General features: G+C 37.9%; 2 protein-coding genes and 6 long non-coding RNA genes across 8 annotated transcripts; 1 reads left to right on the top strand and 7 right to left on the bottom strand.

Moving 5' to 3' along the window:
• Positions 1-32,282: 32,282 nt before the first annotated feature.
• On the bottom strand, positions 32,283-37,836 carry LOC126829371 (uncharacterized). The gene is made up of 4 exons (XR_007683367.2): positions 37,696-37,836; positions 36,869-36,962; positions 34,062-34,127; positions 32,283-32,383 (listed from the first exon to the last, which is right to left on the bottom strand). It is a non-coding gene; the product is annotated as an uncharacterized LOC126829371 (long non-coding RNA).
• Positions 37,837-42,794: 4,958 nt separating this feature from the next.
• LOC126829376 (uncharacterized) lies at positions 42,795-45,068 on the bottom strand. Its single transcript, XR_007683369.2, has 3 exons — positions 44,797-45,068; positions 43,709-43,732; positions 42,795-42,898 (listed from the first exon to the last, which is right to left on the bottom strand). It is a non-coding gene; the product is annotated as an uncharacterized LOC126829376 (long non-coding RNA).
• A 2,815-nt stretch (positions 45,069-47,883) lies between these two features.
• Positions 47,884-67,587, top strand: LOC126829401 (uncharacterized). The gene is made up of 3 exons (XR_007683384.2): positions 47,884-48,094; positions 64,092-64,206; positions 67,448-67,587. It is a non-coding gene; the product is annotated as an uncharacterized LOC126829401 (long non-coding RNA).
• Positions 50,988-62,081, bottom strand: LOC126829384 (uncharacterized). The gene is made up of 3 exons (XR_007683378.2): positions 61,994-62,081; positions 59,086-59,258; positions 50,988-51,596 (listed from the first exon to the last, which is right to left on the bottom strand). It is a non-coding gene; the product is annotated as an uncharacterized LOC126829384 (long non-coding RNA).
• Positions 67,588-67,967: 380 nt separating the features above from the next.
• Positions 67,968-84,615, bottom strand: LOC126829356 (excitatory amino acid transporter 1). The gene is made up of 12 exons (XM_050559171.2): positions 84,012-84,615; positions 79,364-79,570; positions 77,991-78,065; positions 76,853-76,975; positions 74,720-74,801; positions 73,507-73,549; positions 72,708-72,831; positions 72,181-72,307; positions 71,461-71,694; positions 70,612-70,803; positions 69,343-69,477; positions 67,968-68,440 (listed from the first exon to the last, which is right to left on the bottom strand). The coding sequence occupies exons 2-12, from the start codon at positions 79,542-79,544 to the stop codon at positions 68,323-68,325; spliced, it is 1,434 nt and encodes a 477-aa protein (XP_050415128.1). The 5' UTR covers positions 79,545-79,570; positions 84,012-84,615; the 3' UTR covers positions 67,968-68,322.
• Positions 84,616-91,509: 6,894 nt separating this feature from the next.
• LOC126812090 (toll-like receptor 7) lies at positions 91,510-92,836 on the bottom strand. The gene has a single exon (XM_050538304.2). The coding sequence runs from the start codon at positions 92,809-92,811 to the stop codon at positions 91,582-91,584; it is 1,230 nt and encodes a 409-aa protein (XP_050394261.2). The 5' UTR covers positions 92,812-92,836; the 3' UTR covers positions 91,510-91,581.
• A 17,880-nt stretch (positions 92,837-110,716) lies between these two features.
• LOC126829396 (uncharacterized) lies at positions 110,717-114,592 on the bottom strand. Its single transcript, XR_007683383.2, has 4 exons — positions 114,478-114,592; positions 113,161-113,319; positions 111,412-111,552; positions 110,717-110,812 (listed from the first exon to the last, which is right to left on the bottom strand). It is a non-coding gene; the product is annotated as an uncharacterized LOC126829396 (long non-coding RNA).
• Positions 114,593-122,014: 7,422 nt separating this feature from the next.
• On the bottom strand, positions 122,015-128,667 carry LOC126829405 (uncharacterized). Its single transcript, XR_007683386.2, has 5 exons — positions 128,532-128,667; positions 128,154-128,248; positions 123,239-123,384; positions 122,559-122,667; positions 122,015-122,157 (listed from the first exon to the last, which is right to left on the bottom strand). It is a non-coding gene; the product is annotated as an uncharacterized LOC126829405 (long non-coding RNA).
• Between the last annotated feature and the right edge of the window lie 3,316 nt (positions 128,668-131,983).

Genomic DNA, 131,983 nt, shown 5'->3' with positions numbered 1-131,983 from the left:
CATAATTATATGACAGAGAAATGGAGTTTAACGTCCACTCGCCAGAAACTACGTCATTTCAGGACTAACATATGGTTCAGTTTTATTTCAATAATTCGCTTGTACGTAGGGGTCTTTAGCAGTGGGAGAAATTCGGAGGACCCGGGGAAAACCCACGAGGTTGGACAATGGACAGGTGACCCTACTCCTTGTCACTTTAGATGTTATATAATAACGATGTTATATAAATTAATTATATTAATGTTATTGTTAAAAAAGAATGCATGTTTAATCATTGTTACTGACTGTATATATAAAGGTTGTTGGGTGGGCTAGAGATACATTTCGGAGATCGAGGCGGCGGTCCTTGGGACCGGCTGATAGTCAGGCCTAATTAATCTACCTAACATATATATAAAATCGTAGCATTAATGACAAAGCGGGCCAGACTGCGCACGCTCACACTTTACTTCTAATATCCGGAGCTTTCTCCTTTAGACGAAGGCAGCGATCAATCACTCAAGAAAATATATACGCAAACTTATATCGAAACTAAGGGTTAAAGAGCGGCTGCGAGAATTCATACACCAAGTCATCGACTGTGAGTGCGGGGGGGGGGGGTGAAATAATACTACCAGTCATGTGCTAGTAGACTGTAAAATCTACAAGGAGGAGAGAAGGGAAATAGTAGAGATGATGGAAAACAACAACATACCTCTCAACACCAGGAACTTACTCTTCCCGAAACCAGACCTTAAATTACGAATCTTCGAACAAATCCACGATTGGATTAAGTAGAATGGTAAAGTAAGAGGGAGTCACGGTTAGACGGGCTCGGCCAATCTGTTTTACAGAGAATTACGAAAGTCTATCTAATATCTCTGTAAAAGACGACTGCCTTCAACACGTGCCGTTACAGCACGCGGCGTCAATCATTGGCTGAATGGCGCATGCATTGTTTACATAAGACGTTACTGCTTCGAGCAGAATGCTGCCTTTTTGTCATTTTAATATCCATTTACACTAATTAGGAAATAATTTTTACCTGCAAATACGCCAAACGTCTTTATTTATTTTTCTAATACATCAAAAAGATGTTTTAGAATTTAATTTGTCGGTGGAAAAAAGTTAATATTTGAGACTCATTAAGTCGCATTGATGTCCTCCTTATCAGTGATTGTAGCGGCCTAGCGAATATTCACTGCTGATCAGTGTGGGGCTCGGCATCTAAACACTGAACTACACAGAAGATATACCAAACTAGCAGAATAGTGGAGTAATAGGGGACCACGATTAAACGGGCTCAGCATCTAAACACTAAGTCCACTACAAATCGACAAATTGGAATAGTGGAGTATAAGGGGGAGGTTACGATAAGACGGGCCTGGCACGTAAACATTAAAATCCAAAAGATGACATCTACCAATCCAGAGAAGATCTACCACCAAACGATCTGTTTATTAATAATAAAAAAATATTAATAAAAAAAGGGGAAGAACTTCCCACTAAACCCACTCCATGGCCTAAGATCGTATATGGAAAGATTGCAAAATCATATTCTAAATAAACAGGAAGAAGCTTCGGCTCTCCTACGTCTTGCCTTCAATATCACTTCTGTGGAAGCAGACATTGAAGCACCAAGATACTACTACTACTCCTTTGGGTAGTTTTCACCCTGTACGCTTCCCTGCAAAGACAGCGGGTCTTTACCCAAAAGCTGGACCAAGCCTACTTTTGTAGCTTCTTCTGGCAAGTTTCTTAAGAAACATTTATCTGCGATATCACCCTAGGTGGAAGTGGACGTAAACCCACAGGAACGAATGAACGAATGGCTAGTGATATATCAACATCGGTCGTCATGACATTGAAAATGACAGTGAAAAGGAAATTCGCTGCACGGATTAAATATATCTATCTTGGTAATCAGACACCGGATGGATATATACTGTTTATATTATTATGTTATTGACGCATGCATCCGGAGACTACTTCTTGTGTTATGCTTATATGGGATAACGATTTGGGGTCTGAATGAAAAGGCTTTGATTTTATGTTGACGTATATTGTCGCTCCCATGGTCCGCACACGAAACTTAAGCTTGAGAACAGTCACGAAGCAATTGACCGACATTCTCATTCCCAAATTGACGATTTCAGTCGAAACCACTAAAGTTTAATTCGAGAATTTCGAGAAGTATTAATCGGTTTCCGTTTTCATATTAATTGAACATGTTTATTTAGTCTACATGTGTATGAAAGGTGCATAACAAAATAGTACGCTAATTTTCAGTTTTACACTCTATTACTTTTGCTACAAACAGCACAAATTATAATTTGCTTAAGTGCTCCCGGTATAGAAAGTAGTACCAGTTGATAGGCACGTGCGCGAATGACTATTATGGCTGGAAAAATATTGTTATAGGTACCAATTATTGATTCCAGATTCAGTTTTTAGCTGGTGGACCCTATTTAAAAAAACAAAACGTTTTAGTATATCCCCGTTACACCCTAAGGAAAGGTTAAGTTTGAATTTCGTAAAAATCGGGCCGAAACTTACGGACAAAATGGCCTCCCCTCGTACTCAAATAGCGTAAAAATATGATATATCAAGGTTGTGAACTCTCTACAGGTCACAATTTTCTTCTGATTTTGATGAAACTTGAAATGTAAATTTATAACCCAAAGATCTCGGTTCCTTTCGATATTCGCACATATCGGACCGTAACTTCCTGAATTATGGCCACTGATTTTACGGAAAATCGCATTTTTCGCTTGTGGACCCTATAGAGGTTATAATTTTTATCCGATTTAAATAAAAACCGTTTTAGTATATCACCGTTACACCCTAAGGATGGTTGAATTCGAATTTCGTTAAATAGGACCAAAACTGACAGACAAAATGGCCGCCCCTCGTACTCAAATAGCGCAAAAATATGGTAGATCAAGGTTATGGACCCTCTAGAGGTGACAATTTTCTTCTGATTTTGATGAAACTTGAAATGTAAGTTTATAACCCACAGATCTTGGTTCCTTTCGATATTTGCGCATATCGGATCGTAACTTCCTGAATTATGGCCCCTGATTGTACGAAAAATCGCTTTTTGTTTAGCTTGTACTCTATCCATCTCTTGCAAAATGTTGGCGTATCCTGCCTGGCAGCCGCTGGTTAACTATTATAGTGAGAACTGACAGCTCGTTATCGAATCTCCCATAATGTATCTATATATTGGTGTCTGTCATTGTTTTTATTCATTCTATACTTAATAAAAACATGGTAATGCACGAACTTTTTCTATTTTTCTTTCGTGTTCTCGATTGTAGTGACGGTCAATTTTTTTATGAATTGTCAGATATCCTCTCACAGTCTTATATAACAACTTTTGATCTTCGAAGGAATTATTAGTAAGCAGAAATTTCCGCAGGTATCCGTTATCACTCGTCACTTATATAGAGGGATAACTCGTGTTTTCCTTTTGCGTTCGTCACTTTCGATTGTTGAAACCTTCATTACGCATCTATCGTAGCAATGATCTCTGTGTTAAAATTATATTTGGAACGTGTTTAACCAGTTCTATCACATATGTAATAATGACTGACACCGATATTGTGCTTTAATGAACATGTGGGTCATTTACATTTTTCTTTGTCATAAACGTATGTGATATTTGTTGACCAAATTAGGTAATAATCCCTGCGGATATCCAGGGTATGGTGCATACCTATTCCATATTTGGAATTTAGCTGTTATCAGTCTATGACGTAAGCATTAGAGATGTTGGCACCTATAAACGGGCAAAACCAGGGCTCTAATGATCAGACACCAGACATCAGACAACCATTTGATTCTGTAAGAGCCAGGAGTGGGGTGGAGAGAAAGACATGTGTAATTTTAACTATCATCATGTAGACTATTACGTTTATAAAAAACTATTGCTGTCCCTGTTACCTATTTGATGTCGGTATGATAAGGAACCACAACGTTAAAATCCTAAAGGAGACAGACGCAACAATAGCCGCGCCAGGGACAAACCAACCTAGACAATCACTGGTCAAAAAATAAAAGAGATGTAACCGGATAGTGCTACAATGTACTGAAAATACCGGGATTTATTTGATTATCTCACAAATCTGGCTGAATCGTTTGGTTTTTTTTTGGTTTTTTTGTTCTGAACGTAGCGACCGCACCTAATCCCATTACCAATTTACAAAATAGATTCAAATTAGTTATAATTTATAATTTGATAGGATGGGTAATATTTGTGCATGGGAACATTTTTTAATTTCAATAAACCTATGAAAAAGGTTTTACACTTGTAGTCACGAGATATAATCTCAAGACATATTTCAATTATTCTTGAAATTCCACACCTCAGGGTGACTTGGTATGTGAAAATTATTGTCCGACATAAATGTATAGGATTTGAATGTAATTCAGCGATTTGCTCATAAGGGAAATCACACTTGGAAAGCGATATGAAATGAAATGAAATGGGGTTGAACGTCCTACTGTTATGCTCCTAAACTGGGCTTATGAAGACGGGCATACGCCATATAGTGTGCTATGAGGGAAATTTTGCCCGGGCAGAGGCGCTACGGCCTACTCTTATATCGAATTCCAACTGCCAAGGGAGATGTACACGGGACCTCGGTTTTTCGTCCCATCCGAACGACTAGACAGCTGTTCTTGTCAGGCCCTCCGTCCTGCATCACTGACAAGGCGAAACCACACCAGAAAATCTGGATGAAGTTTCTCGGCCAATGCAAGGATCGAACACCTGACCTCCAGGCTAGCGAGTCAGCGTCTTACCCCCTTAGCCACGTAATCCCCTGGAAAGCGATAACAAACTTATGCAAGAGCTAAATCGGTCTATTACAGGTCTTTCTTTAGGCCTGAAATGTTATCTAAATTATTAATTAGATATTAATTAACCTATCCAAACCATAATCAACACTAGATGGCATCGCTAGCCTGTAATGTTTAGTGGATTGTGAGCCGATTTACTGCATAACTTTCCTTCACGATTAAACGATTAAATGGATAATTGAGACTATGCTGTTTATCGTACTGACTTTAGTAATGATGATCAAGGCTAGCCGGAAATTTCAACCGCTTAGTTCTCGGTTCATAGTGGATCCATTTGAATGAAATTTTCAGCAAATTGCCTTTACATTATCTAGTTTTTAACTATTATAGTGAGAACTACCAACTCGTTATCGCATCTCCCATAATGTATCTTAACTATAGCCAGCCTTCCATATTACAAACTGGCCTATAATTATGACCTATTATCTCCACCACAAGATTGACAAAGATGATTGTACTATACGAACAAACAAACATACGATCTATTTTCCTTAAATTTATAAAAACGAAAATCATCAAAAACTTTATTTTTTGTCCCACCCAGTTATTCGTTTGATGTTTCATTTGCTCAACTCGACAACCTTATTTATTTATTTTTTTACCCCAATCAAGTTTTTCTAGTCATTCTAACTTGAATACCGATCTGTAATTTGTAAAATTTCAAAACATAAAAACTAACAATGAATCACAAATTATGCCCGTCTTCATTAGCCCAGTTAGGTGCAAAACAGTAGGACGTTAAACCCCATTTCATTTCATTTCATTTCATTTCTCTCTCTTATCAAATATGAAATACAACACAGAGAGAGAGAGAGAGAGAGAGAGAGAGAGAGAGAGAGAGAGAGATGGGGTTTAACGTCCACTCGACACAAACTAGGTCATTTCGGGATTAAAATATGTTTTAATTTTATTTCAACAATTCGCTTGCGCGTAGTGGGAGGACCTGGAGAAAACCCACGAGGTTGGACAGGCGACCCTACTCCTTGTTACGTATAACCGGGGATTCGAAACAGGAACTGCGACTGGGGGAGCTCGTGATAAATGAACACGACCCCCCAGCGATCGCCCCTTGGACGCTCCATATACCGCCGGTTAATCTAGATCTACTACAGAAAACCGACAAGAAAAACAACCCCACTGCAGCACGTGCTTTTTCTCTAGAACACCTGGAAGACAACTGGCCGTCTGATGACTGGGACCATGTGTACACGGATGGCTCACGCAATCCTGAAAGGGGCACCAGCTCGTTTGGAATATACCTGCCAAACGGGGAACAGGGAATAAGCAGGAAACTGCCCAATAACTGTTCGGTGTACACTGCAGAACTTGTGGCCATTCGTGACGCTATATCATGGATTTCCCATCAAAAGACTAGTAAGTTCGTCATTCCAAGCGACTCTCTGAGCAGTCTGATTTCAATCCAAAATAAAAAACTCGGACTCAAGACCAGAAGTCATTTTGGAAATCAGGCAGCTGTACCAGAGGGTTTTAGAGAAGGGAAGCAAATTAGAACTCGTGTGGATTCCATCACATGTCAACATTAGAGGAAACGAGGAGGCAGATCGACTAGCCAATGAAGGTCTCAAGGACACAGCACCACTCCGCACCATAGACTACAGCACCACGGAAATCTACAGTATGGTCAAAAGACAGGTCAATTCAATCTGGGAATTAAATCTCGTTGAACTTGACACATACAGATTCCGGCTGGATGACAAGATCTACACAAAGACAACACTCAATCACCCTAGAAGAGATATATGTAGACTTATATCGAAGCTAAGGGTGAAAGAGCGGCTGCGAGACTACAAACACCAAGTCATCATCTGTGAGTGCGGAGAAGAATGTACCACCAACCATGTCCTGGTAGACTGCGAGGTATACGAGGAGGAGAGAAGGGAACTAGTGAGAACAATGGAGACTAACAACATACCATTCAACACTAAGAATCTACTCTTCCCGAGACCAGATTTGAAACTGCAAATCTTCGAACAAATCCACGCCCTAATGGAAACAGTTGGACTAAGTAGAATAGTGAAGTAAGAGGGGGTCACGGCTAGACGGGCCCGGCATCTAAACACTAAACTACATAGGGGATTTATACCACACTGGCAGGATAGTGGAGTAAGGGGGAGTCACGACCAGACGGACTCGGCATCTAAACACTATTCCGCCAAAAACAGACACCAAACCTATAGAGTGGGATAGTGGAGTAAGGGGAGGTCACGATAGGACGGGCCTGGCACCTAAACACAAACCCCTCAAAGATGACATCTACCAAACTAGCAGGATAGTGGAGTAAGGGAGTGTTACGATCAGACGAACTCGGCACCTAAACACTATTCTGCAAATAAAACTGATACCAAGCCCAAAGAGTGGGATAGTGGAGTAAGGGGAGGCCACGACAAGACGGGCCTGGCACCTAAACACTAACCCCAAACGATGACATCTACCAATCCAGAAGCAGACGAAATCATCTACCAAACGATATGTTTTATATTAAATAAAGGGAAGAACTTCCCACTAAACCAAATCCATGGCCTAATGCCAAATGGAAAGATTGCAAAATCATATTCTAAAAAACAGGAATCAGCTTCGGCTCTCCTATGTCTTGTCTGCGATATCACTTATGTGGAAGCAGACGTTAAACACCAAGAACGAACGAATGAACGGATTCGAAACCATGCCAGTAACATGCCTTATGATACAGCGCGTACGTGCTTACCATTCGCCCCCCCCCCCCCTTAAAAAGGTGAAAGGCGGTGGCATAACGATAGAAGTGCAGCGATGGTGGCGCCAAAGGTTTCTAGAATCGGTGTCAATGAAATGAAATGGGAGTTAATATCCCACTGTTCTGCTCCGACTGGGCTAATGAAGACGGGGGAGTACGCCGGAAAATTTTGCCCGGACAGCGGCGCTACGGCCTACTCGTATATCGAATTCCAACTGCCAAGGAATCTTTTACGTGCACGGTTTTCGTACATCCGAACCACTGACAAGGAGAAACCCACTAAGCCACCGTGGCCCCCACTGTCAATGAAATATGTCCTAGATAACAGAAATAATTGCTTCATATCGTCGGTCTGAAAATGGTAAAATTGGCCCGTAGAACATGCATATGGCAAGTTTCGAATATAAACGTTTGAATCTGCATGACGGTTGAATAGGAAGGACCCGCAATCCCGCGCCACCCCTTCCTCACCGCCGTTGGTGTAGAAGGGTACATGCACGGTAGGATGGATGGGTTTTTAACTCTTTCAGTCTGTCATATTAAACGCCCCCAGGGTTTAGGGGTGTTGGGTTTTGCCGCATGGTTTAACGCGTTAGATCATAAGGTCTGCCACTGGTGTTGTTTCGATTCCCCGCTTGTACTTGAGAAGGATTAGGGTCGCCGAATGGGTGGCCGAATGGTTAGCACGCGCTAACTGTCATTGAGTCAACTGGCGGAGTTTCGAATCCCCGGCCCGTCTTCATTAGCCCAGGTTAGGAGCAGAACAGTAGGACGTTAAACTCCATTTCATTTCATTTCATTTTTTCGAATCCCCGGAGTAGGGTTTCCTGTCCAACCTCGTGTGTTTTCTCTGGGTCCGACGGTTTCCTCCAACTGCTAAATACCCCTACGCGCAAGCGAATTATTGAAATCATATGTTAGTCCCGAAATGACCTAGTCTGTGTCGAGTGGACGTTAAACTCTCTCTCTCTCTCTCCCTCTCTCTCTCTCTCTCTCTCTCTCTCTCCCCCTCTCTCTCCCTCTGTTCATTTGACGCCCCTCACCAGATTCTAATTTGAACACCAGTCAACAGAGACGTCGTAGCTTCAATTTATATGTACGATTTGCGCGAAAACCAAAATTCCCCTGGGGTACAATATTTATAACGTTAAGGTGTGCCCAAGAGGGAATGGTCTCTCGTGAAATTTTGCACCAAGAACATACTAGATTGGTTGTGTAATATGGGCCACGATGTCATACTAAACTTAGGCTGCCTGTCTACAGTTCGCTCCGCTTGAGAACAAACACTAAGCTACTTGACCGACATTTTAAGTCCAAAATCGACTATTTTGGTCGAAAACACTACGTATATTTTCGTTTAATAAAATTGAAAAAGTTTTTTTAAGTCATTTTCTGTTTATGACACATGTGAAACGGGGTAGAACCGCCTTATAAAACAGTTTACTAATTTTTGGATATGGCGGCCATTTAAGGCAGAGATAAATTCTCGATATATGAAGTAGGTGGATCTTCGAAACCACTTTGAAACCACGTATTTTGTTATATTTGAGAAAAGGACCAACAATTCTAAAACAATGACGTAAAGTCCGTCCCAACCACTTAGCTACAACTGTACACAATAATTTGACGTAAAAATCTGTCATCGTTATTGCGACACTTCGGTGTTTACGCAGTTTATTACTGAGTCGAGAAGCTTCATTATCACACCTAGTTGAATCAGTCATGTAATCTTCACGTCATCCTTGAAATCGATTAATTGCAGCATATTTTACCGCGCAGTTGATTACACGGGGAAAATTTCAGGTGCGTTTTCCTAAATTAAAAAGAAGGCAAGCCCTGGTCAAACGAACTAAATAAGCACTCTGACCTATATCTGACTTATATCCTGGGGTAAAAAAACCCCTGTTATTAACCCTGCTAATTTCCAGCACATGGCCGGAAGAAAAAAAAATTGTAACGAATGGTTAGGCTATCTGGAATGATTTGAATGCGATAATATTTACGAGACATATAATAGACACAGAAATGAAAAATAATGCGATAATATTTACATTATATATACAAATATTTCATGTGAAAAAACATAATTTGTGCACTGGGTTCCGACAGATAAATTGGTCAATGACGTCATCGAAACATAGGAATCTGTGTCTAGGTTACATATTCGGACGTCATCGGACACTACGAAATTATCTCTATGGCACGTCCCTCTGTGATTATGTTGCGAAGTAAATTAAAACTCGGAAAGGAAATTAATTCACCGGTCATTGGTTTGTCAAATTTATCGATTTACCAAAACATATCGATGACCCATTAATTCATGCGGTCATACTACTGGGCAATGATAAAATCATAAGGTGTTTGGAAAAATAGTCATTAATCGAATCTCTGAAATCGTACATGGCGCTTCGCTGGCTCATTAACCAAAAGCATCCGGGTTCGATCCGTCTTCATTAACCCGGTTGATGCAAAAATGTAGGACGTTAAACCCCATTTCATTCTTTTATATCTCAGTATAAACAGGGCCAGGTAAATAAATATCATAATAAGGCAATTGCATATGTAGCACAAGGGCCCTCTTTTTCACCAAATCCTGATAATATCTATGACACTTGTATATTAAGTACATTGGACTGCAAACAATCTTTACATGTGACGACACCGTAGACTCATTCACATTTTTCATCAAAGGTATCTATCTCACATAGCCGACACAGGATTGGTTGTCCCATGCCAATAAACCATGAAAACATTTCAACGAAATAACCAATGAGTGAAAATTGATGTTATCTCTCAACTTGCCCGTATATAAATAAAGTAGGCCACATCAATTGAAGTTATAGTTTACCTTAAGCGACTCCACGAATAAACATCGAACTGCTTCAAGCCACAGGTAAGACGAAGATATTCATATATACGACATGCGCTTTGTTTGATGAACTTCCAGCTTCGTATTAATTGATTCTTAAAATATCTCGGAATAGACTGTGCAATGTTTCTGTGGACGTCGGTTTCAAATGGGAATATTCTTTTTTAAAAAGGAATATTTCTTTTTAAAAAGGAATATTTCTTTTTAAAAAGGAATATTTTTTATTGAAAAAAAACCCTAATATTTCTTTTTAAAAAGGAATATTTCTTTTTAAAGAGGAATATTTTTTTTTTAAAAAAGGAATATTTCTTTTATTTACAAAACGGAACAGTTTTCTTTTTTATTGAATCCAACATGCTTTCTATAAGTTTTTATATAAATGAATTCTTAAAATATCTTGGAAAAGGCCGTTCCATGTTTCCGTGGACGTCGTTTTCAAATGGGAATATATTTTTTTATTTTGAATTTTAAAGAAGGGTTTTTTTTTTATTGAAACCTTCATACTATGTAATTATCTCTGTCCGGCATCTTCACTATCAGAAAATAGTGTCAATCTAGGGTTGAAGAATCAACGGTAAAACAGTGGGGGAATGTTGAATTGGCATTACATCTCAGTTAATGCTGATACCGCTATAATAAGTTTTGGTATCTTTCCATCCTGGATTGCACAGTTGCTGGTAGCTTTCTGGTTTGTTTGAACTTCGCTGTTTTTGTTAAGGACGGATACGAGAGAGAGAGAGAGAGGGGGGGGGGAGGGAGAGGGGGGGGGGGTAACGTCCACTCGACATAATCTAGGTCATTTCGGGACTAACATATGATTCAATTTTATATTGCGCGAAGGGGTCTTTAGCAGTGGGAGGAAACCGGAGGACCCAGAAAAACCCCACTTGACTCAATGACATACCTCCTGATTCAACGCGTACACGTTAACCTTTCGCCCCCCCCCCCCCCACGGCTCCCGGGACACACGAGCTAGAGGTAAATTAGTTTTCGCGCTAAATGTCCACCATAGGTCCTATGCTATATCCAGATATGTCTTGATGCATGATTGTTAATTAAGCTGGGTTGACATGAGCTATTTTAGACCAACTTTACTGACCTGCATATACTAATACAGGGTTAACACCCGTTTAAAACCATGTGAATCGCCGACGTATGTGGCTCTTCCAACGGTAGGTTCATTTTTGGCCAATTGCAAAATCAGTAAACACGGTCATAGATTTCTGATTATTAAAGATACATTATGGGAGATTAGATAAAGAGCTGGCAGTTCTCAATATAATAGTTAAAAACTAGATAATGTAAAGGGAATTATGTCTAATTAATAATTAAGATAACATTTCAGGTCTAATAAAAAAAACCTGCAATAGGCAGATTTAGCTCTTTCATAATGTATGTTTAATGGAATCAAAGGACGTGTTTTTGGCATTAGCAGTTTTGGCAATTGGGCAAAAACGAACCCTACTTTGCCCTTAGTACGAGGTTTTTTTTTTAAATTTGCATCTTCATTTCCTTTGTAGCTATACAGTTGTATTAAGGATTATTGTTGAATTATAAAAACTACCACCAAGATGAAACAAGCAATATTGGTCTGGGCTTTGATGATCATGATCGTATCAGTTGAATTACAGTTAACAGAGGAGGGTAGGTTGAAATTAAATACGTGTAGCCTATTTTATTTAGTGTGAGACCTATATTCTTTGAATGGAATTTTTGTAATTGGAACATAATCAAATAAAACTCTATTTTGGGATAACAATTACTATGGTGTTTTACACTGCCACGTTTCAATAAGATGTTAAGAAAAGCGCCATCTTGTTGAAACGTCACAGTGTAATAAACCATAGTAATTGTTATTCAGCAATAGTGTTTTATTTGATTATGTGAGGTCCTTTAAAGGGGTAATAGGTAAGATTAGATAAAGAGCTGACAATGAAAACAAAATATGCTGAAAATTTCAGTCAAATTGCTTCACTCTGAATCGAGATATTCGCCTTTGAATAATACATGGTTGCCGCGGTGACACGTTGGCTCCCTAAATTGGAGGTTCAGTATTCGATCTGGCATTGTTTCCCCCCCCCCCCTTGTAAGTGGCACAGGACCTAAAACCGAGGTCTCCTGTACAACTGGCATGCACGCAAAGGAATTTGACAGTTGGAATTCGCAATAAGAGTAGGCCGTAGTGCCGCTGTCCGCAAAAAAAAAAAATGTCCGTCATAGCACACTGTATGGCGTATATCCGTCTCCATTAGCCCAGTTGGAGCAGAACACTAGGACGTTTACCTCCGTTCATTTCATTTCATTTAAAGGAGCTAAATCGCTAACATTTGGGACTTAGAAATTGACAAAAGTGGGTCGCAACGCATATAATACTGTATTATGAATGTATATAAACTGATTTACATTCAATGGTTTCCGTTTTTACTCCAATTTCAAACCAGTTATGTTCGGCGAAATAAGCCAGCAGTCTCAAGCGAGTGCAAATTTCTAGCGTCTGGTTATTCCAGTCTACATACGCCGTTTGATTTGGTGCAATGTGTCTAGCCTCGTCCCTCGAGTCTCTTGATACAACTGGGTCTGAAGCGCATTATCGTGTACCAATGGTTAAATGTTTATTTTGTCTTAAATATTGGATATCAGAGGCCCATCATTTCCTGGTAAGATCACAACATGAATGTTGATTTAATTTGACAAATAATTTGTGTTTTCAATGTTGAAGATTTTGGATGATATTGAGTTAGAGACTTAACTACTTTAACGATACATTTCCATGAATGTATTTATAGGGTAGTTATTTCCAATAAGAGTATATCTGGAAGGTATAGACACCCAATCTTACTAGAAAAATACTGGATTCCCTGAAAGACACCTATATGGTCTGTGCAGGCCGAAATTTAAGGGGGCACTAAGGGACAGTCCGTCTCGTGCTGAATGACGTAGAGAGCCCTACTTCAGCAAATTTATGTGGACTCTTTTGGACCCGTTTTCCATGTATGCGTTTTCGCGACGTTTCCGAAATTCAAATGTAATGGGGCTGTGACAATGTAACCGGCGGAAATGATCGTGGAACCGCGTACATGGAAAACAAGTCCTAGTAAAGGTAGTATCTCGACCTCCACCAACTCAACACGTATTTATTACAATTTTGTTATCACATTCAAGATCGGACTGAGTAAACGCCCAACTCATATCCGAAAATAACTGTCCGTTTCAAATGATATGATACTTAAATATCAAAGCACACTGGTGTTTTGGAGGGTAGGCAAGGCCTATGTATTTATTTTTTCTCCCACAACAGGGTACGCGCGGTATGTTCATGTCATTTATAATTGGTAATAGAAATAATGATTCAGGATTCTTCCTCATTCTTGAGTGGTCAGGTATTTTCTTTTTATCATATCGGGGCTAGAACGGACTTCATCCACCTTGTTCAGCTGATTGCTGGACTGCTAAGTCTACCACCAAGATTAGGAAAAGGCAAAGTAGTATGATGGGTTTTGAATGATATCAATATGTATGTTGTAATATTCATACCACATATAAAGAGTTTTGTCTTGGCCAATATAGATTTGTTCTCTTTTATTTACGACTGTCTTTCAAGTGATGATGACAAAGAATAGGTCGACTTTTTATAGCTCATTATTACTGTCTTTTTTTTTACCCAAGATATACGCCAGAATCCACCAAATGGCCTCGATTTTTCAAATTTTCACAAACAAAAGCAAAGTAAATTAAAAAGTTTACATCGCTGAAGAAAGACATTAATTTGAACATGCATTAAATACTCCAACCGTACAATTATTTAAACGTTTGTTTTTGTTATTTTCTATATATAATGTACCTTAAACAAAAAAACAAAACAAAACAACAAACAAAAAAACGAAAATAACTAAAAGAACAAAGGAGAGAACATAGTCATATTAATTATAGAATTACAACAAAAACACATACTCATGGAAAAACAGCTACTAGTGTGTTTTAAGGCGACGTTTCGAAGAGTAATACAGTAATACAGATATGAGGCAAACATAGACAAAATGCAACAACATAACTGAAATCATACATGACAACGACAAGATCAAAGGCCTGCGTAACACCAATTAAAATTTATAATGAGCAGCTAGGGAGTTAATTAAATGCCATTTAAAGATAATTATAGAATTGTTTGTTAACCAGATCGCTCATTATAATAATAGGGAGTGTTATAGGGTGCAATAAACAGAATAGATAAAAGCCTAAGTAAATATTCTTTCTACCTGGAAGAAAGTACACGATTCTTCAAACGCACTATAGATGACATTTTCTGCATACGCTCTGCCTTGTGGCATTAGGGACATTTTGTCCGGATTGTCAAGGATTCTAGGGACCGGGCCCTCACAAGCCTATGTGGCGCCCCTGGGATAAAGTTTCATTAAGGCCCCTGACCCCTACATACTGTAACTGCTTTGTACAGTGTGCCTGCGCCCAGTTGACTTTCTATGATTAAAAAAAATATATATACGTTTAACACTTTATATAAAGAACTATTTATTAAATCATCGTGTATGAAGACTATATGTTTATTTCCCATTCAACTCTCAATTTGCGATCTAAGCCTCCAAGGAGGCTAGTTCACAAATAATCAAAGGGGATTGATTTCTAGTGTTTCGTCCTTTCCAAGTGGAAACGACACTGGAGACTCCAGAGGAACAGCGGGATCGAACCTACGGCCTTTTCGTTAGTGAGACACCGTCTTCATTGACCCACTTTGCCCCCATAACATTGCAATAATAAACCTTAGTATAATTGCCAAAAGGAAAGGAAATGGATGCAACAATATGAGGACTTCGTCAAGTCAAGATTAAATCTAGCAGATGCTCCATTTAGATGAAATATGCACCACGGTCGCATGTCAATACCCAGTGACATAATTACCTCCATTTTTCCTTTCCTTTGGCAATTATAAACTCTACAATGCACTGCCTGTCATGCGACTTCTGATTTGAAGGACTGGGGATACACTTGACTTATTCAAGAGGTAATAACCTTGAAGTAAACTCTACAATGTAGCGTCTGTTATGCGACATGGTACGCTGGAAATATGACAAAGATGGCAACGCGTGACAATGCCTCGACAAGACCTGCACATTGTCACGGCAACATCTGCAGGAGCTCCCACTGCTACTGTTTGGGTCCACATGGGTCCATCAAGATCTGCACAACGTGTTAATGCCGGAACGCCTACATCATGCGTATCCATGATCAGTTTTAACCAGTCTGGCATTAGTCAAACAGAAAATCCGCTCTATTGATCTCATTAATTGAGCACCCGTGGGGGAATATTGGACGTCCTCTCTACCAGGGTCCACAGCATAAAAGTCTCCACTGACGGGAAGCAACATTGCAACGAGACTGAAGATGCAGCCATTCGGATGTTTAATTCTTCCATGCAGCGACGCCTCATTGTCTGTATGGCTGCTAGTGTGGACACACACGTTACTGTCATCTTTATTGATGCACTGTTAAGTATGGCCATTTATAATGCGTTCACTAAGCTGAGAGACCAAATGCACCACGAAACAGGCTACTGACTGGGGGGGGGGCATATGTGAGCAGTGGTGTTGGGGTATAGTGGTTTAACGCGTGCGCTTGAAAGCACAAGGTCTGTCCTTGAGTGAAGGGGCGTGGTGTCGATACCCCGATAGAACGTAACAAGGAGTATAGTCGACTGTCCAACTTCGTGGGTTTTCCCCGTTTCCTCCGGTTTCCTCCTACACTAAGCGAATGATTGAGATAAAACCGAAGCATATGTTAGTGCCGAAATGACCTAGTTTGTGTCGAGTGGGCGTTTAACCCCATTTCCCGCTTTGTCATCCTTGAAGACCAACTAGTACAAGGGAGAATCATCCTTGGCATCCAATGGTCAGATGTCAAGTTCTCCAACCTACACCACGGGAATCGATAGATTGGCCTGATATGTTTCAGAATACCCAGTAACCTACTTAGTAAATAAAGGGCATAATCCCCACAGCTGGTCCCCAAATCCAAACATGCCTACATCCGCTCTTTGTAATTGCCACTCTAGATTACTTCAACTAATCACCCCTTTTAAAATTCGAAGAATTTATCTCAAGTGAACCTCTAAAGAATCAACAAAGGTGTTCTGCTCTACTAAAGCAATATCACCCGCGAAGACTCATTCACTGAATCATACCTTTTAAAATTTAAGATCTTATCTCCTGTAAACCCCTTGCTTTCTTATTTTATGAAACCATACAACATAATAAAGCGGATATGTTCACATAGTTCCCATCATATACTATTAACTGTTGTCAATGAGGCGTAACATTGGATCTTTCATGTAATCTTTTGACTATATTTCTTCTTAGGGTTATCTTATTATCTTAATAATACGCATTAACGTCGAGGGTTTTTTTCAATACAACTATGACGTCAGTGAAAATGCATGATCTTTGTTTCCCTTGAAAGGAAATCTCTCAGTAGATTATAGATTTTTCATACATGGCATTAAGCATTGGTATTAGATGTGTTAAAATTACAGATGGAGTGATAAAAACTACCGCATGCTCTCTCATTATACTATCTATTTAAATGGATGTGATAGTGAATTTAAACACAGATCCTATTTCGTTTCGTTTTTTATAGTTCAAAATTTCGTTTTACTTGTCTTACTACACTAGGTTGAAGCGAGGGTTTAGCCAATGAAGGGGGTTCTTGGCGTGCGATGCACGGAACTGTGGGTAAACCACTAGAAACGTCAACGCTGATTGATTAATCAATGTCTGACGTCATAGGGTCAAAAGTCGCTCGTTCGACCCCTGAAGCGACCTTCCAGTACAACCGGTCAGATCTTCATGTAGTGTAGGTCATCGAAAGTATAAAAAAACGAAACGAAATATAGATCTGCATTATATTAAGATTAGGGTGCTCTCGGTAATATTGGTGATGGTGGAATTAATACCATCGCCTCTCCTAAAGCATTCATGATCACTCGTTGGAAACCACGGAAGTAGCCGAATACTTTTCACAAGAATCGTGCTCGAGAAATATCTTGTAATGCAATATAACAGCGAGACCACCGTGAACAAATGAAATTCGTGTCTCGGTGATTAAAGAGCAATCATGATAGTGGGAACCAGAAGATCACGAACTCGATCCAAGTGTAGGATTTTCCAACCACATTCTCCCTTTTCAGTGGTCCAGGATGCCCCCCCCCCCCCGTCTAAAATTCATGTATATGTCACATGGGGCCTATGTCACACGATTGTCTCTACGTAGTGGAGAAAGGTCGGAAGTTAAACTCTATTTTATTGCGATTTAGAGAAGATTTATATAGTGGTAAAAAAGTCACGCTAGATCAGTGAGTAAGACACTGGCCCCGCTTGTGCAGGACGGAATTCGACATAAGAGTAGGCCATTGTGCCTCTACCTGGGCAAAATTTAACTCATAGCATGTACACTGTATGACGTATGTCCGTCTTCATTATCTCAGTTGGAGCAGAACAATTGGATGTTAAATGTGATTTAATATAAATCCCATTATTGACGGGGACCAATCAAAAGTCCTATCGAGAAACAGAACCAATCAAAAACCAATATCCAAATTAAAAGCAGGAAAAACAAATGATATATGTAATTTATTATACTTGATAAAAGAAAAAAATATATATTTGATATATACCAAAAAAGATAATTGTTATAACAATACTTATAGATAGAGAGCGAGCTATAAAACCTAAACCATCACCTCGGGCAAGCTATTCATAAAAGATCGAAAACGGAGTTACTCAGGGGTTTACCCAAAGATATAAAAGTGAACTAGACAGAGTTGTTATTATATTTACAACCCTTGGGTATATTCTATTTTCGTTTTACGGCTTGCTAGAAGTTTGCCCTTGTTGTTATCATGGCGAGCCCATCTCAATTCGAGTTAACAATAGATTTTGTTATGAGGGAATCGAATTTAATTGTTCCTTTTATAGAATTTTAAATCTGATAAAGCCAACAATCCCATTTTCTTCAAATTATTACCACATTCATACAAAAGAGATATAATATCCTACATTTTATAAAATTGTTGTCATCATTGGAATTTATTATAGCTTTTAATGACTATAAAGCACTATGTAAAAACCGAGGTTTGAAAACAATGAGATGGGGTTGGTTGGTTTTTTCGCACACTTAAAGGCGACAGTAAGCTATTCAACAACAGCGTTCAGTCGTTACGATTGGTCGAACTACCAAGCCCCTAAATATGCATGTAAAAGAACCCTTGGCATTTGAAATTCGACGAAGAGTGGGCGGAATCGATGATCTCCGGCAAAATATCCCTCGTATCGTCAGTTCATTTTACTTAACTTGGTTAGTGCAGAAAGATATGACGTTAAATCCGGTTCAATTTTTTTGTGGACACTCTACAGGTCACAATTATTATCCGATTTTGATTAAACTTAAGATGTATGTTTATAGCCAAAGGATCTCGTTTCCTTTTGATATTATCCTATGTCATAGCTTGCTCTCGGTCCATCTCTTGCAAAACGTGGGCGTATATTGCGTGGCAACCGCTTGTTTGATTTATATCCCACATTCATGATTTGTAAATTTGTTTTTTTCAGCACCCATTCCGCAAGTGGAAGGTTTTCGAGCTTTGTTCAGATCTAAACGTCATAAAAATGGCCCCAGCAGAGGAGACAGAGACGGGTTGTCCAGTGACCAGAAATATGACAAAAAGAATAGCATCTGTTGCAACAAGGGAAAGTTTTAAAGATAACATTATTTACTGGTTCTGTTCTGAACCAGAGTTCGTGATATTTGTATTTACTAGTGGGAACGAATCAGTTTCGATCTGATCGGGATATTGTTCTAACATTTGAATAATGACGGAATATTGCCTAATTTTTCGATTTATGATTAGGCGTATTTGTGTACCATTATATTCACAATGTTCATCGTGTATAAATTGATAGTAGAACGAGAAAAGGGAATTTTTGTAAATTTGTCAGAGGAATTTTCTATAAACCCCGGTTCTAAAAATACAGTTTTTAGATTTGAAGGGTTAAACTTGACACACTTGATAAACTTGATAAACTCACTACACCATGTTTATGTTTTGCAACGTACAACAGAGCAGCTTGAAGATGTTTTGAGTTTTGCAAAGTGGGACAGAACAATTTCAAAATGTTTACTATGATTATATTTTTATCCATTTAACTTTCGTGCAAACGTTAAAATCATTGCGGTCCCCCTTTTTGGTTTAATTTAACTTCCATCTTTTAATTATATGTTTAGTAACTTTATTTAAAGATGCATTATGTAAGAGCGAAATCTACGTATTTTGGCTTAAAATGTTATTATTCAGACATATTAACATAAAAAGCCTATAATCAACTCCCAAGACCATCGGATGGCCGAAATTTAAATGGACTTAATCACCCGTCTTGGTTGTCAAGTAGCGTTGCTACGATAATGAACGATCTAGTACTATTTTCAAACACTTTTCAAACGTCTCTCAGAATCAAGTAATCTGATTGAAATTTTCAATGTATTCATTTATCATTATCTGCTTTTTAACTAATTAAGCAAGAACGCCCAGTTCTTTATCTAAATCTTACATAACGCATGCTTAAACTTGTAAATGTACATATATTTATTTTATTATTTTTTTATATAATAAAGCGGCAAGATTTTTCATTATAATGCCGTTAATTCTAACACTTATGTTACGAGTTTCGCTAAGCCGTGTTCACCAATAAGGATGTATACAAGTCGTGTTGACGAATAAAGATGTACACCAAAAAAGATATAAATAAAATAACCCCAAAAACAACAACAAACTAAAACAGATAAAAACAAAACAAACAACATAAAACTAGAAAAAGAGAAAGGAACTTTTAAAAATACCGTTGACACAGAATCTAAATAAAAAGTATTATGGAATTATTGTATGCTTTGTTTGGCATCGGATATACTTAATTAGTTTTACTAAATAATATTATACAAGTATTGTATTTGATATATTAATTAGTTTTACTAAATAATATTATACAAGTATTGTATTTGATATACTTAATTAGTTTTACTAAATGATATTATACAAGTATTGTATTTGATATATTTAATTAGTTTTACTAAATGATATTATACAAGTATGGTATTTGATATACTTAATTAGTTTTACTAAATAATATTATACAAGTGTTGTATTTGATATATTTAATTAGTTTTACTAAATAATATTATACAAGGATTCTATGTGATACACTTAATTGGTTTTACTATCTCTCAAATACATTTAGAATGTGAAATAACCCTTTGGCATGTGAATATTGACTCCAAATAAAAAAAACACTATATAAAACTGATCTTCGAAAGCGCCCGAAACTAGTGCTCCCATGATACCCCCCCCCCCCCACTACTCCCTAAAAAATACCCAAACCCACTTCTAAATACCCTTACGCGCAAGCGAATTATTGAAATAAGATTGAACCATATGTTAGTCCCGAAATAACCTAGTAGTTATATTACAGGAAGGGCATAATTGCATTCTGCATTCAGAGATCTACTTCATTCTTCGAGAATAGATCTCTGCCCTAATTAAATGGCTGCCATATCCAAAAATTAGTATATTGAGTGTAATGAGTTTCTATACACCGTTTCACATCAAACACTAAAAAACTTTTTCAATTTTGTTAAAAGGAAGCAGCATAAATTCTCGATGCATACTTAATGTTTTCGGCTAGAATTGTCGATTTAGGACATAAAATGTCGGTCAACTAGCTTATAAGTGTCTGTTCTCAAGCGGAGCTAACCGTAGACAGACAGACTAAGTTTAATATGGGGCATATGGTTCTGAATAGTTCTCGGCTATTAATCTGACTCAACTTGGGGTGTGGCAGGGTGCAGTAGAGCACTAGTTTCCGTTGGCGTCGGACGTAAATGGTTATAATAGCAGATTCAATTGGGCATATCGGATACTAATTATTCTGTTTAATTATGTTTAAAAAAACAAAAAAAAAAACATTTTCGGAACATTACAGTTTTATTATATATTATTTTGATTAATTTTATTTATATTTTAAACGACAATCATTATATTCAAATTGTATATATATTACATGAACCGAATAAACATTATTATTTTCTTAATTTGTATGTTTGTTTGAAGTTAATGTGTACTTTTCTATTTTTGTAAAAATTAAAATATGACTTTTACGGCCATAGATTATTCGTTATTCGTTTTACAGTTTTAAACGCCATTAATGCTTTTGTCAACCATTCGTGGGTATTGCTACGGGTACGTTTCTATATTCTTGATTCACGGTGGCGAAGTGAGATAAACACCTGACTCAGTGAGACAACCCTGACTTAGTGAGACAACCCTGACTTAGTTAGACAACCCTGGCGCAGTGAGACAACCCTGGCGCATTGAGTCAACCCAGGCACACAATGCAGGAGATAAAGATTTCGTAGCCATAGTTTCCCTTGACCCGTGTACAACTTGGCGGAACCAAGACCACTTCACGCCACTGCCTGGGCAAAAGTTCCCTGATAACACACTGTTGTTTATGCCCGTATTCACTAACCTGGCTGTTACAGAGACGTAGGTGCTAGTTGTCGACCGCATGCGATCTGCAAAACATCAAATACCACTACATTTGTTCCTTTTCTTATCCTGCGCCGCGGCGATTCAGTGAGTAAGACGAAGGTTCGCTAAACTGGAGGTCTCGTGTTCGATCCCTGTGTTGGCCAAGGATGTTCATCGGGGTTTTCCGACGAGGTCCCACCTAGTCAATGATGCAGGAAGCGGGGCCTTGTTTGAGACCATGGGACGAAAAACTGAGGTCCCAAGTACACATAGGCATGCACTTAAAAGAACCCTTGACATTTGGAATTTGAAATAAGAGTAGGTCGTATTGCTGCTGTACGGGCAAAATTACCTTCATAGCACACTGTATGACGTAAGCCCGTCTTATTAGCCCAGTCTGAACCGGCCCCAAGTTCACAAAACATTCTCAGACTTAAGTTAAGAATTTACTCACCTTTCTATCACTGTTTATGAGAAATATCTTTGATCCAGAAACACAAAAATTTGTACATAGTTTCTTATTGATGTATTTGATACTTTAAAACAACAAAAGTTTTATAAGGGGCTATAATTTAGTTCAAATAAGGCGAACAATTTTGAGTAAATTTTTAACTTAAGTCTGAGAATGCTTTGGGAACTCGGGACCGGATTAATAGTACGTTAAACAAATTTAATTTAATTTCAGAAGGAAGTCAAGTTTTTGCGTATAAAAGGGAGCGCGCGAGTTTGATGAATGGGTCTTTCTATTGCATACTGATGGTAGTGATAATGTGATGTCCATTAACATTCTTATTTTCTTATATCTTAAACAGGATTTTTCTCGCGTAATAAATTTTAAAATATAATATTCTAGAAATCTATGACTCATTATTTTTATTACATGTTTATAAGACCGTGCGATTAGTCCTCGAGCTATCAACATTTTAATGTATTATTATTGAGAAGTGGGAAGGTCAATATCAATAAAACTAAATATTTTTAAAAATCGGAATGTATGATCTCTGTGTATATCAACTATATTCGGTGTATATTAGTAGGTGGCCCAGTGAATAAGGCGTTGGCTGACTAACCAATAGGTCCCTGGTTAGACCCCGGTATTGGCCTAGAAAATTCCAAACCCTGCACAAAGTTCAAGATCTCGGGTACAAGTTCAGTAGAGGTATCCAGTATAAGAATTTTATTGAAATTCCACGCCACTTGACTCAATGACAGTCCATCTGATCCAACGCGCATGCGTTAACCCCCCCCCCCCCTCCGTGAGTAGGGCACTGGCTCAGTAACCAGGAGATCCCAACCGGTACAGGATAGAGGACCCAACAAGAAAACGTGTCTAGCCGTTCGGATGGGACGAGTAGCCTAGAACGGGGAGTTCTCACTTTCCCAGCAGCTATTGTTTTCCAGGTAAAATCATTGGACTAATTAGGGTAACAATGGTGTTAAAACTATAGTCTTTTTCATATCAATATTAACCACTTTACATAAAGTTATTTTATTAACAAATTTAGCATGTACATATATATTTTTCATATCAATATTAACTACTTTACATACAAGTTATTTTATTAGCAAATTTATTATTGTACATGTATATTTAAAATGTGATATCACTAAATGTGATATCGAATTTCCGTATTCATATAAAGTCTTCTTGGTAAACTGTTGGAATTGGCTTAGAATCTGCTTTAACCGATTCTTTCATTGCTGATAAAAACATGTCAACTTTTAATTTGGTTGGATCAGCTTGATGATTATGGATGTTTCTGTAGGTAGTAACCAGGTCATTCCTGGTATTGCAAGTAGCAGGGCATTCACGAACAGTACACCTGCAGTGAATGGTGGCTCCTGTTCTTGTCTTAACACTAAACTTATAATTATCATAAACTAGGCTTCGAGTACCTCTCGAGTTTGGAATGACATACACTTTGAACTTTCAACTATTTAATAAACTTTTAGCACAAACAGTGTTCATCGTAATTAAGTATAAAATTAAACTGACATATGAACGAAAAATCAGACAGTGATTTATAGTTCACACATGTCATAGGTTAAATTGAACTGTTCATGCAATAATTAAAACAGAGTATAACTCACTAATCTATAGCTAATCCCTAATCCGCTTAATTAGTAGGGTTAATCTGCTGGGAAAGTGAGAACAAACCCCTAGAACGGGGTCTTTCCATATCGCCGACTCACCGAGTTTTGGAAAGTCGACCACGGCACCCTTTGATTGGATTAAAACGGATTAAAAGCGTTAATGAAGCAGGGACCAGTCATTATTAATATAGTTCACTGAAATTGATTTTTACCATAGACCTTTATTGACTTTTTTGCCGAATCAATTATTAAAATTCGTGAAAAGTTTGTTGACTCCCCCCCTTACACTGACATTAATGTCCTACCCCAGTGTATAATTTCTCTGCTTTTGAGCCATTGAATGTTGATGATGTAATATCAGTGGTGCGTCGAATGAAGTGTAAGTCATGTGCTCTGAACCCAATTCCTACAAAACTACTAAAAGAGTGTCTGGATGAAATAGCACCAGCTTTGACGATTATTATGAATGATGTGCTCTCCTCTGGTATTTTTCCGGATGGTTGTAAGGAGGCCATTGTAAGACCTCTGATTAAAAAAAAACAAGTCTTGACCGTAATGCACTCAAAAGTTATAGACCAGTGTCAAATATTTCATTTTTAGCAAAATTGCTTGAAAAGATCATTTTATCTCAAATAATAGATTATCTCACTCGAAACTCACTGCTCGGTAAATTCCAGTCTGCTTATCGAGAGGGGCATAGCACTGAAACCGCACTCCTTAGAGTGCATAACGATGTTATAGATATGAACAAGGAAGACTGAATTTATTAGAATTTTTGGACTATGTTGGACCGCGTGCAAAAATTTAAAATTGTGTTATGTTATGTATTATAAATTAAAAAAAAAATAAATGCTCCCAAAATTATCTGCTTAATGAGGTTTATCCTTCAGCTTGGGTCTATTGTTCTTGTCCACTCATTCCCATAACGTCGACCAAAATTTTTCCTCTAAAACTCGGTGAGTCGGCGATATGGGAATGAACCCCTAGAACCTATCTGAACGACCAGACGATTTACCCTGTTAGACCGCCTAACATATTGGTCCGTCTCAGAGGAGATTAGAATTGATTGTAGGATTTCCGCATGTGTCAAATAAAGAAATCGGGGAATTTATTATGTTCACCCTTGAAAATATATCGAAAAGGTAAGAGCGGTAAATGCACGCACGATGTCGCAACATAAATGAAATGTTCAAAAATGTACATTAAATTTTGAAACTATTGGGCTTAAATATACTTTTTCATATTCCAGCAAAGTTGACAAGGAGTAGGGTCGCCTGTCCAACCTCGTGGGTTTTCTCCGGGTCCTCCGGTTTCCTCCCACTGCTAAAGACCCCTACGCGCAAGCGAATTATGTAAATAAAATTAAACCATATGTTATTCCCGAAATGACCTAGTTTGTGTCGAGTGGACGTTAAACCCCATTTCTCTTTCTCTCTCCAGCAAAGTAGGGCTTTAGATATGTAATTTTCCCCCACAAATTGAAATTGTATTTATGATAAGATTCATCATAGATGTGATTTAGATTTCCCACATATTTGGAGGCTCTTTTTTTTAAAAAAAAAAATTGTTTCACCTTAAATTCCATAGTTTAAAATCCTGACATAGCTTAAGAAGGATTATGACAACAATGTTGATTGTAGCGATATCCCGAAGTTATACGCCCGTAGAAAAAAAAACTACCGGTATTTGACTAACTCGATCAAATTAAAATGGCTGCATATCCGCGTACTGAAAATATGAGATCAATGCGAGCAAATGAATTTTAAATTTTGATCTTTTAGAGGCATTTAGTAACTGGATAGAGTAATAAACTATAACACATACTTATGGAAGAAGAACAATTACTGATTTATTTTGGGGACGTTTCGAAGAGTATTCTCTGAACGTTTTCAAGCAAGTACGATAACAAATGTTTTTGTTGTTGTTATTTGTTACAGATTTAACGTCCAATACAATAAATATGATATTATGGACAGGTTGATTTAATTAAATTATTTACACTTGAAAATTGTAAAAAACACAAATTAGAAAAAAAAGGTCCTCGGATATCAAAAGTTCCTTAAAGCATAATGTGTAGCGCAATTATATATAGTCAAGCAATAACAACAAATCAGCAATCATGCATGACAACAACAAGATCAAAGGCATGAAAACAACAAAGGCAAGGTGCATAATAAACGTTATGCGTTAATTAAAATTGGAGATATTAATACGTAATTATAGGTGTAAACATTTTTAATTAAACAACCAATAATGACAAATCAGAAAGCATGCATGAGGCGAGGAGCTAAGTGAGGGAACATCAAAGGAATAGTAAAAGAATGATAATAGGTAGTAACAAAAACATAAAAAATCAAACAAAAGGGAAACGATACATGATGTTAAACATCAGAGAAGTAGTAACTCCAGATAAACTAAATTGGGACTAAATAGAAAGAGAGACAGAGAAATGGGGTTTAACGTCCACTAGACACAAACTAGGTCATTTCGGGACTAACATATGGTTCAATTTTATTTCCATGATTCGCTGGCGCGTAGGGGTCTTTAGCTGTGGTAGGAAACCGGAGGACCCGGAGAAAACCCACGAGGTTGGACGGGCGACCCTACTCCTTGTCACGTACAACCGGTGAATCGAAACCCCGCTAGTTGACTCAATGACAAGCCGTATGATACAGTGCGCGTGTGCTAACCATTCGGCCATCCGACCCCCCCGGGGACTAAATAGTTATAGACCATATTAATTAAGTGTAATATAAAATATGAATATTAAAATGCACACAAAACACGCCCAACATACATGCTCCTAAGTAAATATATCCGATTGACAAACACGCACACATTTATGCCCAGGTTAAATAAAAGAAACAGTTAACTGGTCTACTAAATGATAATTAAATAAATGACTATAATTAGGTGGGATATAATTTATAAATTATGAATATTGGGAACCCACAACACAGTCCTACCCACAGCCTCATGAATAATTAAAGTCCTACACACGTCTTCACAATAGACACATACGATCGCACAAGTTGGTGAGGTGAACAGTATTGGTAACAGCCAACTAGTTTTATGCACATGGCAAGTCTTATTAAATTTAGTTCTACAAATGGATTACAAGAATTTTCACAAGTAATACACATGATTCCTGAATTAAATGGACTTAAACATACAATATGCAAGAGCATGTAGGGAAGTCTAGGCATGTACACATCAGTTAAGAATTAATTGATCAGATTAGTAAACTTGAAGACAAATATATAAGACAAATAAATCCAAGTTTACTAAATGTCATTGTGCTTGATAACGATAAGAGGATACTTGTCGAAACGTCGTGCTATTAGAATAAAACCAGTGATTGTTTCCCATAAAAATTGTGTTCTGTTATTGTGTACCCCAATCACTAAATGCCACTTAAAGATTATGATCATAGGCTCTTGGGAGGAATATTCTTGTGTCGCGATTAAGGCCTGGGTTTTGCACGGAACTGTGGGTAATCCACTAGTAACATCAATGCTGATTGGTTCATCAAATGTCTGACATCATAGGGTCATAAGTCGGTCTTTTGACCCCTGACGTGACCTATCGCTATAACTTGTTAGAGCTTCATGTAGTGTAGGCCATCGGAAGTATAAAAAACGAAACGTTATATAAATATAGATCGGTATTTTAATTAGATAGAGAAATCGAGTTTAACGCCCACTCGACACAGACTAGGTCAATTCGAGACTAACATTTGGTTTAATTTTATTTCAATAATTTGCTTGGGCGTAGGGGTCTTTAGCAGTCGGAGGAAACCGCGGAGGACCCGGAGAAAACCCACGAGGTTGGACAGGCAACCCCACTCCTTGTCACGTACAACCGGGGATTCGAAACCACGCCAGTTGACTCAATGACAGACTTTATGATACAGCGCGTGAATGACAGAGACTAGATCTCCGCTCTGAATGGCATAGTATACTATTTTGTAATGGGGCTATACTCTGTTTCACATCTGTCATACATATACAGACTAAATAAACCTTTTCAATTATTGTATTGATAAGTGGAATAAATACTTCTAAAAATTCTCGAAGTATATTTTCTGTTTTCGACTAAAATCGTCGAATTAGTAGTTAAAATGTCGGTTGTCAAGCTTAGTGTCTGTTCTCAAGCGGAACTAACTGTAGACAGACAGCGTTAGTTTAGTATGTCATGTTGATCCAACGTGCTTACCTCACACCTGCAGCCATTGGGCCTTTACTTTAAATGAAACATGGCATCATACTAATGTAGTGTTCTATGACGAACATTTTGCACGGATAGCGGCATATCAACTTTAAATGAAACATGGCATCATACTTATGTAGTGTTCTATGACGAACATTTTGCACGGATAGCGGCGTATCAACTTGAAATGAAACATGGCATCATGCTAATGTAGTGTTCTATGACGAACATTTTGTACGGATAGCGGCGTATCAACTTTAATCTTCGTCAAATTCTCCATCCATCAAAGCATCCTTTCCATGCGCTCCAACTGCCTGAACTGGTATATGTGATGTGGCCTCGATGTTTCGTCCCATTCGAATGACTAAACATTGTTCTTTGCCAGTAGGAACCGTGTTGGAAATTGGTTATTGGTTGCACGTTGCTAGTGAAAGCGGACGGAGTCTGACCGGGCAAGGAACCGTGATGTTAACGATATTGTTTATTTCAATCTGTTCACAGAGGTATTGTGAAAATGGTTTCGTATACCTCTATATAAAGGGGATCACGTGGCTAAGTGGGTAAGACGCTAGCTCGCTAGCCTGGAGGTCGGGTGTTCGATCCCTGCATTGGCCGAGAAAGTTCATCCAGATTTTCCGGCGTGTCAGTGATGCAGGACAGAGGGGCTGACAAGGAAAGCTGTCTAGTCTTTCGGATGGGACGAAAAACCGAGGTCCCGTGTACACATTGGCGTGCACGTAAAAGATCCCCTGACAGTTGGAATTCGATATAAAAGTAGGCCGTAGTGCCGCTGTCCGGGCAAAATTTCCCTCGTAGCACACTGTATGGCGTATGCCCGTCTTCATTAGCCCAGGTTAGGAGCAGAAAAGTAGGACGTTAAACTCCATTTCATTTCATTTCATTTCCTCTATATAAATTGACTGACCTTTGTAAGTTCAAATGCATTCTACACATGACATTGGCTCGAGGGCGGGTGCATTGTTTATATGACGTCAACTGGCCCGGGCAGAATGATGCCTCATTTTATATATTCATTTACACTAAATAGGAAATATTTTTTATCCAAATATAATTCAAACCCCTTTACTTATTTTTCAAATAATTCAAAAAATTTTTTTTATAAAATTTAATTTGCAAAGGGAAAAAGTTAATATTGCGAGCTAATTAACCGCAACGATGTCATTCCTCTCAGTGACTGGAGTGACCTAGCGAATATTCACTGCTGACCAGTGTCATGGTTTATGCTTAAATTTATCGTACATTTCAAACGCGTTTGGTGAATTTATTTTTCCATTTATATTTTGATTGTTATAGATGGCAGAATAAAAAGTACAGTGTGGAATATGTTTGAACTTGATAGTATTGTTTGTAAGAGGATAACAATGGAACACTATTGAAATTCAGAATGATTTGATCACAACTGAACACTGACAGATGACTGACAATAAGCACACCATTTACAATGTCAGATTGAAAGATGGACCGGTTCATTATTTATTTCTCTTTGACGGCTTCTGAAATGTTCGTTGGGTTGGACGTTTTCTACCACATATGGAGCAACATATAACAACCGTGACCAAGACAAGAATTACGTTAGATTTAATGAGAATATTAATATTGGTCCGCATCCTGTAGTGTTACGGTATATGGAGTTATTTCCCTTTCTTGTTACCATTCTGCACACAGTGATTCACCTACTTCATACTTCGAGAATAAATCTCTGTCCCGAATGGCCGTCATATCCAATACTTAGTATATTGTTTTGCTATGCGGTTGTACTCCGTTTCACACCTGGCATACACACAAAGGCTAAATAAACCTATTCAGTTCCATTAAATGGAAGCATAACAATTACTTCTCAAAATACACGAAGTATACTTTAGTGTTTTCGACTAAAATCGTCGATTTAGGACTTAAAATGTCGGTCAACTAGCTTAGTGTCTGTTCCCAAGCGGAGCTAACTGCAGACAGACAGCCTAAGTTTAGTATGACTGCATAGGTCTTGTCACACTGATCCGCAGTGGATATTCGCTAGGCCGCGACAATCACTGATAAGGATGACATAGATGCAACTTAATGAGCCACAAATATTAACTTTTTTCCTCCAACAAATTAAATTATAAAACATTTTTATATGTATTAGAAAAATAAATAAAGACATTTGATGTATTTGTAGGTAAAAATTATTTCCTATTTTAGTGTAAATGGGTATTAAATGAGTAAAAGGCGCATTCTCCTCGAATCAGTAACGTCTTATGTAAACAGTGCACGCACCATTGAGCCAATGGTTGACGCCGCGTGATATGACGTCATGTGTTGAAGGCAGTCATCTTTTACAGAGATATTACAAGATTTTCGTAATACTCTGTGAAACAGATTGAGGTCTTGTCTGCGATATCACTGTTGGGGAAGCAAACGTTAAAGAGCACATACATTATTTTAATGTATCGTACGTAGATTTAGATAAAATATAACATATTCAAAGGCAACAAACAATATTGGATCAAATGCTTCTACATCACCGTCGCATATCGTGGTTCAGTTAGTAAGACGTTGGCTCTCTACTCTGGAGCTTCCGGGTTCGATCCCTGTGTTGACCGAGGAAGTTCATCGGGATCTTCCGCTATGCCCCCCCCCTTCATTGGCAGTGATATAGGACGAAGACCTGGCAAGGGACAACGTATAGTCATTCGGATGGGACACAAAACCGAGGATCCGTGTACATATATTTATTATTTATACACGTATCAGAACCAATTGGTAATTGGAATTCGATAAGAGAGTAGGCCGTAGCGCAAAATTTCGCTCATTGTGCACTGTATGACGTATGTCCATCTTCATTAGCTCAGGCGGAAAACAAAAGTTGGACGTTAAACCCCTTTTCACTCCCCGAGGCATATCGATTGTAACCACGCGTAATCTGCGCCATGTGGGTGTCTTTAATTGTTATGCAAAGTCATCCACCTACGGAATGGAGGGACTGTTAAACCGTCAATCCAACTCATTTAACGTTTATATTAACCGAGAAAGTCAATAGCTTGAGAAGTGTAACTAGTCATGAAACGGGGAAAAATAAAATTATTTTACCAGATGTTGCCATTTGAAAGAAAGGGAAAGAAACACACGACCGTATTGAAAATCACAGTCTTACAGCTGACAACCGTGAACAAAAAAGGACAAAAATCTTACGTCGATTGCGTAGATGTGATACGATCACCTATGGGATTTCCGCACATTGCATTTATTTTTCGTCAAGAACGGCACAGGTGGCACATGACAAACATCAACAACTTTGTTAGCTTACATTACCGCTTATTTACCAACAGAAGCGTCAACTTTTCTCGTTTAAAGTCCGCTGATCGTCATGTGTACTTTTCGGCCAATATCTAATTTTTCACTATGTTATCCACGCTGTAATAAATGTGTACCCAAATTGTATAGCCCGGACAGCTGCATTTCTGTCTCTCTCTATTCTTACGGGGAGCCACAGTGGTTCAGTGAGTAAGACGCTGGCTTGCTAACCTGGAGCTACCATGTTCGATCCCTGCGTTGGCCGAGAAAGTTCATCGAGATTTTCCGTCGTGGTTTCTCCTTGTCAGTTGTGCAGAACCTAGGGCCTGTCAAGAGATAACGTATAGTCGTTAGGATGGGAGGAAAAACCGAGGTTCCGTGTACTCATTGGCATGCACGTAAAAGACCCATTGGCAGTTGGAATTCAAAATACGAGTAGATCGTAACGCCACTATCCGGGCAAAATTTCCCTCATAGCACACAGTATGGCGTATGCCCGTCTTCATTTGGCCAGTCGGAGCAGTAGGACGTTAAACCCCATTTTATTTCCATATTCTTATATCTAATTCCAACTGACAAGAGAAAATCCCGCGGGCCAGCGCCTTACTGGCTATGCCACGGCTTCTTACAACTCCGAAAATCAAAAAGAAATATATTATCAATTCTATATTTAAAAAATGGCTTTATTTTATTTTTAAGATGTTTTATTGTCACTTTCTCCCCATTCCACCACTGCCACAACACATGTGCCTGAAGTTATCACCTGAAATGAACAATGCAGACCACATCACATCATAGGTCATTTACCACATTGTGTTATTAGGGTTGGGTAGGGCATTATGTTGGATCTATTTTTAAATTCAAAAAATATTTTTTGCATTTATTCAGTTTTAAAATTTTAGTCAATAGTTCTATATCTAAACATATGTGATAAATGTCCATGCAGCTAAACACGTCAGAAATAGTTCTGAATCTATAAATGTGTCATAAATAGTTCTAAATTTATAGATGTGTCATACATAGTTCTGAATTTATAGAAGATCTGGCTTGTTTTCAGATTCCATAATTAAATATTGTATCTTAAAGGAGCTAACATGTGGGACCTAGACATTGACACAAATGGGCCGCAACGCATATAATAATGTAATATGAATGTATATAAACTGATTTATATTCAATCGTTTCTGTTTTAACTGTTCTTATCAGCTATGTTCAGCGAAATACGCCAGAAGTCTCCATAGAATGGCAATCTCTAGCGTCTGGTTATTGCAGTCTACACCGATAGTATTTATTGGGCATGCTCTCCGATAAGAATATGTCATCACCGTTTGACATGACTTGTGGTATATGTCTAGACTCGTTCTTTGAGCCCCTTGTTACCTATGGACCTGAAACGCATTATGGTACACAAATATGGTAAGAGGTTTATTTAGTCTTAAATACTGGATATCAGAAGCCCATCTTTTCCCGGTAAGATCACAACATCACTGTTGATTTAAATTGACAAATAATTCGTGTTTTCAATGTCGAACACATTGGATTATATTGAGTTAGAGACTTAGCTACTTTAAATTATATAAATATTGATTGAATAAATATTGTTAGAAAAAATATCATAATTAGTTCCGAATCTTATCCAATCACATATAAAGAGCAAATGTCATAAATAGTCTTGTATCTAAACAAATGCCATTTAGTATGAATAATCTCATAAACAACCGTGCATCTAACAAATGTCGTAAATAGGTTTTATCCAAAAGAAACGTCATAAAAAGTATTGTATCAAAAGAAATTTAGTTTTATATAATCTTCAAAATCGGATTCGTTTACTAATTGATGTCCTTTTATATTCCATTTTCACTGTTTGCTATGTCTACATTATTTACAGCTACGCTACTTATTTCAAATCGTCAACATCCTGCCAATGGTCTACACGGGACTTTGAGTTTTCGTCCTATCCAAACAACTAGACGCATTTCCTTGCCCGCCCTCCGTCTTGCACCACTGACAATATGGAATCAGGCTGGCCTAGTAGTGACTGCAATACGCTACCGTTGGTTAACCTTGGTAACTATCCAGCTATGTTTATCGTCATTTGTTTCAGTGGCATTTAGTAATCGAAGTTGAAAAAGCCCAAGACACATGTTCTGTTTATTTCCTTAGAAATAAATAGTCGTATCAAGTGTGTTATCTTTATAATACTGGTTTCGTGGTCAAATTAGACAGTTGATGAGCCCCATACCGGAAGTACTGTGACGTAGGAGATTGATACAATACCGATGCCATAATCTGATGATCCAGTAATACATCCGGGATATTGCCAAGGGCAGGCAAGAGTAACAGATATCTAGTACCCAATTACATCGAGGAACGACTTTAGAATATTTGCATAAAGAGAACATCGGAAGAATTAAAATTGAATTGTTAATATGAATACTAACCGCTTGGTAGTAGTTTATGGAATATTTTAGGCGGTGACGTCACTTTAGTATCTGATGTATCCCCATCTGATTGAATGTGAAAAAAAGAAAAAACAATGACAGATTTAAACAGCAGGTTGTGGAACCACGACTGAAAACTTTTGAATTTTAATACGATCCTTATGCGTAATTCTGCAGTATTCATCTTGTACCCGAGAGTTTGGACTTTGTGTCGGACATTATTAATATTAGGGAGCCGCGGTGGCTTAGTGAGTAAGAGAGAGGGAGAGAGAGAGAGAGAGAGAGAGAGAGAGATGGGGTTTAACGTCCACTCGACACAAACTAGGTCATTTCGGGACTAACATATGGTTCAGTTTTTTAATTTCAATAATTCGCTTGCTTGTCACGTACAACCGGGGAATCGAAACCCCGCCAGTTGACTCAATGACAGACCGTATGATACAGCGCGCGCGTGCTAACCATTCGGCCATCCAACCCCCCCCCCCCCCTTAGTGAGTAAGAAGTTGGCTCGCTTACCTGGAGGTCCCGTATTCAATCAATGCGTTGGCCGAGAAAGTCCATCAGGATTTTCCGGCGTGGCTCCCCGTTGTCAGGGGTACAGGACGTAAAGTCGATTGAATGGTACGAAAGAACCCGAGGTCCCGTGTATATTTTGGTGTGCACGTAAAAGATCCATTTGGTAGTTGGAATTCGATATAAGAGTAGGCCGTAGCACCGCTGTCCGGGCACAATTATGACTTATGTGGGTCTTCACTATAGTCCAATCGGAACAGAAAAGTAGGACGTTAAACCCCATTTCATTTCATACTAATAATATCATTTAAAACACATAAAAAGGGGCAAATCTGTGCCCGACAAAATGACTAGAGGAGCGAAAATTTGAGTTTGACATGTATTTAAAAATATCATTAAATGAACAGAAAAAGGCAATTTGGAATTAGAAATGAAATGAAATGAAATGGAGTTTAACGTCCTACTGTTTTGCTCCGAACTGGGCTAATGAAGACGGGCATACGCCATACAGTGTGCTATGAGGGAAATTTTGCCCGGACAGCGGCACTACGGCCTACTCTTATATCGAATTCCAACTGTCAAGGGATCTTTTACGTGCACGCCAAAGTGTACACGGGACCTCGGTTTTTCGTCTCATCCGAATGACTAGACAGCTGTCTTTGTCAGATCCTCCGTCCTGCATCACTGACAAGGGGAAACCACGCCGGAAAATCTGGATGAACTTTCTCGGCCAATGCAGGGATCGAACACCCAACCTCCAGGCTAGCGAGCCAGCGCCTTACCCACTTAGCCACCGTGATCCCCTTGGAATTAGAACTTTTCAAATAGTTAAAGTGTCTGATCGTCATTTAAAGGATTTTGAATCCCTTGTAAACTACCATACTGTTTAAGTCGAATATCAGTTTTAAAATGGTTAATTCTGTTTATTTACAAAACGGGGGTTTTGAATCAGGGCCCTTATTCCCGAAAACTTAAACTAAGATACATTCGAAATTTTAAGAAATACTGCAATTCGATTGGCTGACCAGTAAAATCAATTTGCATATATCCAATTTGCATATTGGTCAGCCAATCGAATTGCAGTATTTCTTAAAATTTCGATTGTATCTTAGTTTAAGTTTTCGTGAATAAGGGCCCACGTATAATATCAATATCGTATGTTCTAGTTGAATATCAGTCAACAGTTAATGCTTTAACTATGTCCCTTTACAAAGATGAATTGAAAATGTGTCGACATTCGACAGCCTCTACACACGTAATGGAGGGGATATTGACAACACATACCAATGCCACCCATATCATTCGCTAAATTAATGTTTTGAAGGACCTGCTTAAAATCAGATTGAGTCAAAAACAGGGGATTTTTTCCCGTTGATATTTTGATTTTGATTTCCAAATAATTTAAATGTTAAATAATCCATTTTAGTACATTTTAGCATGGAATAAAAAATTGATTTTGTTCGAAAAAGGAAAATGACGAACCGTGGCTTTAAATTAAACTCAACATAATGTAAACTTTAGTTGCTTGTTCCTCTAATAAACAAATCATTTAGAAATAAAATGAAATAGCATTTATATGTCCTACTTTTCTGTGACTTGAGGGACGCTTTGACCGGGCAACAGCACATATGGCCTATTCTTATTTCGAATTCCTGGCAAGGTTTATTTTACGTGCATGCCAACGCGTCCACTGGAATTCGGTTTGTCAGACTCCCCGTCGTACATAACTGGTAAGGGGAAACCACGTTGGAAAATCCTAGAGAATTTTCTTGGTCAACACCGGGAATGAACCCTAGATCTCTTTTGGTTAGAAATGAAATAAAATGAAACGGGTTTAACGTCCTACTGTTCCGCTCCTACTGGGTTAATGAAGATGGGCTATACACCGTGCAGTGTGTTATTAGGGAAATTTTGCCAGGGCAGCGTTGCTATCGCCTATTCTTTTTTCGAATTCCTGCTGTCAAGGGTTCTTTTACGTGCACGCCAATGTGTACACGAGACCTCGGTTGTTCGTCCCATCCGAACGACTATACATTGTCCCTTGTCACGCCCTGTGTGCTACACAACTGACAAGGGGGAACCACCCCGGAAAATCCCGATGAACTTTCTCGGCCAACGCAGGGATGGAACACATGAACTCCAGGTTAGCGAGCCAACGTCCTACTCACTGACCCACCATGGCTCCCTGCTTTGATTAGATGGCCAGCACATTGTTCACTGAGCCATCGTGGCTATCAATCATTTAGAGCACTCGAATATTCATTCTGGTTTAGATTTACAATTTACATACTTACCCGGTACTGGAGCTGTATCCATCATGGTCGTTTGTATAACCAACAGAACGATCAACAGACAGTATTTCAACTTCATGATGAATTTATATTCCTTCTATATAAATTATATTCCAATATTCAAAAAATAATAATATTATCGTTTGAGACTTAATTTATTTACATATTAATTACGTTACAGAAACCCTTTTGAAATTAATATACGTGTATTTCTGGTTTAGACTGGAATGAAATGAAGTCTTGTAACAGCTGTTTTGTATTTATAATTATTTAGTAAAAATAATGAAAATAGTGTGGGTTCCTATTTTAATTTAAACCCCTTTGTCTAACGATTGTTTTTGGACTGGTCTCCAAAGGCTACTCATCTTGTTGTTCTTTGATGGGGCGTGGGGGGGGGGAGACGCTCTCGGAGAAAGATTAATACCTCGTTTTTTGAGATGACGTAAAAATTCCAAGATGACTAAAATGACGTCACACTTGGTTCCTGGTCTCCTCAATACAATATTCCGGTCATCCGGAGACCTACTATTATTATTTGTTTTTCTAAGGTCACGTATACAAAACAAGGAGGGAAATTCACCTGCCTACTTACCTATATCCCCCCCCCACACACACCCAACACACACACACACGCACACGCAATTTCAACGCTAAAGGTTATTATAAGGTGTACACGTGGGAAACTTTGAGTTTCCATGCAACCCGAAAGCCTATACAAAAGCCTAATTGAGATATTACTAGTGACAATTCGCAACTGAAATCAACACTATACAAGACACTCAACAGAACGACGCCGGGTAATTAAGTTAGTTACTAATAAGTCATATTACCGTAATGCTGACAACCCGTTCTATACGACTCGCCAAGACAAGAGATCCTCACACTGGTGCAATGTAACATTCTTATATTGCAATATTAACTTTAAGTATGAACATCAAAGAGTTATATTGCACACTTGGTAATTTATAACAATCAGAACACCAGATTGCGTACATTTAAAGCAAACGCCAATCAATAAATTTGTATTAAATAGAAATGTACTGAAACAGGTTTCAATTAAATCAATTTTGTTATTCATAGTACGGAACGTAATTGATCTTGTGGGATTGATCAATACTCGTTTTTTCGTCCTATCCGAACGACTAGGAAGTGTTTCCTTGTTAATCCCATAGACACTACCTCTTTTGTCACTCCCCTTGTCAGCCGCACAGGCGCCAAATCTGCCCCTATAGTATAACCAACTACAACACAATACTCGTGGTTTTGTCCCATTGGAACGACTAGAAACTCTTTTCTTGTTAGTCGTACAGACACTACCCTCGTACGTCCCGCAGCCGCCACACCTGCTCCCATGGGGTGAACGACAAGGCAGTAGCGTAGTATTAACTGTAACCTGGCAAGGGGAGACGGACTAGTGTGACAAAGCAAGATATATTGAATTACAATCCCTAATATCATCCAGAAGTTGGATAGCTGTGGTTAATCAAAGATACATTAGTGAAGAGTTTAATAAAGAGATGGCCATTCTTGCTATAATAATTCAAAAATAGATGGCAAAAAAAAAAAGAAAACATTGAAAATTTCAGTCCAATTACTTTATTTTGAACGGAGTTGTCACTGTTGGAAGTTTAGACTAGAAATAGGTATCAACTGTGTCCGCACCGTCTACGTGAATTGTCGATCGTTTGATTGACAGACGATAACTCCACCCACATATTCTCGATTATCAAGTAACATTCTCAATGGCTATTGTACCCTCGCTTGGCAGGCCTTTTAAAACCAGTTTCCGGGAGTGACGTCAGTAACTAACGGTAAACGTTAGCTTGGTCGGCCATTTCTTGATTTAATTTGAAATGGTCGACTGTTTAAATCCAAGCTGTATCCAAGCCATCCGAGGGTCTACAGAGTTGTCATGTAAATAAAGGTCTAATTAATAATTTCTATAACATTTGAAACCTAACAAAGACTTGCGATAGGCAGATTTAGCTCTTGCATAATGTATGTTTAAGAGATGAAAAACTCTATTGGCAAATTTGAAGTTACATCATAGAGGTACATGCTATAATATGCCATACCCAGCATGAACTACAAAGGGTAAATGGGTTCGTTCATGTGATGTGGTGGATTCATTTGTGTAAATGACTGCTTGATCGGACGACTGCTTGAGTGGACCTCCTGTGGTCTAGCCGGGTATATTTTATGTATAACTAGTGTAGCCGCCAACCCCGAACAGACCGGCTTCGCTCGGGGGTCATAACTCCGAAACCGGAAGTGGTAGACTAACGCCACCTGGTCTATGTTACTCCCCGGTCCGAGCTACCCCTATACCCCAAATTTCAGACTCGGGGCAGACATAATGTAGCCGCCAACCCCGAACAGACAGACAGACAGACAGAAAGACAAACGACAGTCACAAATATATATATAATAATAATAGAAGATAGATTTTTGTTCCTGATAATAAAACTATTATACGGGAAGTGTGTCATTTTTTTTTCTGTGAGTAGTCGTTCCAGTTCCATAATGAAATAATTAGGTCACTTTCAACAGTTTTCTTAAAGTACGGGAATCGCAATGATTATTTGGTCAAGACATTGGGGGTACATAATCTTTAAGTGACATTTAGCGATTAAGGAACAAATTCTACTGAACAAATTTATTAATGAAAATCAATCACGACGTTTCGACAATGTGTGCTTGATAACGATCAAAGAATACTTGTCGAAACGTCGTGCTTTTAGAATAAAACCAGGGATTGATTTCTCATAAAAATTGGGTTCTGTTTAATTGGACGTAAAGTTAGAAACGACCGGGTTCGAGAAACATCATCGATATAATAAAACAAAATGATCACTCGTCTGATGTGAAAAAGAGCCGGGATCCCCAGTGGCCTAGTTTTCTTAAAAGGCTACCTGACATTTAAGGCCACAGATAAACATGCATTATGCAAGAGCTAAATCGGCCTATTGCAGGTCTTTCTTTAGGCCTAAAATGTTATCTAAATTATTAATTAGACATTAATTAACTTATCCAGACCATAATCAACTCTCGATGTCATCGCTAACCTGCGATATATACTGGATTGGAATCCGGTCTGCTTAAAGCTTGTTGATGATTAAATCAAAAATTGGATAATCGGGACTATGTCTTTTATCGTACCGTCTTTAGTAATGATGATCGAGGCTAGGCCTAAAATTCAATCGCTAAATTCTTGGTTCAGAGTGGATCAATTTGACTGAAATTTTCAGCAAATTCCCTTTACGTGTTAACTATTATAGTGAGAACTGACAGCTCTTTATCTAGTCTCCAATAATGTATCTTTAAGGCATTTTTTTAACATTCAAATAGCATTTTTGTGTTTGTAGAATACGCCGTTTTACATTTCTTAACATTCAAATAGCATTTTTGTGTTTGTAGAATACAACGTTCTGCATTTCCCCAAGTCCTACTTATCGACGCAAGTTCTTGTTTCAAGATAAGTTAGCGTGCCAAATAGTATAAATGCTCTCACCAAACCCACAGCACCGCTAAACCATAGCTTATTTTGTAACGAATCAAAAATGCACTGCTTTAAAGGAGCCAAATCTCTACTTTTTGGTACCTAGAAATGGACACAGATAGGTTGCAGTGCATATAATGATGTAATATGAGTGTATATAAACTGATTTAAATTTAATCGTTTCTATTGTTACTGTAATTTCTAATTAGTTATGTTCGGCGAAATACGCGAAAAGTACAAATTGGATGTAAATCTTTAAGAGTCTGAGTATTCCATTCTACACCGGTAGTATTCTCCTGTGGGATAAGTTTAACCTCGTTCATTGAGTCGCTTCATTACAAATGGCGCTCGAAAGCCTTCTGACACGCAATTCTTTTGCCAATTTTAAAATTTTCATTGTGTCTTAAATAATGGATACCAGAAGACCATCTTATCACGAAAAGATAACAACATTAGTGTTGAATTAAATTGACAAATAAGTTTGATATTGAGTTAAAGACTTGCCCCCTGTAAGCATAACATATTTAGGGTCTCATATTTTTTAGTTATATGGCATATATAATGTGTGATACGTACAGTTGTGTGATACGTACAGTAGTTGGTGTGGTAACGACTTTGTTTCATTAATGGAATTTAATTGCCTCCAATCTTGGATATGAATTCTTTAATCGTGTCAGTTCTGTAGTTACATTAGCAGGAGTACCTACATGTACAGTATATTCCACAATATTTATACATTTTTGCGAAGAAAAATCTGGAATTATTTGATTTTTCGCACTGAAAATATATCGACGAATTCTTAAACATTTTTCAAGACATTGTATTCCGGATAATATTGTTCGTTCCATACATTGATGTACAACAATTTCTGGAAGAACTCATCATCCGGACTTTGGCGATAGGGCCTACTCTTTTTAGAATGCCCATTTCGGGTTTTCGTATCAGCCAAACAAACAAGATGAAACCACGCCGGAAACTCCCCAGGAACTTTCTCGGTTACCAACGGTATCGAACATTATATCTCCAGGTTAATGAGTCACCGTGGCTCATTACTGGTACCTGATGGGGGTGGTTTTGTTCACTGGTTTAGAAAACCCTACAATACAAAATGACACAAGTCACTGCTTCTATCAGGACGTCAAAATCAGTTTTTGTCAGTTTCACAAGATTTATCCAGCTCTATCCGGCTCCAGCTACACGCTAACTCATGTTGTTTTGTAGTCGTATATGATCTTTGTTTATACATGTATATGAAATGTTTTGTTACGTATATCTTTGTTAGCAAACTATGAGAGAGTGGAGCTGTTGGCATTATTTGATATTTACAGTCAAGTTTATTGTTCAATTGTATGTAAGTCAACTGCTTTTTGACACCCTACCTCAAGACATTGACTTTATTGACACCCTACCTTATGAACTCACTGACTGTATTGATTAGCATGTACTTTTTATCGCTCTACATATACTTCAATACTTATTTCTTTTAATATCACCAAGACGTATAATGGTGGTAACTACTAATATTTTTTTATTGATACGTGTTAGGTTTCGTATACGAGGCTGGGTATACCGACTAGTGATTTTAGAAATGAAACGGGATGCGTCTGGACCAACCCGCCTAATAAAGAAAGAGAGAGAAATGGGGTTTAACGTCCACTCGACACAGACTAGGTCATTTCGGGACTAACATAATGGTTTAATTATTTCAATAATTCGCTTGCGCGTAGGGGTCTTTAGCAGTGGGAAGAAACCGGAGTTTAACGTCTTACTTCCCTACTCTGTCCGAGCGAATTAAGGCAGACATACACCGTGCAGTGTGTTATGGGGAAAAGTTTGCCCTTATTTCGAATTTTAATAGTAAAGGGTATTTTTACGTGCACGTCAATGGTGGCATGGGACCTCGGTTTGTCGTTCCTTCCAAACTACTAGGCGCTGTTCACGCACCACTGACACGAAGAAGAGAAACCGTGATATTTCGCGGAACTTTCTCGGTCATTTAATCTTTATTTGGTTTCCCCCTTGTCAGTGATGCAGGACGGAGGGCCTGACAAAGACAGCTGTCTAGTCGTTCGGATGGGACAAAAACAGCTGTCTAGTCGTTCGGATGGGACAAAAAACCGAGGTCCTGTGTACACATTGGCGTGCACGTAAAAGATCCCTTGACAGTTGGAATTCGATATAAGAGTAGGCCTTAGTGCCGCTGTCCGGGCAAAATTTCTCTCACAGCACACTGTATGCCGTATGCCCGTCGTCATTACCCCAGTTCGGAGCAGAACAATAGGACATTAAACCCCATTTCATTTCATTTTTATTATATTCGGTAAGTAGTAAGTAATGAAGGACATGGGAATAATGAAGAAGCAATACGGTGTGCTAATTAAGTGTTTTGTTTTACATCCATTATAAGATAAATTAACGCAAAGACAAAGACCCGGCTAATTAATTTTATTTTTTTCCACACAAGCCGCCTGCACAACAACATCCGTCTTTACCCGAGGCCATATCTCCATCTCTAACATGCGTCAGAATGGTATCTGAAAAAAAAAGAAAAGATTTTGTAAATTTCTATGACATGTACAACCACGTGTTACAGCTATAGCTAAATGAAATGGGGTTTAAAGTCACAGGTTCTTCAACTTGTCTAATGAAGGTGGGGTGGGGTGGGGGGCTAGGGGTGGCGAATGGTTAGCACTTGCAAGGTCTGTCATTGAGTCAACTGACGTGGTTTCGATTCCCCGGTTGTACGTGACAAGGAATAGGATCGCCTGTCCAACCCCGTGGCGTTTCTCCGGGTCTTCCGACTTCCTCTCACTGCTGAAGACCCTACGCGCAAGCTAATTTCTTAAATAAAATGGAACCATATGTTAGTCTCGAAATGACCTAGTGAACATTAAACCCCATTTCTCTCTCTGAAGACCACCATACGACATGTACTGTCCTATGACGTAATTGTCGAGCACTCTTCGATGAAATCCATCTTTGACGCACACACCAACGTGTACATGGGGCCTAGGTTTTTCGTTCAGATCTGATCAGCTAGGCGCTGTTCGGTGCCAGGTACAGACCCACCCACCTCACCCCGTACTTTATTCACTGTTTTCTTATATACACATGGCTGTATGTAAGGGGAAAACCAAATATTATTACATATTGATAACGTTGGTTTTACTGTAAATCTGTAGCACTTTTCAATCTAAAATATATTATTCCTATGACTTTTAAGTTTTAAATGCTATTATTTTATCGAAATCGTGCTCTTGGAATAAAACCAAGTATGCCATATAAAAAAGAGAAATTCTGTATAACTACGTCATGCAATTTACAGGGAATAAAAGTTAACTTACTGTTTTGAGCTTTATTTTCCACACCTAAAAAAGACAACCCAGAAGTGCTAAAATGAAATGGAATTTCGGTTTAACGTTCTTTTTTTCTGCAGCGACTGGACTAATAAAAAGTGTCGAGAATTCCAACTGCCAAGGGTTCATTTACGTGCACGCCAATCTGTACAATTCACACGAGGAAACCTAGGCCGGAAACTCCCGAGCAAATGTAGGCTCATACCGGAAGCGAACCCTGAGATAGTCTGCACTAGAGAACTAAAGTCCTACCCATTAAGCCACGCCGGCTCCCAGAAGAAGTGTTGAATTGTTTGTATTTGTGTAATATGCAAGGTACCACCAATCACATGTTATAAGTGAATAAGACAATTTGTCTGAACTGTATCTTCAGAAGCAAAGATTAGAAACATGAGTGTATTTAGAATGTAAATATGCTTAAGTACCAAAGATCAACCTCGATAGTCACTCGGCAAACCTCGGCAGATTCCGTTACTCTACATCTATTCTTGGTTGTATGGCGGTTAGTCTGGAGGCTCAGCGCGTAGGGGTGTCCATCAAATGGGCACAAAACCAGACCCAACTTTTCTAGAGTAAAATTTTGCGTAGAATACGATGCCGAGTGGTAATCGGTCCACCGTTGGAGTGTTTCTGAGATATTCCCGCGTAAAATCTAGTCACTCATCATAATCCAATCTGATTAAAATATAAATCTATATTTCGTTTCGTTTGTTTATACTTTCGACGGCCTACACTACATGAAGATCTGACAAGTTGTTCTCGAAGGTCGTGTCAGGGGTTGTACGAGCGGCTTTTGACCCTATGGCGTCAGACATTTCTAGTTGTTTACCCACTGGTCTGTGCATGACACGCCAAGAACTGTTTCATTGGCTTCTCACTTAATTTAACCAAAGCGCCGGTAATATAACAACTCTACCAGATTCTAGTGTAGTAATGACAAGTAAAACGAAATTTTGAACTATAAAAAACGAAACGAAATAGGATCTGTGTTTTAATCAGATTGATCATAATCATAGTACCCGAATTGAATTAAATATCAGAATAGTACCCGAATTGAAAGCGGTCAAACAACTTACCTTTTTCTAGTATCGGTGCTGCTGAGACAGTTATTGATCCGACGGTTAACAACACACACAACAGAGGTACCAGTAAATACAGAGACCTCATTCTATTCAACTATATGCCTCAATGCTATAAGTATTTGAAAATATATCTATATCAATAACTCAGAGAATGGTGGTCGATCACTAACAGATGTTTTCTTCATTGTGTAAAGACATGTACAGCTTATTTTTTACAGAAAACTATTGTGGGCGACGCTTGACTGACCTAACGAGGTGAGCACAATATAAGCATAGTAACCAAATGAGAGGCTTAGCTTTATTTATTTCTTTGTGAATGGTTGTGATCTGACCAGGTGATCACACGCCACATGTCACGCGGAATTTACAGTTTCTAGGCCGAAAATAAAGAATTAAATCAGTTGAATAGCCAATAAGAACAGGTGGAAGTGGGAGTGGTATTTTCCTAGTCATATCAACCATAACGTTTGGGAGGATCACGGTGGCTAAGTGGGTAAGGCACAGGCTCGCTAGCCTGGAGATAGGGTGTTCGATCCCGGCATTGGCCGAGAAAGTTCATTCAGATTTTCCGGCGTTGTTCCCCCTTGTCAGTGATGCAGGACGGAGGGTCTGACAAGGACAGCTGTCTAGTCATTCGGATGGGACGAAAAACCGAGGTCCCTTGTACACATTGGCGTGCACGTAAAAGATTCCTTGACAGTTGGAATTCGATATAAGAGTAGGTCGTAGTGCCGCTGTTCCGGCAAAATGTCCTCACAGCACACTGTATGGCGTATGCCCGTCTTCATTAGCCCAGTTCGGGGCAGAACAATAGGACGTTAAACCCAATTTCATTTCATAAAGTTTGATTCATTAGCCGTTTACGGCTAGAAATCCCAATAAACTGCGATCGTTTCAAAGACTATGCAATAAGTACGTCACCCCTATCCCAAACCGGGAGCCACGGTGGCTAAGTGTGTAAGCGCTAGCTCGCTAGCCTGGTGGTCGAGTGTTCGATCCCTGCATTGGCCAAGAAGGACAGCTGTCTGGTCGCTCGGATGAGGTGAAAAACCGAGGACGTGCACGTAAAAGATCCCCTGGCAGTTGGAATTCGATATAAGATTAGGTCATAGTGCCGCTGCCCGGGCAAAATTTCCCATATAGCATACTGTATGTTTGTCTTCATTAGCCCAGTCGGAGCAGAACAGTAGCACGTTAAACCCCATTTCATTTCATTTCCTTTCCCTGATCAGTTTATACGACCGATTGTATTATTTTGTATAGCTTCCTTTTCGAATTGGGATCCACGGTGACACTGACTCGCTAGCCTGGAGGTCACGTTTTCAACACCTGCATTGGCCGAGAAAGTTTATAGAGATTTTCCGACGTGATTTCCCCTTGTGAGTGGTGCAAAATTTCGCCCATAGCACACTGTATGGCGTATGTTTGTCTTCATTAGCCCAGTCGGAGCAGAACAGTAGCACGTTAAACCCCATTTCATTTCATTTCCTTTTCGAATTCGCTTTAGGTGTGGGGCGTAGCTTCAATTCCCCGCTTGTAAGTGACAACGAGTAGGGTCGCCTGTCAAACCTCACGGAATTTCTCCGCGTGCTCCGGTTTCCTTCCACTGCGCATGCGAATTTTAGAAATAAAACTGAACCATATGTTAGTCCCGAAATGACCAAGTTTGTGTCGGGCGGACGTTAAACCCCATTCCTCTCTCTCTCTACTTTTCAAATAGACTATTATAACTATCAGGAGTTCCCGGCTTCAGTTCCAGGATTGGACAAGAATCTTCCAAGTATTTTCCTGCTGTCTGAGATGCATAAAAGAGGACCTGCCAAACAGCTACGACTAGTCAATTCGATGTTGAAGGTAAGCTAATGTACATCAGAATGTTAAGGATATATCTTCAAAAGAATTGTTTTTAAATATTTTAAAAAATAAATAATAATATTACCCTTGCTAATTGTCTTTTAAACATGTTAAAACTAAGGAGAAGGTTAATCTGAATGTATTTTATTACTTTATTAATTATATTTAATTATTTAGTATTTTTAATGATTTGATTTTAGAACAAAGTGTCTCGTAAGTCGATATAGGCTGGGCACTGCTATTATTTTATGTATATTTTATGTAATGTATATATATTCTTGTATGCAATGTAGTGTGTGACACTATAATAAACAAATTACTTACTTACTTACTTACTTACTGCTAATGTCAAGCATAGGCGTACGAGCTGGGGGGGGGGGGGGCTGGGGGGCGGCACCAAATGCCGGGAAAAATTTTGGCACACAATTGTACTTTGTAAAAGTTGTATAAAATATATTGCGTTCTTGAATGTGTCCAATTTAACAGCGAATTTATTATTATTATGTAACATACTAAGAACCTAACTACATTTTTGGGGCACCAACCACCACCGCCCCCCCCCCCCAGTCAAAAATTTCCCTGTACGCCTATGATGTCAAGTGTACACTTCAATTCGATGAGGAAGGGGCGGCGTATGGACGGTATTGTTAGCCCCGTTAGGTCACGACAGTAGGACGTTAAAATACATTTCATTTCATTTCATGTTATCATTTTCCTCCTTTTGATAATACACATCCAAAATAAATACTTTATGCACCAAATAACCCAAGAAAGGGGTTAATAATGTAGATAACACATCAAAGTTTCCTGGTAAACAATGCCAACTTGGCTTTCTAGCAGGAAAGATTTGGTAGTTGTATTGTTCACGTAGATAAAAGATAGCCACCAAGTTCGTACTACCATTGGATCGGGTTTATTTTGTCATAAATAATTCACGATATAATGGGCGAACGTGAGAAAAACAACCAAAATAACAAACAAACCAACTCTAATAATGGAATAATTAGGCTAGTAATGTATTGTTAATAATCCCCACCACAATGGCGATTGAAAACCCATTGATTAAACAACTGTATCATAGTTTAGTCAACTTTACAGATCATGAATAAAAAAATAAAAGATTTTGGGGGGAAGGTTTGGACACGTGTATCGGAAGACAGATCGTTTAATAATTGGGTAATTTATAACTATTGATATGTTGACGTCCATTACAATGATAATATAAGTTATTATAATCAAAGGAATTATAAAAATGAAAAGGAATCGCAGTTTAATGTATGTGTAAACACGTTGTTTTTCTGGTAATGAGCATAAGATAGGGTAAACAACCTATAATTCTTAGAATTTCATTAAATATTGATTTTAACTTTGCTTTTGGAAGGATCGGAATTTGGATCTCTTTTAGACAAAGTTGACAGAATTACCATTATCTTCAAATGTAAGTATTTTCATAGTTATATATTGCACATATTCCAGATCTTTGACCTTTAGGCACATTTGTCCGAATGTGCTACTATAACTTAATCAAAGCTATACGTAGTAGGCTCGTCTCATTACGGACATGTTATTGTAAAGCCAGTGTTTACGAATGAAAATTGCCACGTAAATACTGGATTTACGACGATTACCGTTCAGATACAATATGTATAATATAGGATTAATCTAAACTAATGATGACGATATCCCGGCTTTCGAAGACACATTACTGCTTTATAGGACAGCAAAGTCAGTCTAGCTCGGTACATCAATTATCACGCCTTTGTCGGCCATGAAATTTGTACTTTTAGGGTACAGTATTATAAAATTGATAGGGCAACAAAATATCACCTATATTTGTACTTTTGGTATATAAAATGAAATGGGGGTTTAACGTCCTACTGTTCTCTGCTCCGACTGGACAAATGAAGACGGGCATACGCCATGCAGTGTGCTATGAGGAAAATTTTGCCCGGATAGAGGCATTGTCGAATTCCAACTGCCAGGGGGTCTTTTAGGTACACGCCAATGTGTATAAGGAACCTCGGTTTTTCGTCCCATCCAGACGACTAGATAGCTGTCCTTGTCAAACTTGTGAACTCTTGTTGAAACGTAACACTAATATAACCCATAGTAATTGTTATCCATAAATAGTGTTTTATTTGATTATGTTCAAATTATTAAATGCCATTCAAAGAATATAGACGGACACATCTTTAACAGTCTTACCTCGTCAAAAGTATTTGCGAATAAAGATTCCCTCGTAACCACAGTATTAACGAATAAAGATTCCCTCGTAACCACAGTGTTTGTGAATAAAGATTACCTCGTAACCACAGTGTTTACGAATAAAGATTACCTCGTAACCACAGTGTTTACGAAAAAAGATTACCTCGTAACCACAATATATATATATAGCGAATAAAGATTACCTCGTAACCACAGTATTAACGAATAAAGATTCCCTCGTAACCACAGTATTTACGAATAAAGATGACCTCGTAACCACAGTGTTTACGAATATAGATTAACTCGTAACCACAGTATTAGCGAATAAAGATTACCTCGTAACCAGAGTATTAACGAATAAAGATTCCCTCGTAACCACAGTGTTTACGAATAAAGATTACCTCGTAATCACGATGTTTACGAATTAAGATTACCTCGTCACCACAGGGTTTACGAATAATAATTAGGATTACCCTAATCCAACCTTAACCTTACTCTGGTACAAAGTACCTCCTTCTGGTTCAACCTTAACCTTACTCTAGTACAAACAACCACCTTCTGGTTGTTTGTACCAGAGTAAGATTAAGGTTGGATTACATTCTGAGGAATGGATAAAAAGATACTCTAGTTGTTCTACTTTGTGCACAGTGTTCCTACCTTGTCTTAACAATAGCATTTAGACAACCAACGAATTCAAATTGAAGTTCGGTAGCAAGAAACAGATTTTCATATGTCGGGCTAGGTTCCAGCGGATTGGTGGATGGGTGTTTATCGTTCGGATGCTAAAAATACTGCCGCCGAATGTATAAATTGGTAATACACGTACCATGGTACTTGGAATTCGAAAATAATAGTTGGAAACATCGCTGTCAAGACAAAGCCCTCACAACCCCAACGCACAGCTGGTTAAGCTGTAATACATAGGGAGGTTGGATGGCCGAATGGTTAGCACGTGCGCGCTGTATCATGAGGCCTGTCAGTGAGTTACTGGCGTGGTTTCGAATCCCCGGTTGTACGTGACAAGGAGTAGGTTTGTCTGTCCAACCTCGTGGGTTTTCTTGAGGTCCTCCGGTTTCCTCCCACTGCTAAGGACCCCAGGCCTACGCGCAAGCGAATTATTGAAATAAAATTAAACCATATGTTAGTCCCGAAATGACCTAGTCTGTGTCGAAGGGACGTTAAACCCCATTTCTCTCTCTCTCTGTAATAAATATTCTTTGGCTACTAGAAATTGACACAAATGGGTAGCAATGCATATAATAATGTAATATGAATGTATATAAATTGATTAACATTTAATCGTTTATGTTTTTACTCTAATTTCTAGTCAGTTATGTTCGACGACATACGAAAAGAGTTCAAACTGAATGGAAATCATTGTCTTGTTATTCCGGTCTAAACCGGTAGTATTCTCCTGGAGGATATAGCTAGATCCATTTCTTAAAAACCAACTCAAGACTTCGTCAAATTTGCTGACATGTAAATAAGGTTAGGACAGGTTCTTGTTGGCAAGATTGTAGGCTAGGGTTAGGGTAAGCGTTAGGGTTGGGTCCGGGGTTAGGTTAGGGTTTGGATTAGCGCTAGCCCTGTTAACATCTCGTGACCTTCGACCAAACTTGAAGCTGGCATTATGAAATAAATCTAATCTGTGGTACATGTGTAGCCTCGTTCTCCGAGTTGCTGCATTACAAATGGCACTCGAAAGCATTCTGGTACGCGATTCGTGTGCTAATTTTAAAATTTTCATTTTGTCTTAAATATTGGATATCTTTTAACGGTAGGATAACAACATCAATGTTGAATTAAATTGACCAATTCGTCGTGTTTGCAGTTTGGTCTGTCATTGAGTCAACTGGCGTGGTTTCGATTCCCCGGTCGTACTTACCTGCCCAACCTCGTCGGTTGTACGTGACAAGGAGTAGGGTCGCCTGTCCAACCTCGTGGGTTTTCTCCGGGTCCTCCGGTTTCCTCCCACTGCTAAAGACCCCTACGCGCAAGCAAATTATTGAAATAAAATTAAACCATACTTTAGTTCCGAAATGACCTAGTTTGTGTCGAGTGGACGTTAAACCCCATTTCTCTCTCTCTCGCTCTCTCTTTGGTCAGCCCCCACCCCCACACCAACCACCTCTTATAACTCCTTTATTATTACATATTATGTATGTTTGTTTTTAGTAACGTGGATATATATGCACTAAGTACCAATTGAACAAAAACTATTAAAACACCGTTAATTAATACACAAAAATACATACACTCTAGCACTTTTTTATACCGAATTTTATGTGTTAAACTATTTTGTGGGGCCCCGATCTTCGTAGAAATATTATATCCATAGATAAAGCCCTTGATTAGATATAACCGGATTTTATGTCCACACAATGAACCGAAATTTAAGCTAAAATTAGCCAACAATCCGACTTATGCTTAATCTTTCAAAACAAAACATTAATCGTATGACTTGATCTATAACACACTACAATAACACCTCAGCTCAATAACACCTCCCTCATGATGTCCCCGTGAATCACAACCGGCTATAGATGTGTGAAGAATGATGGAATTACGACTTAGTCACGCTGGAAGTTGTCGATTGTTTGACATGTGGCGGTTTGTGTATTTGTTGTTGTCCTGTGTTATATTTTTAGAGGGCGCTACTGTTGTTGTTACCGTAGTCGTTGGTGGCCTCGCTTTGGTTGTAGGTGTTAGGATTACTTCCGTTAAGATTACAGGATCTGTAAAAGGAAAAAAAAACAAAATAAGTAATTAAACATACATTATGCAAGAGCTAAATCTGCCTATTGCAGGTCTTTCTTTAGGCAGGAAATGTTTTTTTAAATTATTAATTAGACATTAATTAACTTATCCAGGCTATAATCAACTCGCGATGGCATCGGATTTCTCCGATATTAAATACATTAGAACAGTTCAGCCATATTTTGATTTAAGCTAAAAATGGAGGAGCGAGACTTAGCGTCGAACAACCAGTACGGTGGTTGAAATTATTGCACACGTCTTGTCAAACCGTCAACAAAGGCTATATATCTTCGCTCGCAATAGAGTAATTTGAATGAAATTTTCAAATTATTCATTTTACATTATCTGTTTTCGAACTATTATAGCAAGAATGTGGCTAGCTCTTTATCCAAATCTTACATAATGTATCTTAAATTAGACATTAACTAACTTATCAAGACCATAATCAACTCTCGATGCCATCGGATGCCTGCGATGTTTTTTTGATCTGTGGCGTGGATGAAATAACTGTACAATGGTAGTAATGACGGTCGGGGCTAGCCTAAAATTGAATCGCTAATATCTAGGTTCATAGTAAAGAAATTTGATTGAAATTTTCAGCATATTCTCTTTTCATTATCTATCTTTTAACTATTATAGCGAGAAATTTCAGCTTTTTATCTAATCTTACCTAATGCCCCTTTAATTCATTGTAGTCAGAATTTTTAATTGATGTTCGCGTAGAAGAAAAAAAATCAAATTGGTGGGGCTTCATTAATCAATGTTTGTCACAGAACTTATTGAATAATAATAATATAGCGCATGGTTATATAGCGCATGATTATTAAACATTTATTTTCTAATACGCTTTCAAGCATTTCCTCGTTGGTCATATAATACTATTTTGAAAAAGATGTAACACTATTTTGGTGATAACTGAGATCAATTTAGTAAATATATTATTTATTTACAACGGGTATATAAAACATTTAGTTCCTAGTGCGTTTTCGGAGTAGGGTCGCCTGTCAAACCTCGTGAGTTTTCTCCAGGTCCTCCGGTTTCCTCCCACTGCTAAAGACCCCTACGCGCAAGCGAATTATTGAAATAAAATTAAACCATATGTTAGTCCCGAAATGACCTAGTTTGTGTCGAGTGGACGTTAAACCCCATTTCTATTTCTCTTCTAATGCGTTTTCAAATATTTTCTCGTTTATACTGTTTTAGTGGCATTTAGTAATTGAACACATTAAAAATAAACACATCAGTTCTATGTAATTGTTATCCATAGAACTGTTGTGTTTACTTTTATTTTCTCGTTGGTCACATAATACTATTTTAAAAAAGATGTAACACTATTTTAGTGATAACAGAGATCAGTTTAGTAAATATATCATTTATTTACATCAGGTATATAAAACAGCTACATAAATACAACAGGAATATAATATTAAACAGAAACTAAACTACGTATATCAGGAACATAAACAATAACATCAACACGGTACATTAATTATTTCAACCATTTCGCCTTCTGCCTCAATAGCGGCTGAGCTCGAATGAGCCTGTCCCTCTCTTCTATGAATTTAAATAAATACTTTACATGTATACAATACAATCCTAATATGATACGAGTACTTAATATTAGAGCACTTTGTCACAAAGGTGGGTTTTTAATGCTTAGATAGATTTGGATTGTTTAATTTTAATTAGTAATTGATTCCAGAAATATGGTGCTGCAAACACAAAAGACCTTTTGTCGAGTTCAAGCTGACTGTATTGAAGAAGAACTTAGTCCCCTAGTGGATTCATGGCGTTTGAGCATTTTCTTTATGTAGTTTGTCATTTAGTCCTAAATTTTGTCATAATCGACTAAAGTTGCAAGATATTCTTTATAATTTGATTAAGATGACGGCAAACCACGTGGTAACCATTCGCACTAGCCACTGGTTACGTCTGGCACGATCGTTGCTTTCTGTACAACGCCGACTATAGAAACCGGTTTGTCCCGAATCCCCAAATTAGAAGACCCTTTCGTGTGGGATGAGGATGGCTGAATACGGTTGCGGTTTTTACAGAGAAGAATGGCCAAGTACGCGTTACGAAATTCCGGTCTTTTCCAGCCATAGATGAATCCATTAACAACGGAATTCGTGCTACAAAGTAACACAAGCCACTCTATCATCATCCGGTTCTCAATGACGTCAACACTGCTGGCATAAAAAGCGCTAATTAACAAGGGAATTAAAAATAGTACAAACAGGCCGAACACCAGCGCCATTATACTCGTTCTTTTTTTGATATCCGTGTTTCGTCTCGAAGTGTTCCGACTGTCGAATTTAAATAATTTGAATAAGATTAATAGAAATGACAAACAACTAAGTAGAAAACCGATTCCCAAAATGACAGCAATGAATTGAAAGGCACTCTTCCGGACAACATTGGGTACGGTGCACAGTCTCCAACAATTCCAATGGTTAAAAACAAAAAATGACAAAGCGCACGTCGATATCCAAAAAATCCAAGTAAACAGACAAGCTGATAAAGAAATTAATTTTGTACTGGTGACATGATATTTCCACGGAGTCGCTAATGCGAAGACTCGATCAAATGATATTAATAACAATCCGAACATTGCACTTCCAAAAATAAGCACCCAATTAAACACTTTTATTATACAGGAATATTTGTTATTGTTTAGAGAGGGGTACATTATACAAGCCAAATTGAGCGGAATTAAAATTACGCCAACAAGAAGATCAGACACTGCTAGATTAGCTATTAACAGATTACTGGTTATTCGAAGCCGAGGGAACTTGACAACACTGACTATGATGAGACAATTGCTGATTATTATCAATGCAGATTGAAGACTTCCTACAGTGACGTAAAGTAATACTGAAGATTGTGATGCCGTCATATTACTGACGATACACGTGACGTTGTCCGCCATAGTTGTAGAAATGTTTAAGTCCGACATGTTTCTGTTAGTTCCGGTGAATGACAACAGTCTAGAGATTGTATTCCGATCAGTAACAGCGGTTTAGAGAATGTATTCCGATCGAGTGACAGTAATCTAGAAAATGTATTCCGATCAGTAACAGCAGTCCAGAGAATGCATTCCGATTGAGTGACAGTAATCTAGAAAATGTATTCCGGTGAGTGACAGCAGTCAAGAGAATGTATTCCGATCGAGTGACAGTAATCTAGAAAATGTATTCCCGTCAGTGACAGCAGTCTAGAGAATGTATTCTGATCGAGTGACAGTAACAGCAGTGTGGAGAATGTATTCCCGTGAGTTGCAGTAGAATGTACATGTATTCCGGTTGGTGGCGGCAGAGAAGATTTCCTGGATGTGTCACTGAATACGTTGATGAGTGAATGGTTCTGGCACTTCTATTCTCTGTTGGAGGAATATATAACTGTATTGGTAAAACCCATGCTAAGCCTGTTATGGGATGAATCTACAATGGTGGGGTAACTTACCTTCGGATCCTTATCAGTACCATGTGTATTTGTTAGAAAAGAGATGATTGGCCATTACAGATTAACTGTAATTATTATAATTGTACAACACTAATTATCTCAATTTATTCCTCTTTCATACATAAATACGTTAATTACATCAAGAGAGAGTACAACTTAATGTCAATAATTTGCATGCGTGTAGAACATTTTAGCAGTGGTGAGTGTCAGAGAAGTTCGAGAGGATGGGCGGGTGCCCCCACTCCTTGTGCCGTACAAGTTTGGAATCGAAACCACGTCACTTGACTCTATGGCATGTCTTATGATCTAAAGAACACATGCTAGATCACCCAACTCCCATACCATCCCTATGCCAAACCCCTTGTCGCCCCCCCCCCCCAAGTTCTTCATATTTAGTCACCTCTGTAAATATCTTTCTTCTGTTACTTAAAAATGAGAAATCTTCGTATTCGCAGCTCGTTAGATAAAAAACGATACTTAAGAGCTCCCTGAAATCATATTGTTGAATATATTTTTGAAACAAGGTACCAAGGATTAGAATGAAGAACCCCGTGGTTGTGTTTCGGTGAAAAATCTGAGCAATGGCCAAGAGCTTGGCATATAAGGCTAGACCATAGCGCCGCTATCTGGGCAAAATTTCCCTTATATCCCCATAGCAGTTGGAATTCGATATAAGAGTAGGCCTTACAGCGCCTCTATCCAGGCAAAATTTTCCTCATAGCTCACTGCATGGCGTATGCCCGTCTTCTTTAGCCTAGTCGGCGCAGAACAGTAAGACGTTAAACCCAATTTCATTTTATTTCATTTAGCAACTAAAAGAGTTGGTAGATCCCCCATGTTGTTTTTTATTGCAAATTTAACGTTCAATACATTGTACGTGATATTATGGACAGGTTGATTTAATTCAGTAATTTACATATTGTCCCATCCATTTTTTCTGGCGTCTTCATCTCTAAATCAGTTAATTGTAATTACTGCAGGTGGAGAGGCACTAATTGATGTGATAGCGTTTTCTTCTGTTAAGCTGCTATTTCAACACTAATTAATCGTAGATACTATGTACTTACTAAAGATTATCTCTAACACGACAGCTGAAAGGGATTTATTATGCTCAGGACTCCAGTATTGTTTGTAACATGTCGTTATCAAGCATATATACACAAATAGATAAATACTTGATAAGGATTTGTGAAATCTTATTGAAACGTCGCAGTGTAATAAACCATAGTAATTGTTATTCATAAATAGTACGTTATTTGATTATCCAGTTGTGGTGACATAATAATCGGCCTATTTCTTGTTTTTTTATATTGGGGTTTACAGTCCACTCGACACAAACCAGGTCATTTCGGGACTAACATATGTTTCAATTCTATTTTAATAATTCTCTTGCGCGTAGGGGGCTTTAGCAGTGGAAGGAAACCGGAGTACCTGGGGAAAACCCACGAGGCTGGACGCCAGTTGTCCCAATCACAGACTTTAAGATACAACGCGCATGCGCAAGCCATTCGGCTATCCAGGGGGGTTGGATGGCCGAATGGTTAGCACGTGCGTGCTGTATCATAAAGCCTGTCATTGAGTCAACTGGCGTGGTGGTTTCGAATCCCCGGGTGTACGTGACAAGGAGTAGGGTCGCCTGTCCAACCTCGTAGATTTTCTCCGGGTCCTCCAGTTTCCCCCCACTGCTAAAGACCCCTACGCGCAAGCGAATTATTGAAATAAAATTAAACCATATGTTAGTTCCGAAATGACCTAGTTTGTGTCGAATGGACGTTAAACCCAATCTCTCTCTCTCTCTCTCTCTCTCTCTCTCTCTTCGGCCATCCAACCCCCCGATTGAGAAACCCATGACAGGTGCAGTATGTAAGATTTAGATAAATAGCGGACAGTTACAAATAGATAATGAATGTTGAAGAAGTTAAATTACATCATTCTAAGCGGAGTTATCGTCGTTTGAAGAACAGTGAAGTCTTAATTGTTACGATAATGGACAAAGTCTCGACTATCCATTATTTAATTAAATCATTAACTGCCAATGTATTTAAATATGTTAAAAATCAAAACCATCCGAAGTTTCTAGAGAGTTGATTATGGGTTTGACATGTAAATAAATATCTAATTAATGATGTATATAACATTTGAGACCAAACGACAGCTCTTTATTAGACGGATTTAGCTCTTGAATAATAATGATAACGATAATAGAATACTTGACGAAACGCCGTGCTTATATAATACAACCCCAGTGTTTGCTTCGCATAAATATTTATTCTGCACATAGAGAACTATCTGCATGTACCCTACGTCGAGAAAGTTCATCCAGATTTTCCGGCGTGGTTCCCCCTTGTCAGTGATGCAGGACGGAGGGCCTAACAAGAACAGCTGTCTAGTCCTTCGGATGAGACGAAAAACCGAGGTCCCGTGTATACATTGGAATGCACGTAAAAGATCCCTTGGAAGTTGGAATTCGATATAAGAGTAGGCGATAGTGTCGCTGCCCGGGCAAAATCTCCCTCATAGCACACTGTATGGCGTATGCCCGTCTTCATTAGTCCAGTATAGGAGCAGAACAGTAGGACGTTAAACCACATTTCATTTCATTTCCTACGTCGAGAATATGTCACTCTCTTTCATCCAGGCGCTAAGCCATTGACAACTTAAAATGTCTATACCCAAAAATAGGAATGTAAATGTAGGAATGTAAATATTATATTGTAGTACATTACCGATTGTACATATTATTTTATATTGACTTATGTAAATAACAATTGAAAATAATAAATAAGTTTAGCGTACAATACAATTATTATATTGAACCTGTATGGGGTCTTCCCATATCGCCGACTCACCGAGTTTTGGAAAGTCGACCTCGGCATCCTTTGATGGGATTAAAACGGATTAAAAGCGTTAATGAAGCAGGGACCAGTCATTATTAATATAGTTCACTGAAATTGATTTTTATCAGAAGTCGACTCACTCACTAATTAATAAAATGAATATAGTTCACTTAAATTACATGAACTTGAATTTTGTCAATTCAACTCACTCATTGATTAACAAAATAATATACTGCAGTTCAACATGAACCTGACAGGTGATCGAAATTCAGTTCATTGTGATTATTTCTCAATAAGTATAAATACGTAAATCATTCTAAGACATTTCATATTAGCACGGACGGCTAAAAATATTAATTGGAAAAGCTCATCCTAATATTTTGAAGTGATTACATTTTTGCAAGAAGAGCAAAAGACGATTGAAATTCAGTCACTGCAGTATGCAAGTGGCCAGCGACAACCACTCCAAATGAAAAAATACACCGATATCAACAGGAAGATTGAAGATTTCAAGCATAGATATGAACAAGGAAGACTAAATTTATTAGAATTTTCGAACTATGTTGGACACTTTATGCGTGCAAAAATTTAAAATTGTGTTATGTTAGGTGTTAAAGATTGTTATAAATTAAAAAAAAATTAATGCTCCCAAAATAATCTGCTTAATGAGGTTTATCCTTCAGCTTGGGTCTATTGTTCTTAGCCACTCATTCCCATAACGTCGACCAAAATTTTTCCCCTAAAACTCGGTGAGTCGGCGATATGGGAATGAACCAACTGTATATAGGTCTACTGCATTTAATTATAAATTGTATATTGCATTGTAAATATTTTTATGCATAAATGATTGTACTTATGACTTTTGTAAATAAACTATTTAAAAAAAAAATAGGTCCCTGTCCTAAATGAACGCCATATCCAACTGTTTTGTAATGCGGTTCTACTCCAGTTCACATCTGTTCACCTTTTCAATTTTATTAAATGAAAGCGAAAAGCGGAATCAAAATTATCGAAATTATACTTAGTGCTTTCGACTAAAATCGTCTATTTAGGACTTAAAATGTCGGTCAACTAGCTTAGTGTCTGTTCTCAAGCGGAACTAATTGTGGACAGACAGCGTAAGTTTAGTATGATAAATATTCTGTCCTGTTATCATTAAATATCTTACCAGTTTCTCTGTAAGGTCGAACATCTGGTTTCTTATGAGGTGTCACAGCTGTTTTAATAGGTACACTTAATACAAGTAGACAACATTCCAGTATTAATAGTGGTATCAAATAATACCTCATAATCATTATTACTGTTATACTATTCACCTTATGTGACAGTCAATGCCGCAATCTGAAAGAAAAGAAATGGTATTTAAAGTTCTACGTTTCTTGAACAACCCAGATAATGATCGAAGACGGACTTGGATAGCTGCGTTCCCCCTACACTTTGTACGACTAACATAATAATAATCTTTAATCAGATCTCACAATGAAACATATGAATGCAATTTACATAAATAGTTCATACAATCAATGACAGATTTTGGAGAGAGAGAGAGAGAGATGGGGTTTAATGTCCACTAAACACAAACTAGGTCACTTCGGTACTAACATATGGTTTAATTTTATTTCAATAATTCGCTTGCGCGTAGGGGTCTTTAGCAGTGGGAGGAAACCGGGGGACCCGAAGAAAATCCACGTGGTTGGAGATGGGGTTGGGGTTTAATGTCCACTAAACACAAACTAGGTCACTTCGGTACTAACATATGGTTTAATTTTATTTCAATAATTCGCTTGCGCGTAGGGGTCTTTAGCAGTGGGAGGAAACCGGAGGACCCGAAGAAAATCCACGTGGTTGGACAGGCGACCCTACTCCTTGTCACGTACAACCGGGGATTCGAAACCACGCCAGTTGACTCAATGACAGGCTTTATGATACAGCAAGCACGTGCTAACCATTCGGCTATCCAATCCCCGACAGATTTTGGACAATACGCTACATATATATATTGATCGTTATACAGTGACATTATTTATGAATAGTCCCAAAACGGACGAAAAAGTACTTTAAAATGTTATTAAATCAGTGTTGAAATCAGTTTATGTCGGCATACCTTTCATCTTTTCATCGTTTACCGTGAAACAAAGTAGTACAGCTTTACGGTTTTTATAATATTTCTGGATATATATATATATATATTTATATAAGTTATCTACATTAGTGTAACACTACAGATAACAGGAGATCAGCATAATTGATAAGACCTTTATTAAGAACTAGAAAAAGACATAAATCGGGAGGAGCTCTATTCCAAGTCTGACTTGCTGTCAGTAAACTCCTGCTTATATATCGTACGACAATTAGGGAAAATGGGCAATAAGGTTTTAAATATTTTATTCGGTCACTCTGGAAAAATGGACACTTAAAAACTGCATGAATTTCATCGCCTATTTCGTTATCTGAACAAAGGTCACAGATTCGATTTTCTCTGGGGATTTGTAAAAACACTCCAGACTCGATCGGTAGTCTATGACTTCGACATCTAAATCTAGCAAAATAGCGACTATATTTTACAGGTAAAGCAGTTAGATATGCTTCATGCTTGTGAGTAGATTTACACAGACAGTAATTAGCACATTTATTCGAGGTATTAATAGAACTATGCCAATCCTGCAGATAATGGTCTCTTAACCTTAATAATAAACATTGTTTTAACCATTTACCGTCAATATTACTAGCTGGAATTTCCAAATATTAGACAAACCAGTAGAATTTAAAGTCTCTTTTATACAAGTTAACCACGTGTTAGAATCATCTGATTTATAAAATATATCATACATGAAACATACATTATGTAAGAGCCAAATATGTCTATTGCAGGTCTTTCTTTAGGCCTGAAATGTTATCTAAATTATTAATTAGACATTAATTAACCTATCCAGGCCATAATCAACTCTCGATGGCATCGCTAGCCTGCGAACTTTAGTGGATTATGAGCCGATTTACTGAATAACTTTCCTTCACGATTTAACGATTAAATGGATAATCGAGACTCTGCTGTTTATCGTACTGACTTTAGTAATGGTGATCGAGGCAAGATGGAAATTTCAATCGCTTAGTTCTCGGTTCATAGTGGATCAATTTGAATGAAATTTTCAGCATATTGCCTTTTCATTATCTAGTTTTTAACTATTATAGTGAGAACTGCCAACTCGTTATCGAATCTCCCATAATGTATCTTTAAATATGCAAACTTTGACTTTGATACAGTTTCAATTTTATGCCAGAAACTAACCATTCTACACTTTATAAGTACCTGCAGGGGATAAATACACAGCTCGCCATAGATCATTACATTCGGAGTACTACTTTTTACTTGTAGCAAGTTTTACAAGTTGTTGTGATATTTGTTGTTTTTCTAATTCAGATTCTTAGACACTTTTCCTTAAAAGCCGCACGGTCTACACAACCGACAAGGGACAGCCACGCGGTAAAATCCAGAGGTACCGTATCGGCCAACAGCGGTATTGAACCCAGCTAGATCTATTTACCAAGGCCATCTGCAGATTTCCTCAAGGTCACGAGGTGTAAACAGGGCTAGCGCTAACCATAACCCTACGCCGTACCCTAACCACAATCCACGGCAACAATCACGTGGCCTAACCCTGTTTACATCTCGTTAACTTGAGTAAATCTGCAGGTGGCCTTGGTAAATAGATCTTCTGGCTAAAATGAGCCAGTGCCTCTGTGTCCCCCGCGGTTGGCATAGACAATATCTAGCGTTGTATCCAGTGTCTCAAATTTTCAACTAGAATATTGTTTAATATCCTTTGACCTGTGCAATATCCTTTGACCTGTGCAATATGAAAACTGTACAATGACGGAACAAAATCTTCATAACGGTGATAGTATACCCAATGAACAGTTGCAGTTCATAAACCTAGTGAATGCTATCCATAAAGCTATCCATAATATATTGCTTTCACTAAATGTCCTTCAAAGATTTTTCTTATAGCATACAATTAACGTTAATTTCAATATTACTACTGATACTCCTGATATAAGAATAAAAAACGTCAACGTACTTGCCGATTCTAATTTTAATAAAACCAGTTATCCTTGATATAGGAGTACAAAGTAAAGGTATAGTGATATTGGTTGACGTATAAAGAGGGTTAACCAAGATATAATTATAGATATTCAATACAATATGAATAAATGTGAAATATACGACAGACGAGCAACAGATGTGAACTATTCAATAATATTAATATAATACGACGGACAAAACATTCAATTATGGGATTTGGCCTTATTTAAATTCCCCTCCCGCAAAAAATTATAGGCGGGGTTGGATGGCCTAATGATTAGTGCGTGCGTGTTGTATCATAAGGTCTGCCATTGAGTCAGCTGGCGTAGTTTCGATTCCCTGGTTGTACGTGACAAGGAGTAGGGTCGCCTGTCTAACCTCGTGGGTTTTGTCCGGGTCCTCCGGTTGTGACACTATGCTTTTTCTGGGTAGGACTTTACGCTGGTCTATGTTTTTAAATCTTTATAACATCCATAATACAACGGTTATATACAGGAAACTACACACACAGCTATGACATTTAATATAAGCTAAATATAAGTTCCCTATCCACTAGCTTGTGTTTCGTAGCGGTACGCTCCTCCTTCTAAGTCTACTTGGTGATATCCGTCGGGCTTCAAGCCGTTCCACTAGCACCGCTCTATGAAGTCGGGATGATGTCTTCCCCGAGAACTCCAAATGGTGTCTGAAGGGAAATTTAACCTGGCCCTTTCTTATATAGAAAGTATAGATGTGTCAGCTATTACGGCGAGGCAATTACTATTTTTGGGTAAGTGTTTAGTATGGGCACCGTTTTACGTCAATATTATTCTATTTAATTGGACTAATCTGTGTACTTTCCGCAAATGTTGGCGACAGGAACTGTCTGTGAGTTAGTCTAAGAAAGTTGAATCTTTCAAAATACCTACCTAGCCAATTCCTTGTTGTCACCAATTTATTTAACCACTTCAACCAGAGCACCTTTCATAGAACTAAAATAACCCCTATAGTATTAGACGGTTTCCTCCCACTGCTAAAGACCCCCCACCACCACCACCACCAACCGCAAGCGAATTAATGAAATAAAAGTCACAAAATGACCTAGTTTGTGTCGAGTGGACGTTAAACCCCATTCTCTCTCTCTCTCCCTCTCTCTATTAATTATAAAATGTTATCCATATAGAGAGTGACAAGACTCGTTCAAGAGACAGGCTATACATTTAATTCCCCCCCCCCATTCTCTTGTATAGGTGATCGGATACAATGTCTGATTGTGTGTGAAAATGGGGTTTAACGTCCACACGACACAAACCAAATTTTTTTTCAATAATTCACTTGCCCGTAGGGGTCGTTAGCTGTGGGGGCAAACCGGAGGATTCAGAGACAAACCACGAGGCTGAATACGCGATCCTACTCCTTGTTACGTACAAGCGAGGAATTGAAACCACGCCACTCGACTCAATGACAAACCTTATGACTTCACGCGCACGCGTTAACCATTCGGTCACCCCATCCCCGTTTAATCGTACACATGACTTGCACAGATGATAAGGCATGTTATGTAGTGTTATGTATCGTCCAAGATGCAAGATTTGCTTACTATTTACGTAAAAGAACCCTGTCAGGGTTAGCGCAGAAAAGTAGGACGTTAAACCCCATTTCATTTCGCATTCATAAGCCGTTATTGTTTAACCTCTGATTTGCATACTACCATGAAATTAACAACGTGATTTCCGGTTGTTGGTGGTGCAGGACTGGCAACGAAAATCAATTAGTCATTCGGAAGGGACGAAAAAAAACCCCAATGTTTCGTGTACTCAACAGTAGTTGGAAACGCCAATGTCCCAACAAAATTTACCTCCTAGCATAACGTATACCCACCATCATTAACCCAGTTAATAAACAATATGCAATGCTAACCGTGGTGGGTTGCAGCGATTTTACTATTCAATATAATGACATCCCTACTCCTTCCCATTTTCCTACGTAATCCCCAACCCCAACTATTTTGAATTACATGAAAGATGGAGGTAAAGGAATTTATTATGGTTTGTATGAAATTATTAAAATCTTGATCAGTTGTTCAGTAACCGTTCATTTCTGGTTCATTTCAGAATAAAAGGGAAAACGAAATGAGGCTTCTACTACTTGTAACTATGCTGTTATTGCTGCTGACTGGAACAGTATTAACGATGGCTATTCCTGTGGGCCAGGTTCTTCTTAATAAGGGTAAGAGTGTTATAGCTGCTGGGTTAATAACGACAGGAGTTCGGTGGCTAGTAGGTTATATGGTTCTTAAAAAAATTAAGGGGGTTATAGCTGCTATGGTTATTGGTTTTTAATAAAAGTAAGTGTTATAGCTGATATGATTATTGATACGTCCCAGATGTGTCTGCCAAACTAGGCTATGGTTCATTTTTATATATAAATATACTATTCAAAAAAAGTAGGGGATATTTGATTTTTAAGTGTTATTAAAGTCACCTAATGAAACTGACGAAGAAACAAATGACAAAATGAAATGAAGTTCACATTCATCGATTTATTCCAAATGATCGTTAGACTAAGTAAGGCACAGACTGACCATTATAAGGGTAAAATGATACCTGGGGTCAAACAGCAAAGTTACCACAGCATCACAACCAAGTCAGTAACGGGTAAATCCTCCTCTGTTTGCCAAACAAGCATTGATCTGACGTGGCATACTCCTAATGAGACGTCTAAGGTCATTTTGGTCCAGATTGTCCCATTCCTGTTGCAACGCAGCAGCAAGTTCTTGGACATTGGCAGGACGTTGTTGACGTTGACGTAACCTCTGTCCAAGCATGTCCCAGACATGCTCGATGGGGGAGAGGTCGGGACTCAGTGCTGGCCAAGGTAATGTGGTGATGTTCTGTTGTTGGAGGTAACCGGTAACGATCCTGGCCCTGTGACATCTTGCGTTGTCATCCTGGAAGATGAAACGGCGGCCATGACGTCGTGCGAACGGCACAACATGGACTGCCAAGATGTTGTCCCGGTAGTACTGGCCTGTAACACGCCCTGCAACAACATGTAAAGCCGTTCTTCCAGCAACAGTGATGCCTCCCCACACCATAACAGATACACCCCCAAATCGATCATGTCTGATGGCGTTAACGTCTTGGAAGCGCTCGTTTCGACGACGCCACACCCTCCTACGTCTGTCCAAAAAATCAACAGTGAACCTTGACTCATCTGAAAACATCACATTGCTCCAGCGTCGATTATCCCAGTGTTGACGATCCCTACACCAACGACGTCTTGCCTGAATGTGATGATCTCTCAAACAAGGGATCACACGAGGACGTCGGGCGCGAAGGTAACCCCTATGCAGTCGATTCCGAATCGTCTGGCCACTCACTCTAACACCAGTGTCTGTTTGAAGACGAGCGCTGATCTGATTTGCTGTGATGACACGATTTCTCAAGGCCAAGGTACGGATAAATCGATCCTGGGTTTGAGTTGTCGCCCTTGGTCGACCTGAGCGTGGTCTGTCCTGTACAGATTGTGTATCACGGTATCTGGACCATAGCCTGCTTATGACAGACTGAGAAACATTCATCGTCCGCGCCACAACCGCCTGTGTTGTGCCGATCTGTAGCATGCCAAGGGCACGTAACCTTTCATTTTGGGTAAGCCGACGCATATCAAAATTTGTTTTCTGGTCACTAAAACAATTAAACTGATGTTTCCACCCTGGAATTCAATGCCACAATGACTGTAACATTCAAAGTCAGAGTCGTGCAAATCTTGGGTTGGACCCCCATGATGATCCCAAGCATCACCTGCATTCCATGCGGTAGCTATTGGTGCGTTTGGGCGTCACATGTAACTGGAAATGTTTCTTCTGTTAGGTTCTATAGTGACTTTTTTCGTAGTCATTTGCATATTTTAGTATTATGCCCCCAAAATCAAATATCCCCTACTTTTTTTGAATAGTATATATGATCTGTTTCCATAACATTACATGATGTCCTATCTAATAAAAGTTGTTCACGAATTGGAAGCCTATATTATTGCTACAGTTGTAGCTGCAATGGTTCATCTTAATAAGGCTGTTCTTCCTATATGACTCTCTTCAATAAAGCCAAGGATGTTATAGCTGCTAGGTTATATGGTTGTTCTTAATAAAAGTAAGAATGTTATTGATGCTAAGTTATGTGGTTCGTCGATATAAATGTAAGGATAACTGCTAGGTTATATGGTGCATTTTTATAAATGTTAGTAGGTTATATGGTTTATCTTAATAAGGGTAAGGCTGTTATAGCTGCTAGTTTATATGGTTCATCTTTATAAATGTATGGGTGTTATAGCTGCTAGGTCATGTGGTTTATCTGTATAAATGTAAATGAAATGAAATGGAGTTTAACGTCCTACTGTTCTGCTCCTAACCTGGGCTAATGAAGACGGGCATACGCCATACAGTGTGCTATGAGGGAAATTTTGCCCGGAAAGCCCCACTACGGCCTACTCTTATATCGAATTCCAACTGCCAAGGGATCTTTTACGTGCACGCCAATGTGTACACGGGACCTCGGTTTTTCGTCCCATCCGAATGACTAGACAGCTTTCCTTGTCAGCCCCCTCCGTCCTGCATCACTGACAAGGGAGAAGCACGCCGGAAAATCTTGATGAACTTTCTCGGCCAATGCAGGGATCGAACACCCGACCTCCAGTATAGCGAGCTAGCGTCTTACCCACTTAGCCACGCGATCCCCCTGTATAAATGTAAGGGTTTTATAACTGCTGGGTTACATGGATCATCTCAATAAAAGTAAGGATGTTATAGCGGCTATTATTATACCATATAGCAAAATGTATCATATTTCGGTTTCATTATGCTTTGTCGAACGAAGGGTGGAGATATTAAATTGGACTCTGTCCGTCCTAGACGATAGTTGTCTTTAGTAAAGACGCGGTATGTCGATGATCGAATCATCGTTTTCTTATCCTCGACCCACCGCCGTCAACTGCCCATGGTAGTAATCATGCCATTTTGATTTACATGGAATTATCATATGTTGTCATGGTTTCTAGGCTTGATTATATCGATTGTGGGAATATGATATTTACATCCCGGATATTACCAAGGTAACGATAGCCTACTGAGAAGAATACCAAGATGCTTTTAGGTTTAACGTCCGCTTACACCTTGGGTGATATCGCAGACAAGAAGGGCGGCTGTTATCGCCTTTTCCCTTATGGAGCTGGGGAGAGGACGTCGCGGATTGCAATAGCCAATGAAAATGGGACTACGATCAATGACGACAACAATAGCACAGATTAAAATATTTGTGGCGAGATCATTGATTATAGCTTCATTTTCAATCGCTGTTAGTAACTGGTGACATCATCTCCATATAACCCCATATGAACTGGACAGTCACGCATTTTACGTTCAGAGATAGTTACGGGTCATGGAACGACATCATTCATTCTTTTCTTTCAGTGATGAATCGAAACACATTATCCAAGAAGAACGGATGCTGCTGTCCGGGTGGTGTTGGTTGCAGTGGTTAAACTGTGGAAATAAATAAACTCAATATTTGAACAATCCTGGTATATTTTCTACAATCAACCCATTTATTTTCTTTATGGTGGAATAATATATAAACATTAGATTAGATTATCTGATATACACATTTATATCAAAGGACAATAATTAAAATTGGCTGGTTTAACCCTTTCGAGACTCATACCAGTACCACCAAGACCAGCAAGTTTCTCTTAAGTTGTCTTATTTGTATTATCCTAGTGGAGGGAGACCAGAGTGCTCGGAGTAAACACACGAGGTTGAAAAAGCTCCCCTATCACCAAACCACGTATGCTCACACGAGGGATCGAAACGACGACTGCAAATCAGAGGTGATCGGCCAGTTAGGGCTCGAGGCGCAACACTCTAGACCACTAGGCCTTTCCACCCCCCCCCCCTACTGGCAGTATATTAAACATGTAAGTTTAACGTTTGTAACAGGGCCGTAACTAGCTCAGAGCAACGAGGGGGGGGGGGGGTTCAGGGGTGCTGTAAAATTGAGGACAATGTATATTTATTTTTTTATGGTCGACAATTTTTTCACAGGGGTGGGTGGGGTTGGGGCGAAACTTTTTTCACGGTAGTTGAAGCCTAGATCATAATAAAAATAGAAGCCTAGTCGTACCAATAGAAATACTATAATATACAGAGGCGATAGAGCCAGGAAGGCGCGAACCTTCGTCAGTTCTAGGAGGGACTGTGTGCACTCAGGCAGGGTATAGTTGACCCGGCTTTGAATATATATAATCGAATAAGAACCTACAACATTGGACTGATGAAATGATATTTTGTTATATTATAATGTCCATATTGGTGTCTGCAGTTTTAAGATTATGACGACATATTCTGTATGTAATAGCGGCACATGTAGTATGACTGACTACATTACACTGAGTTCGAATTCTATCCCTGAAAATAATAAACATTCACATAAAATGAAGTGAAATGAAATGGGGTTTAACGTCCTACTGTTCTGTTCCGAACTGGGCTAATGAAGACGGGCATACGCCATACAATGTGCTTTGAGGGGAATTTTGCACGGACATGGGCACTATAATAGCCTACTCTCATATCGAATTCCAACTGTCAAGGGATCTTTTACGTGCACGCCATCCGAACGACTAGACAGCTGTCCTGGACACTGACGAGTGGGGAACCACGCCAGAAAAACTGGATGAACTTTCTCAGCCAATGCAGGGATTGAACACCCGACCTCCAGGCTAGCGGACCAGCGTCTTACCCACTTAGCCAGCGTGACCCCCCATTCACATAAAATATAAATCTATAAACATATATTACGTTGAGTTAGGTTTTAGCCTACACACATCGGACAATCTACTTTTCGTGACAAATGTAGCCTGTGTATGTGAATTCAAGATAAAGCGAGGAAATAAAATAAAATGAAATCGGGTTTAACGTCCTACTTTTCTGCACCTACTGGGAAAATAAGGACGAGCATAAACCACACAGTACACTATGAGGGGAAAGTTTGCCCGGACAGCGGCACTACGGCCTGCTCTTATCGAATTCCAACTGTCAAGGGATCTTTTACGTGCATCACTGACAATGGGGAAATCTGGATGAACTCTCTCGGCCAATGCAGGGATACCGGATCGAGTTCCACCTGTCAAGGGGTCTTTTAAGTGCACGCAAATGTGTACACGGGGATTATGCGTTGTCACTTGTCTCATTTAACAGGCTTGAGTGTAATTAAAATGGCAAATGGAAGCAGGTTTGACGGTGGTCAACTTTATGATATTGATTAGGTGATAGAGTGACCTAAATTATGACGTAAACAAGATTATACTTACAGAAACCACTCTACGGCAAACATCAACGCCACCTGATGAATAGGTATATTTAATGACGTCAGTATAATAATGAGAGATACAATACTAGCACTTGGCACTGATGGTATGGCTGTTCCAATAATTGACGTTAAAAATCTGCAACATACACAAAAACGGAGTTATCCCCCTTTCGAAAGAAATATTACGCACGTTTATTTCACAAAGGGGATGAGGGTCCATTTTTAGGTTGGTTGGGGAGGTCCTAGAAGTTGTAATACACAGAGGCACCAGAATGGGCATAGGTAGGTAACCCCTATACTATCCCTTACCCTCAATCAGAATTCCTGACAGAAGATTATTTTCCCGAATGGAATTAACCAGCCAAACCACCCTGCTCTTCTCCAACGGTGATGGATGTGATGTGCTTGTTATTAGCTACGATTACATTCGACTTAATTCCACCTAGCAAACTTCATTTGTTTATTAATGCATATAACATCTTTAAAAAGAGCTAATGTTATACTATTAGGACTAGTTAAACATACCCAGCCCAGTGGGATGACACAACTTTCGTTTATCTTCAAATATTGTCCATTAAGTTATAAAAGTGGTGTTTGTAACCGAATTGGAACGGTGCATTTACTCATGCGCGAACCATACAGATTCTCTATACTTGCGATTTGATCATTGTTGTGACGAAAAAAATGACAATTTTTGCCTATCGAATTCCGACGTGGTTCACATCGGCGTCCTCCAGAAAGAACTATATAGTACTATCTTGGGACACGCTGGATCGAGGGCTAAGGGTTCTCATCTAATCTCCAACTAGCCGGATCTCCCCGGCGTACCTGATATCAGGACCAGGGTCCTGAAATATTGGTTCACAAACCATGAACTCCCAAGACAGATCCACGGGAATTTTCGAGCTTGGCTTCAACGCGTCAGTGGTGCACAATGATGTTCCTAACCAGGAAGAGTACAGTACAGATGTTGAAAGATTGGACGGTTCATTAAAATGCCTTGCGCCATGCTCTCTATTTAGGGTGTTGGGACTAAAAGGTAACCTTATGATTCAGGCCGGGAACTCGAAATTTTCAATTAACTGGGACGGAGGGGGGGGGGGGGACAAGGAGCAGTCACTAGTCGCACGGTGTGACGAAACCAGAAGCATCGTGCACACCTTGACGTGTGCGTACAAGGTTGGAAATCATAGCACACAGCGTAGTGTATGCCCGTCTTTATTAGTGCAGAAAAGTCGGGCATTAAATATATAGATTTTATGGAACTTACATAATGATACCTGCTTGTGCTGGAGTTACCGTTCCTAATGTCAGCTGTATAATGAACACTGCGGCACACGTGATATAGATGACGCTGCCATCAGCATTCAATGTCACACAAAATGGTATAACAAATCTGGATACCCGTTTATCTATTTTATTATTATCACATGATACAAACATATCTGGTATTGCCACGGCTCTGAAATATATAAAACGCAGTGTGTTTATATCTACTGATTTTCGAAACCCACAACTTCGGACATCGGGTTTGATTTAAAGCTGGGCTTAAGACGAGTTTCACCTGGACTGGAGAAAAACGGAAATCTGATTAGTTCGAACAAACTGGACGATGTGAATATATCTGAGACGAATTATTGGCCCAAGACAGTGAGTTACACATGCGCTACCTCTGCGATTGGTTGCAGAAACATTTTACCCAGTGCCGGGTGACACGATTCATCTATGGCTGTCAGGTTTCAGCACAGGCCGAGCAAGCCAATAGGAACTGTTTCGTCTGCAAATTGGGACAACCACCATTTTGAATTAGTGAATTCCGCATGTTCATTGACTCGGATTTAAAATTCGAGAGAGAGAGAGAGAGGTGGGGTTTAATGTCCACTCAACACAAACTAGGTCATTTCGGGAATAACATATGGGTTCATTTTATTTCAATAATTCGCTTGCGCGTAGGGGTCTTTAGTAGTGGGAGGAAACCTAAGGACACGGAGAAAACCCACGAGGTTGGTTTAAAATTCTAATTCAAATGTCAGCCTTTAAACAAGGAAAATGTAGCGATTTTAAAACATTTTAATTTAAGATTTTGTGAATAAGGCCCAGCTTATTAAAAATAACTCACGTGCTAGTTGAAGCGAAGCCAAGTAAAATGGCTTTGATATGTGAAAACATATATTTATAAGGATTACGACGAACAATCACAACATATAAAACAGGAATAACTAAAAACTGGTGTAGAATAATACCAACAACACAACATAGAACAAACCATCCTAATTGGGAAAATACTTCAGCCATGTTTTCAACCGGGGCGATAGAAGCGGCTATTAAACTCGCTATCCCTATAGGTCCAGCCCTGTAACAAAAGTGATAAGATGAGGATTAAAATGAATGATTTTATGAATTTACCAATACTTATATTCATAAATCGGCAACCAATAACTAAACATGCCGGAGTCATGTCGCATTTACATAAAATTCTATTTTTAATTAGACCGTTGTTTTTGCCGATTCGAATACATTGATTTTCTTTATAATACCACATCTAGAAAAAAGGAACACGAAATTGGGTTTCATGTCCTAATTTTTTTGTGACAACAAGCATATGAGAGGATTTTTACACGGACACTCTTGAATGGAACGCCAACTCATGGCGCCTCTGCTTTTGTCCCATCAGAACAACTCAGCACTTTTCCTTGTCAAGCATTCCGCGCTAAACAAATGTGGAAAACCCCCGAGGAACTTTATCAGCGACCACCTGGATCGAACCCGGAACCTTCTTGTTAGTGATTCAGTACCCTACACACTGAGCCACCATGGCCCTATTTCATATAATACTCACCAGAAGAAACACCGTAAAATAAGAAGAATAACTTCAGTTGCTCCAGTGAAAAACTGTAAAAATATGGTCGCCTTCTCTTTTACTCGGCTAACAGCTATACCAAATATAGCACTGATGGTGATCAACCCTGGAAAAAAAGAAATGAAATAGGGTTTAACGTTTCACTACGTCATACAATGTGTTTTTGGGAAATTTTTCCAGAGCAGCTAACATTCCACTTACTCAACGGTTAGGTTACCGAGGTAGGTGGACCTCAAACTATCGTCCCATCCGAACGACTAGACCTATATATATCCTTAGAAGACCGCCCCCCCTCAATCTACAAGGATGAACTAAAGTTATGTTGAGCAGGCACAATGCTAACGTAGCTACCCATTATTAAATCATTAGCATACTGAAATACAAGTCTATCACACAGAAAAATATTTTATGTTAAAGACTAGGAGGTTCTGGGTGACCGAGACTAATTGAAATATATGATGGTAATTATCAGGAGTACGAAGTGTCTTGGGATAATTCGTACATACCTAAAACATTGATACCACCCGTATGACCATTAGATTTGGTTATAGTTACCATACTTTCTGTAACCAAACCGTCACTAGTATTTTTAATAACTGTTTCACTCATTTTACTGTATTTAGTTTGGGCCTGGAAAACAAAATATTTAACCGATTTTTAAAACCGACCTTCCACTCCAGCAATATAAAGTTTATAACAAATATACTCCTGATATTAAAACTGTATTGTAATATCAAAAATGGAAATGAAATGAAATAGGGTTTAATGTCCTAGTGTTCTGGTACGACTGAGCTAATGAAGACGGGTATACGCCATACAGTGTACAATGAGGAAATTTTGCCTGGGCAGCGGCACTTTAGCCTACTCTTATATCGAATTCCAACTGCCAAAGGATCTGTTACATGCATGCAAATGTATACACTGGACCTCGGTTTTTTGTCCCATCCGAACGACTAGACAGCTGGTCGTATTGTAATATCACATACATCTTCTGTAATCTTTGGAGAATAACAACCCGTGTGCATATATAGCAAACCGCATATTAAAGCTACCAAGTATGAGCATTCTGTCTCAATTTGAAACAAAGACTGGAGGATGGGTGCTTAAACACTACGCAGGAAATGATCCTCGTGAAAGCAGACCCCGAGTTCAGAAAGCATTCTCAGCCTTAAGTTAAAAATTTACCCACAATTTGTCCCCTATTTTTAACTAAATTATAGCCCTTTATAAAACCTTTGTTGTTTCAATGTATACATCAATAAGAAACTATTTGCAAAGTTTTGTGTTTCTGGATCATTTACTTACTTGTTGAAATGTAGCCTCCACCATATTGTTAGGAAACAGATTTCTGCAAATTTAGATAGGTAGATGTGGTGATACTAAAGATATACAATATGCTTTTAGGATGGAAATGATTTGAGGCTTACTAAAGAAAATTGACATACGCCGAATGGTATTGTTATCCGGACAACGCCGTTTCTGCCGTTTCTTCAGTTTCCAATGTCAAGAGTTCTTTTACGTGGACGCCAACGTGTGCTAGGGAACTAGACAGTTCTAGACAAAGGAAAAGGGAAAGTTTCCCTTTCCATAGACAAAGGGAAACAACTTTAAAAAGAAAATCCAGAGGAACCGAACCCGGGACATAGTGACTCCCTTTTAGAATAGAATAAAACAGGTTTTACTGTCTCGTCAACACAAGGACAGGTTAGGAATTAAGTTTAAAACCATAATGTGCTCATTTTTAGACTTATATATGGTTATTTATTTATATCGGCCAGGATGTGAATTTTGGCCAGGCAGCTTCGTTTCTACCTACACTTCGTTGGATTCCAGCATTCAGCGGTTCTTTTACATACAGTTGGGTTGGATGGCCGAATGGTTAACCCGCCCGCGTTAGATCACAAGGTCTGTCATTAAGACGTTTGGTTTCGATTACCCGCGTGTATTTGACAAGGAGTAGGGTCGTATGTCCAGTCTAGGGGGTTTTCTCAGGGTCCTCAGGTTTCCTCGCACTGCTAAATACCCCTATGCGCAAGCGAATTATTGAAATAACCTTGAACCATATGTTAGTCCCTTTCTTGCCCTCTGCCTCGATTCTCCACTTGTACATGACAAGGAGGATGGGTCGCATGCCCATCCTCGTTGGTTGGGTCCTCAGGATTCCTCCCACTGCTTAAGACCCCTACGAGCATTCGAGTAACTGAAATATAATTGAACCATATGCCCGTTTCGATTCCCCGTTTGTACGTGACAAGGAGTAGGGCCGCCTGTCCAACCTCGTGGGTTTTCTTTGGGCCCTTCGGTTTACACCTACTGCTAAAGACCCCTACGCGCAAGCGAATTATTGAAATAAAATTGAACCATGTGGTAGTCCTCTCTTTCTCTCTCTCTCTCTCTCTCTCTCTCACACACACACACACACACACACACAATGCCACAGAGTTTTGATTTAAAGAAGAACAACGTTCACACCTTCCATACTTTATATAGATTATCAAAACAACAAAAATAAACAAACCTGAGAAGATCAACAAAAATATCTTGGGTTTGCAACATATTTTCATTTTTATAGAAACCATCGTTGATTGTATCTCCAACACCTGGAATTATTGATAGACCTTAAGATGAGTTAGCTGTTGTCCTCCACCTACCATTTTAGACAGCAAGAAAATATTACATGTATATAACATCGGGACTCAAACTTGAAAGAGTCAAAGATAGTGATTTAGCCTATTGAGTCTGATAGTGAAGGTACAGTTCATGTTTTATCAAAATGCATTGACTGCAAGTAACATAACGGCGTTTTTACAGTTTGTTGATGGCGTTGATGTTCTAGTATGGATGAATTCAATCAGACCGTCAGTAGCCTTGTAAAACTTTGAAGACCAACCATATCACCTTAAACCTCTGCTCTGGGATCTTTAGCCCATCTACAGTATTACTAGCCCCAGCGTAAATCAATTTTCGAGTCCACATTTCAGTATGATTCCTCATTTGTTCAGTAGAATATGAAATTTCTCACGACTTAAAGATATATTATGAAAGATTTGATGAACAGCTGGCAGTTCTCTCTATGATAGTTAAACACTAGATAATGTAAAGAGAATCTGCTGAAAATTTAAGTCAAATTGAGCCACTGTGAACCGAGAATTTAGCGATTGAATTTTAGGCCTAACCTCGATCATCATTACTCAAAACGGCACGATAAAAAAAACATAGTCTCGATTATCCCTTTTCTGATTTAATCATCAATGAGCGTTGGGCAGAAGATTTGATTCAAATCCAGTAAACATCGCAGACTAGCGATGACATCGAGAGTTGATTATGGTCCGGATAAGTTAATTATTGTCTAATTAATAATTTTGATAACATTTAAGGCCTAAAGAAAAAAATCTTCAATAGGCAGATTTAGCTGTTGCATAATGTATGTTTAATACACAATAAATATGTACTCTGATTGATTATCTAATATTTAATGAAGAACACATAATCAAAACACCAACATCAACGCCAACACTAGATAACCTTACGACTTGAATTCAATCAGATAATGATGCAAAATAGACATATCATTTGATTTTTCTTTTCAAAAATAGAGGGTTATATCGCGGGAAATGTGCTTCAAATGAGATACCGATGTCTGGCTGTTCCATTTAGAGTGGTATTCGGGTGGTATTGGGTGGTATTTGGTAGTATTGGGTAAATCCTCCCGCCGGTAAGATATTATGTTTATAAATACATCACGCATGGCCGAACATTAATCATAAAGAGTTTATAACCTAGAAGATGTATCATTTATTGTACCTTCTCACCAGAAATTGGTAGTATTGGGTAAATCATCCCGCCGGTAAGATATTATGTTTATAAATACATCACGCATGGCCGAACATTAATCATAAAGAGTTTATAACCTAGAAGATTTATCATTTATTGTACCTTCTCACCAGAAATTGTTTTATTTAAATTTCCATATTTTATTAGAATGTCTCCAATATATGTAGGCCTGTCACTCGATCGGTATTTATAAGGGTTAAATTCTACTAAAATAAATTAAAGGTTTAAAAGAAATAATTTTGGGTGAGAATGTACGCTTTAATAGATGAGACGTCCTGTTGTGTTTAATGCTTTACATAAGATTCAAATCTTCTATAAAATGTTAAACTAGATCATTTCGGTATACTAAAATATGACACGTTTACGCTTACAGACATTTAACAGTGGGCCAACGACTATGGAGTTATTAGGTGTAGAGAAATTAAATGTGGTTTAAAGATACAGTAGACAAGAGCTAAATTTGCATATTGCAGGTCTTTCTTTAGGCCTTAAATGTTATATAAACTCTTAATTAGACATTAATTTATTAACATAAGACCATAAGAGACATAACTACACCAAGCCTAGCACGATATTCACACAGCCAACCAGGGAGTGAGGATGAGGTGTGGATAGTGGATAGTGAAGAGAATAAGAAGCGGAGGGTTGGGCGTGGTGGGGTCGATAGTCAAGAGAATAGGAAGGGGGTGGGGGTGGGGATAGACTTTATACTCACTCAGAATACTTATAGGTATACTTATAAATATAGTTGATCGGGATGAGAATCGGCAGTGGATGGGAGGGTGGGGTGGAGATGTAGTGTGGGAGGTAGACTTACCAGGTTTGATTATTATAGACAGAACTACACCAATACTACAAGCTATAACATGGGTAGCTAAAATATAAACTATAGCTACTAGACTTATTTTACCATTCACCTTGGGATCCAAGGTCGCCGATCCTAAAACAATACAAAATAAAAGTTGAAATTAGTTAATATCTTGTACGGGTAAAACAATATACAAGTCCCCACCTTCAATAAAGACATTTTTAAAACGCTAGTTGTCCAAGGTGAATAAATTTTTTGAATGGATTTTCAAATTTCTCTATCCGATCTACCAATAGTCCAGTACAGATTTAATATTTGTAATTCAATGTCGATCCGTTTAGTAGCAAATGCGTGTATGCGTAGAAGAAATTTGCAAATATTATGTCGTGGGTAATTTCCGGGGAAAGTAAAAACGTTTCTAGTATTCCAGATAATTTTTTTATTTTGTTTGTTCACGTTTTGTTTTGAGTCAGTACTAAATGCCGCTTAATCAAGTTATGATGAAACGATAGCTTATAGTACAGAAATGCATAGTGAGTGTAATTTTATCAAATGAAATAAAATGAATGGGGTTTAACGTCCTACTTTTCTGTACCGACTGGTATAATGAAGACGGGCATACGCCAAGCAGTGTGCTATGGCCTTCTCTTATATGTAAATCCAACTGTCAAGGGTTCTTTTTCGTGCATGTGTACGTTTTTCGTCTCATCCGAACGACTAAACAGCTGTCCTTGCCAGACCCTCCGTCCTTCAGCACTGACAAGGAAAAACCACGACGGGTTATCCCGAGGAATTTTCTCGGCCAACACCGAGAGCGAACACGAGACACTCGGGCGATCCAGCATCTTACTCACTGAGCCATCGCTTCTCGAAATATTATCAAAGGAATTACTACGAGGAATCTACGTTGAAGATGATAGGTATGTATATGTAAATATTAAGATATATAGGAAGCGAGGGGTGGGGGGCAACACCCCCTTTAAAGAGTAGCAGAGACTAGACAGACATTAAGAGATATAAGGGTCTTTTAAACCGAAACGTTATAAAGATGAATAAATCACCTCTTATTTCAACCTAAGTCCGCTGTTGTGCGGCGAATTTAGACAGCTATTAAGATAAATATCGATAAATAATATATATACGTTACCTGAGATGACACTACACACTATTAAAGGTAATATCAACATTTTCAACATCCTTAAAAATAATTGTCCAGGTAACCCTGTTAAATAGAAATAACTAGTATTAAAGATGCATTATGTAAGATTTAGATAAAGAGTTGGCCGTTCTTGCTATAATTGTTCAAAAGTACCCGTAAATAATGAAAACTGAATAATATATTAAAAGTTTCATGCAAATTACTTTATTCTGGGCGTAGTTATAACTGTTTGAAGATGTAGTGTAGATTGTTTATTATCGTAGCAATAGTACTTGTCAACCGAGACTAAGTCTCGATTATCCATGTTCACTATAATTGTTTTTAAATCTCGCGACTGTTTAAATCCATTTCATCTCTGCCATCCAATGATTAATTATAGGTTTACCATGTTAGTAAATGCCTAAATAATAGTTTATATAACATTTGAAGCCACAAGAACGTATCTTTAAATAAATACAACCCATTTTAAACATAACATGTCAAACATAGTAAAAATACACACCATTCCTCTTTTGTTATAATTTAATTATGCACGCCAACAGTATATCTGTCAGATACAGATCTATATTTCGTTTCGTTTTCTTTATGTATTTGCGAAGGTCCACAGTAACCCAGTGTAGCGAATATAAGTAAAACGTCATTTTGAACTATGAATAGGGTTTGTATTTTTGATCAGAATGACCATCCGTTCTAACATTATCCCGCAATGGTGTGGTATATAATGGAAATAGCTGGTAAATACACAAGGGGTTATTATGTTTATGTATATAAGACACCTATCTGTGGGTACTTATTATTAGATAGGTAACATATCTACAAGAGGTTATGTTAAGATGGATAAACTACACACCTATCTACACGAGGTTACATTTGGATGAGTAAACAATACACCTATACACAAGGGGTTATATTTGGATGAATGCATTATACGCTTATGTACAAGAGGTTATGTTTGGATGGATGTACTACACACATATTTACAAGAGGTTATGTTTAAATGGAACTACTACACATCTTTATACAAGAGGTTATGTTGAAATGGATATAATACACATCTTTATACAAGAGGTTATGTTTAGATGGGTAATTAACTGATACAACTATACACAAGGTGTTATATTTGGATGAGTAAACTATACGCTTATGTACACGAGGTTATATTTAGATGGGTAAACTGCACACCGTTATACGTGAGGTTTAGATGGATAATTAACCGATACAACTATACACAAGGGGTTGTATTTGGATGGGTAAACTACACACCTATACACAAGGTGTTATATTTAGATGGGTAAACTATACACATATTGGTAAATAGATACCTACCCGCATCAGATTATGTTTATATAATACATACATACCTATCCATAAGAGAGCGTCTTTAGATGGATGAAATGGACGTATACTAAATCCTATAACTAGACCTAAAATAATCCCAACTATATTCAACCACATCAACATATTATTCTTAAAATAACTGATACATTTTCCTGGTTTAGTTGATGTAGGGTTACTTAAAGACCGATTCTCTTCCATGTCCATTTCGGTTGAATTCCGGTGATAAATATCTACAAAACACCAACCAAAATAAAGCAACTAATATAACTTGTTTATTAAATCATACTGGACATTTTGTTAAATAACTAGTGTTGGTCACAAACACGTTCTATCGTTCTGCAAAAAAAAAGAGCTAATGAAAACCGAGTATACGCCATATAGTGATCACTGGAACATCTTTGTTTGTCTAACTAGCAACGGCATCGCCTCCCATTGATGAAAATGTAGTCCGAACAGCGGAGTTTTCGCCCACGCTTCATCAAATCACAAATTATTTTGCACACAGAGCTCCATATGGCCGCCATATGCAAACATTAGTATATTGTTTAGTAATGCGGTTCTACTCCGTTTCACACAAAGACTAAATAAACCTTTTTCAATTTTATTAAATGGAAGCAGAATAAATACTTAACAAATTTCTCGAAGTAGGACTTAGTGTTTGCGACTAAAATCGTCGATTTAGGACTTACAAAAATTGTCGGTTGACTAGCTTAGGGTCTGTTCTCAAGGAGAGCTAATTGTAGACGCACAGCCTAAGTTTAGTATGGACTATATATTGTAGACGCACAGCCTAAGTTTAGTATGATCTCAAATGACAAGGGTTGAATTACGTGTACGCCTAATCCCTGGGTACTCTCTCTGCCAAGGACGGGGTCGAGTCCGGGAACTCTTAGTAACTCCCTTTAACAAATGAACAAATGGATTTTCGATAACATGTCCAATGCTAATTTAAACATGGCATTGTTCAAATAACTTACATTTTTTTTTATTGCTGATTGTGTTAATATTTATTTAAGGACAACTTAAGCCATAGACGATTTTGTTCGCTATAGTTAGGCAACCAGTGATGATGACGAAATTACGACGATGTGTGTGCACGTACCAGCATTCTGCGGGTGGCTGTCGAAAAAAAACCCCAACTAGTTATGGTGATGGCGATTGATCAATCTGGGATAAGTGTACGTTTGCAGAGCGACAAGCAAATTGAAATCCTCTGTGAAATCCGAACGATTTCTTTCATGCCGTAAAACTCCATTTCATTTCATTAAAGCATGGGAGAATTGCCTGTGTGCGCTAGTCTTTAGGTCTATTTTACACAGACAATATAGGAGTTAACACAGGGGCGACCTCGGTGAGTTCAAGGACGGTTTTATGTTACTACAGATAAGCGACTTATAACCACGTATCAATTTCTTTAAAAATTTCCCTATTAATATTTATAGTACTATATACTGACCTGTATTCCATTGTCACCCCTGGACAATGAAACCAGAAAAAATACAATCTGATTAAAACTCAGATCCTATTTCGTGTTTTATAGTTCAAAATTTCGTTTTATTTGTCTGTACTACACTGGGGCCTGCGTTCTGGATAGCGTGAGGGATTAGCCAATGAAACCATCTGTTACGACGACTTCTTGGCGTGCGATGCACGGAACAATGGGTAAACCACTAGAAACGTCAACGCTGATTGATTTATTAATGTCTGATGTCACAGGGTGAAAAGTCACTTGTACGACCCCTGACACGACCTCCCAATACAACTGATCAGATCTTCATATAGTGTAGGCCATCGGAAGTATAAAAAAAACGAAACGGAATATAGATTTGTATTTTAATCAGATTGGAAAAATATTAATAGACGAAAGGAGAGCTAATATAGTTGCTTATCAAAATATATGGGTAGTCGCATTGTTACAAAACTGACGATGATTCATTTCCTAATTAGCCCCTCCCAACCCCTTCGTCTTGGTCGACGAATCAATTGATTATCACACATCCTAGTGTAGTACAGACAAATAAAACTGCTTTAAAGATGCATTATGTTACAGTTAGATAAAGAGCCGGTCGTTCTTGCTATAATAGTTTTTAAAAAGATATCGCAAAATTAATATATTGAAAATTTCATTCAAAATACTTCATTCTGGGTGAAGTTATGACGGTACTTGATAACCGAGACTAAGTCTCGATTATCCATTTTATCGTTAAATTTTGAAATCTCGCGGCCATCCGATGACTTAGAGATATGATTTTAGGTTTGCCATGTCAATAAATGTCTAAATAATAATTTATATCCTATAATTGACAGATTTGACTCTTACATAATGCATCTTTAATTTATGATCACTGATGTTGTAGACTATTTTGTTATATTTACAACCGCAACTTCTCACTTTAGTTTAGATCAGAGAATGAAATGAAATGTGGTATTATGTCACGTCAGCTCCAGCCGGGCTATATTCATATACCTCACTTAGGTCGTAGGTCGTTTAGTTCTTGGTTGTTTGACTGTTGCTTTAAGGGGTGATACTTTCTAACTAAAGTTACCAGAGTGGTGGATTGGGTTAGTAGCATGCAGAGATTTGGTGATGCCTGGGCCAAATTCCTCGGATGTATATTACGCCATCCAGACTCAAGTATAGGATATAGTACTCAACTCAGAAATGTGAGAAGGAAGATATTTTAAATGTCAAACATATAAACTTATTGATTATTTGAAAGTATTAAATTGAACATAACATAAAGTTTTACATGTATTTTACACGGCCTTTGTTAAATTAACACAATATGTTACCAACCAACCCATGTAGTTTGATTCTGTTTACGCCCATGCTTAATCATACTGGTGGAATTTTCCAAGCACAATTTCAGTTATTATTTCATTTTATTTTTAAATCATGTCACTCGACCCCTCCCCCTCCCCCGTACTTTGATGATTTAAAGCACTCGCGTTTGGGTGTTGATGTGTGTTCAGCTTCTTTACTTTCCTTAATGTGACTCTGTGGGTAGTACCCAGGTCCTGGTGGAAATGAATTGGATGTTGGATCTCGAAATAGAATAATTAATCTCTCAAAGTATTAGCCCACGTTGGTTTTTTTTCCAGAATTATGTACCAAACTCGCCTCGCCAGACTTGACATATAGTTGGGGTTTTTCTTTTTCAAAATAATTAAAATTCGTCTTCGTTTCCACTGAAATTTGGAATGGCCTCAATCCGAAGAGAAAAATGATCTATGAGTGAGGTGCATGAACAGTAAATCAAACTAGTTTCGTTTTCTCATCATGTCACGTACTTTTCGCGGTGATGGGGGCCTAACGACAGTAGTTGGTACGGGGACCTCAATGGCCTCAATTCGAGGAGAACAATGATCTATGAGTGAGGTGTATGAATAGGGAATCAAACTAGTTTCCTTTTCTCATCATTTAACGATTTCTTGACCGCGATGTGGGCCCAACAAAACCAATTGGTCCAAGGATCCAGAGTTACCCGGTCCGTCCCTAGCAATTTTAATACGGGGCTAAATGCGAAATTATGATTAGAAATGGTTGCAAACCAGCCACAATCAGTCGATCACCATCAGCGTTAACTAGATTCCTGTCACACTGAGGCTGAGAGCCAGTAAGCAAGGCAGATTGGTTTTTCGTATCTCTGGATTTGATTGGAACAAGGAACGGACAGCGGGGGAAAGAGGACAGAACGTTACCATAGGGCAATGGGAATATGATACCCTTGACGCGGACATTTCCTTAAGTTTTTGAGGTAACTCTTTTCTAAATTCGAGGTCATTTTTTTCAGAATATACGGCACATGTTCGGAAGGGAGAGCACATAGCTAGACACACCTCTACACCTTGGAAGGAAAATTCATCGAATTCGAGCGTTGTCAACTCTATTGAAAATTATTATATCACCAGTAACGTTCTTGGCCAGGTTTAAAGTAAACGTTTTTTACCAGTGCCATGGTCGGTGTCTAAATCTAGAGCGTCGTCTCGTTCAATAGCTAACAGAATCAATATGACATATGGCAGGTACTCGAAGGTCGTTTAGTTCTTGATTGTTTGGTCGTTGCTAACTATATTTATGTTAAGACCTTCAGGACGTAATCATAATTCCCCACCTCGACTCAAACTAGGTCATTTCGGGACTAACATGGTTCAATTTTATTTCAATAATTTGCTAACGCGTAGGGGTAGGACAAGTGACCCTACGCATTGTTACATACAAACGGGGAGTCAAAACCAAGCTACTTGACTCAATGACAGACCATATAATCAAACGCGCACGCGTTAACTACTCGCCCCCCCCCCCAAAAAAAAAAAAGTGGCTTACACACTGAGTCTCCGTAACACCATGCAACAAATCAACAAGGGGCTTTTGCAATAAACATGGCAGTTTTTCACAATGTGTTACATTTATTAGCTTGTTGAAAGGGGTAATTTTTTTAAGAACTTAAACCAAAGCGATGTCGTTGCTTGTTACGCAAACAAATTTGATATCGAAATAACGACGATGGGTGTACACGTACAGTCAATCTGTAGGTGACGATCCATATCATGGAATGTCCTAGTAATCACTACATGAGGTATGCCATTCTTCATTATCCCGGTTGGTGCAGCAATATAGGACGTTAAACCCTATTTGATTTGCAACTTGAAATAAAAATCTGTACCTACCTCTTAAGTTTCCTTTTGATATTTACAACTAGTATTTAAAGAGGGGCGTTCAGTAGTACTGTGCTAGTAACTGTTTGCTCTAATAACTTTCAAAAGGGTTATTGATACAATCTGTAGGTCTACTGTAATACGAATATCCTTCTATTAGTTTTTGTTAACAGTACCAACGTTCAAATTCTAAATTTCCCTTTATATAATATTAGCTTTTGTCCACAATACCGACGTTAAAATTTCTGAATCTCCCTTTTCTTTAATCACTACTGACAACTATATAACAATTCTCCTGAATTACGTTGATTATTAATTATAATTATGTCAGCTATTGTCCACAATACCGTCTGAATCTCCTTTTTCTATATAACCACTATCGACAACTATAAAACAATTCTCCTGAACTACGTTGATAGTTTAATTATATAAAAATACGGTCGAACTCTTCCTATTTTAACGTCATGTTATAAACAAGAATGATGCAACAAGTAGGGTGTTTAGTCTGTATCGCACACTCCGTGTATATCCTTATAGTCAACCTACTTTTAATACAAAATGTCAACAAATTGAATGGTTTATTCAACCAACGAATGAATGAATGGAAAGTGGACGATAATATATGTGCAATACTCCCTCTTTTATCAATTGCGTTTCTGTTTGCTTGTTGTTATTACGCTGTTTTTAATACGTACCGGATCAGTATAGCGGAACAAACAAAAATATTAATTACGCTCGGACGAAGGCAGCCTTTCATGAGCAGATTACCCGGTCCGTAAAATTTCATTTTTGCATATTTTACTAATATATTTTATGTTTAAAGGGACATTACCCTTGAACAATGAGCAGATAAACCGATCGTGACATATGATATGCATAGGATGCTTATCTTTTAAGTTTAAAGGGGAATTACCCTCGCCCATTAAAATGGGGTTTAATGTTCTACTTTTCTCCACCACGTGACCCGTGAAGAAACTGGAGAACTTTGTCAACTTGGTATTACTCGCTAAAGATCCTGTGGCAGTTGGAATGGAATGGTGGGTTGGCAGAGACGTCGCAGCCCAGACAGAAGTTACCTCCTCGCGTGGCGTATGTAATCGTCTAACGTTACTCTCAAAATAAGCTAAGTTAAAAGGCGCATGGCTCTAGTTTTTGGAACCTTGTAATAGACGAAAATGGCTGTAAAACCACATATTAATGTAATATGAATGTATGTAAAGTGATTTATATTCAATTTTCGAAAAGAATATTGTAATTTCTAATAAATTATGTTCCGTGAAATACGTGAACAGTTTAATTGAAAGGCAGCAGTTTACGCCTGCTGGGTGCATTCTACACGTTTTTAAAATTATTATTTTGTCGTTCGTGAATCTGCCTTTACTAATAATTTCCATTTTACTTTGTAGAATATGTTTTTATTTGTTCATTACAAAATGACACTCGAAACCATAATGTACACGACTCGTGTACGGATTTTAAAATGTTAATTGTGTCTTAAATATTAAATATTAGGATAATACAGTGTCACGACAAGATAACGACATTAATATTGATTGAAATTGATCAATATTGAAATCTGATCCGTGTTTTTGATTTCTAATATTATGGATAATATTGAGTTAGAGAGATTAGCTAGTTTAAACCACGATGGATAGGCAGATATATCTAAAATATAGATTACAATTATTGATCTTTTCCACCCGGAGACACAGTGGCTTAGTGAGTAAAAAGTGTAGGTGAGTTGGATTCGAACCCGATGTTGGGAGAGAAACTTCTCCTGGATTTTCCAGTGCAGTGGTGTAGGTCGGAGTCCCTGGAGAGAAGCAGTGCCTTGTCATTCGCATGGGACGAAAAACCAGAGTCCCGTGTATGCCTTGGGCTACACGGAAAAGAACCCTTGATAGTTAGAAGTAGAAATAAGGGCAGACCGCTGCCCGGGCAACAATTCACTCGTAGCAAACAGTCGCATGGCGTACGCCCTTCTTAATTGTCCCGGTTTAGCGCAGCAAAGTAGGACTTTAAACCCCTTTTTATTTCATTTACCTTTACCAGCCCTCGGCAAGACGAAATGTTAATCCCTCTTTATATATAGCTCTTGGCATTGTTGGCTTACTGCATTCTGAAATATTAAAAGACGTTTTATATTGTGTTTCGTCACAATAGTCGAGCCCTCTTCAAGAGATATAATGCACATTGGGGACAACGATTTATTCAACGGCCAATCGACTTATTACCGAGGAGAATTGTGTATGTTTATATCAAATTTATACCAAGATCCGAATCCTACAAAACAAGCTATTACAAAACAACATCCACAAACCAAACAATCATTGTATTCATTTAGTTAGTTTGACGTTCGCTCGCTAACCTGTAGGTCATTCGTTTAAACTCGGTTCACAAGGATTTCCAAGCGTGGTTCATTCCTGTCAGTGGTGCAGGACCTTCACTCTATCTTTTCTGGCGCCATTTGTAATAAACAAAGAAAATACATATCCTACAAGACAATGCAGAGGTAGGCTAATTAGTAATGGCTAATTATTAAACGACAAATTAATGAAGATAAAAAAAACATGTAGAATGGAATAAGTAGGCGTAAACGATTGTCGTTCAATTGGACAGTTCACGTATTTATCGGAACATAATTGATTAGAAATTACAATCATTTTTTTTTTTTAAATTTAATATAAATCACTTTATATACATTCATATTACATCAATATTTGTTTTTAGACCCACTTTCGTTTATTTTAAGATTCCAAAGAATAGATCTATACACCCTTTAAATCCCATTTCATTTTATTCATTTCCTGATATTTATTTAGCCAAAACATCCGCAAGGGAAACCTAAATGGAAAACAAACAATATGGCCAAGGTGATGCAATAAAACGAAACTGGAATACAGAATGCTGAGTCACCGTGATTAAACAGAAATACTAAGTGTCTGCCATGTGTGTTAAATAGCACTCCTAAAATCTGTTAAACAGGATATGCAGTGTCTGCACTCCTCAACCCTGTTCTTGTTTGTTTAGAAGTGTACATATATATTTAGATATATTCAGTAAGTGTGCAGTATATACTTCCGTCATTTGCAAATTAGTTGATTTAGGACATAGCTTGTCGTTTCGTGTCCAGACTTGTACATTACATTATTAGGAGTAGGGTTTGTTTGGGTCACCCCCCCCTCCCCCCACACACACTGCTAAAGACCCCTACGCGCAAGCGAATTATTGAAATAAGATTGAATTATATGTTACCCTCTCTCGGCATTGATCGTCACTTGACAACTACAGTATTGTGAAAAATTACTATTAAAAAATGTCACTTTAAAAATGGATCGATTTAGTTCAGTACTTAACAAAGATATAATCAATCGAAACCATTCGACTTTCTGTGTAAAATATGTAAATAAGACGGCGTGTAACATTAATTTAGTGATAACAAACATCAGTTTAATAAATGTATTATCTATTTACATCGAGAACCGGAACATATATACACAGGCACATAAGTCAAACAGGAACTCAACTACATCAGGAATATAAACGATAACATCAAAACGGTACATTAAAATAGTATATGACTATATTTCAACCGTTACGTCCTTCTGCCTCTGCGTCTCTCTCCTCCTCTCTCGTCTCGTCTCTTCTCTCACTGTCAGTTATTTACATTCAGTCGTCTCTGTTTTTACTGTAATTTCTAATCAGTTATTTTCGGCGAAATACGAGAATAGTCCGGATTGAATGGCAGTCTATGGCGTCTGGTTATTCCGATCTACACTGGTAGTATTCTCCCGTGGGATAGCTTTAGCCTCGTTGATCGAGTCGCTTCATTACAAATGTCGCTAGAAAGCATTCTGGCACGCGATTCGTGGGCTAATTTTAAAAGTTACCCCCACTACCATTACATTAAGTTGTTAATCCTGATTAACAATTCTAATTACCATGTTAGGCCCGCTGCCAGAATTTCATTCGTGAAATTTCGCTACATGGTACGCCAAACATGGGGTTGGATGGCCGAATGGTTAGCACGTGCGCGCTGTATCATAAGGTCTGTCATTGAGTCAACTGGCGTGGTTTCGATTCCCCGGTTGTACGTGACAACCTCGTGGGTTTTCTCCGGGTCCTCTGGCTTCCTCCCACTGCTAAAGACCCCTGCGCGCAAGTGAATTATTGAAATATACTAACAATTCTTAAGTTGACATAAAATTATATATTGGCGACAATACCCAATGCCTTCATCCTTGTCCGAGAATAGTGTATTGGTTAAATTTTGATTTAAATAAGAATACCCAAAACATAACGGACATGGGTAGGCAAGGAATTTTGAAAACCCATTAACAGTACTACGAGTTTCTCCCTTCATGCCAAATGTCAGCAATTATTGATATATTTATTTCGTTTAAACAATATGTTATTCAATATACTTAATCGGATCTAACAGTATTTCTACTATAATAGCTGTAAACTTTTATTTCGGATAAGATATGAGGTTAAAGTTCTAACAAATATTTAAACTGAAACAAAGCATCTATGAATATTTAATTAAATCATACTGTAATGGGAATGGGAATGACAATTGTAATGAAGAGAAAATCTTACTGCTCCGCACCAATCCGTATTTGAGACAACTGTTGCATTTATAGTTGGTTTCTCTCGGTGTCTCCGGTAATTACCGATTATTAACAATGGTGTCATTACAGTGGCGGATACAGGAATGTTTGCAGGAGGGGGAGGTTTGTCAGGTTCCTGAGACAATGTATTTTTTTTTTTTTGGGGGGGGGGGGTGCAAGGGCGGTTCTTTCGCCCATGAACATTTTTGAGAAATACTTGGTCGTCATTTTGCCGTTGGCGTACTTCGGGGGTAACCAGGGGTCATTTGGACAAAGCACACATGTTCCTAATACGCTACGTTTTAGTTTAACTGTTATGCAATGAAAGCAAGGAAAAACCAAAACCGACCTCGAATTTGTCAAGCACCAAAATATCAAGAAAATTCTCATCACGTAAGCTATTCTTTTATTTTTTTCCAATACGCCGGGGCACAGATAACTTGACAAGACCCTAAAATAGAGTTTTACACAATTCTGACTCCAAATATAATGAGGAGAATAACTGGCGTGGATGTATTTTGATGAACCGTTCTATAATATAAGCGATATCTAGCACGGAAGTATAGTAACGTTCATTAGGACTAAGATTGTCAGACGACCATACGTCATCCATCTGATGATAAAGGATAAAGCACACGCCCATGACACTTTTCTCATCACCCCCTCCCCTCAAACAAACCCCTTCTCTGGATCCGTCGCTGCACTGCCAGTTCTTACTGATCGAGATTTTTGTAGTTAGTAGCTTGGAAGTTAAATCAATTTTTATTAACCCATACAACACTGCCAAGTATGTGAGCCTGTCACAACATTATTAAAAACATTACCAATACGACGACAGCCAAATACCATGTAAACGTATCCCTTACTACACAGTAAATGTAAAACACCATACACCTGTATCGAATTCCAACTGCCAAGGGGTCTTTTACGCGCACGCCTATGTGTACACAGGATCTCGGTTTTTCGTCCCATCCGAACGACTATGTGTTGACCTTTGCCACACCCGCTGTCCTGCATCACTGACAAGGGGAAATCACGCCGGAAAATCCAAATGAACATTATCGGCCAATGCGGGGATCGAAAACATGTTAACGATTGTATACAGCCTGATTAAATAAATGTGTTGAAGAGGGGGGGGGGGTCTTTTGTTCTGTTCTACTTAAATGTTGTCTTTGTAACGTATCACAACGCCACCTTATCTTCCTTTCAACCGTGTTATAATAATGCTAACTATTCAGTGAGTGGAGTATATTATTTTATCAGTCAGAGATCTAAATATTACGTGTTTCTCGGGGTCAGTTTACATAGCTGGCGATGGACTCCCTGACCGCCTCCCTTTCCTTGTCACGCATGCAAGCTTTCGGAATACAAGGGAGATAACTACAGAGTTGTTCTACCTTTAGGATGCAGACCACCATTAATTCTGGTCTCTGTGCCCGGCTCCAACTTTCCCCAAAATTTTCATTCTGCCTCATGCTTTTAATTATAGACAGAACAACACATTGTCATTTCTTTGCTCAAGATCTTATATGAGGTTGAACAATGAAATTTTGAGATACACAAACTTGAAGTAGCATACTAAAATATGCAACTATCTGCCGTACATATCTCCGTGACGAACCTCTTAACTTTGTTATCGGGAACTGTAAATCACAAATATTTACCAGTATCTGGCCGAAAATGTTAATTCATACCCGTGTCTTCAAAAAATTAAACAAAAATGGCCATGTAAAAGGAAAGAAAGGGGGGGGGGGAGGCAGCATATCAAAACTGTAGCTTATATCGCGTTCACAAGTCAATCATTAAACACAGTAGCTTATATTGCGTTTTCAGCTAAGCGGGAATAATTCCTGATCGGAGTGTCGTGGAAAGCTGAAAATCGATAGAGTTCATCCTATTTTACCCCAATGCTTACATCCAAGGTTTTCGTCAATGTCCCCCCTTATTTACATATATGTGTATATATTCTTACGAAGGTGCAGATGTCGTCAGTATGATACAATACAATGATGATTATAATGGTATTATTAATACAATAATTAACAATATCTAACCTTGATAAGAGTGATATACTATAACTTGATATAATATTACACAAAGAGAAAAAACCACTTTCGTAATACATTAATATTGTTTATTATTTATCATTACATCAATGTTGTTAATATTTATCGTATTACATCAGTGTTGGTTAATCAATAATGTTTAATATTTGGTTATCGTTGGTTACTAACTATCGTACTACACGTATACAACAAATGTTATTTTATATTTATCTTTATCGTATTTAATCAATGCTGTTCAAATATCTCTATGGTACTATACCAATGTTGTTTAATATTTACAGTATTATATCAATGTTGTTTAATATCTTTCGTATTATATCAATTTTGTTTAATAGTTATCGTATTACATCAATGTTGTTTAATATTTATCGTATTACATCACTGTTGGTTAATATTTATCGTATTACATCAGTGTTGGTTAATATTTATCGTATTACACCAATACATGCATTACAACATTGTTGGTTAACAGTTATCGTATTACATAAATGTTGGTTAACGGTTATCGTATTACATAAATGTTGGTTAACGGTTATCGTATTACATAATTGTTGGTTAATATCAATCGTGTTACATCAATGTTGGTTAATATAAATCGTGTTACATCAATGTTGTTTAATATCTATCATACTACATCACTGTTGGTTAATATCTATCATATTACATCAATGTTGTTTTAATATCTATCATATTACATCAATGTTGTTTAATATTACATCAATGTTGTTTAATATTACATCAATGTTGTTTAATATCTATCATATTACATCAATGTTGTTTAATATCTATCATATTACATCAATGTTTTATAACATTCATCGTTATGCATGATTTTTGTTTTAATATCTATCGTATTACATCCATGTTTTATAATATTTATCGTATTACACCAATGTTGTTTAATATTTATCGTATTACATCCATGTTATCATTAGGGGCTATTATTCCATGATAGATTTTATTCCAGAAACGTGGGTCATCCTCAAAAACATTTGTTATATCATAACGGTAAATATTTTCTTCATTAACAGACTCTAGAAAGAAAGCTATATTAGTCGGTATATTCACATTACTATCCATGATCAACATTAATCGATTCGGTGTTGTCAAAGTTATAAACGATAAACCAATAGACATGGTGGTTGAAGCAAAATCCGAGGCCAGAAATCCGGGGGTTAAAATTAGAACAACTTTCCAGCTAAAATCCATGGTTTTATAAAGTTCAACGGGTTTATCTTTACCGGGGATCTCATCTCTGTGACGAATAAAAAGTTTTAATCCTCTGACCTCCAGCTCCGCACGCATTGTGTGGCACACCCACTGGTACACGTCATCCGCATACAGAATACATACGTCATATTGGAATTCTTCTCGTCTTCTGGGTTTTATATAACGCCCGATCATTCTTAATAAAATCAGTTTAATCTTTAGTTTGTTTTTAATAAAGACAAAACTTGTCAACAAAACCACAAGTACAAAACTTATTCCAGTCACAGCTACAGTTAACCAAGTACCGGAAACGCAATGAAGTCGCAGAGCTCGGTAATGTTTGAAGACAATTCCTGTTGTCGTCTTTTCGCCCATCTTGTCTATACAGGAATAATTTCTACCATCTAGATCTACTCTTGTGTGATAAAACCAGGCCAATAAATTGGTTGATTCACAGGTACAACCAAACGTATTCCCAAATAATGATACGTGAATAGGGTTCTTCTCTGATGTAAGTTTATCCAATGTTCTTCGGGTTTGTTCATCAACTGTAGCCAATGCATTGTAACTGAGATATATATTATGCAAATTCACAAGTGTAGACAGATCGGGAATAGAGACCAAGTTATTAAATGACAGTGAAATTTCTTTCAATTCGGTCAGACCGTTAAAAATATCAGCAGGTAGGATACTCAGTAGGTTTGTAGTCAGATCTAAATTTTGTAATTTTGTCAAAGGTTTGAAAAGTCTCTGACCAATATTTAAAATCAAATCATTATCTAGATGCACATTACTTAATCTTAAGGTGGTTAAATTTGGAAACGTGTCAAAAAAAGATTTACCTATTAAACGACAGTCACAGTTACTAAAATCCATAATTTGTAAATTTTCTAAACCAAAGATTTTGCTTTCTGGGTAGAAAGTCATTTTGGTGTAGGATAAATTGAGCGAAATCATATTAGTTCCTCCGATAATTGTAGTCTTAGGTAAGGGTCCAACACGATGAACTAACCCGTCCACGTACATATATCTTAGTTGTTTGGGCAAGAAAATTAGAATTAACGGCAGCCCTGTATCATTCTGTGACTTTGTATCATGAATGTCCATATTGCCATACATCTCAAATGTACTTTGCCTTGAGAAATCAAAATATTGGACATTTTCAAAATGAGGGAGACGCAGAGGTAAGTCATATAGATCTGTTAATTTACCCCGTATAAAATTTTGTGATAGGTCCAAATGCTTTAAACACTTTGTTAAACGCGGAATGGGAAAAGTCAGAAATTTGGAGAAATCTACCATATTTATACGATTTCTAGATAGATCTAAATACTCTATGCAAATATCATGTAGTATGTCTAATGTTAACGCATAACCCGATACGTGTTTAAAAGATTGACGGGGTTTATAGCTGGCCACATTTACATATTTGAGTGTTCTGTTTTTAAATACATGTAATACAGGTATGAGATCAGAAAAACCTAGGCTAGAAGATATATCGGTGGATAAAACGATATTTTGAAGACTCGTTAAAGGAGCAAAGACATCCCTGTCGATATAAGATAGTACACAATTTTCTAAATTCAGACTTAAAATCGGAATTGATTTAAAGACCACGAAAGTATTGTTATTAATATTTGGTAATTGAGATTTAAATTTAATACCATCTATGGATCTTTCTGACACATCCAGTTCTTGTAGATTATGAAGTTCTGAGAATCCTAAATTAAATTTCTCGATAATCCATAAATCGATACAAAGAGATTGCAAACTAATTAAATAGCTGAAAGTCTTGCCTGATGTGATAAATTGGTCCATGTTTCTGGTATATTTGAAGGTTGACCGGATACTTAAACGTTTTAGTGTTGTCAAGGGTTTAAAGACTTTGTCTGGTAAAGATTTAACTGAATAGTTGAGATCATGTCCATTGAGCTGCAACTCTTGTAGCTGATACAGATTGTTAAAAGCATCTTCGTGGATATCCATGATCGGGTTAAAATTCAAATTTAAATATTTTAAATTGGTTAAATTCACAAACTGATTATTTAACAGGTGTTTATCTTGTTGTGGTTTAAATACAGGGATGTTGTATTTAGAGGTAAGCCATCCGGTACAGTAGAAAATCCACCATAAGAACAATCTACTTTCAAGCCCTTGTTCTTTCCATCATTGGTGTAAGAACAGCTCCTGGAAAGCTCATCATTCGCTTCTGTCGTTGAGAGAAACATTAAAAGTAGAATCAGACGTAAGTAATTTACAGCCATGTCTACGTCGTTTATCTGTAAAATATAAATCATTATACTGGGAATCATTTCTGAAATTTGAAGTAATAAATGGACTTGTGAGCGTTTTTTTAAGCCATGTTGGTCAATTCCCACTGGTAAGGTAGGATAAATAATCCTAACCCTATCCCCAATTTCCTAATGGAAATCACCGCCACAATCAGAATTCCCGATAGATGAATTTGCCAGATGGAAATGACCTAAACCGACCTCTTAAATGGCTATATTTTAAGGGTAACACCCAATCGTTCATGAACAATACCGAAATCGTGAATTTAACCAATATCTTCATTATTAAAAGTGTTTCCGAACCCATGAATTCAAAGATAGTCAGTCGTTGATATTCGAACAGGTGTGTGTGGATGGGAGACTAAGGCATGTTACACTGAAGCGGAATTTGATTTGTATACTAATTTTCGTTTCAAGTTTAGCTTACTGTAACAAAGAATCGATTTTAATATGCTTTGTCACCCCATTTTTGACCCTGATTAAGTGTACGCCTGGTTCGATTACTTTCAGTGTTTATCCAATCAGAATGACTAAACTGCACAGACGCCCGTTCGATTCGGTTAAACAGGCGACCCTACTCCTTGTTACGTACAACCGGGGAATCGAAACCCCGCCAGTTGACTCAATGACAGACCGTATGATACAGCGCGCACGTGCAAACCATTCGGCCATCTACCCCCCCCCCCCCGGGCCTCTTACACTTCTATAGGACTTCTTCCGTTTGAACAAGTTCTTCTGCCTCTTTCGTAACATTGTTAGAGGATTCAATAGAAAACATGGCGGCCAACTGTAAACAACAAGTTCAATTGCAGCGAGTGTGGCGACAATGAGTGCAATAACAGAATTCTGAATTCCGCCTGACTAACCGCACATCAACGGTTTTGGGCTTTAAACAACATTAGAACACCGTGTTCTAAATGTGTGTGTTTATGTGGGTGTGCCAATTCGCTTATTAATTTTATATATTATTACAATCTAAGGTGAACATTATAATAGCTACAGTTATATAACTTACCAGTCAGTCTTCAATCCTTTCTCACACATTCCTAAAGTAAAACTGAGTCAAGATTGCTGTGTAACAGCATCATATTTCAAAAAGGGTTAATATCTTCCTGCTTAAGTTAAAGGGGATGTTCTATTCGGTGGGAGTTATTTGGGTCACGCAACCAACATAAACGCTTACGAAATTTATGCAACTGAAAGGCGTTTGATATCAATGATCGGTGATAGACCGAGAGGTGTAGTTTAACGTCTACTCGACACATTCTAGGTCATTTCCGGGCTAACATGGTTCGATTTTATTTCAATAATTGGCTTGCGGGAAGGGTTCTTTAACAATGGAAGGAACTGGAGAAACCCACGAGGTTGGACAGGCGACAGTATGATTGGAAGGAGGTCGACATAACTGCGTACTGAAATTAGTATGTAACCTACTCTGTTCTAAAGCCCACGGTGGCTCAGAAAGTAAGATGTTGGCTAGCTAACCTGGATTTCCTATAGCGAGTTATTGAAATAAAATTGAACCATATTTTAGTCCCGAAATGACATAGTTAGTTTCGAGTGGACGTTAAACCCCATTTCGTTTCTCTGTATTTCCCGTGTTCGATCCAGGTATTGGCCGAGAAAGTGTTCCGGGAGTTTTCCGGCGTGTCTCCTTGTCATTAGTGTTGTCCAGTCGTTCGGATGGGACAAACAACCGAGGTCCGTTGACAGTTGGAATTCGATAAAAGAGTAGACCGTAGCGCCGCAGTTCTGGCAACATTTCCCTCGTAGCACACTGCAGTCCATTGGCTCTGTTCTCAAATAAACGGCGTATAGTACTTTAATCATACTTAAAACATAATACACTAAACAAAAAAACGATTTGTTATGTTAATTAACATCTTTGATAATTGTTTTGAACCCTGATCGAAGGATGCTATCTTTAAGAGTATGACATATTAAGTGACTACTTTTTTTTATCTTACAAAACAATTATATCCCGCAATTGACATCACTTAGGCTCTTTAAACACCCTAATTTTATAGAGTCAATTATCTATATCGTGCGTTTAAAACATGGATACTGTCTAAAATTAGAGTAGAGTTTCAGCCCTTTGTACTGTAGAATGTTTTTGTTGTGCACTGCACTTTATTTAGGAGATAAATACTTCTTGTATCTTATTTAGGAGGAGGGGGGGGGGGGGTTGTTGTCAATGAAACCACGCATGAGTAATTAGAACACAAGAGGCGGATGTTCCCGTTGTTGGGGTTATCCCACTACACTTTATTTAGGAGATAAATGCTTCCTGCTTCATATTGGGGTGGGGGGGGGGCGTATTAAACCATGCTTGCGTAATTAGAACACAAGAGGCTGACTTAAGCATGGTTAAATAGACAATAATAAACCCCCGATAAATTCGAAACAGGAACGTGTTTATGGATACTGTAACTCAAATAACTAGCGATTTTCTTCCCACGTAGCCACTGGGGACTAAAAACATATTCAAACTTATTTATCATTTGTTTGCTTCAAATCACTCTCAAAACTTTTTAATTGAAAAAAAAACTACTTCGAGAACTTTTGGATATAAACATATATTTTAAGTTTCATCAAAATCGGATAAAAATTGTAACTTCATGAGGGTTGTTACACAATAGGGAGATATTATTGAAGCGTTAACATGTCAGCTGTGACACACGAAGGGAGGGGAAAGGGAGAGGGGGGGGGGGGGAGAGTGATTGGACTTGGGTGCATGAAATATCCTTAGCCTGTCAGCTGTGGCACATGAAAGGGGGATTAATTTAATATCACTAATGGCCAAGTGTTGACTCATTAATTACCAGATGGTTGGGCTGAGGTATGTAATGCCCGTTGACATTTGTACAGAACGTTTATCTGGCATTATGCAAAAGCCCAGTTGTGTAATCGTTTTGACATCGTTCACACCCGATTGACTAACGCTTTCTACCTAATCCTCGACTGAAAACTATCCGAGCTGTAGTAGGCGGTTAGGATCAGGGCGCCAACAACACACGTTAATTAAGGAGTGAACATGTACAATACATGTTTGGCAGAATAAAAATATTAAGAAGTTAAAATAATTGTGTCATCAAGAGCCAATACTGTTACAGGATCAACAACCTTGGTATTACATACTCTTATACTATGTGCGTACACGGAGTGGCCATTTTGACGGAAAGTTTTGGTTCGATTTTACCGAAATGAGTAAGGAAAAAGGCCCAATATAAATAATGCGATTGTCTGCCAGTTGAGGTCATAAGTTAGATATTTAAAAATAATAAGGAAGATAATCATGATTGAATTACGGAAAACGCTAAAAAATAATGAAAGTACGATAATGAATATCTGACGCGCATGGCTGATTGTTATCCCTGTCGAAATAAGATTGAGTTACAAGGTTATCTTGACTATATTTTACGTACGTGTAAGACTGCTTGACTGGAAAGTTATATAAATGTTGGTATATGCTGTGTATCATAGATTGTAATTTTATGTAAAATTAATATGCGTATCGACACATCTTGAGCACAGCGTCTGTCGGGTGTCCACGATATTTTAAAGCCGTCATGCAGGTTGAATTGTTTGCGATTTATCTATAACACGCGCGGTCAGAAAATGCCGGGATTCCACCATTGCATTCTTTGTCACCAACACTCTTCATCACTTACTGAATATTATTCCATTACTGACCAGATTGGGAAACACTGAATCTTCGAACCCACCAGACAAAGGCGCCGTATTTAAATAGTGGTTTATTTGATGATATATCTAAAGTGTTCATGTCATATATGAAAGATGCCGTTAAAATTAAATCATTTAAGCGCTGAACAGAGATCAGATAGGTTGGGCGTCAGGGAGTGGGGCATATGCGGAAAATATATGTTTAAGTCGGCATGGAAAATTTATGGACCTGTCTGAAAATAAACTCTTAACAAATTGTTTCAATAGCATCTAATAATTGGACTGGAATATACAGGTCACAATTCTGTGGAATACAATAACTGATTATAACTGAGCGACGTTTCAACTAGGCTTCTCTAGTCATTATCATCGCTTGATAATGACTAAAGAAGCAGTAATTTTATTCCATAGAACTATAACTCTTAACAAGTAGGCTGTTAAACCCCATTTCATTTCTATTGATTTCCCCGAGAAATGGTTCCCAGTATAATGATTTATAGTTTACAGATAAGCGATGTGGACATGTCTTTAAATTAAGTACGTCTGATTTTACTTTTAAGTTATCTCTAAACTGCAGAGGTGTACAATTAGTTCTCTAGAAGATGTTCTTTAATGCCGGGAAGAACAAGGGCCGAAAGTCGATTGTTCTCATGGTGAATTTTCTACCGTACTGGATAAATGACCCTAAATACAACATCCCTGTATTTAAATTACAACAAAATAAAACATCTGATAAATAATCAGTTTGTGAAGTTAACCAACTTAAAATATCTAAATTTGAATGCTAACCCTAACAGAAGATGATTTCAACCATCAGCATAATTTCAACTATTCCGTTAAATCTCTACCGGACAAAGTTTTTTAAACTCTTGTCAACTCTGAAAGATTTTAGTAAGCGATCAATGCTCAAATAGGCCAGAAACAAGGACCAATTTATCACAACAGACAAGACTTTCTCCTATTAAGTTCGTTTGCATTCTCTTAGTATCGATTTAAAGATTGTCGAGAAATTTAATTTAGGATTCTCAGAACTTCATAATCTACAAGTCCTTAAACCCTTGTCAACCTTGAAACTTTTAAGTATCCAATCAACTCTCAAATATACACGAAACAATTAGAACCAATTTATTAAAACGGATAAGACTTTCGACTATTTAGTCGGTTTGCAATCTCTCAGTATCGATTTGTGGATTATCGTGAAATTTTATTTAGGGTTCTCAGAACTACTGTTCTGCTCCGACGGGGAAAATGAAAACGGACATACGCCATACAGTGTGCCATGAGAGGAATTTTTCCCGGAAATCGGTGTTATGACCTACTCTTATATCTAATTCCAACTGCCATGTGTACATGGGACCCCGGTGTCTCGTCCCATTCTACAAAAAAGAAGCCATTAATGCATTAGCACATCATTTTAGCTTCTATCATTTTCTTCCACAGATGCCGCAGTACATGGAAGGTAATTAGTCCATTGTATGAAAAACTGCTGCCACTCTGGTAGTTGCAATTAAATTATCAGATAAAACAAAACAATTGGTTACAATAAATGGGCAATACTATATACCGAAAATCAACCGGAAAACACAATGTTATACTGAATACCGGAAAACACACTAAATACCGGAAACCACCCTAAATAGGTAACCCGGAGAAGGGCTATACTATAAACCGGAAACTAACCCTAACCCTAACCCAGACACACAGAGGACCAGGCTCCCGGTTACCTATTTAGGGTGCCAGTCTCCGGGTTACCTATTTAGGGTATTTTCCGGTATTTTCCGGTATTCAGTATAAAATGTTGTTTTCCGGTATATAGTATTGCCGCAATATATGAAATCCAAACCCTAGTAAGCTTTCTTTATAAAATGTTGAAAGAAATATTTCTAAAAGCTTAACATGCTGGCTTTCGCACCAGAAATGCAAGAAGCTTCTGAATTCGCCAAAAAACTTGTACAGTCCCATAAAGGACAAATACTAGATCCGTAGATAGTTTAAATGTGTTATCTGGAAAGTTACCGAATGGCGCGGTTTTATGGCGACATGTTGTGTGGAAAAGATATTATTATAAATTTTGCTATATTGTCAGGAATTGTTTACTTGCCTGACAAATCTATCTTTATTTTTAGGATTAGGACTTCATGGTGTTTTTGATGTCCTCCAGAGCAATGCAGATTAGAATTCAAATTAGAATTAAAACTAGCGGCTGCCACGCAGGATACGCCCACATTTTGCAAGAGATGGAAAGAGAACAAGCTAAAAACAAACGGGATTTTTTTTGTACAATCAGGGACCATAATCAAAATCAGAAGAAAATTGTGACCTCTCGAGGGTCCACAACATTGATCTACCATATTTTTACGCTAATTGTGTACGAGGGTCGGCCATTTTGTCCGGCAGTTTTGGTCTCAACCTTCCTTACAATATAACGATAATATAATCAAATTTCTTTTTTAAATCGGGTAATAATTGTGACCTCCAGAGGGACTACAAGCTAAAAAAGGTGATTTTTCGGACAATCAGGGGCCATAATTCAGGAAGTTACGATCCGATATGCGCAAATATCGAAAGGAACCACGATCTTGGGGTTATAAACATGCATTTCAAGTTTCATCAAAATCGGATTAAAATTGTGACCTCTACAGTCCACAACCTTGATATACCATATTTTTTTTTACACTATTCGCGTAAAAACGGCGGCCATTTTGTCCCGCAATTTTGGTCCGATTTTCACGAAATTCGAACTCAACCTTCCTTACGGCGTAACAGTGATATAATCAAACGGTTTTTTTTTTAAATCGGATAATAATTGTGACCTCCAGAGGGACCACAAGCTACGAAAGGCGATTTTTCGAACAATCAGGGGCCATAATTCAGGAAGTTACGTTCCGATGGGCGCAAATCTCGAAAGGAACCAAGATCTTTGGGTTATAAACATGCATGTCAAGATTCATCAAAATCGGTTCCACTAGCTAAAAACGTGATTTTTCGTACAATCAGGGGCCATAATCCATGAAGTTTCGATCCGATACATGCCAATATCGAAAGCAGCCGAGATCTTTTGGGGATAAATCTATATTTCAAGCTTCGTCAAAATCGGATAAGAATTGTGACCTGTAGAGAGTCCACAAACAATTGTGGACGGACGGACGGATAGGGGCCACGACAATATACATCCACATGAAAATGTCGGCGTATAAATAAAAGCACTGAAAATATACAAAAGAGTATTTACAATACCAATAAATAGTCGACCCATAATCATGAGAAATTAAAACATAGAAATAATATATATATATATCCACTCATTGTTCATAAATTGAACCCCATATACTACAGATTAACACATGTGTGTACATGTTTCTATTAGTTAACGATATACTATGTAACCATAGACAATGGTAACTATAGCCAATTAAAACCACAGTGTTACTATGTAAATATGTATAAATATACTATACTGTCCATCTTTATACAATGACATTATTTATGAATAGTCCGAAGACGGACGAAAAGTACTTTAAAATGTTATTAAACCAGTGTTGAAATCAGTTTGTGTCGGCATATTTATATATATCCAAAATTTTTAGCACAACCGCAAAGCTGCACTACTTTGTTTCACAGTAAATGATGAAAAGATTGCCGACACAAACTGATTTCAACACTGGTTTAATAACATTTTAAAGTACTTTTCGTCCGTCTTGGGACTATTCATAAATAATGTATCTGAAGCATAAAACGTACTTTACACTTTCCTATAAGTATTAATAGCGAAACATATAAGACTTAGAAAATACCCCGAGTAAGGTGCTTTCACGGGTTGTGTGTGATAAGCCATATATATAAACTATACAATAAACTATAAAACAATACTAATATCTAAATTAGACACCTTACTTATTTACAAAACCCTATCAATGATACCTAAGTTACTACTAAGATGAAACTATTATTATTTCATTTATTTATTTTATTATATTTTAAAAGATGTATTTGAATTGACTGTAAAAGGTCAAGTAAAATAAATAAAGAAGTTACCGTGAACTAATTTATGTTTTTGGTTTTTTAAATGTGCTGTAAAAAAATATTAACTGAAGATGGAGGCCAGATAACAAATGACATGTTATGAAGGGTAACTTGGAATTCTTTCGTCAAATAAATAACCACCAATGAAATTCGTAAAATGCACTTCAATTATCAATTCTTCACAACAAAATACCTAAGCGTCTAGCTGGGTGGCCGAGCATTTAGTAACTTAACTTTTACTTAACAGTATGATTTTATGACCTTTAAATAAAAAGGAATAGCACTATCCTATGGTCAGCAAAACTTAGCTCAAACAAACAACAACATATCATAACAATATGCGTGAAACAAAATTGATAATATCTTTAACAGCTAGCCCTCTGCTTTCTTCTAGGTTACACTCGCCTGTACATTCAGGGGCGGCTCTATTGACGCCTTGTCGAAAATTAAAACTGACCTGTCAAATTTACTGGAAAACTATTTACTGCATTCTTTTATACTATTCAAAAAAAGTAGGGGATATTTGATTTTGGGGGCATAATACTAAAATATGCAAATGACTACGAAAAAAGTCACTATGGAAGAAACATTTCCAGTTACATGTGACGCCCAAACGCACCAATAGCTACCGCATGGAATGCAGGTGATGCTTGGGATCATCATGGGGGTCCAACCCAAGATTTGCACGACTCTGACTTTGAATGTTACAGTCATTGTGGCATTGAATTCCAGGGTGGAAACATCAGTTTAATTGTTTTAGTGACCAGAAAACAAATTTTGATATGCGTCGGCTTACCCAAAATGAAAGGTTACGTGCCCTTGGCATGCTACAGATCGGCACAACACAGGCGGTTGTGGCGCAGACGATGAATGTTTCTCAGTCTGTCATAAGCAGGCTATGGTCCAGATACCGTGATACACAATCTGTACAGGACAAACCACGCTCAGGTCGACCAAAGGCGACAACTCAAGCCCAGGATCGATTTATCCGTACCTTGGCCTTGAGAAATCGTGTCATCACAGCAAATCAGATCAGCGCTCGTCTTCAAACAGACACTGGTGTGAGAGTGAGTGGCCAGACGATTCGGAATCGACTGCATAGGGGTCACCTTCGCGCCCGACGTCCTCGCGTGATCCCTTGTTTGAGAGATCATCACATTCAGGCAAGACGTCGTTGGTGTAGGGATCGTCAACACTGGGATAATCGACCCTGGAGCAATGTGATGTTTTCAGATGAGTCAAGGTTCACTGTTGATTTTTTGGACAGACGTAGGAGGGTGTGGCGTCGTCGAAACGAGCGCTTCCAAGACGTTAACGTCATCAGACATGATCGATTTGGGGGTGGTTCTGTTATGGTGTGGGGAGGCATCACTGTTGCTGGAAGAACGGCTTTACATGTTGTTGCAGGGCGTGTTACAGGCCAGTACTACCGGGACAACATCTTGGCAGTCCATGTTGTGCCGTTCGCACGACGTCATGGCCGCCGTTTCATCTTCCAGGATGACAACGCAAGATGTCACAGGGCCAGGATCGTTACAGGTTACCTCCAACAACAGAACATCACCACATTACCTTGGCCAGCACTGAGTCCCGACCTCTCACCCATCGAGCATGTCTGGGACATGCTTGGACAGAGGTTACGTCAACGTCCTGCCAATGTCCAAGAACTTGCTGCTGCGTTGCAACAGGAATGGGACAATCTGGACCAAAATGACCTTAGACGTCTCATTAGGAGTATGCCACGTCGGATCAATGCTTGTTTGGCAAACAGAGGCGGATTTACCCGTTACTGACTTGGTTGTGATGCTGTGGTAACTTTGCTGTTTGACCCCGGGTATCATTTTACCCTTATAATGGTCAGTCTGTGCCTTACTTAGTCTAACGATCATTTGGAATAAATCGATGAATGTGAACTTCATTTCATTTTGTCATTTGTTTCTTCGTCAGTTTCATTAGGTGACTTTAATAACACTTAAAAATCAAATATCCCCTACTTTTTTTGAATAGTATATTAATAAATTTTAGTGGGAGCTTTTTATGGCAAAACGATGATGTTATTCCCTACAAACACATGTAAATGTAAATGCACATTTCAGTGAGAAAACAATACCTTGCTTACCTCAATAAATTTCGGTGTATGCGACACAATGTGTAAAGACAGGTACGCCACTAACCAAATGAAATGGGGTTTAACGTCCTACAGTTCTGCTCCGATGTGGGCTAATGAAGACGGGCATAAGCAATACAGTGTGCTATGAGTGAAATTTTGCCCGGACAGCGGCACAACGGCATACTCTTATATCGAATTCCAACTGTCAAGGGGTCTTTTACGTGCACACCAATGTGTACACGGGCCCTTACTGTAAATAATATAGCCAGGTTGGAAATGGTGTTCAATTTACTTGAGCTCATCACTGATTAAAACTGTTAGATGATAGTTGATCATGTTATATGACAATTGTTATGTCAATGTGTTCATTAAAGGGACATTATGGGAGATGTGACGAAAAGCTGACAGTTCTCGCTATAATAGATAAAAGGTAGATAACATAAACAGAATATGCTGAAAATTTCAAACGGTCCACCCTGAACCGAGATATTAGCGATTGAATTTGAGGCCTAGCCTCGATCATTATTACCGAAGTCGGTGCGATAAAAAACCCAGTATCGTTAAATCATCCATCAATTATTGTATTTAAATCCAGTAAATATCGCAGGCTAGCGATGGCATCGAGAGTTGATTTGTGTATGTATATGTAGGACTACCATATGATGAAGGTTTCAATCATTTTGTTGAGCTTTGCATATCAAGTAGGAGTGCACTTCAACGTAATACTGAACACAACACCAGTGTGAAAAAGGGGGGGGGGTAGCTGAATGGTTAGCGTGCGCGCGCTGTATCATAAAGTCTGTCATTGAGTCGACTGGGGTGGTTTCGAATCCCCGGTTGTACGTGACAAGGAGTAGGGTCGCCTGTCCAACCTCATGGGTTTTCTCCGGGTCCTCCGGTTTCCTCCCACTGCTAAAAAACCCTCGCGCATGCGAATTATTGAAATAAAATTAAAACATATGTTAGTCCCGAAATGACCTAGTTTGTGTCGAGTGGACGATAAACCCCATTTCTCTCTCTCTCCAGTGTGCAAAACAATGCAAGTAATTATTTGTATTTACAAAAAATTAGAAAAAAAACAACACATTTTCTCTATTTACAGGCATCCGTCTTCATTAGTCCAGTTCAGAGCAGAACAGCAGGGCGCTAAACCCACTTTCATTTCATTTACAGGCATGCCAAGTTACTATTCAAGATAGGGCTGATGCCAAGTGGCCTCGATAATCTCAATCAGCTTAATAAATTTTTTGAATCGATACCTCATTTTTTCCGGTTGTTACAGCAAATGACACAGTTCAAGATTTTAGTCAATATTTGTAGGAAACCCTAATATTCCATTAGTCTGTGGCAGCTCTGTTTTTGCTGACTGCACTTGAAAATGTTTTTGGTACACCAGCAATGAGATTGTCTGACCATCCTTCTCGTTTCAACTCTTAACTGATTTTAACAATGGATATGTGTTCAAGTATTGGTTGCTTAGCTAAGGGGTGGGGTGGGGGAGGGTCCCATCTCGTGCTCGTTTCCGATTAGTGAGTGGAAACCTGAGTGCTGGATCGCTAGTGGTTTATACATACAGGTCGAGTCGTACTATGTCATGATAAGACTTTATATTGTTTTTTTAATATATCCGCCGATGTAATTGTATAACAAGAGCATCGCTAACGCTGCAATATGCGTCCACATTCCTGCTTTGATTGATATGGTACTTTTTAAAATGAAGAGACTAAAATATGAAATGGCTGCAATGACTGTAATATGACAAAGAAGGATAGGCGTTGGGTTTGTTTTGCCTAATTTACAGACTAAATATTTAAAAAAAAGTCGGTGTGACACCGCCCCAGGGCATGCACCAAAATAAATAGTTGCTGTCTTCACTGTATGAAGAATAAGTATGCAAAGTTCCAAGATGATCCATTCCGAATTGCAGCCTGTAGACGATAATCACAAAAGTTGGGCGTGGCTCTGCCCCTGGGGGTTGGATATGGAACAATACAAATAGCTTCAACCTGGTTATTGAAATGAATGATATGCCGAATATGAAGAAAATCTGTTAATAATTGTAACAAAAATTTAACAAAATGGTGGGTGTGGTACCACACCCCTGGGGATCGGTACAAACACCAAAATGAAAAGTTTCTTTCCTTACGATATAAATATGCCAAGTTCCAAGATGACCCATTCAGAACTCAATTCTGTAGACAAAAAACATTAAAATTGGGCGTGGCTCAGCCCCATGAGGTTGAACATGGACCAATATAAATAGGTACAACCCTATGATGGATCATGCCCAATTCGATCAAAATCAGTTAATAATTGCAATCTGTAGATTATTTACAGACAAAGTATTAACAAAGGGTGGGGGGGGGTAAGTATACCAAGTTCCATGATAATTCTTTCAGGGGGGGGGGGGGGGGGGTCGGCACATATACTAAAATCAAGAGTTGGCGTCTTTAGGCTTTAAGGAATGTATACCAAGTTCCAATACGATTCATTAATAATTGTTGTCTTTAGGCCACCAAATATAATAGGGATCATCCTTACAGTATAATGAATAAATATGTAAAGTTTTCAAGACGATCCATTAAAGGACAATATTGGTGCTAGTCATTATCACATATGTGATAGAACTAGTTAAACACGTTCCAAATATAATTTTAACACAGAGATAATGAAGGTTTCAACAGTCGGAAGTAACGAACGCAAAAGGAAAACACGAGTTATCTCTCTATATAACAAAGAGAAAATGGTCGTAATGTCGCGTAAAAACGTCGTAATGTTGCGTAAAAATGTCGTGATGTCGGGTTGTCCTCCATTATTCTCTTAATATATAGTATCCTTATGGACACTGTTCCTGATGTTGGTCAAGAAATTTCCTCGGGATTTTGCAGCGTGGTTTCTCCGTTGGCTTCTGCGTTGGTAGCGCAGGACGAAGGACCAGTCAAATAGCAGTGTCTAGTTGTGTAGATGGGACAAAAACATAAGCTCCTGTGCAGACATTGGCGTACACATAAAAGAACCTTTCACAATTGGAATTCGATGAAGAAATGCCACTCTCCATTTGTGTCATTTCCCTTATGAAGGCCGACATCACGACCTGAACATGATACCAATCAGCCACCATATTAACTGGGTGTGTAATATGAACAGTGTGATTTTACCACAGTCTCAGTATATGCCTAAATAGGGCCTATTTATTGCTCCATCCCAGTCTCAAGAGAGAAATCTTCGAGACTGCAGGTATCTTTAGAAGTAGTCAGGGTGGGGAGAAGATCAGGAGAATGGATCTCCCCGGAGAGAACCCATGAGTTTAGATAGACGATCCTTACATAAGCCTGCGACCGAAGCCACATTTGATTTAAAAGCCGACGTCATGCTTTCGACGACTCTGCCAATCAATGATAACTTAATTTATTATTTGATTGCAATCATTGATTGTAATTATTGATTGCTTAAAAGATTGTTGTTTTTGTTTGTTTTTTAATTGGGGAGATATTGTGAATCTGGTATATTTTATTAACGTTGACGGAAGTCTGACTTTGTATGACGTGATGACGATAAGTGAGCGAAGTGCGAATTAACCATTTCTAATGTTCCTGGAACGAATTATAGGCAGCAAAGTCCCTTATTTGATTACATAATATCTTGACGACAATGGCTCAGTGGGTGAAAGGCACTGGATCACTAATCATGCGGTTCCGCGTAGAACACACATTTGGCTGAGACATTTCCATGAGATTTTTCAACATGCTTTCCCCTGTCCGTGGTGCAGGACGGCGGATCCGACAAGGAAGAGCGTCTTGTCGTTCGGGAGGTCCATAAATAAGGTGCGGCTTACACGTGCATTTGGCTGTCGGAGTTCAGCGAAGAGTAGGTGGAAACGTGCGCACGCGAGAGAGAGAGAGAGAGAGAGAGAGAGAGAGAGAGAGAGCAGTGGGAGGAAACCGGAGAACCCGGAGAAAACCCACGAGGTCGGACAGGCGACCCTACTCCTTGTCACGTACAACCGGGATCTCGAAACCTCGACTCAATGACAGACTGCATCATACAGCGCGAACGTGCTAACCATTCGGCCATCCAACCCCTCCAAAAAAAAACAATTAGTTAATGAAACACATTTATTATATTCACAAACACTTGTTTTATGTCAAAAATAACATACATGCATCAATTTATACTATTTAACAAAATTGTAAAGAATAACAAATATTAATAGAATTTTTTTTTTATATTTATACAAACACTATTTAGTTTAATATCAAAAATAAAATATGCACTTAAAATCTCATTGCGTCACACGAATCCCTTGCAAACAACAATATTGTAAAAGATGTTGTGTCTTGAGGTATTGTTATTATTATAATGATCTAAGGGAGATAACTACATTTATTATTAGTAACTGTATTCCGATTGTGACGTAATATAGTCATAGTATGATGGCTCCAACATGTATGAATGTTAGCTACTAAGAACAAATTAATATCATCGGGATTAATGTCGTCTGTATTCTATACATCCATACCATAAAAATAGGAATCTCTACTAAAACTGGTTCAATTCCGTTGAGTATTTACAAAGATAATATTGAATACATTGAAATTTCAACGATCTGTGTTGCACGCTATGTCCGCGCCCATTTTGTTATAACTTATGGGCGAACAGAATCGATAGGCCTGTTTTAAATCAGACTGAATCCAATCTGGAAAGTTATCGAGCGTTGTTATTTTGATTTTGAATTCAGAAGTGAGAAATTTGATATTTAACGAAACATCAAACGACGTTAGCCGCGTTCCGACATATACAACTATCGATTCGAAAACATTTCCACATCACCAAACAAGTTCTATATGACATAAACCTGGGTAATTTCAGCAGGCTAAACGTGGGTTTATACCTGATTTTAAAATCTGATGACGATTTTGATTTTGATTTCAATGACAATTCTGTGACAAGCCATTACTGCTCGCGCCGCAGCTCTCTTGTTTCTACAGAGAGGATTAGAAGCATCGTTAGTACAATCTACTGTCATCTCTTTACTTGACTCCCCGTCAACTGTAACAAAAACAAATAAATTTAGACCTATACAAATACAACTACGACATAAAATTGAATATTTGAATACAGTTGTATCGATATCCGGTTTGTTTATTCTGTGTTAAAAGGTCCGTGTTTATTTCTAGAGTTGGGGTCATAGTGGCTAAGCGGGTAAGACGCTCGCTCGCTAGCCTGGAGAGAAAGAGAGAGAGAGAAATGGGGTTTAACGTCCACTCGACACAAACTAGGTCATTTCGGGACTAACATATGGTTTTAATTTTATTTCAATAATTCGCTTGCGCGTAGGGTTCTTCAACAGTGGGGGAAACCGAAGGACCCGGAGAAAACCCACGAGGTTGAATAGGCGACCCTACTCCTTGTCACGTACAACCGGGGATTCGAAACCACGCCAGTTGACTCAATGACAGACCGTATGAACGCTAGCCTGGAGGTCGCATTGGGCGAGAAAGGTTCATCGGGATCTTCAGACGTGGTTTCCACCTGTCAGGGGCGCAAGACGGAGGTCCTGACAAGGACAGCTGTCTAGTCGATCGGATGGGGCAAAAACCGAGGTCACGTGTACCCATTGGCGTAGACATAAAAGATACCTTGGCAGTTGGAATTCGATATAAGAGTAGGCCATAGTGCCGCTGCCCTGGCAAATTTCCCTCATAGCACACTGTATGGTGTATGCCCATCTTCATTAGCCCAGTCGGGGCAGAACAGTAGTAGGACGTAAAACCCAATTTCATTTCATTTCAAGAGTTGGCTCCCTTCAAATCAATATAGTCACACATTTTACAATGACAACACCTCTTTTGTGCATCGTACAGGGATATGTGCGGTTTTTCGTATAGCCATTGTGCAAGTAAAATATTATAGTTACCTCCAACGATTTCATCAATAACCCAAAATGTTGGAATGTCTTTACAATGGTTAGCAATATTATCCCCAGCAAATTTTCTTAAAATATCTCCATCGATGGATTTATTACTGGTATGTACTCGTTTGATTGGTGTTGGAGTGCTTCGTGTCTGTAACAGAAAATAATAAACATGACTATTAAATAATTATGCAATGACTTTAACTCCTCAAGTTAAGTTCTTCTTCTACAAATCGCTAGCATGGGGGTCGCGTGTTTGATCCCAGCATTGGCCGAGAAAGTTCATAGGGATTTTCCGACGTGGTTTCCCCTTGTTAGTGGTGCAGGATGGAGGGCCTGACAAGGACAGCTGTCTAGTCATTCAGATGAGACGAAAAACTGAAGTCCCGTGTATACATCGGCATGCACGTAAAAGTTCCCTTGACAGTTGGAATTCGATATAAGAGTAGGACGTAGTGCCACTGTCCGGGCAAAATTTTCCTCATAGCACACTGTATGGCGTATGCCCGTCTTCATTAGCCCGGTCGGAGCAGAACAGTAGGAAGTTAAACATCATTTCATTTCATTTCTTGTCTTCTACAAATCAATTAAACCGGTAAAACTAAAATATATAATCGATAATCGATTGACTTCGATTAAATCGATAATCAATTAATCAATAGACTTCAATTAAAACTGACAATCAAGATAATCAATTGACTTCGATTAAAATCGATAATCAAATTGACTTCGTTTAAAATGAATAAAATCGATATTTGGTCGATTATTTGACTTTGGTTACTAAATAATATGAAAACAAAAGATATTTACCTTTTGAGCAAGTAAAGCTATACCTTCTTCAAATGTCCCCTCTAATTTATCAATATAACAAACTTTATTAGCCACATCTTTAAATACTAACAATTTCTGAAATTAAAAATACATAAAATATACTCACAATTTTTGCAATATATAGCCGTGGTTCCCCCTTGTCAGTGATGCAGGACGGCGGGCCTGACAAGGACAGCTGACTAGTCGTTTGGATGGGACGAAAAACCGAAGTCCCGTGTACACATTGGCTGCAGGTAAAAGATCCCTTGACAGTTTGAATTCGATATAAGAGTAGGCCGTAGTGCCGCTGTCCGAGCAAAATGTCCCTCATACCACACTGTATCACTATGCCCGTCTTCATTAGCCCAGTTCGGAGCAGAACAGTAGGACCTTAAACCCCATTTCATTTCATTTTATTTTTCAATATATAGCACATTGTTTTAGCAAGTGGTCTAATGCATACCCTTTAAATCATAAGATCTGACATAGATTCGTGTGTCGTGGTTACGATCCGATGTTTTTGTGTAACTAATCTTGTTTTTCTTTCGGAGTTCCCTAGTTCTACTAAAACCCCCACCAAAAGATAAAAAATTGGCATATCATTATCTCGAACGTCGTTCTGTTGAACCCCATTCCTCCCATTCAAGTACAGTTAGGTCATTCTATCTTATATATTATTGTAAATGTATACTTACTCTATTATAATCATGTAAATTGTTGCCAGCCAACACTTCACCATACTGTGTATTATTAACATAAGTTATTCTATTTACATAATCCACACGGGCATGTTCAGGAATATGTTGTCCATTATAAAGCGTTTCAGTATTGTATTCCTGAAAATAATTACATAGTTTATTTATTACCCAATTCACTCCTATTATTGCCATTACCATGGACCGTGTATAGATGGACAGTCAACGCTTACGAAGCCTTTAGAATTCTGTGCCGCGGCAAAAGAGAGACCTGACAATCGTGACTAAATTAAATTAGCTCCCCTCGCGCAAATACCTGTATTAAGTTTAAAAGCAAAGAAACAGCAATCAATTCATAATATTTTTATTAATCTTGCTACTCTTTTTTTTTTTGAAACCCATACTTTGATAGACTACTAACTGATGATTGGGGTGTAAATATATCAACACATCGTCTTTGTTTACTTCGGACGCGTCTATGTGAATCCGAAAAAAAAACGTCGAGTTTTTCTTAAAAACAAATCTACTAAAACACTCTTTTAATTTTTACTTCTGCACAATTAATCATCATTCCTGACAGTATTATACCTGAACTTTATTTTCATCACTTTAAAATCCTTCATACATGCGGGAATTTGGAGTATTAAGCAAAACCAAAATGCTTACAAAACCTACGAAAATATTGAAATCGATAATTTCACAATTTTCAACTGCTGCATTTGGAAATTTCAAAGTTTCAAACTGGACAAATTCGTCACTACCGGATCGGAATACTTATCAGGTTGAAAAATTACCGTGCAACTATAAGAATACCGTAAATTCCAAGGAGGAGTTCGAGAAATTAATCAGTATAAAATCCCGCAATGTCAAAAATCATATCGCTTGATTTGCCGTTGACATTGAGATCTCGCCATGTCTCGCGCGAGCGGCAGAGAATCCAACAAACGGGACTCGTTGCCTGTTCATCTATACACGGTCCATGCCATTACAAATATTAACTAAAAACAAACCCCACAAACCTTATGTTTTGATGCGAAATACACATGTGGAAAATCGTCTATTTACTACAGAAATCAACCACTCAAAACCTCTGTATGATTCGGGGGGGGGGGGGGTGATTAGCAGGTCCGCGTTGTATCATAAGGTATGTCATTGAGTCAACTGGCGTGGTTTCGATTCCCCGGTTGTACGTGACAAGGAGTAGGATCACCTTTCCTACCTCGAATTATTGAAATAAAATTAAACCATGTGTTAGTCCCGAAATGACCTAGTTTGTGTCGAGTAGACGTTAAACCCCACCGCATCCCCCTATTTGATTCGTAATGAGTCTTTAATGTGTATGTTTAAACAAACTAATAGTCCAGCTTTTGCCATTTGAAAAGTTATTTGGAAATAAGGCGATTAGCAGTTAAAAAGGGTAAACATCTTCAGAGATATCAAAATGTTCCCAAGAATTTATTTCTTTTGCATACAATTCATTTCAGCAACTTTCTTGATACAAACTAATTTCTGGCCTGGGATTATGACCTTGTATACCAACATTAATTTAAATTAAATTACGTAAAACATAATGCAGCTTTATTGTTTTTAACGCAAGGTTAAGAACAATAAATCATTTCGAGTTATTAAAATGGCAAACGTTTAATACATTTTCCATCATTTATTCTCAGAAACTTTCGTTAGTTTGAGAAAGACGAAGATATTCTAAGAACTATCTGTGCCTGACAAGAAAAAAATCCAGAATCTTACCTCTGGTTTGTTCATATGTTGGTAAAGTGCCACAGAACCGATAGCACCAAGAGTTATAACCACAGCAGCGCTTATCACTGATGCAGCAATTAAACAATAGTTTTTGTTGTTTTTCTTCACTGTTGGTTGTTGCATAACATTTGCTGAAGGGAAAACCACCTGAAAACGGAAAGAAAACAATTTCACCAAGAAAATTTATAACATTAATACTGAGCTAAATTAATTAAAAGCTAAATCTGCTTATTGCTGACCTTTCTTTTGGTCTCCAATGTTATATAAATGATTAATTAAACTTTCATTCACAAGGCAAGCCAATAATTAACTCTCTAGATCATCGGACAGTTGTGATTTTTAATGGACTGAAACACGATCGCCTTTTAATGATTTATAATAATGGATAATCGAGACATTGTTTATTATCGTAACAATGGTAAAAATTCGAGACTACACTATTCTTATCAAAACTTTAAACACTGATAACTTTGCTCCTAATAAAGTAATTAGACTGAAATTTTTAATATTTATTCGCTTTTCATTATATATTTTTAAACTATTATATCGATAACCAAACAGCTCTTTTATCGAAATCTTAGAATAAAATAATTTGACTACTCTTTTATCGAAATCTTATACAAAATGCATTCGAATAAAGAAATTTGACTAAATTTTCAAAATATTCATTTTTCATTATCTATGTTTAAACTATTTATAGCGAGAACTCTGAACTGTCCGCTCGTTTATTATCTATGTTAAAACTATTATAGCGAAAACTGAACTGGCTGCTCGTTAATTATCTATGTTTAAACTATTATAGCGAGAACTGAACTATCTGCTCGTTAATTATCTATGTTTAAACTATTATAGCGAGAACTGAACTGTCTTCTCTTTAATTATCTATGTGTTATTTAAACATACATTATGCAAGAGCTAAATCTGCCTATTGCAGGTCTTTCTTTAGTCCTGAAATAAATGTTTTCTCAATTATTAATAAGACATTAATTAATTTATCCAGACAATAATCAACTCTCAATGGCATCGCTAGCCTGCGATGTTTATTGGATTAGATTCCAATTTGCTGTTCGACTTCCATTCTTAATTAAATCATGAAATGGATAATCGAGACTATGTTTTTTTTATCCTACCGACTTTAGTAATGATGATCGAGTCTCGGCCGAAAATTCAATCTCAGTTCATAGTGGATCAATTTGACTGAAATTTTCAGCAAATTCCCTTTAAAGTATTTAGTTTTTAACTATTATAGTGAGAACTGCCAGATCTTTATCTAATCTTACATAATGTATCTTTAACTGAACCCACCTTTACATCTTGGTTATTGTCTTTAGTTTGAAGATCGTACATTGGTGGAGACATCTTGAAGACTTATAATCAGGTACTTGAAGACAAACTGCTAACTTCTAATACTTGAAGACAACTGCTAACTTCTAAAATTTCGTTCAATGATAGAACTGTTTGAATTGTGATGAAGATGAGAATGAATTTTTATGCTTATATACTAATAGGTAAAATATTAGCTGACCAATCATAACAAAGCGGAAATATCCGTGTTTGAGAAAAATATATTATTGTTAGATGGAATATTTATTCTGGATTTCGGATACCCAATAGAATCTAGTATAAATATATTATAGGTGGTCAACAATAACTGAACTTGTTCTCCCGGATGTGATACGCCTCCCGGTCATGATACGCTCTATTGAACGACACTGGCTAGTGGCTACAGGTACGCATAGGTAATCACATTGTTTTCAGGTAGATATAGGTTATATAGACATACGTATTAGTTTATATTATGATGGGACAATAGGTTCGTCCTTCCCGGATTTTTCAATATCCAATAGGAATTCTATAGCCTGTGTTTTATTGACATAATTGTGTTTGTTTGTACCTATTACCTGTGTTTTTATATTTATATGTATATCCGTGTTGCTGTTTTATCCATTCGCCGATCGCGCGAAGTTAGTCAAGTGATAGCCGACGGCCCTGACCACATTTCATCCCAACCAACAACCCGCCCCAAGACATATGGGTTTTTTCGTGCATAGCCGTCTATATTTTTGGGGGTCCCCAAGTCTGAAATCCCAACTAGAATGTCCCGGATTAGAATCCCGGCGAGGACCTAGAAGAATTGAGTGATTTTCAGGGGTAGCTATAGTTTACTAGACTGACAAGTAAAATGTTCGGAGAACCGGAAGCTGCCAATTGAATTACACATCACTCATTCCTTACGCCTATTGGTTTATTCCATACTTTGTTACCTAATACATAATGTTATTTTCATTTTTTTTTAAATTTTTAAATGTATTGTATTTTATGTTTCCTTTGACATTGTTTAACACGCTAAAATCAAAGCAAGAGAGGGGGGGGGGGGCTTAAGCAGTAGGAGGACACCGGAGGACCCTGAAAAAACCAACGAGGATGGGAAGGCGACCACACTCTTTGTCGCGTACAAGCGGAGAAACGAAACGACGCCACTTGACTCAATGACAAGACTTTATGATCTAAATTGCACGCGTTAGACCATTAGCGTGCAATGTGCGCATGCGTGGGCATCGTAATGGATTGGCACTTTCATACGTCGGTTCTCTTTAATGTCTTTTGTTGCTGTAAGTTCAGCTTGACAATTATAGTTTCTTTTATACAAGGTGCGTGTTAATAAAACTGTAAAATAGAAACAAATCAAGACCAACCCTACATAACGAGTCTTAGGAAAGAAAATTCTCGCCGATTTTCAGTTCACACGGAAATAAAAAAATTCACACACGGAAACGCCGGCCTTTTAGTAGTTCGTTCTGCACGTGCGTTCATTATAATCCTGGATAATCACTACATTTTAGCAACTGACATAAGTTAAACATATATTATGCAAGAGCTAAATCTGCCTATTGCAGGTCTTTCTTTAGGCCTGAAATGTTATCTTAATTATTAATTAGACATTACTTAACTTATCCAGACCATAATCAACTCTCGCTGTCAACGCTAGCCTACAGATCGCATTTTGAACCTGATACCCCGCCATAATTTATGTTATCTTCAAATCTGAGAGGCCATGATAAACACAAGGGCGTCCTTTTCAAGCTCGAAAATGAAGTCATCACCAAACAGCAAAGTTTACAGAGGTCCTCGGGGCTGTAACCCAAACTGATTACAATGAGCAAATAATTGCTAGTCTGAGTCCATCTTATCTTAGTCTTACAACTAGAGTTATCTTTCCCTGGGATGGTTTATTTTTCTGGAACAATACCGTATTTTAATGACATGCAGAAAGTCACGTGATCAAATTTATTTCCGTAATATGCATGGAGAAAATCTCGAGTAGAAAATCTGAAGTTGAAAGTCGATGTCGAATGTCAAAAGTTGATTGTTGAAAGTAGAAATTCTGTTGTTGAAAGTAGAATATTTTACGACTTAAAAGTTGAAAAGGTGGACGTATTAGGTTGAAAAGCACGAACGGTAATGTTCCCTACACGAAAATGTCTATTTTGAATAAGAATTTTCTCTTTTGCTTTTTATTTTCTACTTTCTACTGCAGATCGCATTTTGAACCAGATACCGCGCCATATATAAGCAGGGCTAACTAATGGAAAAATACAAGTAAAACAATACTAAATTTAACGGTGTCTTTGATTTGATTCTGCAAAAACGACGAACGGCAAAAGATAGGGATAATGCGACTTGATGATCAGGATTCCTTTATTTCCCGCATAATTGTTGATTCTGCAGTAAAAAAACTACCGGGAAATTCACAACGAAACGAAGAAATGCCATGTGCTGATAATACGAGAAAGTGTATATTTTAAATGCCATTTAAAGATATGACTTCTATTCACTTAATTTATTAAATATTTGCTTATCTACGCTTATGAAATAATAATAATCATTATTTACAGTTTTTCGACCATAATTAGATTTCAAGATAATTTAGTCTGAGCTTTTCTCCTAACTTAAATATGAATGGGCAGATTCGTCTGAATTGATGCATATATACTTTGTATAATTTAAACATGTCCGACTAAACTGCGTAGTCAAATGAAAGAAAAAGAAAAATTGCTTATCGGTGGCGATAGCCAAAGTGTCTTAATAAATCTACGCTGATGAAATAAGTTAAAAAAAAAAAACAGAAAAAAACAACAAATTCCTTGCAATGCGTTAATTTTTTTGTTAAGTTTTCAATTTCTGTCAGCTTTATATTCTTCAAACGAAGGGGTCACAGTGGCTATAAAGTGGGTAAGACGCTGGGTCGCTAGCCCGGATGTCGGGTGTTCGATCCCTGCATTGGCTGAGAAAGTTCTTCCAGATTTTACGGCGTGACAAGGACAGCTGTCTGATCGTTCGGATTTGACGGAAAATCGAGGTCCTGTGTACACATTGGCGTGCACGTAAAAGATCCCTTGGAAGTTGGAATTTCGATATAAGAGTAGGCCGTAGTGCCGCTGTCCGGACAAAATTTCCCTCATAGCACACTGTATGGCGTATGCCAGTCTTCATTAGCCCAGTTCGGAGCAAAACAGTAGGACTTTATACCCTATTTCATCTTCTTTTTCTTCAAACGAAAACTAATAATATTTATAATAATAAAGACTGAATTTATAAAAATCATTAGAAATGTGCCTCAAAGAAAACGTACATACTTTTTTCTTTAAAAATGGCTTATGTTTTATTTATTGTTTACATTATTTTTATCAAAAATGGCTTATGTTTTATTTATTGTTTACATATTTTTTATCAAAAATGGCTTATGTTTTATTTATTGTTTACATTATTTGTATCAAAATTAGATATCCAGATAATTTAATCTCTATAGTTTCCGGCTATTTTTAGCCTAGAATAGTAGAACGGTTGAACTCTTTATAGTTACCCCCCCCCTCCCCCTTAAAAATAGGGTTTACAATTTGCCGCATTTTACATTTTATTTTTACCAATCCCTCCGTCCTGCACCACTGACAAGGTCAAACCACACGGAAAATCCCAAGAAACACTTCGGCCAACATCGGGAGCGAACCCGAGACCCGTCTGGTTAACGAGCCAGTGCCACACTGACTGAGTCACCGCGTCTCCCTGACGATTCGTAGACCTACACATTTTCAAAGTGTTCAGCAAACGCCGGTGATTTGCTCTTAGTAGGCCAGTGGGTCTATTAGGTCTATAACTTGAATACAATCTTATCCAAAAAGAATAGAACAAAATACAAAATAAATATATTTATAGGCTTGAATCATTACATCAGCAACGAAAAGAAAAGAACGGGCAAAGTTGAAAATTGTGGTTAAAGACTTAAAGTGCAACAAGTAGTGGTAGTATTTTAATAGTAAGCGCAGGGGGACTGCACCACACACAACTACACAAAACAAATCTACAAGACAGCTGCATATGTTTGTGAAGTTAAGTTCAATCACAAACTTTTTGAACTTGACTTACAAGTAAACCCTCAATTCACCAAAGCGGATATGTCCTCTTTCCAAAAAAAAAAAAGAAAAATATTATCGTTTCATTAAATATTTGCTCGTTTTTTTTTTCTTGTTTTCGTTTTAGAGAAGCAATCGAATCCACTGTAACATCTGAACTGAAAAAATGTCACACTAGGAGCAACTTACATAGATTTGATACGCTCTATTAAATAAATATACGGAGTGTCTATATGTACGTATGGATTGCCAAAGTATTAAATTTATTATACGACCATGTCACCGTGTCAGTCCTTCCGCATTCGTTTCAATGGGGGGGGGGGAGAATGGATAGAGCGTGCGCGTTGTATTATTAGGTCTGTCGTTGAGACAACTGACGTGGTTTCAATTCCCCGGTTGTACGTCACAAGGAGTACGGTCGCCTGTCCAACCTGGTGGGATTTCTCCGGTTCCCTCCCTGCGCGCAAGCGAATTATTGAAATAGCCTAATTTGTCTCTCTCTCTCTCTACCAGACAGAATCATATTAGTGTATAATATCCGAGGTGCAGAAGCGGATTATAGCGGAGGTGCCAAATAAACTCCATAGTTTAAATAAGCTCCCCATATTCTTATTATCATGTGTTTCACCACTGTATACACTGGCAGTCTCCATACAGTTTACTATGAGGGAAAGTTTTCCTGGCTACGATTTACTATTATTTTGATTTCCAACTGTCAAGAGTTTTTTTTAACGTGCACGTCAATGTATACACGGGTCATCGGTTTTGCGTACCATCCTAAAGATTCGATGCGGTTCCTTGACAATGGACAACCACGCCGGAAATTACCGAAGAACAATCTGATTTAAACACAGATCCTATTTCGTTTCGTTTTTTATAGTTCAAAATTTCGTTTTACTTGTCTTCACAACATTAGGATCGGGAAGAGTTGTTATATAATTCGCGTTAGCCAATAAAACGGTATGTTACGGCGAGTTCTTGGCGTACTGTACACGAAACTGTGGGTAAACCACTAGAAACACTAATGCTGGTTGTTTAATCAATATCTGACGTCATAGGTCAAAAGCCGCTCGTATGACCTTTGACGCGACCTATCTCTACAACCAATCAGATCTTCATGTAGTAGAGACCATCGAAAGTATAAAAAAACGAAACGAAATATAGATCTGTTTTTAATAAGATTGCCCGAAGAATAGGCGAAGACGACTCAGTCCGGACAAATTTCCCCTCACACACTGCATCTTCATTAGTCAGGAGATCGAAATCATGGTTTCCAACTGAAATATGCTCTAAATCTAACCTACAGCGATGTTAATATATTTCGCCCTTACAAATAAAAAATAAAAATCAGAAGATCTAAGAGAGAGAGAGAGAGAGGGGGGTGGGGTGTCTTTAGCAGTTGGAGGAAACCAGAGGACAGGGAAAAAAACAACAGGCGACCCTACTCCTTGTCACGTACAACCGGGGAAGTTTGGTAAAAGTAATGCCAAGTGCAATAAATCTATAAAATCATAGGATTTTCTTGAAACCCCATTTTTGCCTGGGATAGCGAACTAGACTCCATCAAGAATGAATTTAATAAATAGAGAGACTCCGACATCTGTGACCTTGACTGATTTAAATAGAAAAAATAGGTGTATTTGCGGCAATTGTCAAAGTTTTATGGCCAAGCCTTTTAAGATGAACGAAGTAATTTAGTATGATGTCGAAAATCAAAGATACACCCCAGAATTCCAGTATTTTGCCATGGAACTTAAAAATCTGAACGTTTCGAATGATAACGCAGCAGCGGTTATAACCGCATGTTTGGCTGTCGCGGGACTAAAATCCAATTACACTCCATCAAAATTTACCGCGCAAAGAATATCATGTGAGCGCCTTGGTGTATCTTTAAAACATGCTTCGGAAATCTAAGTCAGCGAAAAATACGTTATATCCAAAATATGGTTCTAAATTCGGCATATATTCAATAACCACTGGATCGATATATACGCAACTAATTCTTGGTCTTCGTGCAATGGTTGATAAAACTGCGCAAACTACATAAACGACATTAACTTACGCGAAATTTTGGAAGATCTCGACGAAATTGCTGGACCGTTATTTTCGAAATTCTACTTTACCAATTTCGAATTCACACCCCCATCAAATCTCCTTGAAGCTCGATCTTTATTGTATTTCTGTAATACTTATTGTACTTTATCCGGCAATGTGTTTTTGTTTTTTTCATAACAAACATTCTACTGCACAATATTATATTTATTTATCTATGGGACTAAAATAAAGTGTTAAATTTTTAGATTTATAGAGGTTTCTATCCCTCTGTATTACATGCCATTATAAACAGACCGATGTCTGTTGGTGAACAGAAATAAAAGCACTATTTATTTTAATATAAGGCTAATCTACAAACAATTCATGTCAAACGTCATCTTTTCATATCCAGTTAAACATGTATTTTAATTGCCACCGTAGCATTATAATATATATAATCAATTGATATAAAGACGTTTGAAGGCGTGGGTGTATTGTTAAAACAACGAAGCATGCGTACAGATGATAAATTCAATCGTTTCACTGAGTGTATTCCGTTACTTCGCAGTGGGTAAGACGCTGGCTCGCTGCATTGGTCGAGAAAGTTCATCCAGATTTTCCGGCGTTATTCCCCCTTGTCAGAGATGCAGGACAGACGGCCTTACAAGGACAGCTGTCTAGTCGTTCGGATGGGACCAACATCCGATGTCCTATGTACACATTGACGTGGACGAAAAAATCCCTTGGCAGTTGGGATTCAATATAAGAATAGGCCATAGTGGCCCTGCCCAGGCTAAATTCCCCTCATAGCTCATTGTATGGTGTATGTCCGTCTTCATTAGTCCAGTCGGACAGAACAGTAGGAAGTTTTCCGACTGTGTTAAAGAAATTTTCATAACAAGGATATCGGTTACAATTTTAATGTGACCAAAGTACATAACACGTATTGTCACTAAGAGTAAACTGCCTTGATCGTGGGACCCGTTTAGAATTTTCTCAAATGGTTATATCCTCCAAAAATCGAACGTGGCCAGACTTCTATTGTTGATGAATGAATTTTTTATGGTAATTCTTATCATAATCATAATGTTAAAATAAGCCCGAAATATTGTCTGTTTGTTGTAAAAAGACGAATAAGAGTCCCAAAAACTGTCCCAACTGGTGTTTTCACGCATACTCATCATTAAGTTCCGACTGTTGAGGGATCTTCTAAGTATCCACGAGTATACCTTGGGTTTTCGAGGCAACCGAATGAATAGCGCCTGATCGTTGCGAGGGACACCCATCTGGTAAATCCCGAGGAACCTCCTCAGCCAACACCAGGACCGAACCGGTAACCACTGCTGGTAGGACATCGGCCTTAGATGTTTACAGCAGAAATAACATATAACAGTCAATATGGTGTAAGGTAAATAAGTTTATTCTTATTTCAATACTTTATTTTTCATACTTATACAAACCAGGATTGCTTCATGGTTTCTATAACCCCACACGCAAGTCTATCTCCAAATGTTCCTGATTCGTCATCTCCGGAGTGAATCTGTAAAATATGAATTGGATTATGCCATAGTTTATTAAACATGTATATTGCATCATAGTAAAGATGGAATTATAATGGTCGCATATTTAACAATATTGTTGGACTATTCTAATGGGACATAAAACATACACACTTCCCTAGACAAAGGATGATATACTAAGCCCGTTACTCTTCTTTGATTGTTTGTTAGATTTCTAAATTAGAAACTCAAGAGGTTAAACAAGCGACCAATAATACCATGTACAGGGTGACCCTCCAAAAAACAAAAGCCACATATCTTTGAATATATCTGTGAATTTTAATTGTTCCTCTTTGGAAAGAACATGATTGTTATGCTAAGCGACCAAGATATAGTTCCAGTTTACATAGGCAAACCAATGCGTTTAGTTGCAAATACCTACCACAACACCTCCCCCGATAATCCTACTGATGTCCACTCCAGTATCTTGGAATTTCTTTAACACCAAACCTTCATTATTGACAGTTAAACTTCCAAACTCAGTACATGGCCTATAATTACACAAATTATAATGTAACGTTTAACTGTCATGACCAGAAGTCATATATTGTTTACTTCTGTTTATCAAAGAGAAATATTTCTCGAAAACCCCATCCAGAGAAATGCGGTTTAACGTCCACTCGACACAAACTAGGTCATTTCAGGACTAACATATGGTTCAATTTTAATTTAATAATTCGCTTGTGCGTAGGCGTCTGGTCATTTTTATTTGAATAATGGGTCTTTAGCAGTGGGAGGAAACCTGGGGACCCTGAAAAAACCCACGAAGTTGGACAGGCGGCCCTACGCCTTGTCAGGTACAACCAGGGAATCGAAACAACGCCAGATGACTCACTGACAGATCTTATGATACAGCGCGCATGCGCTAACCATTCGACCATCCAACCCATCGTAACACAATGTAAGATATTTAGATTACAACTAAAGTATAAGTTCATAGCTGTACTTCCCATTTAAACCAGAAATTGTAATCTTAAACATAATTTATTCAAAAGCTAAATCTGCCTATTGCAGGACTTTCTTTAATTCTTACATAATGTCTCATAATCTAAGAGTGTTTACCTCGGAGGAATACCATTACCAATAGATTCACAGCCATTTGTCATATTACCAAATGGATATTTTCTCATACAGTAGTTGCGAGTACCGTCATCACCATTATCAAAAAACCCGTTTAACTGAATGTCGACCTCAAGTGGTCCCCCTGGCTAGAATAAAAATTGTGTATATTATAGATGGTGTGGTAGAAGGTACTAAATTTGTGGGTACACTGTTCAAAATGGGTGTAATCAAAAACTATAAAGAGTGTAAAACATGTGTAACTAGCCAAAACGAACTACACTAACAAGTGTAACTGATATTTTCGACCATTTAACACCTGTGTGATTGTTTTCATATGCGCTTTATGGTGCATTGGGTGACCTACAACCATTTGGGTGTATATGGTAACTTACACCAAACAGGTGTAATAATTGCTGACAAACAAAACCTAGTGAGATGTAGATTTTACATTGTGCATAGTGCTGCAAACGTTTTAGTATACACGGCCCAAACTCGGTGCAAACTAAAAGTTGTATTATAACACACCGAAGTACTTCTAGTTCTACCACAGTACAGTGTAGACCCTAAGTCAACTAAGTTGCAAATCTAGTTATGAGTATATTATTATACTTAGAAGTCACGTGATATCCTACATTTGCATATGAAAGTTGATGCTGTGCGAAAGTTGCTATGTAGAAAGCGTGAATGACAAATGGGATGTGGCAGAGCGCAAATGTAAAATGTAATGAGAGAAATGTAAAATGTAGACACGTCAAAAAAGCAATTTCCCACTAAACAGTTGTCATTTAACACTTAACATTTGATGTTTTACATTTAACTCTTGCCTTAGAGGTATTTTGACTTTGTACATTTTTAATATAATCAATGGAAACGACTTGTCGCAGAGCATTTAATATAGGCAGCGATACCCTTCCATACGTCCGATCACACAGGGGCGACGATAATATACGTCCACATGAAAATGTGGGCATATATAAATCGATACAATGGAGCCTCCTTTAAATCACATGTGACGCGGCATTCATAAGCAGACATCAGTAATTATTGGGGGATCACGCGGCATCATAAGCAGACATCAGTAATTATTGGGGGATCACGTGGGTAAGACGCTGGCTCGCTAGCCTGGAGGTCGGGTGTTCGATCCCTGCATTGGCCGAGAAAGTTCATCCAGGTTTTCCAGCGTGGTTTCCCCTTGTCAGTGATGCAGGACGGAGGGCCTGACAAGGACAGCTGTCTAGTCGTTCGGATGGGACGAAAAACCGAGGTCCCGTGTACACATTGGCATGCACGTAAAAGATACTTGGCAGTTGGAATTCGGTATAAGAGTAGGCCGTAGTGCCGCTGCCCGGGCAAAATTTCCCTCATAGCACACGGTATGACGTATGCCCGTCTTCATTAGCCCAGTTTAGGAGTAGGACGTTAAACCCCATTTCATTTCAGTAATTATTGAAGGCTTCATAGATCCAGAATATAGCTCTATCCTATGTCCAGCTGTTACAAACTATGATGACCTAGTTAAACTACTGGTTAAGGACACCGAAATGTTTTCTTCCCGTGACAAGTTTCAAGAAATATTTTTAAATACTCTATCATTTTCTATTTTAAAATTCAGGAAATATGTTATTTACCCATTTCAACAGTTGATTCAATTATATCTGAATACCTTCGCTAAATGAAGATACAATTAATTCATTAAAGAATTAGATATAGCAGCTGACATTATGGATAAAATTAATGAATGTTTCTTGAATAACATTTTTGATAAATCATATTATATACGTAATAAATATTGGAAGCGTCAATCGAGGTATGTAGAGCCTCTACGTATACCATTAGACAAAGTTATGAATATATCCCATTACTAGAAAGTTTAAGATCACTTGTATCCATCAAACGAGTAGGCCTATTAACCGATATAATATATTTACTTTCACAACCCAACTCTGATGTTTTATTGGATTATAGTCATGGTATATTTTTCAAAGGAAATGATTTGTTTGCCCATAAATTTTTGTAGTCATCAGATAGGTGGATTTACAGTGAGTTTTAGTTCTAACGTGAGATGCATTTGTAGATTTTGTATGGCATCACCCAGAGGCGGACGCCCCCCCCCCCCCCCAATTTTCGACAGTGCCCTTTTTTACTGCTGAAAGTGCCTTTTCTCCGACCCAAATATGTCCGTTCCCAACCCGTTGCAGGGATCCCAAATTACTCAAACCATCGACTCAAACACACCAATCTGGTCTAATTAATGCTTCCAATCTAATGATAGGAAATTTTGTACCAACATTTTGTACAAATTTTGTTGTTCCTAAAACAATTTTCTGTAATTGTATGCGCACCCAAAAGAAATGTAAATGTTTTGATAGATATAATGAATACTAAAAAACATATGTGAATATTGCAGATCCATTAAAATGCAACATCCTCTGATTAAGTTTTCATGATAATCTTTTGAAATTTAAAAAAAGAAAAATACAAAATGTTGATGTATATCATGGCAAGGCAATGGAGTAAATTAAGTGTAAAGTACTGCATTCACTAGAGTTGAGTCTCCTTGTGTCGATAATTTCATTATGGTTATATTCTTTTTACCTAACAGGTATGTACACAGTAACAGTTGTGGCAACTCATGAGAATTCAACAAAAATAGTTACACTTGTATCCAAGGATATGCATTTGAAGCTTAAAAACATATTTGAGTTCCCTAAATCAGATCATATTGTCATCCAAAAATTCAACAAGGATTGGGACATAATATAGACATTGAATCTCCAAAAGAAATTTAAAATAATTCGAAAATTAAAATTGTTGTGTGTAAAAAAGAGTGGTGTCAACAAACTCACTGGGAGTGAAGATGGATGGCTCAAGTATTTATAGTGACCATGAGGCAAAAACGCGATCCGCTAAAGACACCCATTGGGGCTGAAGAAAAATTAGATTTGAGTCTACTCTCAACATTATTACAACCATTAGATTGGTGTACTCGCAATGAATTGACTGAATGTTTGTTTCAAAATCATATATTTAGATACGCCTTCTATCCCAAGCCTGAGGAAGTAAGTTTGATCTGTAGAAACCTTCTTGTACAGCAGTTTCCAAACTTGATGGAACACACTGGAAGCGGTTATGACGCATTGAGACAAAGAATCATAAATAAACTAAAATATGCGAGAAGACCAATGGACTTGCCGGAAAGTCTCATCAAGAAAAGGAAGAGAAAACATACTTCATGTTCTCGCAAGACATATCCCTCTTTGCAAAACAAAGGTATTGTAAATTGGTCTCTTCCCGAAAGCTTTGGCGAATACATTGACAAAGAAAGTTTAGATTGTGATAAAAACACAGAAGAGCTTCAAATAGCATACGGAAAAGACTTTAACAAAATAAAGCAGCTCATGAATGCTACTTTTGCACAAAGAAGGAAGCTAATAAACTCAGGGGTCACAATTGTTGAGATTTTAGATACGTATCCGACACTAAAAATGAAAGAAGAACTTTGCTCTGAATTTGAAAGACTGATGATGTCAACAAACCTGATATCCCCCTTCCTGTTCAACATACTTTTTTTTTACTTTAAAGCAAACGGGTCGGACAAGCGTTACTAAAACTTACAAAAGAGTCCTCTCCAACACAATATAATTGCCGTAGTTGGTCAGTGAAACAAAGTCAATAAATGTACATATCAGATGCTAATAACCAATAAATGAACAAGACTAACATATTTACACAAGTTCAGTGTATTTAAAATATAGACTAGCGACAATACCTTGGGATAACATATCTTACAACAGCCAAATATACGAAAGTGTGTAAGGTTTGTTTGATGAGGTTCGAATATTGAATCAATTTCTATTTAAAATGAAAACTCTTTGGTGGGCGGTAGCGCGTGTTTCCATTCTAGAAACTACATCAATTTGACTGCAATGTTCAGCAAATTCCCTTTACATGATCTAGTTTTGTAACTATTAAAGCGAGAATTGCCAGCTCTTTATATAATCTCCCATAATGTATCTTTAATCAGAAAGAGAGACTGTTAAGTCTTCAGTTCGTTTGTAAACGCTTTAAGCATATTGTTCAATCACCATTATTTTGGACAGAGGTTGATCAGGACATAATCAAGTCTAAATCTGGACTTTAATGTATTACTCTATTGCATAATTTGTATACTAAGAGACTGTCATTATCAGGTCGATGGGCGTCTTCAATTTATCCTCGTACTTTAGGCATACATTTAATGCCGGGGGGATGGTCGAATGGTTAGCACGTACGCACTGTATCGTAAGGTCTGCTCATTGAGTCAACTGGTGTGGTTTCGATTCCGCGGTTGTACGTGACAAGGAGTAGGGTAGCCTGTCTAACCTCATTTGTTTTCTCCGGATCGTCCGGTTTCCTCCCACTGCCAAAGACCCCTACGCGCAAGGTGTAAAGTCGCCTATTATTTTTAACTGTGTACAGAAGGCAGGGGCAATACCAGTTGTAAAACATGGAATACATCTTATAATACGGAACATCTTATAATCATACTCCGAATGTGAAATCAAAACCGATAGGTATTGCTCAATTTAAACGCGGAAGTCCAGAAAGTATTAATGGCCAGTTGTATTTTGTTTTCGTTAAGATTTAGAGTGAGGCCTGTTTTAAGGCAAAACCCTAAACACTATTTTATTTATTACTTGGGTCCAAGCTAGGTATTAAAGGAAAACTTAGTCTACATAACGTTTATTGGTCACAGCCTTATCTATTGGCTTAATCATAATTTTAGTCAGATGATTTGTTATTCTATTGTATAGGACAGAAATAATAATTCATTCTAGAAGGACTTCAAATATATTGAAACAATCTACACCAAAGTTAATTCGACCTACCTGGTCTATATGGTAAAATTTCTAATATTACTCTTGAATAAACTCACCAATTGCTTTATGAAAATGTTTCCGTTAATATTGTTGCGTCCATCGACTGGTAAACTTGGGTTCGGTGCCACACGACACACAGCATATTGATAATCTTTAAACATACAAAATATAAATAACAATACAAAATTACTACATTTCACATGTTTTCTGAGAATATGGATTGGAATCTTTAAAAATTAGACATATAAAGCAAAATATATCGGCTGCGGTGGATATATTAGTACACATTATTATTATTGGTTAATATCATACGCCACATAGATTAAGGGCATCGTATAGTTTAGTACTATTAGTTTAAAACGTTAATTTATGTGATCTGGAAGTATAAAATACTAGCTCCATGATAACATATATCTTTTAAAAAGTTAACTTACCATTGCAACAAAACAGTTTCAGTATATTAAATCGGTCATTGCAGATTTCTATAGTGCGATCTATTGAGCCACAGAAAAGGGCGTCCAACCCAACAACCATAGACAGGAAAACCAATGATACAATACCTCCAACCATCATACCTGGTAATAAGATTGAATACAGAAGCGAATCTGAATTAATGCCGTTATTTATCTATCTTATATATACATTTCAACCAATGAAAATTCGGTTTCAAAAATTTTATATTTACTTTTCAACCAATGAACACTCAGTTTCAAACATTTTATATTTAATTTTCAACCAATGAGCATTCGGTTTCAAATATTTTATATTGACCAAAATTCCATAAATCTATCATGTATAGACCGCTTAAAGAGCCTTGATCCCGAATTTTCATTGCAGCCGATATTTAACAAGTTACTTATCCTTCCTAGCGAGAATTTTATACAAAATTTCACAAATCTATCATGTATCGGTTAAAGAGCCTTGATCCCGAATTTTCATTGCAGCCGATATTTAACAAGTTACTTATCCTTCCTAGCGAGAATTTTATACAAAATTTCACAAATCTATCATGTATCGCTTAAAGAGCCTTGATCCCGAATTTTCATTGCAGCCGATATTTAACAAGTTACTTTTCCTTTTATACATGTCAGCTACTTAAAGATGCATTATGTAAGAGCTTAGCCTGCCTAATGCAGATCTTTCATGTGGCCTCAAATGTTATATAATCATAAATTACGCATATATTCGCATGTCAAGCCCATTTAAACACGATTGTCAGTTAATAATTCAATTAAAAAATGGACAATCTAAACATTGTTTATAATTGTAACAACGGTAGCAAAGGACCTCGCTTCAAACTCGCTAGTTCACAGTTTCTGTGTGGTCTAGTGGTTTAACGCGTGCGAGTGAAATCATAAGATCTGTCATTGAGTCAAGTGGTGTGGGTTTTCTCCAGGTCCACTGGTTACCTCACACTGCTAAAGATCCCTATACGCAAGCGCATTATTGAACTAATTTGAACCATATGTTAGTCCTAAAACTAATATAAGAATAACAGGATTTGAGGTCTAGAGTCAATGCTAATTTGTTATTGTTTAGTATACTAGTCGCGGAATTCTACCAGATCTCTCAAGGTCAAAGTCTATTCCATATTTGGGAAACTTTTGACGTCCGTAGGGCTAATTGACCAGATAAACAAACGCCCGGCTGCTGACAAAGATAGGTACACAATGAAGAAAGCAGGGGACTATTAAAATGGGTTCGTCTGTCTGTCCGTCACACTTTTTGGGACACAATAACTCTCCTTCTAATTGAGCTAGAATGTTCAACCTTAGTGTGTGTGTTTATTAGGTCAATGCCTTGATGGAGTTGAGCATTTTCTGCTCAGGATAAGCACAGATAGGCAATTTGATTTTTTGATGCTTTGGGACACGATAACTTTAGTTCTAATTAAACATACATTATGCAAGAGCTAAATCTGATTATTGCAAGTCTTTATTTAGGCTTCAGGTGTCATAAAAATTATAAATTAGATCTTCATTTACACAACAAGCACAAAATCAACTCTGTAAACCCACGGATGGCTTGGATTCAGCTTGGATTTAAACGGGATTTCGTTGACTGATTTAATTTTAAATGGCGTCGTGAGCGGAGATTAACCGTTACGTTGACGTCATACTCCCGGATCGAGGCTAAATGATAGAATGTACGAAGCGAGGCCGCTGTTGAGCGATGCCTTAACAAATGACATCTAAACTATTTAAAGTGCAATAAACTAACCACAGATAATGACAAATTATACAATTCCTGGAGACAGTGTGATGACTAATACAGACGGACAGGTCTTCTGTCTTAATAATATCAATAAAAACATTTTTATTTCCCCAATAGGCACGACGCATTTACCCTCTCACTCATTTTGTCCAATTGTTATAAAAATCCAAAAAGGTAAAACACAAATTCGGATATGATGACAGCAGACAAAAGACAGCAGCGATTATGTAGGTGGAGTTAACGCCTGTCAATCAAACGATCGGCCATACTAAGAATCGGTGAAGATGGAATTCAATCCCATTTCTAGTAAAAAATTACACTGGTGATAACTATGTTCAGAATAAAGTAATTTGACTGAAATTTTCAATATATTCTTCTTTCATCATCTATTTTTGAACTGTTATAGCAAGAATGGCTAACTCCTTATAAAAAAAATCTCCCATAATGTATCTTTAAGCGAGAGTGACGAAACTTGGTGTATAGTTTCATTATATCATTACCTTGACTAAGTTCGATAACGAGCTTTCTCTGCTCACGGTAAGTAGAGCGATAAGCAATTTGATTGGCTGATGCTTAGGGACACGATAACTTTAGTTCTAATTAAATGAAAGCTTGGTGTAAAGTTTCACAACATCAATTCCTTGATTAAGTTTAATTATAATGAGCATTTTCTGATCAGGGTAAGCAGGGCGATAATCAATTGGATTGATCTAGACATTGTAACCCAATAACTCTCCTAATTGAGCTAGAACGTTCAAACTTGGTGTAGGTGTTTATTAGGGCAATGCCTTGATGGCGTTCGAAGATGGGCATTTTCTGCTTAGGGTATGCAGAGATAAGCAATTTGATTGGTTGATGCGTTGGGGCATTATAACTTTAGTTCTAATTAAGTGAGAGTGGTGAAATTTGGTGTATAGTTTCATTACATCAATAGCTTGATTAAATAAGTTCAATAATGAGCATTCTGCTCAGACTAAGCAGAGCGATAAGCAATTTGATTGGTCGAGACATTGGAACACAATAACTCTCATTCTAATTGATGTGGAACTAGGATGTTCAAACTTGGTGTAGGCTTTCATTAGGCGAATGCCTTGATGGAGCTCGATGATGAACATTGTATGCTTATGGTAAGCAGGGATAAGCAGTCTGATTGGTTGATGCTTTGAGGCACGATAACTTTGGTTAAAATTAAGTGAGAGAGATGAAACTCCCGAGTATAGATTCATTATACTGTATCATTACCTTGACTAAATTCAATCAGAATTTTCTGCTTAGACTAGGGGGGATAAGCAATTTGATTGGTCAAGACTTTGGAACGTAACAACTCTGCTTTTAATTGAGGTAGAATGTTTAAACTTGATGTAGATGTTCATTAGACGAATGTCTTGACTGAGTTCAATGATTAACAGTTCGATCTAGCTGAGTCAAGCAATTTCATTGGTTCGATGCTTTGGGAAATGATAACTTTGAATCTATCTGATAGAGTGATGAAACTTAGTGTATAGTTGATAATCAGTTTGATTGCTTGATACTTTTGAAAAAAAAAATGTTCGATTAATTAATATGTGTCATCTATTTATTTTGGTATTTCGGCGGGGGACATCAGCCTCACTGTTGGTTTGTTTATTATTTCAAGTGGGATGTTAACCACTGTGGGTATGAACCTGATCGA

Source organism: Patella vulgata, chromosome 1 (assembly GCF_932274485.2).
Source record: "Patella vulgata chromosome 1, xgPatVulg1.2, whole genome shotgun sequence".
Lineage (NCBI taxonomy): Eukaryota > Metazoa > Mollusca > Gastropoda > Patellidae > Patella > Patella vulgata.
The sequence above is the reverse complement of the archived record's forward strand: the minus strand, read 5'-3'. Positions and strand labels throughout refer to the sequence as shown.

Excerpts from the sequence above, each read along its gene's own strand:
- LOC126829356 (XM_050559171.2), bottom strand. The coding sequence starts at position 79,544 with ATGGACATGGAAGAGAATCGGTCTTTAAGTAACCCTACATCAACTAAA. Across the intron at positions 76,976-77,990 it reads AGTGTGTAGTGTCATCTCAG|GATCGGCGACCTTGGATCCC; the intron begins GTAACGTATATA and ends GTATTGTTTTAG. Across the intron at positions 69,478-70,611 it reads GCACAAGCAGGTATCATTAT|ATTTTTAACGTCAATTATTG; the intron begins GTAAGTTCCATA and ends TGTATGTTGCAG.
- LOC126812090 (XM_050538304.2), bottom strand. The coding sequence starts at position 92,811 with ATGACTTTCTACCCAGAAAGCAAAATCTTTGGTTTAGAAAATTTACAA.